The sequence below is a fragment of the Cyprinus carpio genome, chromosome A14 (genome assembly GCF_018340385.1).
Source record: "Cyprinus carpio isolate SPL01 chromosome A14, ASM1834038v1, whole genome shotgun sequence".
Classification (NCBI taxonomy): Eukaryota; Metazoa; Chordata; class Actinopteri; order Cypriniformes; family Cyprinidae; genus Cyprinus; species Cyprinus carpio.
Genome location: NC_056585.1, coordinates 24,963,186 through 25,081,719, shown reverse-complemented (window position 1 = coordinate 25,081,719; position 118,534 = coordinate 24,963,186). Strand labels below are relative to the sequence as shown.

Sequence of the window (118,534 nt, the reverse complement as noted above, 5' to 3'; positions counted from 1 at the left end):
GCCCCAAATTCAAGATGCCAACCATCTCTGGTCCAACGATTTCTATGCCAGATGTTGACTTCAACCTGAAAGGTCCAAAGATGAAAGGTGATGTTGACGTGTCCGTTCCTAAAGTGGAAGGAGATATCAAAGCACCAAAAGTTGAAATTGAAGGCCCAGACATTGAAGGACCCGAGGGTGGTTTTAAGATGCCAGAGTTCAAAATGCCATCATTCGGAATGAAGGGTCCAAAAGTGGAGGGTCCAGATGTTGATGTGAAAATCCCTAAAGCCGATATTGAAGTTAAGGGACCAAATGTGGACATCAAAGCTCCAGACTTTGATATTGAAGGACCTGAAGGAAAAATCAAGGGCCCCAAATTCAAGATGCCAACCATCTCTGGTCCAAAGATTTCTATGCCAGACGTTGACTTCAACCTGAAAGGTCCAAAGATGAAAGGTGACGTTGACGTGTCCGTTCCTAAAGTGGAAGGAGATATTAAAGTACCAAAAGTTGAAATTGAAGGCCCAGACATTGAAGGACCCGAGGGTGGTTTTAAGATGCCAAAGTTCAAAATGCCAACATTCGGAATGAAGGGTCCAAAAGTGGAGGGTCCAGATGTTGATGTGAAAATCCCTGAAGCCGATATTGAAGTTAAGGCACCAGATGTGGACATCAAAGTTCCAGACTTTGACATTGAAGGACCTGATGGAAAAATCAAAGGCCCCAAATTCAAGATGCCAACAATCTCTGGTCCAAAGATTTCTATGCCAGATGTTGACTTCAACCTGAAAGGTCCAAAGATGAAAGGTGATGTTGATGTGTCTGTTTCAAAAGTGGAAGGAAATATTAAAGCACCAGAAGTTGAAATTGAAGGCCCAGACATTCAAGGACCTGAGGGAAAAATCAAAGGCCCCAAATTCAAGATGCCAACAATCTCTGGTCCAAAGATTTCTATGCCAGATGTTGACTTCAACCTGAAAGGTCCAAAGATGAAAGGTGATGTTGACGTGTCCGTTCCTAAAGTGGAAGGAGATATCAAAGCACCAAAAGTTGAAATTGAAGGCCCAGACATTGAAGGACCCGAGGGTGGTTTTAAGATGCCAAAGTTCAAAATGCCATCATTCGGAATGAAGGGTCCAAAAGTAGAGGGTCCAGATGTTGATGTGAAAATCCCTAAAGCCGATATTGAAGTTAAGGCACCAAATGTGGACATCAAAGCTCCAGACTTTGATATTGAAGGACCTGAAGGAAAAATCAAGGGCCCCAAATTCAAGATGCCAACCATCTCTGGTCCAAAGATTTCTATGCCAGACGTTGACTTCAACCTGAAAGGTCCAAAGATGAAAGGTGACGTTGACGTGTCCGTTCCTAAAGTGGAAGGAGATATTAAAGTACCAAAAGTTGAAATTGAAGGCCCAGACATTGAAGGACCCGAGGGTGGTTTTAAGATGCCAAAGTTCAAAATGCCATCATTCGGAATGAAGGGTCCAAAAGTGGAGGGTCCAGATGTTGATGTGAAAATCCCTAAAGCCGATATTGAAGTTAAGGCACCAGATGTGGACATCAAAGCTCCAGACTTTGAAGTTGAAGGACCTGATGGAAAAATCAAGGGCCCCAAATTCAAGATGCCAACCATCTCTGGTCCAAAGATTTCTATGCCAGACGTTGACTTCAACCTGAAAGGTCCAAAGATGAAAGGTGACGTTGACGTGTCCGTTCCTAAAGTGGAAGGAGATATTAAAGTACCAAAAGTTGAAATTGAAGGCCCAGACATTGAAGGACCCGAGGGTGGTTTTAAGATGCCAAAGTTCAATATGCCATCATTCGGAATGAAGGGTCCAAAAGTGGAGGGTCCAGATGTTGATGTGAAAATCCCTAAAGCCGATATTGAAGTTAAGGCACCAGATGTGGACATCAAAGCTCCAGACTTTGAAGTTGAAGGACCTGATGGAAAAATCAAGGGCCCCAAATTCAAGATGCCAACAATCTCTGGTCCAAAGATTTCTATGCCAGACGTTGACTTCAACCTGAAAGGTCCAAAGATGAAAGGTGACGTTGATGTGTCCATTCCTAAAGTGGAAGGAAATATTAAAGCACCAGAAGTTGAAATTGAAGGCCCAGACATTCAAGGACCTGAGGGAAAAATCAAAGGCCCCAAATTCAAGATGCCAACAATCTCTGGTCCAACGATTTCTATGCCAGATGTTGACTTCAACCTGAAAGGTCCAAAGATGAAAGGTGATGTTGACGTTTCCGTTCCTAAAGTTGAAGGAGATATCAAAGCACCAAAAGTTGAAATTGAATGCCCAGACATTGAAGGACCCGAGGGTGGTTTTAAGATGCCAAAGTTCAAAATGCCAACATTCGGAATGAAGGGTCCAAAAGTGGAGGGTCCAGATGTTGATGTGAAAATCCCTAAAGCCGATATTGAAGTTAAGGCACCAGATGTGGACATCAAAGCTCCAGACTTTGACATTGAAGGACCTGAAGGAAAAATCAAGGGCCCCAAATTCAAGATGCCAACCATCTCTGGTCCAAAGATTTCTATGCCAGACGTTGACTTCAACCTAAAAGGTCCAAAGATGAAAGGTGATGTTGATGTGTCCGTTCCTAAAGTGGAAGGAAATATTAAAGCACCAAAAGTTGAAATTGAAGGCCCAGACATTGAAGGACCCGAGGGTGGTTTTAAGATGCCAACAATGAAAATGCCATCATTCGGACTGAAGGGTCCAAAAGTGCAGGGTCCAGATGTTGATGTGAAAATCCCTAAAGCCGATATTGAAGTTAAGGCACCAAATGTGGACATCAAAGCTCCAGAGTTTGACATTGAAGGACCTGAAGGAAAAATCAAGGGCCCCAAATTCAATATGCCATCAATCTCTGGTCCAAAGATTTCCATGCCAGACATTGATTTCAACCTTAAAGGTCCAAAATTGAAAGGTGATGTTGATGTGTCTGTTCCAAAAGTGGAAGGAAATATTAAAGCACCAGAAGTTGAAATTGAAGGCCTAGACATTCAAGGACCTGAGGGAAAAATCAAGGGTCCCAAATTCAAGATGCCATCAATCTCTGCTCCAAAGATTTCTATGCCAGATGTTGACTTGAACCTGAAAGGTCCAAAACTGAAAGGTGATGTTGATGTGTCCGTTCCGAAATTGGAAGGAGGAATTAAAGCCCCTGATGTGGATTTCAAGGGACCAGAACTTGACATAGAATTGCCTGAAGGAAAAATCAAGGGCCCAAAAGTCAAGATGCCATCAGTATCTGGTCTTGAAGGCCCTAATGTTGAGGTTCATTTTCCAGAAACAAATGTGAAAAAGCCAAAATTCAAAATGCCTAAGTTTGGATTTAAAGGGCCAAAGATTGAAGCACCTGATGTTGATGTCAAACTTCTGAAAGGATCTAAAGTGAAAGGTCAAGCAGATGTCAATTTGGAAGGTGATGTCTGTATGCCAAAAGTGGAAGTTGATTCTTCAAGTGTAGAAGTTAAAAGTCCAGAGGGAGGATTCAAGATGCCAAAATTTAAAATGCCAAAATTTGGTTTTAAATCACCCAAAGGAGAAATTGATGTCAGTGTACCTAGTGGTGATGTTGGTTTAAATTCACCTGATATTGACATCAAAACACCTGATCTTGATGTTGAAGGATCTGAGGGACAAATCCAGGGCACCAAATTCAAAATGCCTTCTATATCTGGTCCAAAGATTTCTATGCCAGACCTAGACTTCAACTTGAAAAGTCCAAAAGTCAAGGGTGATATTGATGTTTCTGGACCCAAGATTGCAGGTGACATAAAGGCTCCAAAGGTGGATATTGAATGTCCTGATGTTGATGTAGAGGGCCCAGAAGGTGGCTTCAAAATGCCTAAAATCAAAATGCCATCATTTGGACTCAGAGGTCCTAAAGTGGAGGGCCCTGATGTTGACATGAATCTCCCCAAAGCAAATGTTGACATTAAAGGACCTGAAATTGACATCAAAACTCCTGATCTTGACATTGAAGGACCTGAGGGAAAAATCAAAGGTCCCAAGTTCAAAATGCCTTCCATATCAGGTCCAAAGATCTCTATGCCAGATGTCAACTTAAAAGGCCCCAAAGTCAAGGGTGATATGGATGTCTCTGTACCACAAATTTCTGGGGACATAAAAGCCCCAAAAGTTGGCATTGAAGGTCCTGATGTTGATATAGAGGGCCCAGAAGGTGGCTTTAAAATGCCTAAAATCAAAATTCCATCATTTGGACTCAAAGGTCCTAAAGTGGAGGGCCCAGATATTGACATCAATCTCCCTAAAGCAGATGTTGACATTCAAAGACCTGAAATTGACATCAAAACTCCTGATCTAGACATTGAGGGCCCTGAGGGGAAAATCAAAGGTCCCAAGTTTAAAATTCCTTCCATATCGGGTCCAAAGATTTCTATGCCGGATGTCGACTTAAATCTTAAAAGCCCCGAAGTCAAGGGTGATATGGATGTTTCTGTACCAAAGATTTCAGGGGACATAAAAGCTCCAAAATTGGACATTGAAGGTCCTGATGTTGATTTAGAGGGCCCAGAAGGTGGTTTCAAGATGCCTAAAATCAAAATGCCATCATTTGGGCTCAAAGGTCCTAAAGTGGAGGGCCCAGATTTTGATATCAATCTTCCCAAAGCAGATGTTGACATTAAAGGACCTGAAATTGACGTTAAAGGTCCTGATCTTGACATTGAAGGACCTGAGGGAAAAATCAAAGGTCCCAAGTTCAAAATGCCTTCCATATCAGGTCCAAAGATCTCTATGCCAGATGTCAACCTAAAAGGCCCCAAAGTCAAGGGTGATATGGATGTTTCTGTACCAAAGATTTCAGGGGACCTAAAGGCACCAAAAGTGGACATTGAAGGTCCTGATTTTGATATAGAGGGCCCAGAAGGTGGTATCAAGATGCCTAAAATCAAAATGCCATCATTTGGGCTCAAAGGTCCTAAAGTGGAGAGCCCAGATGTTGATATCAATCTTCCCAAAGCAGATGTTGACATTAAAGGACCTGAAATTGACGTTAAAGGTCCTGATCTTGACATTGAGGGACCTGAGGGAAAAATCAAAGGTCCCAAGTTCAAAATGCCTTCTATATCAGGTCCAAAGATCTCTATGCCAGATGTCAACCTAAAAGGCCCCAAAGTCAAGGGTGATATGGATGTTTCTGTACCAAAGATTTCAGGGGACATAAAAGCTCCAAAATTGGACATTGAAGGTCCTGATGTTGATTTAGAGGGCCCAGAAGGTGGCTTCAAGATGCCTAAACTCAAAATGCCATCATTTGGGCTCAAAGGTCCTAAAGTGGAGGGCCCAGATGTTGACATCAGTCTTCCCAAAGCAGATGTCGAAATTAAAGCACCTGAAATTGACGTTAAAGCTCCTGATCTTGACATTGAGGGACCTGAGGGAAAAATCAAAGGTCCCAAGTTCAAAATGCCTTCCATATCAGGTCCAAAGATCTCAATGCCAGATGTCAACTTAAATCTTAAAGGCCCCAAAGTCAAGGGTGATATGGATGTTTCTGTACCCAAGATTTCAGGTGACATAAAAGCACCAAAAGTGGACATTGAAGGTCCTGATGTTGATATAGAGGGCCCAGAAGGTGGTATCAAGATGCCTAAAATCAAAACACCGTCATTTGGACTCAAAAGTCCTAAATTGGAGGGTCCAGATGTTAACATTAAAGGACATGAAATTGATGTTAAAACTCCTGTTCTTGACATTGAAGGGCCAGAGGGTGGTTTAAAACATGTTAAGCTCCCCAAATTCAGAGGTCCCAACTTTGAAATAAAGCCTTCGGAAGGCAATCTTTCAATGCCTGAAAAAGATATAGGGGCGAGTATGGATGTCAAAAGCCCTGCTGTCAACATCAGTGGACCAGATGCAAATATCAAGGTGCCAAAAATGAAAAAATCAAAATTTTCGCTTGGAGTTAAGAGCCCAAAATTGGATGCAGATATTCCTGATGCTGGTTGTAGTGTAGAAGGGCCTGATATGAACATAGATGTGAAAGGAAAGAAGGGTAAATTCAAACTGACTAAAGGGAAGGGGAAGTCTAAAACCTTTGAAGGTGATATCAAGTTGGAGACAAATGAACCTGACCTACAGATGAAGTCAACCAAAGTAAAGAAACCTCTTTTTGGAAAGTTTCATTTTCCTGATGTGGAATTTGACATCAAATCTCCAAAAGTTAAAGGTAGTTCATCTGCATCTGGAACTATAAAATCTAATGTTGATTTGCCTTCTGCAAGCCTTAAAACGGATATTCAGACACCAGATGCAAGTTTGGGTGGTCCCGATTTCAAAACAGGAGGGGGAAAAATCAAAATGCCAAAACTCGGCATCTCTGGCTCTGAGATAAAAACTCCTGAACTGGATGTTAGAGATGTAACATTAGATCTTCCGGAAAAGTCTTTTCATTCCCCAGATGTCAGTGTAGCAGGATCAGGCATTAATGGAAAAAGCAGGGCTAACATTGGCATAGAAGGAAAAATACAGGATGTTAAGTTGACAATGCCTACTGTAAATGTCCATGGTGGTGATTTAGATGCTGATTTAAATCTCAATGAACAAAAAGGAGTAAAAGGGAGCATTGAAATACCAGGCTTTAATGTAAGAGGACAAAAAGGAGAGACTGCAAGTGGGCTAGACATGAAGCCAGATGCATCATTATCTGGTGTGATGGAGTACCAAGATGTTAATGTAACCTTTCCTAAAATCAAAGTACCAAAATTTGGTGTTGCATTGCCTAAAGTAGGTGGAGGGGAGATGGGAGTTGATGTAGGTTCAGGTGAATTGGCTCCTGGTTCTAAAGTTAGTTCCCAAAGCCTGGAAATAGAGAACACTGATATGAAAAGCAGTGGTGGAAAAGTGAAAGTCAAAATGCCAAAATTATTTGCCAAATCTAAATCTAAAGGTGGTAGTGCAGCTGATCTTACTGTTGAGAGAGAAGAAATTGATGTTACCAGTAAAGGTGGTGCAAAGGTGTCTAAGGAGTTTAGCCTTAGTTCTGGGGAATTGACAAGTGGCAAGTTAGCAGTAGAGGGAAGTTCTGGGTTTAAAGTTACACCAAAGAGTAAATCTGCCTCCCTTGACCTCTTCAAAAAAACACAGCATCACTCAACCTCCATAAGTGATGAGGGAGGTTTAGCTTCCCCTGTTTTTGCTGAAGGCCATTTACAGGCAGAGGGTGGCAATGTTTCAGTTGATGTTGGAGAAAAGGTTAAAGGCAAAAAAGGAAAGTTGAAGTTTGCTACAGCAGGAGGTTTTAGCTCAAAAAGTAAAGGTTCATATGAAGTGACAGATGAAAGTGAGGTTAGAATTGAGGGTCCTGGTGGAGTCGCTCAGTCTTCAAAGAAGTCCAGAATGTCGTCATCATCTAGCAGTGATAGTGTTTCAAAAAGCAGTTTTCGGTTACCACGACTCGAAATAGCAGTTTCACCAAAGAAATAGTTTTCACGCTATTATCTATAAACAGTACATTAACATAGACACTTTTTTTTCAGTCTAGATGACTGTCTTTCATTTAAACAATAGTGCACTGCCATATTGTTTCTTCAATTCCCACATGTTTTTTTTACAGGCATTGATTGAGATATATATATATATGTGTGTTTATATCTAATTTTGTTATTTTATTTTATTTTAATCACAATTTAACTGTAAATAAGAGAAAACTGTTATATAATTTAATTTTTTTTTTTTTGTAGAAAGGAAATGCAAATCCAATCCAACAATGTGTGTAGTTAATATAAAAATCATTTGTCATCTGATAACTTGTTCTATTTTTGTACCTTTGCAAATTTTTGGAACTGTTCTTTCTAAAATTGTCAGGACATTTAAATGCAAGAGGAATGATTTTAGTTAGATATGAAAGGATTTTAAGACTTAATCTTCATGTACATAATTAGTGCTGTATCATATGTACTCATCACATATGAATAATTAATTTGAGCAGTGATAAACCAGATCTTATTAGTGAGCACAATGAAGTTTTAAGGGCTGTACAAACTGTAAATAAATTGATTCAAAACAAATACACGGGATAACTTAATTTTGTGTCCCAAATATTATGACAGTTCAGATATTATGGAATTTATTATTTGAGATTATAATCTTTTGAAGTATTTATATGCAAGGCTCTTTTTCAATTATTGCTTGAGTCTCTTTAAAATGAACACCAGGAAGCAGCTGGCAAAAGCTGACTTGCTTTGATTTTTAATGGTTTCTTAGGCATTTTTTCTTGGTTATATTTTCCACATTTCTTTACATCTGGTTGACTCTCTCTCTTCCTCTCACTAAGTGTATGAAATGCCGTGCTGTCATGTGGTGATATAACTACAGGAATGCTAATTCCAACGGTAAAACATTAATATTTTGAAAAGGCATAAAATGTGCATTGCCCTTGTAAATAATGGGACATTTAGGCTGCAAGTTTCTAACTTTTTTTTTTTTTTATCAGTTGCAAAAATTTTAATAAAGTGATCAAATATCAATACTTGTGTTGAATGTGACTCATTTGCATCATAGTGATAAAAATGTGCATGATTGCACAAATCCTCTGTATTGTAATGTAAAACCACACATAGAACAGATTTGTTGGAACATTAACATCACAGAACTCCTAAAAACAAGGTTGCATTTCTTCAACTGTGTTGAATCTGACCATTTTGCTTTTGGCTTTCTATGAATACTTTGATAGGAGCCAACACCAAGAAAACAGGAAATGGGCTGTCCTGTCCTGGTTCTTCAAACCAGTACTAAGGAAGGAAATGATCAGGAAATTCCTTTGAGGGAGGAAAGTGTGGTTTGCTTTGTATGCAAATATTCTTTAGCAGAACTAGGATGAGAAAACAGGTCATCCATTTTGTGGTTAGCTTGAAATCTATGACAAGCAACTTATAAGTTGAGAGGAGTACAGACAAGGACCCATATTTTTCATATTTCGTTTGAAAGGTAAGACATAAATGACTGTCTTTTACTATGCTACTGACTTTGCAAGGAATTGAGTGGATTAGGCTGAGTTTCTTTTGTCTTTGAACATGTTTGATTCTGAGACAATCTTATGCTGTTTTATACACATAAATTCCCAAATTTTTAGTGTACCGATTTTTTTATGATTCTTGGTCACTCCGGGTTTGTCAAATTTTAGGAGGGGCAATATCATAGAGAATTTATTAGAAGAAAGTTGGTTTCCAATTTGTATGCTTGGCATCACAGAATCTTTGCTCAGATATGCCTGTTTGTTAATCAAAGCCATGAAAAGAAAAACTACATGTAGTACGGTAGTAATTTATAAAAGTAGATAAATAAAATTGGGAGTAAATTTATTACTGGCTCTGCATTAAGAGCCAGTGGGTTTGGAGTGTTGTTCCTTCATCAATGCTCCTTCTTGCAGCTGGATATAGAATTATGATAATTTTTGATTGTGTGGTTTGCAGGTAGGAAGAATCTATCAGGTAGGACAGATGTTTGTGAATAATACAGTGCGCAGCAGTCTAGGCTGACATCTCTTGAATCAAAGAGACTTAAACAGATGGTGTCCTTGACTCCTACAGTAATAAGAGGCTAGATTATGCATTTATTTCAGCTCATACTAGTGTGTACTAGTTTTGCAGCAACCAAATTGTTCACCAATATACTGTATGTCTTATGCCTTGTTTTCCAAGGATGTATATATTTAATGTATGAACTTCGGATACTTGGGGCACTGTAAGGGCAGAGAGGACAGATATAAAGAATCTCATGTAATAGCAATGTATTGAAAGAAATTAAATGCACGTTACATACATAAAAAGTCTAATGCAATCTTTCTATAGCTGTGAAATGCTTTACATATAATGTATAAAATGTTGGGTGTACATTGCAACAATGCGTCTTAGCTTGGAAATCACCATGGTTTGCTCTCTATGCTGTCATATTTAGTACTGATTGTAATTCTTTGACAAATCTTTAAACTCTCAATGTTTAGTTATGGATATGTTAAGCTATATACACTGAAAAATTGTTGGAGCTTATATGAATACTGATAGTAAGTTTTCAGTAAAAAAAAAAAAAGAAAGTTACATTCAAGCCTGTATTTTGTCTAATCAGCCAAGATAACATTTATCTTGCATTCATCTTGCTAAAATTTAGAAACTGATTTCTATTATCTGCTGTAGTTCATGGCCATATTAAGGTAGAGCTGCCTTTTATGTAATTAACATAAACCAATATGTGATATTTCACTCAAACTTTTTCAAAAAACTTCAAATGGCTTCAGAAGGACATCATGGAATAATTGTACAGATTAACATTATTCACCCAGACTACCCGTCATTATAGTGTAGCTTCAAATGAGATTAGTTTGTGCATCCAAAGGAAAATCATTGATGCCCTCCACCTCCTACTGTTCACTGCTTACATAATGCATCAAGGCATAGAAATGTCTAAAATGTAGAATGCTGGTAATTAAACACAAAAGTGAGGTGAGAGAACAGCTGGATGTGTAAATTCAGAACCATTATACAAATAAATGCACATATATAATAACATACTAGATATTTTTCGAGTCTTGTGCACAGGTGAACTCATTCTTATTAATAATTCCTCAAAAAGTACAGGATAAAGGCAATTCACAATAATAAAATATTTTCAGAACAAATATTCTGAAACATTAATCAAGTACATTGTCTAAATTAAAAACAAAAATATGTTATAATAAAAGCCGATGTTGGGCAAAAAATGACATTTACTGCATTTAATGCTTTGATTATTTGCTGCATATCACCTTAAAACAAGACCTGGCTCTCTCTATTCCTTTTTTATGTTTTGATTTGCAAATTTGTCAGCAGATCAAAGCCCATCCAACACACTAAGGAATTAAGCAAAGGGAACTCCTCACCATAAAAGATATCATATAAATGATGATGGTATCCATATTTTTAGCATAACAATAGAACAGCCAACTGAAGGCACTGCACATGAATAAATCATTATCAGTATCGGCAGTATAAGACAAATCTTTGGATGCAAACAGACAATAAACAATACAACATACACTGCAGCACATCTAAATCTACCTTTTCTAACAGTCTATAGGATAAACACAACCTCTCAAATGTAGAAAATGAGTTAGTGTTATTACATCCCAGTATACAAACATCAACAAATATTAGTATTGTGCAAAATATTTGTTTTACCTTACATACATGTTCAAAACAGAAACCATTATTTGTCACCATCGACAAAATCAAGCAAAATAGCTTTTTTTCAAATAAAACTGTAATACACATTTCATACATTTTTCGAAAGTTGATGTATTCAAAGAACACTTTTGGGTAGGTAGGTTTCTTTATTTACAGCATTCTTACTGTGATTTTACAGAACAGTTTACATAGTCACATACTGTAGACATTTCCAGATGAAATACTAACTGGTGCTGCGGTGAAGAAGTCAAAACAGTGATACACTTTGGTGTTTATCTGTCACTACGGCTTGAGACAGACAAGGAGAGCATATTTTTTCTGCATGGTTTCCTTCGCTGAGAGGCTGAGACCATCTCCCTCGGGATCCCATCAGATGGGGGGACTGTGCGAGAAGACATGTCTATGTGCATGCGTGAAGAGCGAGAGAGAGCTAGAGCGAGGGAAAGAGCATGTGTGTGCACACAGAAAGGAAAGGGGCAGAGTGTGAGTGCGAGTGCAGATGATGCTGCTCGTGGAAGGAGATGGTGCAGGTTTTGGATTTCCTTCCTGTGCTACGAGATTTTCCCCACTAAGGTTTGACCTCTGCGTTCTGTCAGTTTGGCACCTCAGCCTTTTAGGTAAGAGCTGTTCGTTATTTGCTACTGGAATCAGAGCAGGTTGCTGTATGCGTTCCTAATTTTCTGTTGTGTGTGTGTGTGTGTCGTATGTGCAGAAAGACACAGAACGACAAAGGGAAGGGAGGAGGGTGGTACAGGCAGAGGATATCATGTGTGCACTATAACTAAGGACAAGGAGCAGGCAGAGTTGGTGAAGAGGGGTTTATTGGCCAGAACCGGCAACAAAGACAAAAGAGGTAAAGCCTCTGAAGCCTCGTTACTCCTCGGATTCCATGTGCCACTGGCATCTCACCGAGGGCGAATAGGATGTCTGTGTCTGGAAAAAAGGAGTTTGACGTGAAGCAGATCCTCAGGCTCCGCTGGCGCTGGTTCAGCCACAGCACTCAAACCTCAGCTGGGAATGGGGGCTACATCCAACAGGAAGGTTTCGACCACCGGGGAACACCAGTCCGGCTGAAGAGTCACTCCCGGGACAGAGGAGGACTCCGCAAGAACAACAGCCCCGTGCACAGCATTCTGGCACCTAACCCTGGACCCACGCCTGTTTATGTCAGGCCAGGTGATCAATCATGGCACCAGCAAAACATCATCCAGCACCTCCAAGCTAGCGAGGAGCAGCTTCCCAACAGCAACTCACCTTGCAGTGCCAGGAAAGAGGAGGCGAAGAGCAGCCATGAGGATGTGAAGAGCAATCCGGAGGATCCCTGTGAGGAGGAAGCCACAGACAGGTAAAAAAGCTCAGTGCAGAAATAGAACCGTGTAACCAGATGTGTGAAGAGGTGCCTGAAAGACTTGCAGACATGAAAGACTTGCAGTTTTTAGATGAATATCCCATTTTTGCCCTTCGTGCGGTAATGAAAACAGACAGTACTGTGCCGAGAGATGATGGGTGTTATTTTGGGACAGAGTGGATTTACGTTAAGCCCCAGGGAGCGTCAGGATTGAGTACAAGTACAGTATTTAACTGTCAATTTATTCTGGCTCATTACACCAGTGAAATTCGCGTTTAGAAATGGCAGTTTGTTTTATTTTCATTCGCTGTGTTGCCAGTACTCAGGGCCTCCGCTCACACGTTGGTTTGGTCTTCGGAGAATATAATTTTTCAGTCAACTCCACCATTGCAGCTGCCACCGCTGCTCACCTGGGAATAGTTCATTCACATGATATGCGGGTTGTAGAAGCACAGCTCTGAAATACTCACAGATAAATTATTAATCAAGCAGACATCTCACAAAACACAGAGGAAAACATAGAGGCGTCTGGATATAGCTGGCAGTATAACACATTCTGTAAGCCATGAGGTGGTTCGCTCTTCATTTTAGCAGCCTGCATTTTCATAACCTGAAGCCGGAATTTTTCATGGCATGTTAATGCATGCATCCTCTGACTTATAAATGCTACAAAGAGGATACCATTACACCAGAGACCATTGGCGCAAGGGCTATAAATTTGGGAAGGGCAACAGGATGAATTATCTTTAGTGTGGATGATATTTACACATCAGTGCAGTTTGAGAGAAAGAGAACATTTCATTTTCTTGCTCCGATCAATCGAAATTTATGAGATTATAAAGCCCTACTTCCACAGATGCTTTCAATTCACATCTTAAGTGCTGGATGTTTAGGAGAGAAAGATCTTGTTATTTTTTTTCCCCACTGAGTGGCTCTGTCTAGCATAATGTCAGCGTAAGGCAGGAAGTAAACATCTTCCAAGATAAGGAAGTGGCGAGACTGACCCACACTAAAAGATGATGTCATGAGAGATAAAAACAAAACCACACTTTTCTAAAAAAACAAAAAATAAATAAAATAAATAAAACCCTGCCTATTACGTTCTACAACTGATGAACAGTTTTGTCTTTAACGCTTACATATAAAGCCCTATATATAATCATATAAGACTATGCATGTTTGTGTTTAGACAGAATTTTTAGTGTATTTATTAACGTTTGATTAAGAATAATATATTTGTAGAGTGTGTCAAGTGATTCAAATATGTAATTAAATTAATTGTATGATATGCTGATAAATTAATCACATATATTTGTACTAGCTGAAAAAAAGCACCCTAATGGTAATTTAAATGCATTACATTATTGCTTTTCAATATGTTTTTATTATTGCATTGCATTTCCAATATTTTTATTTAACAATTCATGCATACACAGACTAACACTGTTATGTACCATTTCTTCCCCCTTCATTTGCAGTACACAATTTTTCTTTTTATATATATACATGTAAACATATCCTGCATGAACGTCTCTTTATTTATTCAGTCTTGCTTGTTCTGGTAAGGAGCATTGCCTATAGTCGCAGCTGGGGCTGGACTGACCGCAGACTAGCAAATAAATGCCTTGCGTGGGTCAGAGGGAATTAAATACATTACACTGTACTATATTAACATAGCCATTGAAGCTCTGCTACATCTCCTGCTATAGGCACATCTCTCATGGATATTTATGAGTCTATTAATATTTTAGTGCATGTGTGGCATTGCTTTTTAGCATTTTATCTTTTTAACAGTATGGTAATAGAATCAATTCAGGTCAAAGACAATAAATAGATCAGGGAAATCTGGCAACAATATTCCTTATAGAACCATCTTCATGTCAGTCTTATCTGCGTTGCTTATATTCGCAAGACATGAACTCTCAAGCATCCAGTTTTGACCCTTTAAAAGCTTATATTAATTACTCTGCTGGTCTGAAAGCTTTCTTAGTGTTAATAGCCTTGTTCACTGATTGATATGGTATTGTGAACTTAAGTACCATGACTTCATTCTTCATCTACAATGGAAAATTGCTATTTTCAGGCTGAAATGACATTAGCTAGAACATTAAAACAAATTGCAAATGTAATCTTATACACTAGAAAATCTTTTCTAACCACTGAAAATTAACTGCTGTATTTTTCATGAGTGTGTTGTGTTATGAATATTTAATCAGAGAATTAGATAGAAACAAAAGAGATTTGATCCCTCTCTCCCATCATGTGCTTTAAATTATCATACCTCAGAGCCTCTAGGTGTACAATGATACATCTGCTGTTACATTTGTTTGTTATTCTGTGTTTTTCTTCCACGTCCTTTTATCACTTTTCATTTAGTATGCGTAAATAAAGCATAAATTTGCCTTACAGACACAATGTAATGGAAATGAGGCCTTTAGACTAGGCATTTTGTTGTGCGTCTCTGTGTGTGAGTTAATAATGCGATCAGACCAAGTTCCTCAATGCACAGTTTTACCCAAAGGGCAAAAAATAACTATTCATTGGTTTATGCGTTTTATTGCCTTGTATGACATTCATCAGTAAAGGAAAGCTAACTGACGAGGAGGTGGTAATGCATTAGAGTGCAATTATAAAGCAGAAAAGCAAATATGTATATAAAATGAGCTGAATATAAATATTAGTACTCACTGCATTTTTTTGAAAATGCAGAATCAGAAGGCTTGTCCTCTGCACTTATGGGTGAACTATTTAGGACTTAACATATTCATCTATCAACACAATCATTCAAACACAAATTGTTATCATAGCATAACAATCCGGCTGGCATCATTTGCTGATCCCATTTCCCCCTCTGTTTCCTGTCCTCTCTACACCAGCATTGCTACTAAAAATGATGAAAAAGCTCTCAAAACACAATGCATTTCTTCAAATAAAGCACATTACTAGGAAAAGTGCCAAACATGCCATGTTTAATAGTGTCTGCTATATAACATGTAAGCTATATCTGATATAATACTTGTAGATTTCATTACCAGTGAAACGTCAAACAGGTGGAATGTCAAAATCTTGTGAGGCAGCCAAGTAATGAATAAAATATTTTAGGGAAGAAATTAATCTGGATTCAGCCTGGAAGCTATATCAGTATGGGAATTGATGAAAACTGCTGAATACTATGTTTAGAATGTTTCTGTTGATCTTCTGTAATATCGAGGCATCAGACCTGCTCAACATAAATAATTCAAAGAGATTGATGAAATATCCATCTTTTTTAAAGGTTATTTTTCAAACAGAAAGCCAGATGAAGAGGCATATAATATATGCTGAAATTACAGAGGTCATGGTGATTTTGTAATGATGAACTGACCCAGTAAGAGCATGTAGGTGGACGACGTGCTGATATAAGCAGAAATGTGTGAAATGTGTGAAAATAACATAGAGATACATGGAGATATTAAGAAATATTAAGAAAAACTCCAATCTTTTGCTCTAGTTCAACATGCACTCATACCAGTCCTAAATCTAACATGTAGAATCTCTAGTTGGGCTTTTAAACTGGGCCCATTTACTATAATAGACGCTCATCTCGAGTAAATTCATATTTCTGTGAAACGTCTGTTTCTGATTTTTTTCAAATGGCCGAGCAGAGAGAGAAATGTTTCGTGTCCTACATATCCCTGCGGGCGTAAAGTGCTTAGGGCCATGTTTGAGATCTGTGTTACCATTTCTTCTGACAATATGACTGCATGCTGGCTTGCAAAGGGTCATGGGGTGTTCAACTAAAACTACAAATGGATGTTATGCATAAATGTTGGAAGTATTTTGTATTTTAGATGATAAGATATATTTAAATACATTTAGATTACAGTTTTTAAACATTTGTTATTTTTTTTTTTTTTGGTTGTTAGGTTTTTTTTAATTAATTTTGGTTTAAGTTTTTTAAAATTTTTTTATTTTTTAATTATTTACTGTAGTAGAAGTCTTTCATAAAAATAATCACATGCAGTTCTGTATTTAGTTTTAATGTTGTAGTGCAGTTCTGTATTTAGTTCTGTATACCTGGATTACATTAAGATCTAAAAAGGTAAAATTACATTAAAATCTAAAAAGAAGTCTTTCATAAAAATAATCACATGCAGTTCTGTATTTATTTCTTTTGATGAAACGCTGTCTATAAGAGGAATTTTGGCCCTGACCCTTTAATAAGGAAACAGCAGAGACTTGAGTCAGCAGCCGTTACATTGAATAATATCTCAATTTCCTCTCAATTGCCTTGGAAAATAATGACACCATCTTGTCCTAGGATGAGTAGAGCTTCATTTCAAGGAGATATTTATAGTGACTTCATAAGGTCAAGAGACATTGTCCAGGCAGAGGAATGGAAATGTAGTGTTAGAGGGGAAAAATACGCAAGAGGCGAGTTCACTGTTGAATGTGTTGTGCATGAAATAATTGCACAGAAATGCTACTCAGTTTAAAGTATTAATATAGTTGAGGTTTAAAGATAAATAAATACTGAATGCCATTTCTTACAAACATTGTATTCAAACCGGCTTTTCAAAAGATTGCTTTACAGTCTTTATAAATCAAGATTTTGTTTTAAAGCTTGGTGCTTAGTGATTAATCAGTGAATTAAGTTTTTATGTGTTCAAAAGAAAGCATCACACAAAAGCCTTGGAAATATCTAAACTTCACAAGAGCTTTTATAAAAATTTTAATAAAGGGCAGCAGTTGAAAAAAAAAATAGGACATTGAGAAAATATCTTATTTTCAAAGGGTGCCAGCATGTTAACACAGCTAATGCATTAATCTGTGTATAGTTCAAGACGGCAACAGACTGTTATTCCAATTGGGCAGAAAGCTTAATAGCCTTTATAATTTGTTTTTATATCACATTAACATGAATAGCTAAACTAAACATCATCTGTTTTACAGTTCATCTATAGTGTTTAATGTCTGCACCATTATAATGCAAATACAGTACAATGTATTTGTGCATATTTTTGTACAGCATGCATTTAAAAAGTGACATTCACATCCTTATTTTTGCAGTAGAATACTGTTTGTCTTTCCAAATGCAGCTATTAGCATAATTATTGATAATTCGGGATTTGTTGTCATTTGAGATCAATACATTAAAGCCAGGCAATAAATTATCCTAACACTGCTGAGTGTTCCGCATTTAATCAAATTATAATTCAGCTTTTCAACATGTCTATTAGCCTCAGCATAATTGGTAGACGTTCATAATTTGCATCTGCTGAGAATATAATATTTTTAAAAATGCACACTTAGCAAACATCTGGCTTCATTTTTCTTACTGAATATGATGGGGGGAAACAGATTCATTTTACAACGCAACTGGTTCACGCATGGTGTATATTTTAACTACCCCATTTAAATTTACTTCTTGATGTCAAATCACTCTTAATGGCATGCGACTTTGCCGGGTGCTGAGTTGCAGCTTTTCCTTTAAGGTTAAGAATACAGCACTGTAGCATACTGGAATTTGGACAGTTTCTGCACAGTTTTTATAACCTTTGAGGCAAGCAGTATTTACCTTGCAGATGGTTAGCAATTGTGATGAGACACTGCACACTGAAGGGCAGCATAGTCTGAGGACAAAGAAAAAAAGTGCAATACTTATGATAATAAGAAGAGGTCTGACCTGGAGGTTCTGTAGCACTTTGAAAAAAAAAAAAAAATGCTTTCATCTTTGCACCTGTTCGGCTTCTGAAGGGCTTTGCATGGTTACATTTACGAATATCCTTCGTACCTTTATCTTTGTTCTGAAGTGAAGCTAAAATGGTCTTGCATGGTAGATAGAAAAGAGAAAAAACCCTGAAAGCAAAAAAATGACCAACATGTACTGTGTTTGTGTGAACAGGACCAGTTCCACAATGAGCAAAGTAAAATGTCTTTAATGCAATTCACCATGTTTTAACTACCACATGGAGAGGGTAATAACACTGAATATTAAGACATATTAATACACTAGGCAATTGTGCTTCCACTGTTTCCGCAAGAGGCATGTTTATATTCAGTACAATCTAATTAAAGGCTCTGAAGATGTATGACCTGTATTGCTGCTCATAATGTTTCTGTTGTTGTCTCATTAATAATGCATTCACAGAAGTTGTTTACAGAATGTGGATTATTAAAAGCCAATTTCAGGCAATTAACCTTTATCTTAAAATGCAATGCATCATCAGTTGACACTGTTTTGATACTGAATGGGTGTGGGAATATTAATGACTATTAAAGCTCAGTCTAAGAATCAACATGTTAAAAAAAAAAAACCCTGCTTTTGGCATTACCCACTTCTTTAAATGTATAAAGCCATAGTCTAAAGAAAATTCCAGTCAGTAAATCTATTGATACATCCTTGCTCACTTCAGCATACAGTACAGGCATTAACTTTGGGGAAGGAAGCAGCCACACCTTTGATCTATTCAGTCTGGGTTGAAAGAATGCTGACAGGACTAGACTATTTGACAAGTGAAATTCATAAACACTGTAGGTAGGCACACTGAGGCAATACGTTATTTAATTGCTAGCAGCAGCAGCAGGAATTTTATGTGTTCACAGTCACAAAGAGCTTAAACTGTTCAATAGGCCTAGACTACATGGCTCTTTTTGTTGAAAAGTTTTGGATGGCCAACAGCAACAAATGTGGATAAGGTCATTATAACAACAAAATTATAAGAAACCTATATACTCTGGCTGCAACCCTGTAATGTTTCTTTCAATGTTTTACATATAACTTAGGAAAGTAAGGGAAGCTGATCATTATAGCAAAATAAAGCCCATCAGGTATCACTTTCATGGAATTTATTTAGCAATAATGGCTGTCATGACTGTACATCATGCCAGATAGGCATTTCTATTTATTTCAATACATTTGATACATTTATCCTCACTGTATTGACCAGTGTGAAAGAACATTTCTTAGAATTAGGGGGTGTAAGGTACACAAAATGACGGTTTGTCACAGTTCTGTATGTTTTGGTACAGCAGAGTTCTATCTTTTTTATTAAAGTGTTTGCCACTGTCTTTAAATACAAAATCTGTCAATACTGCAACACTGCAGTTAATGTTGCTGTTGTTGTTAATGGGGGTAATATAAACTAACTTATATTTTACCTTTACTTTTATTGTGATTGTGTTTTACTGAGCCCCGTCTTTACGCGCATGCGCGTGCCGCTGCCGCACCTGCATCGAAGTTTGCGAAGTTAAAAAGAGATTCGCTGTCAGGATGAGCCATTATGCAAAATTTAAATGCTCGTGTCAATTCCAAACATTTACAGGTAAGTGTAAAAATAAGATGTAAACTGTGTGCTGAGGAAAATGCGTTTAACGCATTAAACAACAACAACAGGAGGGCCAGTCGCATATGATTTATGATTCAGTTTGAAGCACATCTCATGTTTAATTAAAGGCAGAGGTGTAAAATGCTTGAGTAATTTTACTTGATAACTGTACTTAAGTATTATTTTGGGGGATTTGTACTTTACTCAAGTACAATTTAAACTGACTACTTGTACTTTTACTTGATTACATTTCTGAAGAAAAAAATGTACTTTTTACTCCTTACAATTTTATTTCATCTTGAAAAGTACATTATATTTTTATTTTATCTTGTGCACATTAAATATGGTAAACAGAAGCTCAAACGTGTGTGCCTGACGTGAGAACTAATGATCATTGTTTTCATGCATTAAACACACACATTTCTACTTCAATTATGACTTTTTTATCAGGTAAATGTCTGGCTTCAAAAGTTCACCATCAAATATGAGGAAGCATATTGAGGTAGCAAAGTTGCGTTTCCCTCCCCCAAAAAGTTTATTCATTATTTGTTCTGTTTTGATAGAGCCATTAGCTATGTAATATATTAGCTGAATGCACAAAATTGAGTGCAAATAAAATCAGTGATTAGAATTTAAATACAATTAATATTTTTGTGGGAATTTTTTTATTAAATGTTACAAATCTCCAAAAAAGTGTTTAAATAAACATTATATGCTAACTTAATTATAATTCATGTTTAGTGATGTTCTTATCAGGTGGTAGATAAGTTGTATTTACAATATTTCATTATATGAATCATTAAGTAGGAATTAGGACTGTCAGTGAATATTTTTTTTAATCTTAATAATTACAGTACATGCTTTTCTCATTAATTAATCTAATTAGTCACAAATAATTATTTATCAATATTTGCTAAGAAAAAAACTCTAAATGCCCCAAATAAACATTTAAAAGATGAATTGTCCTTTAAGACAGTGATGTTGAATAGACAACACAAATAAAGTGGCCTTTAAAAACGTTAACGTTGTATGTTTTAATTCTATGATTCTCCTCATTAATTCAACAGATTCTTGTATTCTGTCTGGAATATATTTCTAGCCTCTCCATCACATCTTGCTCTTCAAAGGGATACTTCACCCAAAAATGAAAATTCTCTCACCATTTACTGAACCTCTGTCATCCCAGATGTTTATGACTTTCTTTCTTCACATGAACACAAGCAAGATTTTTAGTCCATATAATGCAAGGGGACAGGACCACTTCAGAAACCACACAAAGTGAACATGATGGTCAAGATTAAAATATTGGTATTTGTATTTTTCTTTATGTTTGGGTTTAATTTATCTTAAGAAGACAGTGATTCATTAACAGGGGTTGCATGTGTTACTGTCATATTCACTGTGTATAGTTTTTGAAGTGTCATTTTTGGATGTCCCATACACTTGCATTATATAAAGAGTAATGATTTTTTTTCTAAAACACTTAGTTTGTGTTCATCTGATAAATGAAAGTCATATAGGATGGCATGAGGGTCTAGTGATGTCCGGATCGGGAACGAATCTTTCTATTTAACCGGATCTTCTTAGTGAACTGGTCGAACCAGTCGAACCTAATCGTTGGAAACGGTTTGCATCTCCAGTACACACTAATCCACAAATAACTTAAGTTATCCGGTTTATTAACATGCCTTACACTCCCTCTGACACGAAATAAACCAATATCCTGAGTTATTCAGTTAATCCTAACAGTACATTGACTGAACTGCTAAAAGAGAACCGATGATGGGATGTGCATGAGCAGATCAGCTGGACTGAGTCTCGTGCTGCTGGCCTGGGAGATGGCATAGTATGTTAAGGGCCGTAACATTTCCGTCACATGCTTGAGGTATTCGGCCAATCACAAAGCACGGGATAGCTGGCCAATCAGAGCACACCTTGCTTTTCAGACCTATGAGCTTTGTAAAAAACGATGTGTTTCAGAAAGGCGGGGCATAGAGGAGAAACAATAATGTACATTATATGGAAAATAATGTGTTTTTTGAACCTTAAACTGCATAAACACATTGCATTACACCAAATACACAAAATAATGTTATTTTCAGCAGCATCATATGACCCCTTTAAGATAACGTGGATTGTGCACTGTTTCAGCAGCAGCTCGTTTTGTGTGCTCTATGTTCGCAATGCTGAAGTATATCTATAAACTGTATTTTCCTTCGTTTAAAATCAGAAATCAGTGAGAAATTCCTCAAGTGCAGTGGTTTAACTTGCTACACATGCTTGATGAACCGTAAAATACGTCTACCTTTAATTTTTTTAATTTTTACTTTTTTACTCATACTCAGTTTATTTAAGTCCATTTTGACAAATGACTCAAGGAACACTTTCTGAATGCTGATGGCTGGATATTTATCTCTCATACAGACATGCGCTTTGATTGCTGGAATTGAGCAACTGAGCAGAAAGAAAATAGTTCCTTCGGCACAAATCCTGGGGCTTACATGAATAAAGAGCCATCTTAAAAATGAGGTTGAGCCCCCACTGTAGTCAGTAGCCTACATCAGACTAAACGGACAGTGGGTGAAAATTCTGGAGGAAGGAAGCCCCAGTTAAGCTGTCTGGGCGATAAAGATGATTTCTACTCATGGTTTTGAGCGAGCACAGATAGCTGTAATCCTCTTTTAGAAGTGAGGTTCATTCATCTTCACTTAGTTTATTATTATAGAATTTTCTGTCAGACATGCAAGGCATATTATTAGGATTCTACATTTTACTATGAGCTGAAGAATTATAGATACGCCAGGTGCTTTAATAGATACACAAGACATTTAAGTTCAGAAAATAAACGGCCTTGCAAACATTGGCCTGGTATTTTAGTATGATCTTTGAGCATGCTACTTTGTCTCAGCATCTGGATGGTGCTGTTTATGGTTGTAGCATTTCAAATATTGACAATAATTAGATTAGACTCAATAGCAGATTTGTTTAAATTGACAATGAAAAAAAAAAAATCTTGTTCAGTGACATTTTGGAAAAAGGCAAGCAAAATTGACAAAAACCCTACAGACACATAGAACTGGATCAGTTATTCTGTTTTAAGCGGGAAAGCACTGTTGTGCAGTTTCAACATAATATGTGCACTTTGCATCACTGAATAACAAAGCATGCTTCAGAAATCGAGAAAGCGGCATTGACATGCTGTTCTATGAGGAATAAGACCCTGCCAAATAAAATCGCTTAGGGCTGCTTCAGTATGTTTGCAAGCTCACAGATATTTCTTGAAAGGTCAACCAAATACATGTGCAGAATGCATGTGAGCAATGATGCTGATACATATTTTATTATAATGTCCTTGAAAAATCCTTTATACCTGCTTTAGCAATTCCTATTCATATTTGATTGACAACTGCACCACTAAAATTTAGAAAACATGAATATAAATGTTTTTATGCTGTTTTTGTTGATTGTATTGATCAAAACACAACATGTACAGAGCTAGTGCACTTTATCAAATAGCATTTTTTCAATAAAAAAAATATTTGAAGCAGATGTACTGATAATGATAAGCATCTGTTTCAGAGAGAAAGGGAATGATGCATAAAGTCTGGTTAAGCACTTTGCGGTGCTCCACATATAACATGCTCTCTGTGTGTCAGGCTCTTGAAATAGCGTTTGAAGAGCCTGTTGGCAGGCTCTTGTCAAGAAACGCTCAGGTAACTGCAACAACTGCCCACTTGTTATTGATCTGTGAGAACAGATAACTGCTCAGATGCTGTACTGATATGGAGATATGATGGCTTATGTAATGCACCAGATAACACAACAAATAGATTTCTATAAAAGCCCTTTGAGTATGAAATATGTCTTACAGCAGTTTCAACTGTTTATTCTTCAAGCTGTTTATTCTTCCTGTTCATAGTGCATAACGATATGAAGATTTATTTAGCCAGAAGTAGTACTCAAACCTTTGTATTAACAACAAGAAATAAAAGAGATAAAATAAAATAGATAAACATATCAAAACAACTAATAATAGAACTTCATAAAATTATGAAAATTTACATTTGCAGCAATGTGATAAGATTAACACACATAGATATATGTAGGAAACCCGTGTTATGTATTATTCAGGGGTTACGAAAATGTGTTTTAGTTGCTTTACATCATGTTTGAGGTGCATTGTGGCTCATAAAGACCCTTTATATAAAAAGCCAATTTCACAGGCAAAAAGAAAACATTTTCAGTAAATTTACAACCTTTCAGAAAGTGTTACAGAAGCAATTTGGTTCTCTGATAGTGGTAGACATAAAAGTCCTCTCAGCATTCCTTTGAGCAAAAGTAATGCATCTAGGTTTTACAGCCCCTCTTATGTTGGCTTATTTCTTATTCAGTACACCCAGCTCTGTGCCAAAATGTAGTTATAATGTCAGTGAGATGAATTACCCATCTATTTAGCATAAAAAACAACCTTATAATGACCAGAAGGAGTCTGGGACTGGTAGCCATTGCTGTCCACACAATCGAAACATGGTTATTAATGTCTAAATGTCTTGCAGCTGCACATGTGTACCTTTTAATTCACAAAAACAAGTCGGCATAATGTAAAGAATGTAATGTAAATTTAATGTCATCTTCAACACTTGATTGTCTTGTGCATCATCAGTCACTGGATTTAAAACCTATAACCAAAGCACCACATAGAGGCAAAAATGAAATATTTAATCTGAATATTTGTAAATGTTTTTTTTTTTTTTTTTTCTTCAGTGGTGTGTTCAACCATTCACTTGGGCCATATGATGTGTCATTATCACAAAACAATAAAAGGGAAGCATGCAAACATACAAGATTTTAAAAGAATAGTTCACTCAAAAAAAGAACATTTACTGAAAATCTCCTCACCCCCAGGCCATCCAAAATGTAGATGAGTTTGTTTCTTCATCAGAACAGATTTGGAGTAATTTAGCATTACATCATTTGCTCAGCAATGGATGCTCTGCATTTAATGGGTGCCGTCAGAATGAGAGTCCAAACAGCTGATAAAAACATCACAATAATCCACAAGTAATCCACACCACTCCAGTCCATCAGTTAATGTGAAGTGAAAAGCTTGTAAGAAACAAATCTTTCATTAAAGCAACACTGTAAATTTTGGTGCTCTAGCGGTTAATAAACAGAACTGCATGCATCTCGCAGAAGAACATTCTAACCGGAGCTACTTCTCCAAGTTTATGTCTATGGCGATTCACACAGGTATGTGTTACTCCGCAGCGGTGACGACCCAAACAGGCTACAATAGTCCAAAAATAATCACTTATTATAAATGTACCATAGTGATTTGGGATAAGACAAAAGGGCGGTTTGGTAGATGAATTTATGATGTACTCGCTCATTATATACATTTAGCAAATTCTGAACACAGAAAAAGTTACAGTGTTGCTTTATGAGTCCTCTATCCATAATATGGCTTCCCCCATTGAAATAGTTGGCTTGTCTGATTAAGCAGAGAAATATGCACAGATTAAGCACTGTTTACAATTGAAAATGTTCCAAAACAGTTCTTAACAATTTGGTGGATTTTGATGTGAGAGGACAACAGGGGATGGACTTTTTCACTGGTGGAAGGGTTATTATGGTTTGGCTAGAAGTGATGATTTAAAGTTTAAAATGTGTTAACGATGGTTCTGTTTATGACAAACTTGCACCTTTTTGCTTCACAAGACATTAATTGATGGACTGGAGTGGTGTGGATTCCTTGTGGATTATTGTGATGTTTTTATCAGCTGTTTGGACTCTCATTCTGATGGCACCCATTTACTGCATTTAGCAAGTGATGTAATGCTACATTTCTCCAAATCTGTTTTGACAAAGAAACAAACTCCTACATCAAACTAAATATTGGATGCCCTGAGGGTGAATACATTTTCAGCAAATTGTCATTTTTGGGTGAACTATTCTTTAAGCAGACTGGATGCTCTATATGTAAAATAGCAGGCTATTTGATATGATCCGTCAGCCTAACCCGAGTTTGGCTTTGCATGTGGCATTAGATCAGAGCAACCCCAGGACAATTTTAAATGTTTAGAAGTTAACCCCCCTCCGCTTGTAAATATCAGTGCAATCACCAACTCCTGACAGCTGACCAGAGAGATAAAGATAATTTATTCCGTATGAGAGTCACCTTGCTCATCTAGCCAATTCACGTCAAGCCAGCTCCATCATATTAAATGCGCCAACTGACTACTTATCACATGTAGTCAGCTATAAAGAGAGAGTAGAAGTATGTACTTTGGAATTTATGTGATTTATATGGCAGTATGCTTAAAAAACTAGCTTGTGATATGATGTTCATAATGGAACATATTTGCCTTCAAAGTCCAGTACACAAGGGCAAAAGTCTGCTTTATGTATCCCTCTAAGGACAGAGTCACAGTTCACAAAACCATTGATCCAGTGAGTGCAGCTTTCAGTGGGATTTACTCTGTAATTAAAACTTTTACAAGATCATAACATTTGATCAAGTGCTAAATATTAATTCCCAACTTTATGGTTAAAAAGATGAAGTGGACAATAGGACATGCAGATATTTAAAATATCATAATGGTCATGCTTTGTTTTTGTTATGCAAATCTTTGTTGATGGCAGTTAATATGACCAGTCATTCAAAGCAACCCATAATTACTGAGTTTTTTCTAACACGCCCTTCTCTATGGCATATATTACAGGCAAGTAATCAAAATGCACAGCTCTACTGTAGGTCCCTGTGGCAGTTAGACTTTTTAAACAGTGTTGTGGACTGGTTAAATGTCAGCCATGGATTTGTTCCGTGAAGGACAGCAAAATAAAAGGTTTAGATTGTTTGCTGTGAGTCAGAGGGATTATTCAGATGTAGCACAATGGCTTTTAATCTACCGGTCCGCAGGGAGAGCAGCTCAAAATTTACATTATCAAGGCTCAATGAAGAGACCAGATTCCCACAAAGTCCCGTGCTTCCAAAAGAATAAATAAAAACAGCTAAGTTTGTGCAAATGGTAATCTGCCCTTTTGGAAAACTCTGGCTTTCAATCCACTTATTTACGGAGTTAAGTTCTAATGGTTTAAATTTTAGCTCTCACAAGTGTGAAGGAAGATACACAGAATGACTAATGCCCACTTGGGAGATAAAAAAATGTTTTATTACTTCTGCACAATATATAATTCATGCATACAGGAAAAATGCATCAATCAACATGGAGACCATCATTGGCAGAGCTTGTTTTTGTGGGTGCAAACTCCATAAATTGGATCAAGCCATCAAATAGTATAAAACTGTGAAAGTAATGGTGATAGAGCAGATTTTACTATACAATTTTGCATCACTATCATTGTTTAAAAAGGCTATAAATTTGTTATTTTCATTACGACACAAACAACATGCATGTTACTCATTCTATGGACCAAAGAAAGGAGTTCATACAGGTTTGGAAAGATATGAGAGAATTAAATAACGGAATTGATTTTTTAGGTGATCTATCTCTATTAGATTTAGAATAATATTCTATAAACACCACAGTTTAAAATGCACATGTCCATGACTCATGCTTTAGCTGCAACACAGACCTGTCACTTTGTGGAGCCTCAGAACTGATGGGTAAATTGAGGGGAAAATAAAAGATAAAGTCACAGGTGGACACAGCAGCTTGTGCAGGTGTTAGTTAAGCCCCCCCCACCCCCACCCCCCGTCACCTGCATAGATCAAATAGTCATATCAAACTGACAGAAGTGCACATTGCTCAGTCCCAGCTCAACTCCGGTCTTCCTCTTTCCCATAGGTTGGCTTTGAGCAGTTTCTCTAGGATGAGCTCCAACTGCTCTGATGAGTTTTTCCAGGCCACAAACCATGCGGAACAGACCTTTCGAAAGATGGAGACCTATCTTCAGCACAAGCAGCTGTGTGATGTACTTTTGATAGCTGGAGACCACAAGATCCCCGCACACAGGTGAGTCTCCACCGAATCAAGTCATCTTACTTTCAAATGTCCTACTTACACTGCAAAAACAGACAGATCAACAGGGCAAAAGTGAACGCTGCTTAAAATGCAGTCCAATACTTCTCCAAAAATCAATTGAAAAGAGACATTTATCATTCTTAGAAAAAAAATAAGAAGGTCAAGGCCAATTTATTGAAATTTTGTGAAAAATAGTGGTGATCACATTGTTCAAAAATCAAAAAAAGTCTTTGGGTTTGGAGCAACAAAAATAATAAAAGAATTTTCATTTTGTGTTTACTGTTCCTTAAAGGAAAGATATACAGATGGCAGATTTAAGAAGTGTCAAAACTGTGCTGCACGCCCCATTTCAAACTACGGAGCGAGTTGAACTTTCCTCAAGGACTCTAAAAGAGTGTTTATTTAAAGAAATCTCTCGGCCGCTGAGCGTTTTGATGCTATTCTGTTGAAAAATTCTCTGTAGCCAAATCTCTGCTGCGTGTCCCAGTTTGACACTGAGCTCAATCAACATCATCCCAGAGCTGCATGAAACAACCTGGTGAAAATAGCTGCGCTGAGATAAATCTTTTTGTAGGGAGGAATTTTCTACGAAGACGGCTCTCGAGAAGTTGTTTGAGTTGATTTTGAAGTATTCAGTCACATATATAAACAATTTTCACGATTATTTGCAGACTTGTCCTGAGCTCAGTTTCAGACTACTTTGCTGCCATGTTCACCAATGACGTGAGGGAGGCAAAACAAGAGGAAATTAAAATGGAGGGTGTTGATCCTGAGGCGTTGCGAGCACTGGTTCATTTTGCATATACTGGTGAGTATCTGCATTCCACTTGAGGACTATTTAAATGTGCTGTTCGCAGCAGAAGTGTCACATCCATAAATAAGTTTTTCGTCGATGCCAGTGGGCATAACATTAATTTACAAACCCCAAACATACCATTTAAACAAAATGGTTAAACATACAGTACTTTTTTGTTCCTGGAATAATTCTGAAAAGTTTCTTGCATATTTTGCTCTTTTCTCCAAATGTACAGGAGTCCTGGAGCTAAAAGAGGACACAATTGAAAGTCTGTTAGCTGCTGCTTGTCTCCTCCAGCTCTCACAAGTTATTCAGGTCTGCTGTAACTTTCTGATGAAACAACTGCACCCATCCAACTGCCTGGGGATCCGTTCGTTTGCTGATGCTCAGGGATGCATGGATCTTTTGAACGTTGCCCACAACTACACTGTGGTAGGACCTGGCATACAAAGTAGCTTATTATAAATTTACTAAACACAGTGTTAACATTTGTCCTGACTGCTAGTTGCTGACCTTTCACAGTAATTTGCACTGTAGTAGTTCTGGAATTACAATTAAAAGACGCCTGTATATTGCAATTTCACAGGAGTTGAATGACCCTACTGTAGCAGCTTGGTGTTGTAGAATCCTAATGAGAATCTGTGTCTGCATTACAGTAATCTCTTGTATATTTACAGATTAACTAGTGTAATGTCTACAGTACTATACTGGCGATGTTCCTAGCATGCAATCTGGCTTAAATAAATGGTGCTGTGGCATTGTTTTACTATTTGCTTTGTTTATATTGCTGTTGCTATTGTTGTTTTGGCTGTCTCTTTTGACTTATTTTGTAATGTTCAGAGGCATTTAAAATGATGCTTGTGTATTGTTGTTAGTATTATTGGGTTTTAGTATGTTGATATCTAATACTAAATGTTGACAACCAGATTGGGGATATTCATAGTATGAGATATCATCGCCTGGCATACAAAACCTAGTAATGCTGACAATAAACAAGCATCATTTTGACCAAAATTGTAAACATCCTCTTACCTTAATTGCATAAAGATATATTGTAATGAACTGTTTCATTTGTAATATATAATATTTCCACATACTGCATTGGGAGATATAGATAATATATTGTAGATGGCAATTATTATTTACCTAGCTTATTCATTTCATGTAACACAGTGTTCTGTACCACTATTACAATTGGCTGGAAGAACATTTAATTAAATAAAATTAAATGTAATTAAAAATGACAAAGGTCAAAATACCCAACCAAAACTAATCACCATACTGTTGACTTACAAATTAATATATATATATATATATATATTCATTGATAGACATCAGTGTAAAAAGTCTTCATAACATATTTTGTGTTCTACCAACTATACTAAATTCATAAGGGTTTTAAACAATATCAGATTAGTAAAGAATGACAGAACTCTCATTTTGTAGTGAACTATCATTAAAACTAACACCATCAACTTTTTTCCCATGCATATTATTAAAGCAGGAGATACCACAAGTTTTAAAGCCTAGTCTGACATAAAGAATTCCAAGCATAAAATTACTTGATGTGACATTTTGTATCTCAGCATGCGGTCAGTTTAAAGGGTTGCGCAGAGCTCTTTGATGTGTGAGAAATATAGCAAGAGTAGCATTGGTTAAATAATGGCAATACATTAAGTATTCTCAGGAGCCCAAGGATCCACAGAACACATTTGCTTGATGGGCATTTCTCTGCCCAAGTGCGGAAACAACTTAGGAAGATAGCCGTTATCTCCTGAAGGACATCTGCACAGGCTGTTTACAAAGGGCTTTCCAGAGCAGAGAGGTTAATCTAATCAGAGGACACAAGCAGGAAAATTTCCTGTTCAGTTGCTTCGGTAATGAACACAACGTTAACAGAGCTTCCTGGTTCACTCACCGTGGTGTTCCGATTAAAAACTTCTATTTTGATAAGCTAGCTTTTCCTACATTCTGTCTCATCCTGACGTTAGTTTTTCTTCTTTTGTGAGAAGCTGCAGACTTGGATGAGTTTATGTCTTAGTTCAAGATATCTATGGCCTGTAGCTTGCTAGACGTCTAGGTATTTTCTTTTGAAATTAAAAATCAGATGAGGCAATGCTTAGATAAATGACTGACAACACAAACACTGCTCTAGGTCATATTTCCCCTCATGAATACATTAGGTTTGGCACACAACCCATTCAATTCTAACATCCTCCCTTACAATCTAATCCATTCAGATCTTACGGAGCAGTGTGCATCTCACACTAATATTGCTGCAGGACCTTTTACTTGCTGTTCGGTTTAATGCCATCCCCTAAAATATATGCCCACAAAAGGCTTCTAAATGAATGTTTGCAGTGAAACAGAATTAATGTATTCAATTAATTGCCAGGGTGCTTGTGATGGTAATTGCGAATAATGAATCTATATCAATGTCACCAGAAGAAGTGGAGTTTAATTCTATATTGAGGAGGGGCTGAAAATCAATGCATGGTACTCATTTAATTATGTGTGTCTGAGCTAAGCTCCGAGAGCCCATGCAGGGCTTTAGCAGAGACACTGCTGTTTAGATCTGATTGATGATCAATAGGATGTTTACTGCCCTTATTTGAAGCAGAATCAATGGAGATTACTTCTGATGCACAAAGGAAACTCTAGAAGTGCCATAAGTAATGAACAAGCTTGTTAGAGAGATTTTGGGCATGCGCTTCACATGCTACAAGTTGAACCTTGCAAAACGCTTTTATCAGAGAGCAATCTCCGATGTCCTTGTGGATGCATTGGAGCAGATCATTATATTGTGCTGAGATGAATGAAGAGCAAGACCTATGTGAAAAGCTGATTTTTTTTTTATTTATGTAAAAAAACTTATTAGATTCTCCATAATGGGCAATTCAATACATGATGTTATATTCTGTGTCAGTGCCATGTGCTTGTTATATGGTGTTGTTTCGAATATTGTTTCAGGTTGTTTCAAGTGAAAATGCTAACTCAACAGCCATTATTGAGCAATATTCATTTATAGCACACCTTTAAGCTAAGCTTTGGTGTGCACTACAGTCTTTAGGGACACAGCTCGCCAATATTTTAACAATTTAGAAAAGATGGAGCACTGTTTGGCCAACTAAAATTTTGGTATGGAGATAAAGGTTATATACGGGGACAATGTGTCCTCTTTTTCGATTGTGTACAATACCTGCACGCTATTGGTCAAAATAATAATCAGTCACTACCTTCAGGTATGAAAACAATAGGAAAACAATGCCAAAACTCAGATAATTTAGAAATCGTGACCAGGACATGTCTGGGAAAAAGAGTATGTTTTGTCACTTTAGGTTAGGTTCATGATTTTTTTGGTAGTGCTACAGCATACTGTGAGTGTCTATTAGCACCATTTGTTGTTTCTGACTTGCAACAACTGAATTGCTTCATTGGACACAGCAAGAAAACATTTATACATTTACAATAATAAAATATAACGTATTTATATAAATATAAAAATAATTTGGCTTTTTACATTAATTTTAGGACTTACTGTTAAAGGGTTACTCCACCCCAAAATGAAAATCTTGTCATTAATCACTTACCCCCATGTCGTTACAAACCCGTAAAAGCTTTGTTCATCTTCGGAACACAATTTAAGATATTTTGGATGAAAACCGGGAGGCTTAGACTGTCCCATTGACTGCCAAGTAAAATACACTGTCAAGGTCCAGAAAAGTATGAAAGACATCGTCAGAATAGTCCATCTGCTATCAATGGTTTAACCGTAACGTTACAAAGCAACGAGAATACATTTTGTACGCGAAGAAAAGTCCATCAGCCAAGTATGCTATCAATGGTTTAAACCGAAGTGCACACAACGCAGTACACAACTGCGCACCCGGAGCAGTGGGCAGCCATTTTATGCTGCGGCGCCCGGGGAGCATTTTCAAGGGCACCTAGTCGTGGATTGAAGGTGGAACACACTCCCCCCAAATCACAAGTTGATCTAATGACAAAAGTTGATTTCATTTTAGGCCATCTGCTATCAATGGTTTGTCTGTTTAGTTTGAAAGAAACGTTTATAATTTTTGTAAACAAAATTGCTTAATATTTCAGGAACACTTTCTAGAGGTCATTCAGAATCAGGAGTTCCTCTTGCTGCCCACAACAGAAATTGTCAAGCTTTTGGCCAGCGATGACATCAACGTTCCAGATGAAGAAACGATTTTCCAAGCCCTGATGATGTGGGTTCGCTATGATGTGCAGCACCGACAACAGGATCTGGGAGTGTTGCTGGCATATATTCGACTTCCCCTTTTACCACCACAGGTTTGCCAATAGCATTCATATGAGACTCTTGGTCATTTTATTACAATTTCATGTAATCACTAAAAAAACTTCCTGCTGACCTCATATTTAAATCCTTCTTCTGTTGATGTTTATGCACAATTTTTTTTATTTAGCTACTTGCTGATCTGGAAAACAATAAGATGTTTTCAGAAGACCTGGAATGCCAGAAGCTCCTGATGGAAGCCATGAAATACCATCTTTTGCCAGAACGCCGTCCGATGCTACAGAGCCCAAGAACCAAACCACGCAAATCCACTGTTGGATCGCTCTATGCTGTTGGAGGCATGGACGCCTCTAAAGGTGGACCATTATTTAGTTTTTTTCTAATAGCAGTACTTCTTACTGTCATAAAAATAATATTTTGTACAGTAATATAGCTATTAGCATAGCAGCATTCAACTCTTTAACTAACAATAAACTCTAGAGTCTCTGTCTACTCTTAGGGTCTACAACGATAGAGAAATACGACCTTCGCACAAACAGATGGATCCAAGTTGGTATCATGAATGGGCGAAGACTTCAGTTCGGGGTTTCAGTGATTGATAACAAACTCTACGTGGTTGGAGGAAGGGATGGACTCAAGACCTCTAACATGGTGGAGTGCTACAACCCAATCACTAAAGTGTGGTCCACCATGCCACCAATGTCAACCCACAGACACGGATTAGGTGTGTTTTATGAATGCTTCAGATGTTCGTGTAATCTTATTACACAACATATGTGAATAATTGTTATGCTGTAATGTTTAGTAATTAAATTAGCTTCTTTCTGTCACAGCATAAATGTGACAAACACTGATCTACAGCATTAAACAACACCAGCCCTCAATGTACAGTATGAACATGTTCAAAATCTTACAAGTTAAATTACATAGATTAATAGATCAGTAATTTATAAACATTCAAATATGAATACGTTCAAAATGATCTTGATCAAACATTCATGATGTCTACATTTAATATATTTTGAATGTGTTTTAACTAATTTGTTAAGCATTAGGTTTGTTAATGTTATTAAAGATATTACGAAGAAGTCAAACACATTACTTTTCTAAAAAAGTACTACCTCATATTTTTATTAGCAGTGTGTATGCTGTAATTTATAAGGATTTGCTCATTAATATTAATGAAGCCATGTTCACCTAGAAGACCTAACTTATTAGCTGAAAGGAATACGTTGCTAATCAGCTGGTGAAGATGTAAAAAAAAACTACTATTATGAGGGCATAATTCATAATTGAATATTTGTGAATTTATTTGTCTAATTGGCTTTACTTTCTAGGTTACCAAGCCATGTCTGCATGACTCAATTAATATCCACTCACCATACAATATCAGTTTCATTGATATTCACACAATGTGTTTTGGTTCAACAATAGCTAGACGGAGCAGAATGGAACAGATCACAGACGTCTCTGCAGGGGTTTTGAAATATTTCGACTCTTGACACTCTTAGAAACGGTTCATGGTGCAAGACGCTAAAAAGCAGCTGAATAGAAAAGACACCCCTGCGGATTACAGCCCGAGGAAATTTAAGAATGCGTCATGTCAACTGTCTCAGTTTATCAAAAGCAGTCAATCACAGTGTGAAACTTAATTTGTGTGTAAAGTTTGGTGTATTAGGGAGATTATATGTTATTTTGTGCCTTACTTAAAAACTGATAATGTTGATGCTAGTACATTTTTTTTTTCATTCTGGTCCAGTTTTCGAAGACAAGACTTGCACAAGGAAGTGATTCATAAAGGAAGGAGACGAATAAATAAAACGTGATAGTGATGTTACGTTTCACAGCAAAGCTCCAAAGCTTGTGTCAAAAACACATTTTAAATGAAGTCACTGTATTTTAGCTTGAGTAGTTTTTACCAAAAGCATGTGATCTATGAGATCCAAAGCTTTGTTTGCCAGAGAATCATGCGACTACTTCAGTATATGGTTCAAAGAAGCGAGTCCCAGTGTGGTTTTGCTTACTCTAAAACATTCAAAAGTTTTTTTTTTTTTTCTCTCTCCAATATCATAATTTTTATACAAAGCCCAAATACCTATAATATAATTATAATTTAGTCAAAAACACCACCACACAAAGTCTGGTTTAGTGACTGGATGCTTTTATTAAATCTGGGCTGCACAGAAAAATGTGTGTAAAAAAAATATGGCAGGTAATTTAAACTCAGAGGAGAAAATGCACTGTACAATAATCCCATAAAACTGACACTCAAAGGTTTCTCATTGAGGCCTATAAAGTGCGCTGCAATATCATAACCAAAATGTCGGTTAAGAGACGATTTATATGTCACGACCCCAAAAGCGACAGCTAGAGATTTATAACAGAAACACGAGAGACCTTTGCTGTAAAGGGAGCAGCGAGATGCACCATGAATACTTAATGCTTACCATAGCGTCTAAGGGCTCTTGTCCTTAGGGTCGCACCAGAAGAATGTCTTTAGCTACTGATATCTGCTTAAAAAGGAAAAGCGCTTGATGTTCATTGAAATTATCTCCATGGGATTACCATCTTAAATTTTGACATTGGCCAGTTTCACTACATCACAAAGACAAAGACAGACACTTGCTAGTGAATTGTGTGCTTGTCTGATGTATGGCATGCACCACCAACGGCTGAGCCCAGTCTTACTTTTTGTTCTATTTATTTATTTGTTTCGAAGGAATTGCTGTGCTAGAGGGGCCCATGTATGCAGTGGGAGGCCATGACGGATGGAGCTACTTGAACACAGTAGAAAGGTGGGACCCCCAGGCGAGGCAGTGGAATTATGTGGCTAGTATGTCCACACCACGCAGCACAGTCGGGGTCACTGCTCTCAATGGAAAGTAAGGAATTCATTTTGTCTTATTTTCTTTTGTAGCATTGTTGAGTTACGATACAATTTTAAAACATTTATATTTATGTATTTAGCTGTTATCCGAAGCAATGTACAAAAATGGGCACTAAGCAATTTGACAGAGTTTATTGCGGAAAAATCACTCCACACCCTTGCCTCATTTAGTATGCGCAGAGCTATGAATATGCAAATTAGTCTTTGCCTCTACCCAATCCTACCAGAAAAAAATTACATAGAAAACTGCTGTTCTTTACAAAATAACTGAAGAATCTAGAATTAAATACCTCCTATTGTAAAAATCAAGTTTTCAAAGTTGTTTACATGTCACCACTGCTGAGCATTTTCTCCTTAAAACTAAAGTTCACCAAAGACAGTCTAAAAAATGCTGTTTGAAACAGCTGGTTTCCTACCGTCACAAACATGTACTGTGCCCAATCCTGTCAACCTGCGGGATGGAGCTTTTCATATCACTAGCATGACACATTTGTGCAATATTAGCAACAAATTATTAGCAGTTTGATAACATAGTCAAGCCAGAGGCTAATGATATCAATTACAGTGATGCATCCAAAGTTTTAGAGAGCGATGTATAAAATGCATTACCATGATACATCAACTTGTACAGTAGGTGACCCCACATAATTTGCTCTTCCTGTTCTTCTTTGTAATCAGTTTCTGGTTCAAACATATATGTGACCCTGGACCACAAAACCAGTCTTAAGTCGCGGGGGTATATTTGTAGCAATAGCCAAAAATACATTGTATGGGTTAAAATGATTGATTTTTCTTTTATGACAAAAATCATTAGGATATTAAATGAAAGTAAATCTCACTCTGATTGGACAATACGTTGGTGTAAAGAAAGCTGGACATGCCCAAGGAAATAAAGGTAGTTAATTGAGAAACTAGGGTAGAAATGAGCATAATAAAATACTGTTTGTCAATGGAAGAAATTTTACAGTGTTACTAAGAATTTTTAGGTCCTCAGATTTTGCTGAGAGTCTTGGCGGGGGGTCTCTGGGTCAGAAGAGGCTGACAACCCCTCTCCTACAGAAATTCAAAAAGATACCTAAGATATGTCCTGTTGAAAAGACTGATCAATTAATCACATTGAGAAGTAGGACACTGGACTCTAGAGGTAGCTTGAAGGGTTTGTTTTTGACCTGGATACAGAAATGCCCCATGAGTCATCAGTCAATGTTCGGCTAGATTCAAAACCAGCCTCCGTTTTCTTGGACAGAGCTAACAGCAGCTCGCCTGCCATTCAAGTGATTTAATGTAAAAGACACCAGAGAGTCTTTGGTCTCAGAGCCTATTAACTCCCATCTGGCCGTACAGGGTTACGCTGTATATTGGATCCAGTACCTAATTCAGACCTCATCATGAGGAGAATCCATGGAGGAAAGTGAATCAGCCACAGCGCACTGCACATGCTGCTGTTGATAGAAAAGTCTTCTTAATTAAATTCTTAAAACTGCATAGAGATTTAAGATCTTTACATATTGCAATAAAACAGATGTAATATAGTGCAGTATCCCTTTAACAAACCTGAAGTCCCACTGCAGTCATTAATTTTGGGATTTTTAATAATGATACGTATTTAAATGATTTTTCCTGTGGAAAAAAAAAATCTTCATGGCTTAAAATTGCTTTAATTTAACTTTACACCCTTACCTCATTTAGTATACACAACCATGAATATGCAAATGAATACCCACCTCCACTTATTCACACCAGACCTACTCAACTATCACTCAGTAAACTGAATTAGTAAACGCTACACAACAGGCATGTGTGTGTATTAAAACAGGCAGGGGAATGATGTGAGATCCACCAATCAGAGTGTTTCCCAAATCTCAAATTTTTAAATGGTTAAAGTTAATGGAGAGCAACTCGTGTTCTGAGTCCTCAGTGTCTTTGAATTCAGCCATATATGTGACCCTGGACCACAAAACCAGTCATACGGGTACATTTTTTGAAATTGAGATTGATACATCACCTGAAAGCTAAATAAATAAGCTTTCCATTGATGTACGGTTGTTAGGATAGGACAATATTTAGCCGAGATACAACTTTTTGAAAATCTAGAATCTGAGGGTGCAAAAAAATCTAAATATTGTGAAACTCGCCTTTAACATTGACCAAATGAAGTTCTTAGCAATGTAAATTACTAATCAAAAATTAAGTTTGAAAATATTTACGGTTCATGGAACATGACCTTTGCACTAAGAGGAATAATACCTGTACATAATTCACCTCAAGAAGACGTGCTGAGAGTAATAAGATTTGGATTACCTCAGAAAAAAGAATGAAGCAGCTTAAACCAGCAGTATTTACGGTTCATAGTCGTTTTTTTATTAATCCAATTAGTTTTCATATACATTAACCATATAACATATAACTATAAAATATAATGCCTTACTAAATGTATAATCAAGTGAAACATTATGAAGTATCATTTACATCACCTCAATGTTTCACGATGCCAGGATGTTTTTTTTTTTTTTATGTTCTAATGTATCACTTAGACAGCAATACGATATAAAAGTAATATGAGGTATGTGCTAGGTATGTGATGTTCATTTATATATTTCAACATGACACAATACCAGTCAAAACTTTAGAACAATAAGATTTTTAATGTTTGTGTAAAGAATTCTCTTCTGCTGACCAAGCCTGTATTTATTTGATCCAAAATACAGAAAGTTTTATTTGCTAAACCAGTAATATTGTGAAATATTTTTACTATTTTAAATAACTGCTTTCAATTTGAATATATTTTAAAATTTAATTTATTCCTGTGATCAAAGCTAAATTTTAAGCATCATTACTCAAGTCTTACTCCAAGTGTAACAAAATACACTATACCATTTAAAAGCTGGGAGTCAGTATATATAGAAATTAAAACTTTTATTTAGCACACAAGTGATGATAAATACAATAATCATGTTACAAACGATGCTGTTCTTTCAATTAATAAAAAAAGTATAATAATAATAATAACAAATGTTTTTTTTAGTAAAAAATCTGATTATTAGAATGATTTCTGAAGGATCGTGTGACTGGAGTAATGATGCTAAAAATTCAGCTTTGAAAGTCAGTTTTGATTGTTCATAATAAACTGTTTAACTGCACTCGCAAGTGAATCTCAAGTTATTTTGTGGAATAATTAAATATATTCTAAATAAAATACAAACCTAAAAATATATACATTTATTTTGTCCTCACATTCTTTATTGTAACTCTTCTCTCACAGTCACACACCTGGCTGAAAGGATCATTATGCAGCTCATTATGTGGGGCTTTCTCAGTTGTGAATCACACTAATATTTATGGTCAGTCAAGCAAAAATTCTAGGCTACAAGGTCCATGTTTGACAGTCTTTTGAACAAATGTTCTGTATGTGTTTTATGACCTTATTTCAGTGACTTCAAAATTGTAGTTTTTCACTAACCACACATAAACATTGTTTTCTCAAAAACACAATCATGTACATACATGCTATTTACATATTATTGTAGCCCAGTTTGTACTGAATACAGTGTTATTAGACTTTAGCCATGTATATGTTTATAAGCAACTGAAAAAAGCACAAAAGTCAGGGGATGTCAAAACTTCTCAAGGCCCCCAAAACCCCTTAGACCCCAGAGGGTTAATTATGTTTTCATGCCCTATAAAACCAATCAGATAATAGAAGTTATTTCTTTTGTTTGTAATCTTTAGAAACACATTTTGAATATTTTAGACACATTTTATGTATTTGCAATACTTCTTGGACCTCCAGGAGTCTGCAAACCCACTGTTAAAATAGACAGCATTTCACAAATAATAAATTTTAGCAGTATATTTCTCTTTTCAGGATGGAAAGTGAGTAGTTTAAATGCAACATAAATAATACAAAAATAATCAATTAAAAAAAAAAGTTGAATGAAATTTGTTAAATGCATGTCACTGGTCTTATTGTGAGTGTTTAAATGGTTTTATATATTTTTATAAACACAAGTTGTTATTGACTTTACTACTGTATTGTGACATATTTGAGTGAGTCTTTTATTTATAAATTGTTGACTGGTTGAAATGTGAGTGGTGCTTACAGGATCTCAGTGCACTTTGCTTAACTGCAGCATGGCCTTGCATATGTCATAGACATCAAGTAAGCATATCACAGCAGCACATCATAACACACTGCTTAAAGATCCCAAAGTCAATAAATAAATAAGTAAAATGAACTGATATATTGTTCACAATAAGATCAGTAATACACATTAAGATTTCATGCCGCTTTATCAATTTCAATTTCAGGGGGCAAATAATGCATCTTAAATAAAAAAGTTCATTTGTGATGCGAGTGCTTGTGGTGATGCAGGAGGAGATTAATGCTCTATAATTGAATGTAAACTCATTCAGGGCTGGCCAAAGATAGTTCTCTCAGCAGCCATCCTGGCAATTGTCTTTGGCAGCTTTTTTTTTTTTTTTGTCTAAATAATGGGTATACAAGTACAGGTCCAATGTATTTTAATGGGAAAACAGTTTCTTTGTTTATCTCCAAAAAACTATTGTTTTAATAAAATATTTCAAATTTATTTCAAATTACCAATAAAATTTGCAGAAATGGTATTATAAACTTTTGCTACTTTAGCTAAATTAAGGCTTAAAACAAACAGTACACACACAATATTTTAGAGTCAGTCCAGTGAAGGCACATGCCCACTTTCATGATCAAAATTACCCCGTTGTACACAGACAAGTCTTCAAATATCCCATTTTATTCTGAAATATTAAAACGTATAATATTAAAGTAAAACTTTTATGTATTTACAGGTTGTTTGCTGTTGGCGGTCGTGATGGAAGCTCCTGCCTGCGATCGATGGAATGTTTTGATCCCCACACCAATAAGTGGAGTATGTGTGCACCCATGTCAAAGAGGAGGGGAGGAGTGGGCGTGGCCACATATAACAGTTTTTTGTATGCAGTCGGAGGACATGATGCACCAGCTTCAAGCCATTGTTCACGTCTCTCTGATTTTGTGGAGAGGTAAGCTGCCATAGCACAGCATCTGGGAAGAAAAATCCAAAACCTAATGATAACAACAACAACACACAACAGAAAGCAGGCTGCGGGTCTTGGGACATAGTTATGGGTGCCAAGTACTACAATTTGCAAGTTTAATTGCAAATTTGGACACACCTTACTCCAAGTGTGAAATCACTGTTACCTTGTCATTGAGGAATGTTGTAGGAAGCAACAGTAATTCCATAAAGTGGTGATAGACGCCCCCTGCTGGTGATGATCTGAAACACACCCTAAAGTTTGTAATTAAAAATTTTTAACTCACCAAGGCTGCATTTAAAGGCACAATATGTACGATTTTTTTTTTATTAAAATATGCAAAAAACACTAGAACAGTGTTATATATTTTGCTGACTTGTGTACTTACATTATCCCAAATGTTTAAATCCAGAGAAATAAGCCATTTTAACTAGTGACACGGACCATGTCCGTAGTGTCATTGTGTTGCCTGCTAGTGATGTCATAAACCCTCAATTTCCAGTTTGGTTTTGTAGAAAACATATGGAAACACCAAAGACAATATGTTGTGCGTTTTGATAGACCGGTGACGACCGCACAGAGTAGCATTATAACTGAACTTTGAAACGTATCTAGTATGATAAAACAGCCCTGCTTTTTTTTCCCCCACATACGCACAACCTTAAGGAGCGGAAGCTCTAAAACTCCCATGATTCCACACTTAGTCGCGGCGTCATCAAACTATGCTACCTGGTCTTTGTTTATTTTGAATACGCGCCCTCTAGTGCGAAAAATAACATATTGTGCCTTTAATTGATCAATATTACAGTAATATTGTGAATTATTAAAATTTAAAATGACTTCTGTGTGTTAAAATGTAATTTATTCCTATGATGGCAAAGCTGAATTTTCAGCATCATTACTCCAGTCTTCGCCGGTGTCACTTGATCTTCAGAAATCATTCTAATATGCTGATTTGCTGCTCAAGAAACATTTAAATGTGGAGTAAACTATGAGTATCAAGAATTAACCTTGCAAAATTTAAATTACTGTATATTACTGTATTTTCATTTCTATCAAAAAATTCTCTCAGTAAAAGGTTACCAACTAGCTGTAAGTACTTGGGGAGAAAAGGCTAAATGAATAATAACTGAAATAAGTATCTACAGAACAAAAAGACATCCTAATTAATGAACAATAGCCGTCAGAAAATTCAACTCATTACTCTGTTATTACTCTGCATGCTGAAAGCACAATAGATTTCATTGTTAGGGATGTTAATCATAGTCCTTGTGCTTTCAAAGGCTTCCATCATCTAGATTACAGACTGGCTGCTGTTTAACCTCTCTATGCAATTATCTCTCATTTTATTCAGTGGCTTGTATTGAAAGTGCTAGCACACTGTGTCTCATACGTTCTGTACTGCATTTACAGGTATGACCCCAAAACAGACACATGGACTACAGTGTCCTCTCTGAGTGTCCCCCGGGATGCAGTGGGGGTGTGTCTGCTGGGAGACAGGTTATATGCGGTCGGAGGATATGACGGTCAGACCTACTTAAACAGTGTCGAGTCCTATGATGCACAGAACAATGAATGGACTGAGGTTAGAAAAATTCATGGAGTTTTGATTAATTTTAGTGCTGTTAATCAATATAAAAATTTTACTAACTAATCACGCATTTTTCTGAAATTAGTTGCGATTAATCGCACCTAACATGAAAGTTTTTAAATATACTTTAATATTGCAATAATTTCACATTCAGTCTTCAAATTAATAGAGACAACAAAGACAGTACATTTTTAATATTTATTTAATGGCATCTTTTTATGACTGAAGGCAAGTATCACTGATAATGATGTCTTTAGGATTTTTTTTTTCTCCTAATATTTAACTTTTGACCATAGCCATTCAACATTACAGTATAATTATGTTCTATACGTTCTATAATCAAACGTTGTTACTGTACAAAGCACAGTAAGCTATTTCTATAAAAATATTATTGCACTACGTTACTTCGTTTCTAGAAATCACACAATTAAAAATTGGCTTTCTCATATATACACATTTTTTAAGACATTGGGAACTAATAAAGTATAAATTAAATAAAAACAGCTGTTGAGGGGGTGAGTTCAAATAAGAAATTGGGTCTAGTCTTATTTTTTTTTTTAAATTAAGCATTAAAGGGATAGTTCACCCAAAAATGAAAATTTGATGTTTATCTGCTTACCCCCAGGGCATCCAAGATGTAGGTGACTATGTTTCTTCAGTAGAACACAAACGAAGATTTTTAACTCAAACCGTTGCAGTCTGTCAGTCTTATAATGTAAGTGAATGGGAATCACGGCTAGAATAACACACTAAAACTAAAAAAAAACAAACATACACAAACAAACCCAAATTAAACCCTGCGGCTCATGATGATACATTGATGGGTAAAGACACAAAACGATCGGTCTGTGCAAGAAACTGAACCGTATTTAAATTGTTTTTTACCTCTGATTCACGCAATGTCCGAACTGAACTGTTAGAACGCTCCTGAGCGCGTCCTCCTATACGTGTTCTCAGCAGCAGGCGCATGAGGCTTCTTCTTCTTCTTGTGTCTTTGCACATCAATGTATCGTCACGAGCTGCAGAGTTTGATTTGGTTTTGTTTGTGTATGTTTTAAGTTTTATTGTATGTTTTAGCTGTGATTCCCATCCACTTACATTATAAGACTGATAGACTGCAATGGTTTGAGTTAAAAAATCTTGGTTTGTATTCTACTGAAGAAACAAAGTCACCTACAATAGCTAAAATAGCATAAATTAAATTATGAGATTAATGTTTTAAAAGAATAAATAAGGACTTTTCAAACTCTGCTGCTCTGTGTTTCACGTTACATCTGCCGGGCTTCCAGCTGTTTAAAGCAGATCGCAACGCAGAATCAACAGGTAAATCGTGTGGCACTGGGGCGTGCTTTTACGTCAACGAATGGTGGTGTACAGATGTAAAAGTGTTGAAGAACATATGCTGTCCTGATCTAGAAAGCGCTTTTCATCAATTTAAGTAAACACACTGACAAAGGAGATCAGAGTGGCTAAGAGGAGCTTCTCTAAAAAACTGGAAAACCAGTTTTCAGCAAACAACCCTGCTTTAGTGTGGAAAGACCTGAAAAGACATCACAAAGCACAAGATGCCATCCCCCAGCACTGAGGAGAATCAAAAACTTGCTGAAGACCTGAATGAGTTTACTGCAGATTTGAATCTCCCGGTCTCACACCCCACACTTGCTCTTACCATCTCTCTACACAACCTTTAACACCTCCAGCAACCCCCCTCTCCCCCTCCTGCACTTCAGATCAGTGAAGATGATGCGTGTCAGGTCTTCACGAAACAGAAGAGAAGGAAAGCACCAGGCCCAGACGGTGTGATGACCTGCTGGCCTCCATCTTTTCACGGGTCTTTTCACAGATCTTCAACAGATCACTGGAGCAGTGTGAAGTCCCTGCCTGCTTCAAATGCTCCACCATCATCTCCTGCCCAAAGAAACCCAAAATCACAGGACTTAATGACTACAGACCTGTTGCCCTGACATTTGTGTTCATGAAGTCATATGATAAGACTGCTGTTGGCCTATCTGAAGGACATTACTGGACCCTTGCTGGACCCCCTGCAGTTTGCTAATCGAGCAAACAGGTCTGTGGATGATGCAGTCAATATGGGACTGCATTATGTCTTACAACATTTAGACAAACCAGGCACTTATATGAGGATCCTGTTTGTGGACTTCAGTTCAGTTTTCAGTTCAGTCATCCCAGCACTCCTCCAGACCAAACTAACCCAGCACTCTGTTCCTAGCTCAATCTGTCAATGGATCGACAGCTTTCTGACAGATAAGCAACAGCTAGTGAGACTGGGGAAATTCATGTGAAACAGCCGCACCATCAGCATTGGCGCCCCCCAGGGATGTGTTCTCTCCCCACTGCTCTTCTCACTTTATACCAAATGACTACACCTCTACTGACCCCTCTGTCAAGTTGCTGAAGTTTGCAGATGACACTACAGTCATCGGCCTCATCCAGGCCTGTGATGAGTCTGCATATAGAAGCAAGGTTGAGCAGCTGACGTGACGTCGAGGTTTGAGTATTCGGCCTCATCCAGGCCTGTGATGAGTCTGCATATAGAAGCAAGGTTGATGGTCCCCATTATAGTATTACTATAGTTTTTTTTTAAAAATGTAGTGATTGACATTTTCCCACTGTTTCTCATCCTTTGATTCAAACAGTCTGTTTTGGGTTGTTTCCCCTTTAAGAGTGCAGTGTTAACGCCCACTGTTATGACTGGCTAACGACAATCAATTATTAACACCCCCAGCCAGCGATTGAGCGTAACTGTTTAGATGATGCATTCGAAGCATGGCTCTTGCAATGCTTATATGTTTGAGATCTGCGTGGCATTGTAATTTTCCTGTACACAGACCCACTCGCTGTCCGTGACTGAACACTTGTGAGGCGCGCGGCGCGACAACGATACGAACATGAGCTAGTTTTCATTTAAGGGCGGTTGTGGTGCTGGAAAATATAATTCACTTAACGTCAACGTGACGTCACTTCTTACCATGGATCCAGAACGAGCTGTATTTTTCCAAAATGGCTGGTTTATAATGGGGAGGAAAATAAGCTATTGAAACTTGCAGGATGTGTAGTATTATATTCTAAAAGATCAAGGCAAATTTGGTTTCTTTTCTACCCCTGACGTGACGTCGAGAGTGACCGACTGAAAGGGAATTGAATCACTTGCTCAACCTATTTGTTCAAAATGCAAATTCATTCTGGAACCAAACACCACTGCGTGTTGTTCTGAGATGTACAGCACTGCTGTGGATTTGTTTGAAACTATTTTCATTAATATTGTGTCTAAAATATAATTCACTTAATAACTACTTTTATTGAATTTTACCAAATCCATATATTTTTCCAATCTTGCTGGTATATCAGATAAAATCTCTTGCTTGTGTAGTATTACTTAAACATATAGCTACATTTACTATATTCTACAACTACAAATAACTATATTATGTCAACACTTTAAAAATATATATAAAAAACTAATTTTATTATTATTTATACATTTAGTTTATTTTACTATTTTAAATAACTATATTTTGTCAACACTTTTGCAAATTGGTGGGGCCAGTTTTTTGTAAGATTTAAAAGTGTGAGACTTATAATTTTATAAACACTTACAATACAGCTGAAATAATACAGAAGTGTTAACAGAATAATTAAAGTTGCTATTTAAAGTTGCATTTTTATAGTCAATTTAGGGTTTTAGATGTTATAATGTCATGGCAACAAAACTTAATTACATATAACCACCCAGAAATGTTCTAGAACATTAAATATGTCAAAACAGTCGACTTTATGAATGTTCCTTGAATGCTTTGATGATGTACGTCTGTGAACAGGAAGTGCAAGCATTTCCTGCCATTCATCTGTTTTCCACTGTGTCACAATAGCTTTGAACAGCATGAGGTTAACCACTCTTTCCTTGGCCAGCCTGAGTTACAAATGCTCTATTCAAGTCTAGTTTGCCTCCTGTCTTCACTTCCCATGGCTCTCTCTTGCTCTCTCTTTCATAAGATTACCTGCAGTGGGCTGTTAGTAGACCAAATGTGACAGAGAGCACTGCGGAGGAGGGAATTTGCTGCGGTAGGACACTGGTCATTAACCTCTGTCTCTTGTTATTCTAGGAGGTCCCTCTAAACATCGGGAGGGCGGGGGCATGTGTGGTGGTCGTGAAACTCCCTTGAAGGCTCAGAGTCTGAGCTGTGACCTCAAGAGGAGGCCTGCGATATCAACACTTGGAATGCTCTTTTCACGTAGTACACAACATTCATCAAAGCTATCGTCAACACTGGATTCACCTCTACAGATTTAGACAGCCGTGTGCCGTTCAGTCTGTTTTTGCTCAGATATTTCAGCACTATTTCAGACTGGATTTAAAGGGGGGAAAAATAATTATTATAAGATTTTACTTAATTACATGAGACATTTTATATTAAAAGAATACTTTTGAAAATGCATCCAGACAGAATTTGAGTTACAATTTTTCATTTTAATATTTACGTCTTGTTAACCTCATCACATTTTTGACATTATATCTTTTAACTATATGAAAATCAGATGTAATTTTAAAGATAGCAGCATAATTGTTTACTTGTGCAATTTTGTGAAAAATGTATTTTAATCTTAGATAAATGATTTTAAAAGACCACTGTGAATACTTCCAGCTGTATGCTTGCAACAAACAAATTTTGGTATACCCAAAATGTTTGTGGACACGCACTCATGCAGTTCTCATCTAAATACATTTTTTTTGGTCTGAGACTTGGGTCAGCACGAAATTACATTAAGAAGCTGTCTCTGAAGTAGAAAAAAGCAAAATAAATAAAAAAAACACCAAAGTAATTAGCATGTATTAGTAAGTCATTATTAAAATGGTAATAAGGTTTACAGTAAAAGAAATATATATATATATATATATTATTTTTTATTTTTTATTTTTATTTTTTATGTAAGGGTTTTGTAATTTGTATTGTGTATAGTAGCTGGTGGTGTTTTGTTTTTTATCTTATTGTAATGGAATGGTATTTTAATTTGTTTTGTTTGAATGCCATTATTAAATATTTTAAAGACCCTGTGAAATCACCTGACGAATACAGTTTTTGTTGCCACATTATATGAATCAAAAGTTGGTGTAGGATACATCTAAGGGCTCATCCCTTTTTCATATCAACATATCAGCTTTAGTTTTGTCACAGCTATGAAAATTGAAAATGTGTATAATAGAGCTGCACGATTCTGGGTAAAATGGGAATCACAATTTTTTTGTTTAAAAACAGAGATCAAGATTCTCCTGTGATTCTGAATACACAACTAGAACAAAATAACAAATTACTAGTAGTGTCGACAAAATGTTGATTGCTGCAGTTTATTAAAATATATATATTTTGAACATTTATATTATTTTTTGAAATAAGGATACTGTCTGGTTGAAAAGACTTTGTGAAGCTGTTTCATACCTATACATGACAACTGCTCTCTCTGAGTTTTTGAATGAGGGTTGCAGTATTTTAATGATTAATCGTGCAGCTCTAGTGTATATTAGGTCATATATGTTGTCTATGTTTACGGGTACACTAGCATATAGATGACTCTTGATCTCACAGGGACTTTTAACCATGATGTCAAAATCAGTCATTAAAGCTGTTATCTAAATTCTTGCTTTGCGACGTACTGACATTCATTTGTTTTGTTTTTTGATTGCCATAACAAACATGTTTTATTGAAGAGCCTCAATAAAATGAAGAGTACCTGTTTGACTTAACTGGAATGTAACATGCTCATCAAGAATAAGGTTACTAGTGATACATTTGTAATACAGAAATGCTTTCATTGAATTTTTCATTGTTTTATATGGCATGCTGAAGAAACTTACAAATAAAAAGTTATTCTCTTTTCTCAGTATTTCTGTGGTGTATGTATACCGTCTGAATAGGCACTGCGTGTCCTGCCTATGCTGTTTCAAGTCCTTTATTTAATTCTTTTAATACTCCAGTGGCCTCCAGTGGTTGTCTCTTGTACAGCATTGGATGTGTATTGCCACAGCCGTAGATGTCTTGCAACCTCTGTGAAACTAATAACTAATTCCATTTGAAAATAAATCAAGTCACTTACTATTCACTAGTCATCAGCAATATAATCAACGTGGCTAATTGGTTTATGCTAAACATTATGGATTAGAAGTCAAAATCTAACAATAACAGCAAGATTACTACAACAGTCAATAAATCCAGTACATGGGGAGAATCATTATTCTACATGAAGGACATAACTGAATCAATATGAAATGAAAAGAGGCAATAACACTTCAATCAAACAGACCCAGAGACCTAGGAGGTTCAAGTATAGGAAAAAAGACCCTGAATTGTTGCAGTGTAACCTTTAAAAAATTAATACGTGTTATTTGTTGACAGTCTGAAATGTCACAAGTTGAAAGCGATGCGAAAGGACAGAGCGATGTCCAAAGCCAGATTGTATCTGATAAAATGGATAGATTGCAATTACAGTCTTTGTTCTACAACAGAGCAAGAGCAAAACAAAGACTGAACATTTCAAAGGGAAAAAAATTGATTATTAATGCAACGCAATTGCCGCAGCACATCAGAAGACGGGTGGAGAGGGAGTGCAAAAGGGCAAAAAGACTGCAGGTGTTGCTTCAGTCCCACCAGATGTTGGAAATGGCAATATCTGAAAAGCCTTCTGAAATGACCTGACCTCCAGTTCATGGCCTCATGGAAAGCTGTGTCTGCTTCATCCAAGCTGGAACTGAGAAATCAATATCAAGACCTCTGAATGAAGGTAAGAAAGTACAGAAATAAATAAATCAATCAACTTGCAGCATTTTGTGTTCCATCTGTTTTACTAGCACTGGATAATTTATAATTAGAATATTTACATTGCTTTCTGAAATTTAAAAAATTTACAATGATCTGTCTCAGCACACATTCATGTGATTTTGTTGGACATTACATAAAAGTAATCTACGGTCCTATCGATATCACCCGGACCATCAAATACCTTGCATACTGATTGCAGAGCTCAAATAAGAATTCAATATAAAAACGACAGCCTGGACTCCATCCAGTAAAAGTTGCAAAAGACCTTGCAATGACTTACAGTGAGAAAGACTGAACCTGGCTCTGAAGAACATGGCTTTACATTTTGATGTGTATGCATAATTTGTGTGTTTACAGCAGATGGTGCTGTTGCACTTCTAGTCCCAGTACTTTAAGTAAAAAATATATATAATTTACACACACACACACACACACACACACACACACACACACACACACACACACACACACACACACACACACATATATATATATATATATATATTATCAGAAGCCCAGTTCTCTATCTCTGTTGTGAACAATAAATGTCAACCTGCATCAACTAGGTCAAGGCAGGTAATTGAGATGATAATGCTGCATAATTATTAGGCCAGGCTGATGAAATATTAAGAAATTATACATATGTATAAAAAAAAAAAAGAAAAAAAAAAAAAAAAAAAAAGAAAAAAAAAAAAAAACTTCCCTGCTACTCACTATGAAAAATCATGCCAAGTCTTAAGAGTTACTTTTAAGGCAATCATAATCCAAAAAAAAAAAAACACTAGACACTCACCCAAAAAGGAAAACTGTCATCATTTACTCACCATCATGTCGTACAAAACCTGTCTGCTGCTGTTTTTTATTAAGGAACACAAAAATGTTGTAATAATTATCATTATGCAGCTTTTGATATACAAGGACAGTTTAGTATGTAGTTTAGTCAAACTCCAGAACTGATGACAAAAAAAATGAATGAATATATAAAATAATAATAATAATAATAGCCTACATAAATAAATAAATAAAATAGCACACTTTTTTTCTTTCTTTTAGTGACTGGTATGGAACTTGAAGGAAACACTGATACTGGCTAATAGTTCTGCCGAGGAGATGAAAATGTCAAAAGACATTTTTTTTCTACATTTGAATATTACATTTTGTCCCTACAACAAATAATACAACTCTTCGACAACAAAATTAATTTGGGGGTTATTTATACGCTGGAAGCTCAAGGCAAACAGAAAAAAAAAAAAACGGTTCGTAATTGCTGTCAAAAATGTCAGAAGTGTTATGGCAAGAGAGGCAGAGAAAGAACTGCTGTGCCAAAGTCTCCTCATTTGAAAATGTCTTAATTGCTATTCATACGTTCTCAAAGGAATTTTCTGCGGTGCCAGAAAATGACACGCAGCACGCAGAACAACATGATGTTCGTCAGACGTTTCAAGCTTGAAATGGGAGGTAGAGACTTTGTCTCAGAGGCTGAAATGATGCACTGAATGTCATTCATTTTAACAAGATGTGACAGGGAGGAATGTGCAGATCAACAAGCTTTAGAGAAGAAGAAATGAACCCATCCATCGCTTGCTTGTACCGGCTTTGTGCCATCTTTGAAATTATGCATGGTAGGCCTGTCCGCTGACTTCAGATGATATAAACCCTGTCTTTTCATTGTCAGAATTTACATTTTCGTTCTTCTCCCTTAAAGGCGTTCTCCTGATGTCAGGTACACTGCTGCCAACTCGCCCGAGAGCCCAGATTCAACGTTTGTGGATTTTTCATGGAATGAATGCAATTAGACTGCTTTGTGGGTGTAAACTGTCCCTAAGCATAAACTACGACACAGTGCAATCTATCATTTTAATGGGCTTCAACTTCCAAAGGAGACATTCTGTAATTCAGTGACTACATACACTGAGTCACTATTACAAACACAAGAGGGCTGAACCTCCAAATATGAATGCTAATTTCCCAGACAAGCTCGTAAGTAAACTTTTAACAGAAGTGTGAATGACAAGCATATCAAAATTACCTGCAGGAAACCTTGTGTATAAATTACAGTGGACTTTGTTTTTCAAAGCATTTCTAATCATCTGCAACATCAGAACCAGGGAAGAACGAAAACACAGATCTAAACACACTTTAGCGAGGAGTGCAAAAAGAAAAAGAAATACATCAACCTTGTCTTGACAAAATCTCTCTTCATCCGAACTGAAATACTGATCATCTTTTAATATCCTCTCAGCAGGTAAAGTGAAGAGAAAAATCTGAGGAGTGAAGATGTGAAACACATAAGACAAAGGTCTATCAAACATAAGGCCAAGTTTAACACCATAAACACTTCTAACAACTTTAGGAACGTTAGTAAATAATAGGCTGCAGTTACATCAGAAATGCTCCCCAGGCTGTCATGATTATTAATTAAATGCCCTTCTAAATTCATCTGCTTTCTGATTCCAGTTTTAGCAACAGTGACAGGCTAAGTGCAAATACAGTATGTTTCACATTTTCAGAGCAAACAAAATATAAATAGTTTGAAAAAGTGTTTTACAATAATTTACTCTTAAAGGAACAGTTTATCCAAAAAAATGAAAATTCTGTCATCATTTACTTCCTTCATGTCACTCCAAACTTGTATGCTGTTCTTTCTTCTGTGCAACATAAAAGAGAAATTTTGAAGAATGCACTAGTCATTTTTCTTCATGCTATTGAAATGAATAGGGACTGGAGATTCGGGTTTCAAAAAGGATGCAAAATCACCATGAAAGTATTAAAAACCATTTTAAAAGTGGTCCATACAACATGGGCTATATTGCAGAAGTCATATATGAAATTATATATAATATATTAAAACATAAATAATATTGTAATATATAATAATTTTATTCTAAAATATACAATATTATAACATATACAGGTACATCTCAATAAATTAGAATACCGTGGAAAAGTTCATTTATTTCAGTAATTCAACTCAAAATGTGAAACTCGTGTATTAAATAAATTCAATGCACAAAGACTGATGAAGTTTAAGACTTTGGTTTTAATAATTGTGATGATTTTGGTTCACAATTACAAAAACCCATCAATTCACATCTCAACAAATTAGAATATGGTGACATGCCAATCAGCTTATCAACTCAAAACACCTGCATAGGTTTCCTGAGCCTTCAAAATGGTCTCTCAGTTTGGTTCACTAGGCTACACAATCATGGGGAAGACTGCTGATCTGACAGTTGTCCAGAAGACAATCATTGACACCCTTCACAAGGAGTAAGCCACAAACATTCATTGCCAAAGAAGCTGGCTGTTCACAGAGTGCTGTATCCAAGCATGTTAACAGAAAGTTGAGTGGAAGGAAAAAGTGTGGAAGAAAAAGATGCACAACCAACCGAGAGAACCGCAGCCTTATGAGGATTGTCAAGCAAAATCGATTCAAGAATTTGAGTGAACTTCACAAGGAATGGACTGATGCTGGGGTCAAGGCATCAAGAGCCACCACACACAGGCGTGCAAGGAATTTGGCTACAGTTGTCGTATTCCTCTTGTTAAGCCACTTCTGAACCACAGACAACGTCAGAGGCGTCTTACCTGGACTAAGGAGAAGAAGAACTGGACTGTTGCCCAGTGGTCTGAAGTCCTCTTTTCAGATGAGCAAGTTTTGTATTTCATTTGGAAACCAAGGTCCTAGAGTCTGGAGGAAGGGTGGAGAAGCTCATAGCCAAAGTTGCTTGAAGTCCAGTGTTTACACAGTCTGTGATGATTTGGGGTGCAATGTCATCTGCTGGTGTTGGTCCATTGTGTTTTTTAAAAACCAAAGTCACTGCACCCGTTTACCAAGAAATTTTGGAGCACTTTATGCTTCCTTCTTCTGACCAGCTTTTTGAAGATGCTGATATCATTTTCCAGCAGGATTTGGCACCTGCCCACACTGCCAAAAGCACCAAAAGTTGGTTCAATGACCATGGTGTTGGTGTGCTTGACTGGCCAGCAAACTCACCAGACCTGAACCCCAGAGAATCTATGGGGTATTGTCAAGAGGAAAATGAGAAACAAGAGACCAAAAACTGCAGATGAGCTGAAGGCCACTGTCAAAGAAACCTGGGCTTCCACACCACCTCAGCAGTGCCACAAACTGATCACCTCCATGCCACACCGAGCTGAGGCAGTAATTAAAGCGAAAAGAGCCCCTAAGTATTGAGTACATGTACAGTAAATGAACATACTTTCCAGAAGGCCAACAATTCACTAAAAATGTTTTTTATTATTATTATTTTTTTATTGGTCTTGTGAAGTAATCTAATTTATTGTGAATTGGTAGGTTTTTGTTAAATGTGAGCCAAAATCATCACAATTAAAAGAGCCAAAGACTTAAATTACTTCAGTCTGTGTGCATTGAATTTATTTAATAAACGAGTTTCACAATTTGAGTTGAATTACTCTGAAATAACTGAACTTTTCCACAACATTCTAATTTATTGAGATGCACCTGTATAAATTATATATAATATAATGTATATAATCACTGATAATTTTCCCCACCAGTGATTTTAAACTGAGAATAATTTAGATCATGAATTTAGGTCATGGACATTACTATCCATGAGTTATTGCATGGCTTTAGAAGGCTTTAAATATAGTCTATGAATCATATGTATTACTACGTTCTATGATGATTTTTACAGTGCCTTTGCATCCTTTTTAAAGCTCAAAATTCTCCATATTAAGTGCATGACAAATATAACAATAAAGTACATTCTTTGAGTGGTTCTTTTGCTCTGCGCAGCTGCAAAAAGTAGAGAGAGAGAGAGCTTAATCACCACCAGTTTAGGCGAAAAGTAGGCATTCTAGTGAGACTTCATTGTTAGCTGCTTTTGTTGGTGAAGATGAACTACCCATGACAATTAAAGTTCCAGGCCATTACTTTGCTGAATAAACGGTTACCCGCAATGCTTGACTGTTCTAAAAAGACCTCAGGCTGGGTTAGTCTAGTTCCTTTTCAATTCCCAGAGATATTTCGTTATTCTGGAGTTATTTTCCATTAAGTGTGGAAATGCCTCAATAACAGGCCACTGTGTTAAACAAGGCACCAAAACAGCTCAGCAAACAGAAAGATCATTATCACTCTTATCTATCATAATTTAATCATAAATCATATCAAGCCACAGGAACACACCGCTTTATAGTCCCACTGGCATTTTGGTGCAGTCTGCTCCGGTAGAATCGCACCCAACCTCATGAGCACAGAACACCTGCATATTCAGATGCAAAGCAGGTCACTTACAGTTATTCACATTAGCCAATGGCCCAAAGTTTTCAGAGGATAATCACAGAAAGCAGGGCAGAGGTGGCAGTGCTTAACCTATGGGTCATAGTCTATAGCTGCCAGCCAAGGGACATAAGTACTGCAGCTCACCGAGTTAATTTAATCACTTTTGGATCGTTTTGTAGCTGGGTTATCACTGTGGGAAACTGCAGCACATACTGCACCTGAGTCTGGATTTGTGCCTATCGCTGTTAACAACTTCAAAAGATTAATTTGATCTTACTGTGCATTTCACAGGAGCACTATGGTGCTTTGCATAAGTTGACATACTGTAGTATAGCCTACAGCTTGAAAATCCGAGAAGGCAGATTCCCTTTAAATTCAGCCTTGGAGCGCCTTTCCCAACCCGCCTTTTTCAATGTGTTTAACAAGCTTTACATCATTTGGAGAACTAAGTCAATTGTAAAGTTCAGAGACTTTTGTTGAGGAAGTCCATGCATCCCATTATCCACTATTTAAAGGTTCTTCACAATTTAAGAAGTTAATTTTATGTCTTTATGAACTGACTATTAAAAATAATTGCTAAAATGCATTATTTGACAAATACTCCTGTGTGATATATTTAATAAGTCAATCAATCAAAAATCCACTTGCTGAAATTGATTAGTACAGTCTCTGTAGTAAGTAGTACAATTCTGCTAATGGTCTGTTTAGATTTGTCCCCAAAACAGAAGCAATGTAACTAGTACATTTAAAAAGAACGTGCCCACTTTGTGAAACAAAAGAGAGTTAAAGCTTCTATGAATATATCTACTTAAGAAGAATATATTACAAGAATCTGATGGGACAATTAGAGGTAAGTTTTAAAATTACTTTATTATTACTGCATTATAATGACCTGTTTTCCAGTTCAAACATCTAAACATTCCTAAATCAAGATACAAATACTTGAGGAGCAAAAAAAAAAAAAGATACTAAAAAAAAAAAAGATACTGAAAAAATTGACATTGAAAAAAAAAGAAGAAAAAATAGAATTGAATACAATACTGAATATTATACAGATTTAAATTAAATAGTATAACAGCATTTTAAAGATAGAAATGACCCCACAGACATTTTCAAAAACACAACATTGAAAATTCAGGTTGATATTTCCTGGCTTTTACTAATTTTATGTGAACTGACTATAAACCAAACTTGCTAAAATGTTTAAAACTTACTTGACAAATTCTTCTGTGTGATATGAATAAATAAAAAATAGGGGAGTAAAATAAACTTAACTGAACCCCACTGACAGACTGTTTTTTCCCCGTTATAAGCATTTTTTTTAAGCTATTCACCTTCTCAAGTAAATGTATCTTGATTTGAGAATTTTGAAATATTTATAATAGAAAACAAAATACTAAGAAAATCATCTTTTGTGGGGTTTCAAGGATCTCTAACGTAAACACAGTAGTCAGTTAAGAGTCCATATAGAAAAAGGACTGAAAGTGTGTGGAACATACAGCAAGTCTTTTATTTTGTATGTCCTGGCTCTGTATTCAGAAAGCAGACTGTTTTCTTGACTGAATGTTTTAACAGCACACATGCACGCCCTTGAAAGTAAACTCTCCAGTGTGGTTCACACACAACCTTCATACAACTTCTCACTGCTTGAGTCTCCGTCGACCTTAACCCATTCATCGCCCTTGGCGAAACACAAACATGTACACACATTAATCTTTTGCTCCACACAAAACAATTTTGAAGAATTTTCTTGCAGCCCTTTGACTTAGACTGATACAAACTCTTTGAATGCACAGAAAGTCTACAGAATTTTCAAGGGCAACAAATCACTCCAAGATTATATTCAGTAAGGCTCCTGAAAAAAAGGTGAATGTAGACAGTGTGAAAGAGTTCTGGTGTAAAAAGCTTGATGAAAGAATGATTATTACAGACTCAATGACACTTGCCTCTGACCTTCTTTGTTATTATAGTCCTGAGGCTTGGCTTCAGAGAGCCCCACACGGCAGTTCATGTCTAGACAATCAATCATGGATCTTTTAATGAAATTAGCCAGTTTTCTTTTATCACTTTATCACAATTATGTGGACATAGGGGTGAATTCGAAATAATTTCTGTAATTTGGTTTGAGTGGATGGAACAATCCTTGTCCCCGGGTGCTTCACTAACCTCTAACATGAAAAACAGAAAATTAATTAAGAAATATTACAAATGTTACAATATTTTCTCTTTTCTTTAAAGCAAATATTAAAAATTTGCTTATTCCCATATTGTCATTCTTTTGTAAAATCCCTTGAACAAAAGTCAGGGTTCGGCTGCAACAAACACTTTATAATTATAACTTTGATTATAAGTGTTTGCTTAGCTTAAGGAATTTGTTGCAACCAGACAAAGATCCTTAATGATACCACCAAGCATTAATCAGCAAATACAGTACTAACATTGGACTTGTGGTTTTAGTTGGTTTGTCTCATTCTAAAACATCCAGTCCTGTTTGATAACTTGGGAACACTTTACGATAAGGCTTTATTAGTTAACATTAGATAAGTACATTTGATAACTTGGACTACCAATGAAAAATACTTCAAAAGCATTTATTAATCTTAGTTAATATTAATTTAATATGAATAATTTAATATTATCATTTATCCAATTATTATTTAATTGGACCTGAACTAACAGTACACAATTGTGTTTTTATTAACTGACATCAACAAAAAAATTCAGCTCTTTATTTCCAACCTCTTATTTTTCCTGCCAATGCATCAATGTTGCATGATATTGGAAAAAAATGACATTGTTATATTTTGTATTTCTAATATATATTTTGTGATAAGAAAAAAAAATGTGATTGCATGATAAATTAATCATTCTAGAGGTAGTGGGGTGATTTTGCATAGAACATATTAAATCACTTTTGCAAAAGTTATTTTTTTATGTTTTTTTTTTTTTTTTTTTTTTTTTTTACTTTCACTAGCCCTGCTACAATAAGCAAACAAATAAAATAAAATGCAAATAGTTATTGTTTTCATTGTTTTGACCCATTTCATTACCACAGCAAAAACTACTATCTTAAATAACAAAGTTGAGACATTACTGATGACAAGTGAACAGTAAAAAAGTAAGAACAAACAAACTAATTACAAGCAATAGCACAAATAAAAACAATACAGCAAAGATACTAATGAAATAAACAGTGCCTTAAGTTTTTCAGGTCGGTCCAACAATAGCTCTCAGGTAATCAAATGTAAAATAACTCTGCATTGTCTTCATAAATTGCTACTATCACTTTTTTAGATCAAATGCACAGATCCAATGTATTATTGACATGCATCCAATTTCTTTCTCAACTGTTTATGTTGACTTAAAATATAACCGAGTGTTCTCAGATGCTGAAACACCAATTCATTCATGAACTGCACGTGTAAATGCCGTGCTTCACTCTGAAATGGTAAAGCATATATTTATTGAATTAAATCTGCATGATGTGACAATCGCATTAAGTCACATCCGACATCGATTTTATTTCAATATATCGTGCAGCCCTACAATGTATTAGCAATCAAGTTATAGCTTCTGAGCTTGACCAGAGCATATTTCTGAAAGTCCGCTAGATTCTTTATATCCTACAACAGCGGCATGTTCATTGTCGTAAAGTTACAGCGCTCTAAATGTACTGCATAACAGTAATGGCCCTTAAGTTGTTCTGAAGTCCATTTAATTTAGGGGAAATTAAAGAGATTTGCACTTATCAGTATAATAGGAAAGTTGTACTCAAGGGCCCCTATATCTTGCTGGACTGCATGGTATATAATGGACTGAAAAACTATGCTCAGAATAAAAGAGAAAGCATTAGAAGATGCAATTAAATTCAGCGAGAGTTAATAGGTATGATGCCGTGAAGAGGGATAAATTGAAAGGCACGCTATGTCTGCCAGTGAGGGTTTTCTTGCCAATGCCTTTGAGCTTTTCAGTCACAGTCCCGTCACAGGGAGTTGAGCAAGAGCAACCAGCCTTTGTGTCAGAAAAGCCACTTTCATTGTGTTTCAAGCTCTAACAGTCTCCCAAAACATGCCCTTCACAGTGTTTTCAGGGAAAAAAAGCACCTGGATGATGCATTGCTGCTTGGAGGATGGGCTACATAAAAGCTAACTCTCCAGTGTGGCATGTTAAGCTCTGATAATCGCACACAACACCACCGCATAATCAGACATCACCGTGACACGACACCTAGTCAGAATTTCAGATGACTATGTTCTAGTAGGTGCAAAGCAGGAATCCACCGACAGGCCAATGTCGTTCTTCCCTTCCGGTTAAAAATCATCCCTGTTGACACAGCTAACTCATGTCATTAATATCATATTCAAAGGCATCACAGCAATGTGAGTCATGTCAATGCCAAGAATGTCCTCCAGAAACGTGCATAAATTACTTTCAATGACTTGCACTGGGTTGGTCGGCAAGCGATCCATCTGCGCTCGTAACAGCTGAGGCTCACTGGAACAACAAATCGGAGGGCAAGGCTTTCTTCCAGCATGCTCCAATAAGCTTAATAATGTGCCATGTGGAGAATGATGTAACATAACGACACTGCAAGATGTGCTGCGGCTCAGAAGGATGGACTCAAAGGAGCTGATTACTGTGGATCATCTTGAATCCAACAAGCACCCAAATCTCCAGCGAGACTCTAAATAGTGTTTGACGATGGTCACAGACACAAGAGAGGGTTTAAAAACACTCCAAACTGCACTGAGTGTGATCATTACAGCACCTCCATAAGGCAAACCAATGGCAATGAAAGTATTCGTTGTTGTTGTTATTGTTTTAACTTGAGTTGTCAAAGCTGTCATGCCTTACAAGTACTTTTTAACTCTGTGCACTGTTTAATTTGAAATATAAGCCTCTTTAAATCACATATTTTTAAGTAATGCATGTTTATATCCATATAAATAGCTGTATTACTTGGTGTGTTAATTGGGAGCAGGCTGTCATCTTAATTCACATCGTTAAATCACATATCAAGATATATATATATGTACTCTAACGAGAGCCGTTCTTTGCGTGATTGGATATTTGCCTTCCACAAGATGGCAACATTGACTCATCTTGCTGCTTTTTATAGTGCACTAGTCTCTCAGGCAGCTGGAGCCTGAAGAAAACCGTGTTTTTATGTTGCTGTTCCACCTGCTGCGAGAGCAGGAAGAAAAAGCATTTGGTTGTTCTTTTCCATGTGTCCTTTTCACTTCAGGCTGCCAATATTTGCTAAGTTATTCCGATTCCATTAGAGAAACAAAACACCGCTTTAGTTGGCTGTTGGCAGACACAAGTTTATCACAGAATGTGACCACTTGAATCTCCAGAGTATCTAGATAACTAAATTGCCAGGCTTAAAGATCTAAAATGAAATCAGTTGTAAATTCCTTCCCTGCATTCTTCTCAAATCAATATTGAGGCAAGAATAAAATTTGCTTTGAAAAAGTGAAGGACAGAATTAAACATGAATATTGCATGCTTGAACTATGCAGGCTTCCCATAAATCATAAAACAGTTCTTTTTCCAGCACATGTAGTTTCAGATCAAAATCACCTCATAGGATTAAAAAGCTGCTGGTAAGGATCAAATCTGGCTAAAGTTAATATTTATTAATTTCACAATTTGCTTTTAATTCTTTTTTCAGTAGTTCTCAAAAGTGCCAAGTTAATAATTAATAAAAATTGAGCTCGTACCTCTGCTTAAAAAATATTGATCAACGAAAACTCCTTGAAGTCGGCCTGAGGCGAACTTTAACAGCATCTGGATCTACCAGTGGTAGGGACATTTAACATAGATGAACGTCTAAATTATTTAAACAAAAATGAATTAAAGTAATACATTTATACAATCCTTGAAGCTATGAAAGATCTGAAGACTTTAATAGAGAGCGCTGCAATCTGCCACGAAACTTTGCACATTTACAGAGCGCAATTAATGTTTAAAATGTCAGGCTCCTCCCACACAATCTGTTAAATACAGTTAAATATACAACTCCTCCCACATATCTTCTTGTGTATGTCAGACTAATCTAAAATTTTAGAGCATTTCTTCTTTGACAAGTGAATCAAATCATACACAGAGCTCATATTATCGAGCTTAAAGGTTATTGGGGGGTACTATTCCCTCTGTGTCATAAAAGATGTGCTACCATATACCATGGACACTGCAGAGGAGGTCTTTAGATAAAAAAGCTTTTACGTGAATAGAGAGAGACTAGAGCTCTAGAGAGCTTTGAGGAAAGATGCTGTACTATCACGGCATTAAAATGTTAAGACTTTATATAGCTGCATCTACACACGTTGTGAGTAAACAGAAACAGAGAGCTTCTGAAAAAGAAAGTATGATATGAGCAAGGTGGGGTCTTACACTACTTTTCCCTTTCAACATGCAGCATATAAGGCTAAATAATTAACATTATCTGTAAACGTCTACTGCTTTATCAAACGAGGATGATTTGTGCATCGCGTCGCAGAAAATGCTGCCAAGATCCTTATCATGTGGCGTTACATTTCATTATCTTTGGCCTCTCCAGACAAAAGGCAAAGAGAGGACGGTGAGGCATTGCATTTTATACTCGATCTCGTAACCTCCAGATGTTCACCTCTAAAACATTTCCACAGATACAGGTAGAGCTTAATGACCCGAAAATCAGCTGGAGATCAAGTAATGAAGAGCAAACCCTGTTCGCTTTTAATTGGCACTATGAATTGAGATTGCTAGGTAATGTGCTTCATGCATCACGAGTTTAAAGAAGAAAAATCTGCCTACAGATATTTTGTTTGTATGAAGCGCAGACCTTCGTGAACCGTACTTCATATAATTGTGAAGGGAGACAAACTGTGTCTAAGAGGTGAGTTAGCCGAGACCACACATCAGCTGAAAAATGTCAACCAGACTCTGTAATTATTTGGGGCTCTAAAATTAGACATCAAGATTCTCGTGACAAAGATGGAGCGGTAAGGGGCCATTGGGCGAGAGTATGAAACACAGTGCCCTTTGAATCAAGCTTATTATTCCTTTGACTATTGACTGCTTTTTGGAAAACGCAGTCAGCAGGAGATAAACCTTTTGATTAGATGTCTTTTGAACCTTTTTCTTATACAGATTATCAGTATGCTTCCACATAGTCCATTTCTTATTTTTCAAAATAGTACAAAATCACTCTAGTCTAGGGTAAATTAGTATTTTAATTACAAAGAAACTGGAATGCCATTTTTCAAAAGAAGAATTTCACCCCAGCATCCAATGACCATGGAGGTCATCAATCCGCTTCTCGGTCCTCCAAAGACATAACGATTGGTCCCCTTCAGCATACGTGCATAATGCTGGATAGAGTGGGTTTGGCTTGCTAGTTAAGGGAGTTTGCATGACAGGCAGCTGGTGACAACCTCAAGCCCAGATGCTGCTGCCCCACCTCTGCTCAGCTGTCCACAGTGGAGCCGGCTTTGAACAGCCTATTTCCTCCACAAAGCACCAGGGAAAGCAGTCAGCACCACTGGAGCACTTCTCTTGGACCAGATGGTGAGAAAGATGAATTGCACCATTATATTAGAGCCCACTAATTCTTCTGATGAAACTAATTAAGCTGGTTCTCTTACCTCCCTTCAATCACCAAACATGTCTGATGGCAAGGCCACTCCCTCAAGTTACTGTATGAAATTCTAACACTCTTATCTGATAAAGCTTTTGACCTTAGCTCCTTGCAACGTTTGATTGCTAATGAAAATGCAGCTTTAGAGTTTCATCCATGTATTCATAGAACACATCTAACTGGCTTTACAGTAGTTTCTGAACGGAAATATTCATCTCAGTCAGAATCTTTAAAACTGACCTTCAAATTGAATCAACTGAATTTTTCTAAAGGAAAGGTTGAATCAGTTTTCTCAAGTGTCTCAAGTATTTCTTAAAGGGATAGTCTAAAATTAAAATTCTATTATGTACTCAACCTCATGTCACTGGAAAAACGGAGTAGCCCCTCAATGCAGAACACAAGATCCAGTAGACGTGGTTGGATCCCCATCTAAGGGGTGGAGATGGGTAGGTTTAGGGGTGGAGATGGGTAGGTTTAGGGGTGGCGGTGGGTGGGTTTAGGGATCAGGGGGTGGAGACGGGTAGGTTTAGGTATATGTTAGGTGGGAGGAGTTGGATCTGGATTCAACCATGCCCCCTGGATCTTGTGTTCTGCAGAGAGGACCATCTTGATAAACGTGCCTGTGGTGACATTTCTGCAAAATTATATTACACCGTTTTTTTTTGTTTGTTTGGTTTTTTTTACACATTTCGAGACACCTTCAAAGAGAAATGTCCAGTAAGTGATGCTTAAAGTGCATACAGTTTTATCCAAAACTAATGGGAGCAGGCTGTCATCTTAATTCACATCGGATGTGAATTTATGTTTTATAAAACTGTTTGTATGTATCGCAGCATGAAATGTCCAGGGAGTGGTGCTAAAAGTTTAATGCTCTATTGTGATTGAAAATAATGTAAGTAAAGTAATGCGCATGAGCATTTTAGCTTGCTTCTTTGAGCACTTTTATTGTGACTTGGGTTTTACAGGGTGCTCAACATTGTAAGTGCAGTATACTAGGTGAGCTACCGAGCAGGTTTATTATTGTACATCAAAAAAGCTATACATAAGGAGCTGGTTACGTATTACAATTACGCTCTATAGCAAAAGCATTTTGAGGTCATAACAGTTTTTCACAAGGAATTGCATGAAAATATATAGGCGTATTTATTAATCAATATCCTTCCCCTTTGAAATTTTAATTTCAAACCACCTACAATAGTGACTCGGGTCAAGCTTGAGAAAATCAGTTTTCGTGTTTTTTTTTTCTCCATGTCCAGTTCAGATTATGATTTGTTCCTTGACAGACATATTTGGCTTAACAGATTCAGTGTGAAAGCTGATATCAAATCAATCAAAATTTGATCAAAAAAACTTCAAAGCCAATGGCAACCACATAAAACCCCCAACATAACAGAGACTCTCATAAGCCATCAACATATCTGATCATTTAACAAGAGCAAGTGTTCCCCTTTACTGAAAAACACATAAAATAACACTTATTTTTAACATTGACTCTCCCAATGCGGTCCCATAAATTTAAGTCGAATGCATGTAAAGAAATGAAGTTGTGACACAACGTTGATTTGGCTCATTTTAACTCAGATCAAGTAATCAGATCAAGATTATTGTGCTTTTTGTCATTTCTGGAGCTTAACTGCCTCTGGTCACCGTTTACTTTAATTGTATGAAAAAGACCAATGTGAATGCTCTGAAAACATCTCATTTGTTCTATTGGAGATAAAAAAATAAATAAATAAAAAAGTTGGAACTACATGAGGGTGAGTAAACGATGAGAATATTTACTTCTGGGTGAACTATCCCTTTAATAACAACAACACTTAAAATATATTAAAAACAAAAAAATGTTGAACCTGGACTGCATTACAAGCTGTCATATCCTAATTAGAGCCAAGAGAAAATGGCTTCTTCACACTCTCAGTTAGGTAGTAGCTGTTCTCGAAGCACCCACGCTTGTAACATTCACAGCTATTGCCAACATAGGACCGGGTAAAGATAAAGACTGCTCAGTTAATTGAATCCAACACAGAACTGTAGGCAGTTTCCAAAGTACTAAACATGATGATATTTGTTTATGCAAGCACACAGTGAAGTAACAAAAAGTTCATCCCACAATCCTCAGCACTGAAACATGCATACGACAAGACGAAGGTGGTGGCTTGCTTTCCAGAAACAAATATCAAGATGTTAGTATCAATATGTTAGTCTTAAGGTTATCTATAAGGCAGTGTGCTCCAAAACAGTGACAAAATTTGCATTTAGAAGATCTAAGCATTCGATGCTTACAGTTCGTCACTTCTGCCAAAACGGCTCAACGATTATTTTGACGCCATATAGTACTTCATCTTCTCAACGAATCTTCTAAACCAATCAAATGCACTCTAGAATCCGAAGCGCCCGTCCCCTGCACTATAAAAAGATGCTGAAGCGCCGGCTGAGATCGGTCACTTGTTCACAGTGTAGTATTTCCTGTACAGTGAGTGTCCCCTAATGCACAATGTAGGCAATAGGGTATGATTCAGACAGTGTAAATAAGCTTTCGATTGGTGCAAATGAGGTCTGGTTTCACGTTGTTTCACGCGAACCGCGGCAGCGCACACAGTCTGATCCGGACTTTGGCTCTGGTCCAGAGACGCGACTGCATGGAGCGGATCATATGCGCAAGTCAGCAAATATTTAAAAACTTTTACAACTATACAACCTCAGTATGTTTATGATCACTATTTTGTTTCTACTAAGAGTTTCATATTGAATCTAGGGGGTAATCTATTAGACTGTGGCTGTCAAATGCGGCTTCACCGAGCTCAACGGCTTCGACCCGAGCAGATATAAACAAAACGCTATTGGTTATTTTAAAAAGGGGGCAGGGCTGCTCGATATGGCCTGCCCTCTCTTCCTGTTTCAGTTGAAATTACGTCACCACATAGAATAATGTTGCGTGTTTCAAGGCACTTCAGAGGACCTTTAAGGCCTTCTTTAATATGTCACAATAAAATGTCACATGTTCTGTGGTGTGTGAAGTACATGACCACAGAGCAGTGACGCACATCTTCAGCTGGATGTCAGACACATGGCTTGACCTTTCTCCAGCAAGGATGTTATAACGGGCAGCAAACAAAGGATGGCCAAGCATTCCTGAGACATTTCCAACTTTGCTTTGTTCTCCTGCCATAAAATTCCCTAGCAAAGCACTGCAATGAGATGACACTTTCATAAGTGATGTTTTCACACCCTCAAAAACGGTTGCAAATATAGCCACAAGCACTAATAATAGAACAATCGCTCTTAACCAGTAAGGGGGAAAATACATTTGCATGGCACTGTGAGTGAAATATCCATTTTCTTTCTATTTTGACCACAATTCTGATAAAACTTCTTTATTTTAAGTCCTAATCATCAATTCCACCTTTGTAATCTTCCCTGGTATAAAGAGAGGTAAAACACATGCTGATGGTTTGACTGTACTGCCGCTGGGTATAAATCAACACTGGCAAAAGGACAACAGTAATCACATTCACCTAATCTCCCATGACAGATTCAGGACATGCTTTTCATTATAGCAAACGTGGATAACTGAGCAATAAGCACTGTTTCAAAGTTTACTCAAATCCTGCTCAGACTAACAAAGAGATTCTTGTTCCTGAGTGGTTGGCACACTGGATGACGCACTGGATTTGCTCAGGGTTAAGGCAGGACAAGGTGATGAATTTTTTACTACATTCTGATACACGTTTCTTTTCTATTTTAGATGTATTATCTCTGCAGCTATACTGTTGGTTAAAATATTGAGTTTTATATTTTATAGACAGTTTTTATATGTTATAACTATTCCCTTGTGTGGTTTACTAATCTACAGTTGTTGAAAATAGTCACAAAACTGTAGAGGAACTCAGGAACATATTTAAAATGATTTTTTTTAAAGTACAAACTTTGGCAACAATCATTAAAGGAATAGTCAACCCAAAAGTAAAAATTTACTGAAAATCTACCAGGGTTTCCGAAAAATCCAGTAAAGTTTCCCAAATTCCTCACATTTTCCTCCTCTTTGCAACCTTAAAATGTACTCCCCCTCAGGCCATCCAAAATGAAGATGAGTTTGGTGTAAACATGATTCTGTTTCTTTATTTGAGAAATGTATCATTACATCACTTGCTGCAGTGAATAGGTGCCATCAGAATGAGAGTCCAAACAGCTGATAAAAACATCACAACAATTCACAGTCCACACCACTCCAGTCCATCAGTTAATGTGTAATGGAGAGAAAAGCTGAGTGTTTGTAAGAAACAAATCCATCATCAAAGTGTTTTAACTTTAAAATGTTGATTTTACTAAAATAAATCCATAGTTTATCATAACGCTTCCTGCAGTAAAAGTGTTTTAATTTTATGTTGTTTTCATTTTTGTAAAATAAATCCATATTTTTAAAAACTGTTTTGAACTGTTTTTGCATTTAAATGGTGCTTGATCTGTGCATATTTCTCTCTTGATTCATATAAGACTACTTTTTTTTCACTGGAGAAAGAAATAACATAGAGGACTATTTTAGCCAGAAGAAACAAACATTTTAATAATGGATTTGTTTCCTACAAACATTATGCTTTTCACTTAAAAAGATGATAAATGATGGATCTCTCTAGTGGATTATTGTGATGTTTTTATCAGCTGTTTGGACTCTCATTCTGATGGCACCCATTCACTGCAGAGGATCCACTGGTGAGCAAGTGATGTAATGCTAAATTTCTCCAAACCAGTTCTGATATAGAAACAAACTCATCTACACCTTGGATGGCCTTTTCAGCCAATTTTCATCTTTAGGTGAACTATTCCTTTAAAATGAATTTAAAAGTGAATAAATATAATGTAAACAAATGTCATTAATATTTGGAATAAAAAAGCTGATTTATGTAAAAAGACCACTGGTTTAAATAAATCTGAGAATATCAATATTTAGGATATGGTCACAATGGCACTACAGAACTTTTGCATTCTCTCCTTTTGTAACAGACACAGCTCAGTGCATGCTTTACTAATCTGAAATAAACCTAAAAAATTTTAATCTTTCATTTCTTAAGACATCAATGTAATATGGCATTTTGAATAATGCTTCTTTAATTTTCTGAATAAATCTAAAAGATTTATACATTTTTGCCATATTTTCATTCAGCACGATAAACATGTAAAATTCATAATCACACACCCTACATCTTTTATGACAGGCACTGCCTTGTAAAGTTATGTTTATGGTCAGTATAACTTATTACAATCATCCTTCAGTAGTGTGCAGCATAGCCATATTTGAAAATCATACTGGTGTTGAATAGATTTACAATAAATACTGTATGTCACAAGCAGCAAGGAGAGTGTGGGAATGATTCATATAAATTGTGGCAAGTGGTGACACAGCTGAAGAACTGGCACCAACATAGAGTAATGTCTGAAGGCATATTTTACAGTGGCCTGTCATTCCCTTGTAGCCTTTAAAACAAGTCAAATCCATGTTTGTGACAGCTAGACCCTGCTGGCCGAGGAAAAATTTTGCCCATCCACACAATGCAGTCACAATAATCTGAGGAGAAAACAGTTAAAGTGATAAGGCAATGCTAATAAAATGCATTTTCAGGACCGTTAAAAAATCAATTGCCACAATTTACAAATAATCGCCCTTAAATGCTTTAACAGCATAACTTATCTTGCACTGCTGTCATCCTTGCTCAGTTCAAGGTCTATTGTATAACCAAAGTTTCATCACAAAAACAATACAATGTAAGTGTTATCTATTATTTATATCAGTGATTGGATTGTGCAGTATAATACTAGTTGATTCTGTAGAATTAAGACCATCAGTTCTAATGACTTCCTCTAAAAATGCTAGATGAAGATAAGGATGTTTCCATTTTTGAAAGCAGGGATTGCTAATTAACTGATGCTATAATCTCATTTGGAAATGACAGCTAGTTCGACATTAATGTGCATGACTTAAAAAAGTGAATTCTTGCCTATGGCTGATTTACAATTTGAAATACACAGTGTCAAGAAGTCCAATTTACCCTCGTGTTTATAGCCTCTCTAATGTTTTTATTTTTTTGTATTATGGCAGTGTGATTATAACAACAGCATACTAAACAAGCATATTAAAACTGAAGTATGTGAAGTATTAACCATGTGAGCATCCTTTGCTGCATGCTCAAGACAGGAACACTACTGAATATAATCACATGGCTGCAACTAATAATTACAGAAGCCACACTGTATCTAATCTATAAATTCTATAACAGCCTTAAGAAAAGAAAATTAAACCCGTGTCTTGGAATGTGGTTCTGATTAGGTCAGGGAATTAATTTCAGTCGCACACAGTGCCACACACTCTAACCTCTGGGGAAAGGAGTGCTAATGACACTAGCTGATGTGATTATTTTTCTTGCAGCAGAGTGTACCTCTAATCATTAAGCTCACTATAAACCATCTCAAATTAATCTTTTGGACAGGTGGCTAAACTTATGATCGGGTCCGGTTGCAGTCCCATAAGGGTATTTCCTGTAACAAAAGTACTTTCCACAAACATACAAAAGTTTCATCCGTGATATATTATACATTTTGCAAGAATATGTAACTCTATGCTTGATAATTAGCCAATGTCATATGGCATCAGCGGTATTACCAAAGCCTTGTGCCGAATCACAGCTGTTCTCAACTGCAAATATTACCAAAGCCTTGTGCCGAATCACAGCTGTTCTCAACTGCAAATCGGGAGTACGTTAAGCATTTAGACAACAATAAAACACAAATAGCGTTGCTGCTAATCAGAACTAATTGGTTTTGAAGCAGGTTGTTATTTTAGACACAATATTCCCTGCACAAGAATCAGTATTTCACGAACTGTTTATGGCGCTGCTCATTTGAGTTGTTTTGTTTTGTTCCCAAACTAATTGGTTTGTTGAATAAATGATTCAACGACCAGTTTTTACTCCTTGCTGAATGAATCATATATTTGCTAAAACGACATTATTTTGTGAATTAATGAGTTCAATGTATGTATTTATTAATTGATGTGTTGATTTGTTTTTTTAGTTTGTGTATTTTGAGTTTTTTATTTGATATTTGCCCCGCCTTTCTGAAACGCATCGATTTTTACAAAGCTCATCGTTCTGAAAAAGCAAGGTGTGCTCTGATTGGCCAGCTATCCAGTGCATTGTGATTGGTCGAATGCCTCAAGCGTGTGACAGAAATGTTACGCCCCTTAACATACTATGCCGTCTCCCAGGCCAGCAGCACGAGACTCAGTCCAGCTGATCTGCTCATGCACATCCCATCATCGGTTCTCTTTTAGCAGTTCAGTCAATGTACTGTTAGGATTAACTGAATAACTCGGGATATTGTTTTATTTCGCGAGGGAGAGTAAGGAACATTTATAAACCGAATAATTTAAGTAATTTGTGGATTAGTGCGTACTGGAGATCCAAACCCAGATTTCAAACTATTCAGTTCGATTTTGTGGATTGGCTCGACCGGTTCACTAAGAAGATCCGGTTAAATAGAAAGATTCGTTCGCGATCCGGACATCACTAAATGAGACAAAAACAATAAAACCTATTACAAACGAGGCATTGCATCCAGTGGGGACATAATTACTGATTATAATGATTTATACTGTCTTTTTACACGTTGCATTGCGTATTGTGCTGCGTAAACATAAAACCATGTCTGCATTTGTGATCTGAGAAATAACAAGAAACAAGCCTACTCTACTGCTCAAAACTAGCATTTGAATCATCATTGGCAAATTATTTAAATATAAAAAACGTACTTACAGGCTATGAGTCAGAAGTGCCAGACTGTCCTAGCAAAGTTTGAACTGCCCAACTTTATAGAAACAGCCGTTGTGCCACAGACGCATTGCAGGCTACTGGTTCAGGAAACAGTCCTCATCTCCATAAAATGTGCAGCACACATCTGAATATTTGGGTTGGACTGTTCTGGAACAGTGTTTAAATACAACCACTGATTTCTAGTCGTGTCCTCTTTTGGAAGACCAAACAAAGTAGTTTCGCTTTCACACGTAGAGATGTGGGGGCGTGTTAGAATGAGACGTTTTAGGGGGGTGTGGTAGACTCTTAAAGCGATAGTTCACCCAAAAATTACAATTTGATGTTTATCTGCTTACCCCCAGGGCATCCAAGATGTAGGTGACTTTGTGTTCAGTAGAACACAAATTATGATTTTTAGCTTCAGGCATTGCAGTCTCTTAGCTGTACAATGCTTGGCAGTGTCACAGAATCTATAAGAGAGAAAAAAAAAAACATGAACAGAAAAATCCAAATTAAACCCTGCGGCTCGTGACAATACGTTGATGTGTAAAGACACAAAACGATCTGTCTGTGCAAGAAACTGAACAGTATTTATATAATTTTTTTTTTACCTCTGATTCACGCATTGTGCGAACTGTTAGAACTCGTGAACGCACTTCACAGCAGCCTGCATCATCTTCTTCTTCTCCACCTAGCTCTCAAATGGACCATTTACACTCTATCTACAATCTCAATCAGGAGTGTCAATAGTCCACTTGAGAAATAGGTGGCAGTAATGCACTTATAAGTCTGCAATCTGCCATAAAGCAACGAGAAGAAGATGATGCAGGCTGCTGTGAAACACGTTCACAAGAGTTCTAACAGTTCTGAAATTGGGTGAATCAGAGGTAACCCCCCCCCCCATATAAATGCTGTTAAAATAAAATAAATACTGTTTATAAAAAGTTTTATAAAGAATACCTCTTTGGATTTGAGACTTTAGTCTTTGCAACTTTACAGATCTTCTTTATGCACCAAGAGCTTGTAACACTCCAAAGAAAAAGGAAAAATCGAAATCGCATCATATGACCCCTTTAATATTTTGAACGAATCGGTTAAATTAATGACTCAGTGACTCACTCATAAAGACCTACTGGCAGAATGATATAACTTGCAGAATTTTGTTGTTATTTGGCCATTATCAGTTTGAATGGTAGTTTTGTAAGGCCAATTTATCAAGAATACATTATGATTGAGTTTAGATTCAACCCTGATTAAACACACCGGATCCAACTTAACAAGTCCTTCAAGCTTATTTGTAAACTATGTGATATGTGCGTTGGAGCAGGGTTGGAACAAAACTCTGCAGGGCTCCAGCCCTCCAGGAATTGAGTTTGACACCCCTGGTATAAGGCATATAATCAAATGGGAATTTTCAGAAAAAAGTAATAAATGTACTTTTAAAATCTGAAGTAAAAAAAAAGGCACAATATTCTATATTTTTTCCACATTTCAGAAAAAAAAGAAAAACTTTTTTTTTGTTTATGTAAATTGTACCACATTTTCAGATCAAATAAGATAAAAAAATATTTATTATTTATTATTAATTATTATAATAATAATAATAATAATAATAATAGTAATAATAATAATAATCTCAAGTGTGTCTATTCTGTACAAGATTTATGTGCAGCATATTCAGACATTTATTTCAGTTTATTAATCACATACAGTTGAATGGCCTTCACCAGATGTATGTCTATGACTGGGAAGTCTCAAACTGAAAATGAGCTTTCCTGGATAAGACCTGCTTCTACGTGCAATCCTTTCAACAATTTCTGTTATAATGTATACACCTTTGTGTTGCTGCCACCATTAGTCTAGCTAAAGTACTGTTATATCACAAATTACAAAGCAGGGATGATGAGAGTTTACTCACCTTCATATTTCTTCAAAACATCTTTGTAAACTGCTGAAGTCATCTCCTACTCTGAAGTGTCTAATGATATCTTGGCAGAAAGCACAGTATGAGGGTCTTACAATTCCAGTTTTGCTAAATGAAATGACGGCAGGAGACAGTGAAAGCCTGCAGTATTATGGTCATTTGATCAAAAGGAATAGAGGATGTATCTGCTGAACAGCATGCAACAAGTAAGATTCTGCAAACTCTTTTTTCCTTACAAACAACTGCTTCGTTATGGAGTGTGAAAATCAACATGACGGCTATGTACAATCAATCGAGATATTTTTATGTATACAATACACTGTGTTTTAAAGCACAGCAGAAACAGAACTTTTTATACTGTGAAATGTCCAATTTATTTATTTATTTAGTCCCAGTAATGCGCCAACATGTTTGGCTGCTCTCTCCCCAAGACTAAATGAGCTTCAAAAATTCATAGAATATTGATCAGCTGGCAAAGTCAAACACGATATCTAAGATCACAAAGACTTGGGGCGAGATGCACTATCAGCTAGAAATAGTTGTGTCACACAGAGTACATAAGAGAGCTTCAAATGAGACACGGATGAGGCCAAGTCAACGGTATCCGCTATCAGGCCTGATTCGGAAGGTCATCTCTACGTTGATTAAATGATGGAAAAAACAACTCCCTGGATGACCTGTGTCAGGATGTCGACTTTTCTGACGTGCATTTAAAATCATTAATTTTACTAGTTAAAAGAGAGACAATCAGGCTAATTTTGCACACTGTTGGGATGTTTAGTGTTGCTTCTGTAAATAGGAATTTTCACTTTAATCATTTGCTTGGTTTTGCAACTCTGTTAGGTGAATTGTTTATTTTTGGCATGTCTTGACACATTTGCTACTTTCTCCAAGCTGAGGGACTCGCAATCTGCTTGATTCGTTCCTTAACATCATGCTCTGTCTTGAATGGTGGCACTATAATTTTGTACAGATTTCTGCAGTAAAAAATGGATGCATTATTTCACAGTGGCGAAATAAAAAATAAATCTTGCAGAATGGATAAAAAAATCTGTCACTTTCAAGCAGTGAAAATACACCACTGGCTGTAGATTACAGCATTCCATACGTTATCAGCAACTGCACAAAATGCAAGTTGTTGGATGCATGCAAAACACAAAATCAATGCAAAAGTAATTCATGAATCAGGCACTTCCAAGAGGGTGTAATTTACATTTTAATATGTGATTGCAAAGGCTGTTGAGTGAATTGGATGGTTATTTTGTCTGTTCCATATTATAGTTGACTTTCGTCTCTAGAACAATTGTTAGGAAATAAAGATCCTAGACTTGAGCCAAAAATGACGCAGTGGAAGTAGTTTAGTGTTGCCATAATAAAGAACGGCCCAATAATACATCAACTAATCAGATACAGCAGATGTGTTGAAGATGGTGGATTTTGTCTGTGAACTACAGATCTAAGCTGTTTGACACATCTTTATGTAACTATGGTAAACATTGTGTTATTTTATAGTTTCATACTGTATGTATTATTTTTGTTTTATTTTATTGCAAATAATTTTTATTTAAGTTCAAATCAAATGCTAATTTTTAACTGCATTTTGCCTTCAACAAAAATATTTATTGTTACACATTCATTCATTCATTCATTCATTCATTCATTCATTCAAATGAACAACAGAAAAACCGTATTGATGTTTTTGTAAATTGTACCACACTTTCATAACTGAGATCAAAAACTATAAAATAAAAACAATAAGCTTGTCTATTCTGCACACACTTTATGTGCAATGCATTAAAAAATAGCTCACCCTAAAATTAAAATGTGCTTAAAATTGAATTACCCTCAAGCCAAACAAGATACATAAATAGTTGTGTCACTTAGAGTACATAAGAGAGCTTTAAATGATATGCCTGTCTTCATCAGAACAGATTTGGAGAAAGGTAGCATTACATCACTTGCTCACGAATGGATCCTCTGCAGTCAATGGGTGCCATCAGAATGAGAGTCCAAACAGCTGATAAAACATCAGTAATTCACAACTGCACTCCAGTCCATTAGTTAACCTCTTGTGAAGTGAAAAGCTGTATGTTTGTAACAAACAAATCCATCAAGCTGTTTTTAACTTCAAACCATTGCTTTCTGATAAAATATGTGTCCTCCATCCTTAATATTGCTTCCTTCAGCAATAAAATAAATACAAATAAAATAAAAATCTAATCTGAATCAGGAGAGAAATATGCATACAAGCAAAATCAGTCCAAAACAGTTTCAAACCAAATATGTGGATTTTGATGTTAGAGGACAACAGGAGATGGACTTTTTCACCAGAGGAAAAAAAAATAAATGAATGAAAAGGCACATTTGATTTTTTTTATACATTTTTAAAATATCATACAATGCATTAAGCTAGTATGCAAAAGACGGGCAAAACTGTGCTCTCAAACCACCATTCTCTTGGGAATGTGAGCCTTCTGCCTTTCAAGCCACACATGCACAGAGGCAAAGAGAATATTTGCATGCATAGAACAACTCAGGACTCTTGAAATGTTTAAAACTTCCCTTGATCTGCACGATACAACTATTGTCCCATTGGAAAGAACCAAAGGTGTACCTTTGTCACACTGCTGTCAGAGCACAATGAAGGAAAGGACTGTTTGATTTGGCTGTAGTGCTTATGCAAAGGAACAGGTTTCTCTGAAGAGGCTTTTATCTGATTCCCTAAAGCAGACGGAGATGAGAGACTCGGCTCATTTGATGACTGCTTCCGAAGCATAAGAAAGCAAAGAGGAGGGGCAGTTGACATGGCCATGCCAGCCCAATTAAATATTACTCATAAGATATTCACCATGAGTTGAGAAACTGTCACTGCTACACAAAAAGAAAGCCTGCAGACAAACTTTCCACTGATGCTCGGTCATACTCAGAAACTCTAGGTTACCCTTGGCAGAAAGTGTTAGGCAGAATGTTAAAATTGTCCCTATTTTAATTAATAGACCCCAATATGTATTAAAATGGAAACGCTTCCTCGATTTTTGTATTTTTTTTCCCATTCCAGTTCTCATACCGGTTGAGCTATTTGCAAAATTAGAGTCTATAATTAATTTATTTATATGGAATTATAAAGCCTTCCATAGTCTTTCCTCCTTCAGATGTTACTACTGGGCGGTTAATTCTTTTTATTTATTATATTATTTAAAAGCCCTTGCTACGTATACTGTGTTTAGGCTAACTGAGACTTGTTATAGCACTTATATATCATTGCTCTTTTGTTGTTTTTGATTGCTTCCATTGTCCTCATTTGTAAGTCGCTTTGGATAAAAGCGTCTGCTAAATGACTAAATGTAAATGTAAATGTAATGTTAATCTACAGTTCCTTTCGTGGTAGAAATACCAGAGATACCAGAATGAGTTTGGTTAGAAAGAATTTAATGTAGGAAGACATCTTTAGAAGCTTTGTTGAATAGTCCAATAAAAATTTATTCAAGGTTTTATAATGAATATATGGTAACAAATAACTCTCTTAAGATATGGAAGCAGATTCAATCATTTTTGGATCTTCCACATATATATTTGGACAGCCCGATTTGTAAAAACCATGCCTTTACCCCTGGCTTACAAGACAATGTTTTCTCCCAATGGAAGCAAAAGTGTTTAATTTCCATAAAAGATTAAATATATTGATAATAAATTTGGCTCATTAAGTCAAGATTAAAATATGATCTTTTATTTACAGATTTTTTTCCCCTGGAATTTACAAATTAGGGATTTTACTAGGAAACATTTTGAAAATTAGAATGGGGAAAGGAACTTGGAATAGAATTTCCCGGTGTCATGGGAAGGTTGTTTTAATGAAATTCATGAATGCTCTATTAATGCAAGGCATACTGTGATCCAATTCAAAGTTATTCACATATTTCATTATTCGAGGACCAAACTACATAAGATTTTCCCAAATGTATCCTCTATATGTAACAAATGTAACACCTCAGAAGGTACGCTGTCTCATGCATTCTGATCATGTCATAAAATTAGACCATTCTGGAGAAGTATATTCAGATTTATCTCAGAAGCATATAAAATTGATTTGCCACCTGTGCCAAAATTGGTCAGTTTTGGAGATACCTCAGATATAAGAACTAAATATGTATCACAAGCTTTCTTTATGCATGATCTTAGCAAAGAAGGCAATTTTACAGGAATGGAAGTCTGAGACTGTACCAGTATTTGAAATTTGTCTTAGAGAAGTTATATGTTACTCCTAGAAGCGCTAAGATATAAGATATTAGATAAAATCCTTAATTAACAATCTTGACTTAGAACTTCTTATATTAACAATCTTGACTTAGAACTTCTTATTGGCTTAATGGTCAAGCTTAGCATATGTATGATGATCCGACACATGATATTAAAGAGCCGTTTTAATTATTAAAAATAAAAAAGGAAACTCTAGGTTATTCCTCACACCGTGACGAGGCCCTGGCGACAAATCTTCAAATTAAGGGAGGCGAGTGAACTCGAGCCAATCCATTTACTTCGAGCAATTATTTTCATGTGTTTTCGGATATGCTTAGGCATTCAAAGACAGCCAATGATGTGATATTAAAGAGCATGTAATTTAGCAGCTGGGGTGATTTTGAGTGTGGACAATACCATGGCAAAGGCTGTGCTGTCTCTTCCATTTAATTTTCCAATCCACTTCCTCCACGTAGTTAGGAGAAGTGAGTTTTGTTCTGGTTTGATACACCGTCTAATGAGAGGTACTAAGAGCTTGTTGAAATTGTTCTTTGGTAATGCATTCTGAAGTCTCCGGATGATGAATATTTCTGCTATCTTCTCACACTGTGTTTAATATATTCCAGAGCTCCTGACTTCTGCTCTCTTTCAACTTTTTAAATCACTGCAGTCTAACTAGTATGAGAGATTTTACCATAAAATCCTTTTGAAGGCACGGGTGTGGGATGTGAATGTCTTGAGCTACAGATTTGAGCCTTGCATTGGTCTGTTATTTGGGAGTAATAAGTTGCCACTGTATTGCAAGCAGAAAACACATTTCTGGGATGTAAAATATTATGAACGTGACATACTGATGTGGATGGAATAATATGATAATTTCAAGTATTCCATGCACAATATGAACATGTTTTAGTTTAACCTTGCAGGTTTTTATGTATAAAGTATTTTTCATAGTACTGAATGATTTACTGCAATCCATGTCCATTACAATTATAAAAGAATAAACTTAACTTCACACCAGTAGAATAAGTAAGAAATTCAGAAAAATAAACTGCTATTCAAATAAAGCTTTAAAGCACCTGTCAACATGAAGTGGTGGCAATAGTTATGAATTTGTATTTGATGAAAAGACATCGAAAAAAATAGTTTATAAAATTCTGGTGGCTTAATGTTTCGGAGGATGATTTTAATTAAATTAGATTTCAGCTGTTATTTTGTGTTGCAAGAAGGTCACATTAAAACACTTCATTATGAAAAGTTCTGTGTGAAAAACATTCATTGTTGCTACTTTTCAAAAGTGTTTGACCAATTTTTCATAAAATGACTGAATGCTCCTGTGATGCGTGTATGTCCACTCACTGAATGAACTAGTGAGAATTAATTTATTTTCTAAAAGTCTATGGGGCAAACGTGATGTTGAAAAAACACCTACATGTATGTATGTGGTAATGTTCACTCAGTCCTATCAGCTTGATACAGTTAGCTGCTTTATCTGCTTCCCCAGCACTGTAGGCTATGTGCATTTGTTTAAATGAGCCCTGTCCAAGGTTTGAATTCTGGAATTGTGTTTGCACCTTGATGTCTGATTGGATCTTTACAAATACATGTATATGCAAATGCAGCAATATCAGTTTTTGCTCCAGGTGAAATAAATAGACAGTGGCTGCATCCTAAGAAACACAGTGCCAGCTATGTTCTGGCTGTGTGAGCGGCGCTTGCTGAAAGTTAAATCTCTTTACTTCTCCAGCTGACATGTTAGACTGTACATTGTGTATTTTCTCGGAAGGGAAAATCGATAATGTGTATCAATTTCATCAAACATATCCACAAGAGCCTTATTCACTGTGCTTCAGTGAGTGCAAGGTTGAGGAGAGCAAGACATATTTGCTAAACAGCATCTTGAAAATGGTTCCATGTATCACGCAGTGGCTCTAAACTAATCTAGTTTAGAAGCATGTGTGATGTTAAACGTAATCCGAAAATGAAAACAAGGGTTAAGATGAACAGAATGTTCGATAAGAATGTTACTTGTTTTGTGAATATTTCTGTTTCTGCATTGTTTGGAAAAGTAAAAACAAACTGTGTTAAGCGCATCTACACTTTTAAGAGCCCTTATGAGAAATTCTTGTTAACTGAAGTCTTGTTGACATGAAATTTTACTGACGACAAGCAGAACTCCTCTGAAGCAGTACGCTGAGTGATCAAAGCTGTGCAGCTGAAGAATTTCATTTTATTGCAGAAAAAAAGTCACAATACAATTCGCCACATTACAGTTAAGACACACAGTCAAGCCACAACATTCTGTGATCTTGGTACAAATGCAAATACATATAATGAGACTGATTACTGAAACTTTCAGTTGCAGACTATTCACTAAGAATGAAATAGGACCACTGATAGCAATGTTTATTTGCACACTATCTGCATTCTTTTAACCCAATTCACTAAAATAATTATGCAAATCATGTAACTCCATAAACAATGCCCAAAAATTTGTGCCTGCAATCATGCATTTTTCACAAGTACGGCTTATGAAATAATTAGAATTAGAACATTGTCGCAACAGTGTGTGAATGAAAATGCAATATTTATTAAACATAACAAAAATTATGGTGCTGGTGGTGCACTTAGACACTTCCCTACTGTGTATAGAGTAGGCGAAAAGCAATAGAATATATGTGACATGAGCAGTATGTCTAAATGTTTAGCATTCATAAAAGAGCAGGCGAAAAGTACCAGATGGATTATTTATTATTTTTAGTTTTTTTTTTGAGTTTGTTTTTGATAGATTTTTTTTCATGTGGTGTTTTTTGTATGTGAGCAAAGCGACTTACAATTTAGAGGCTGCATCCTTTGAAGAATGTGGAACCGAGGTCGAACAGAGAATTGTTAAACGCTGAAATCAAAATGCGTACGCTGTTCTTTTAATTCAGCTATGAGGCTGCGCCAGTCTATTGGTTGCACATCTTCCAACTTTGGAATGCTGAGAGATTCACATGAGCTTGCGTTTCTGGTCTCCAGCATTCACATGCATATAAATCAACGTCAATGGAATGAAAAATGTAGTGTGACTGGCCCTTAAGGCAGTAACATTTTGCCCTAAAATATGGCATGCAAAAATGGTGCAACTTTTTGGTGAATTCGCCCCTCAAATCGGCACATCCAAGAAACAGAGCAGCATGATTTGCAGTCTGAGTTGCCCTTTACATCAGAGCTTTTTCAGTGAATACATGGAAGGCTGATCTGTAAGATCTTCAAGAATTTGTCACAGACTTCTCTTGCGTTCAAAGCAGCAATGATTATTCCGTAGCACGTGCTATTTAATCTACCTTGATGTGATCATTTGTTTCCGCTCTGTTTGTGAACTTTGCCTCCGCAGGGTGGCTGAGCAGCTCATGACAACCAGACGAACAAGAGGCAGCTGCTTTCCATTCACTCTTTGTCAAAACAATAGCGCTGTTAACAAAGCAGAGGGGGCTTCATGCCTAGTGCGACAACATTGCTTTTGACAAGTTGAGGAAAATTATTTGATTGATGAACAAAGTCATTTCCCACTTGTAATTAATACTAGTACGTGTGAAGTCCTTTTGAGAGCAGCCGGCGATATTGTATTAATTCAGGGTTTCAGAAGAGGATGGGAATCCCACCAGACAGAAGGGGCAGGATCTCATTTATCAAAGCACACTCTAAATATCCATGACATTATTAATGGATTCTTTGTTAAAATGAGGCAAAATGATTAAAGAGGTAGAGGGGGAATTAAATCTGTTTGTACTTTCCACTCATGTCTGGAGTCATGCTCAACACATCTTCATGCCCCTTGCTTTCTACATCATTTTCTAACCATTATAGAGCTATTTTACCCTCCTGTCCAATGGCAAAGAATAGAGATATAATGGCCCAAATTGTATTTGTGATGATACAGTTGACCTGATTCAATTTACGTGACTAAATCTGACTCTGTTTTTTTTTTTTCTCTCTCTCTCTCTTTTTTTTTTTTCTTTCTCTCTCTCTCTCTCTCATACATGCAGTATGTGTTGCAAACTAGTTCAACAACTTAACTTTTTAAATTATGGCTCTCCTACACAAGTTGCTGAAATTATATGAACTGACTTTTCATCCTCAAGGACACTTCTATTTTCGATACAGAAGTTTGTAGCTCTGCCGTGTGTCCGAACTCACAATAAAGCCATTTTATCTGTATATAAGGCACTCATCATCAGAGAATTTGACTTCAGATTGGAAACCTTGAAAACAGAAGTGTCTGTAAGAATATTAGATGATAGATAGATAGATAGATTAAATTAATTAGCTGCATCCAAACAGTACACATACACCCCATTTTGTATGTCTTTTTGTTCTTGTTAAACCATACCTTAGCATTGACTAAGAATTGCATTTTATACACCATTTGTCAATGGTTCCAGGTCTTTTCAACATGAAGTCAGCACCTATGGTACTGTATAATTTTGATGGCTTTGCAAAAACCAGGTTGGTGCTATGAATCATTGATTATACATCATTTTATTATGCTGCACTGCATACGCCACATTGGGTTCAAATGGAGTAAAGGCAACCTGAAGTCCCTGATCAATATGAGCAAACCTGGGAGAAAGCTGTCAGGTGGAGGCAAAGGACTCTCTTCTGCTCCTCTGAGCTAAGGAGTAACCTTTTCAAAAGCAAGGTGATGAAGAAGCTCATCATTTTTAATGAGGAATTAGCGATCCATCGGACAAAAAAAGACTATCAAAGCAGCAGCAAGGAGATGGAACGACTGTCTGACTGATGCTTGCAACTCATAATTTAAGTTAAAACATACATTCCAGTTGGAGAAGTGACAAAATGTCAACTGATGTATTAAAAGATTATGTTAATTAGCGGGATATCGGTTTTATTTCAATGTAACACAGTTGGTTTCGCATTTTGAACAAGATTGGAAGGAAAAGGCAATTTAGTCTTGACGTAATCAAATTGCCACCTACTATGAAACCTCAGAAGCTGGTGCATCTAAAACAGATGAGGAGCTATTAAATGTTTCACTGTCATGTTTAAAAGAAAATCTAAACCGAGACGAGGAAATAGATATGTTATTTAATTGGTCTGAATGCATCCCGTCTCATATCTTACTTTATATTTCATAATTGCTGCAACTGACAGAAACAGATTCATGGTTAATTAAAAATATAATTACATGCACTTAAGCCATTTAGAGTAAGATGAATGTGACATCATTAGGCACACTTTGAAAACCAGATGTTCACAGTACAATAGAATGAGAAATCTGTGCAAAGGTGCAGCCAACTTCACCCCCCAAAAAAATGGCCAGTTTCTGCTTTGGAAATACATAATTTGATGTGTCACTTCATATCTGCCTTGCTCACTTGCACTACTCTATTGCTAATACAAAAGTAGACAGCAAATTATCTTATTTGAGGAAAAGTGATCAAGAAAATGCTATGCTTTTCAAATTCAACCTATATTTGCTGACATACATGGCAGCAGTTACTTTCGACTTGCTCTTATTTGTCAAGGCAGCAGAGCGTCCGATGCCTGTCCTCCGACATGTGTCTCTGCTGGATGCTAATAATTATGGGTGCGTTTTTCCCTTCTTCAATTAGCACCTGCTGTTTAATTTATAAGGATGATTTAACAACTGCACAAAAATATGAGTTCGGCCATAAAATGAACTGCTTACCATGGAGAAAAACAAGGACACGCAGTTGTTGTTGTTGTTGGAGACAAACAACAACTTCCCCTCTTGCTGTAGGCGGTGTGGCCAAGTTCAAAATGTAGAGGTCATTTATCTTCAACCATTAGGTTAGTGTTTAAACGCCAAGCCTAAGTTCCTCAGTGCTGGAATTCCAGCAGGAAAAGTGAGCTGCAATTTATGCAAATACCCCACTGAGATTAATAAAAATATGATTATCTTTCTGTTTTCTTAAAAGATAATACAGCTAGTGTGCTACTAAAGATCCATTATCAATTAATTTGCATGCTGTGGTAGTCTTGCTAGTGTTCTGTAGTTTACCTTTCTCAACACTTTAGCTGCTGCCTCTAAGCTCACTGACACCTCTGTCAAACACACTGGGCGTCTGACTCACACTGCTTTATTTCCTTCATAAAAGTGAAACAGAATTATTTCAGTTTCGCTACTTTTATGTTAAGCCCTAATGACAGGCCCCCGTTTCCCCTCTTTCACTTTTACTGGCTGCCACATCAATAGAGCAGATCTGTGTTCTGGTATTGATGTAGCCTGTGCACCTTCTACACACAGACGGAGGACTGCGTTATCGAAGAGGACGTGCTTATTAGCACAACTTTTCATGGACATATTCAAGAAATATTCTACAAGAATATTCTGTTCGGTACAAGTCAAACCCAGTTGACAGCATTTGTGGCATAATGTTGATTATCACAAAAATCAATTTCCACATGTCACTCCTTTTCCTTAAAAAGAAAAGCAAACATCTGGGTTACAGCAAGGCACATACAATGAGATTGAATGGAGAGAATCTGAAAATTTACTATTTAAAACTGTATGCACACTAAAAAAAAAAAAAAACACTGGATTTGGATTTCCTTATAAACAATTTTCACATTGACTTATATTGTATTTTCTGAAATTGTATTTTCTTGTAGGCAAGGCAAGTTTATTTATATACAGTAGCACCTTTCATACACAATGGTAATTCAAAGTGCTTTACATAAAAAAAATTTTTTTATTTATTGTTGTAAAAATATCCAAAAAATGACCTACACGCATCAAAAGAATGAGAAGAAATAAGGGCTATGATGTCATTAAAAAATGTCAAGTTATAGTGCTGCAGAGATATCAACCTTAATTAGCATTAGCATTACTAGCCACAGCCCGACAGGTGTTATAATACCAGTTTCAGCCATGGGAGGCGGTATGCGGGCAACATAACCACCAGCCAACCTGCAATACACGAATAACTCGCACGGCTTGTGGGCGTACTTGAACCTGATGTCAAGCAACCGCGCTCGGAATCACAAATCAAATCCGATAAGAAAAGGAGCCGAAACAGAGTAAACATCGGCACTGCTTTCCATCGCTGGAGACAACTGATGGACTTAAAAGAAATGAGCTTCGACTCCGAACTTGCAACATTTCTTTTGGATTGGTAAGTAAGATGCTGTTAGTATTTCGCTAGAAGTTTTGTTTTATATGTTTGCGTATTTTTTTCGGGAAGTTATAACATAGAAATGTATCGAAGGCTGTTCAATAAACGTGCTAATGTTAGCGATGGCTAACCGTAGCTGCGTTTGATAGTAAGCTAGCTATAACTTACCCACAAATCCGATCCGGTTTTCACCTGTTATCTACCAAAGCCCGTCTCTACCAAGCTGATGCTGAAATGTAACATTACCTAAGAAGTTTGAAATGTCTTTGATCATAATGAACCTGAGAGAGAGAGAGCGCCCCGGCCGCGCGCGCACTCACTCACTATATTCAGAGCGGTCAAGTTTTTGAAAGCGTGTGAAATTGCGTGTGTCTCACGGTGAATGCTTGAGAGTTGGCAGCTCTGGTTACGTTGGTTGGCGCTAGCTTGGTCAACATCAGCTGTCTGATGTTGACCAATGATGTTGACAGAATGCTGTCTGTCAAATTAATTTAATTCAAATAATGTGTGTATATACAATTCAAAATGTAATATGAACAAAACGAATATGAACATATTCACGGGTAAAGGGTGAAGGGGAAGTAGCTTGAAGATGTCATGTTTCAAAATCACTTGACATCACCCAACGTTCCTCTGGAGGCAAAACGTCCTCTTAGGCTTCGGCTATGGCTCTAGGGTTGTTATTGTGAAGGTAGGGGCGGAGCATAGAGACTATGCCTTTTCTCGTTTGTTACTCTAGAGTAGACCAATTCACTTTATTGAGGCATACTGCCCCCATCTGGTATGGAATGTGGAGTATGACTTGATTTTTTGCCAGACATTACACATGGCTCCTATAAAAGAAAGTAAAATAATCATGAAAAGATAATCACAAAAATAAAACAAAGTATTCAAAAACTTTGAAAAGTGTTTTTAAAACTGATTTAAAATGAATTTAAGACAGTTAAAAATAGAAAATACAGTGCAATCAGTTCGGACATAGCACTGTGCTCATTCATTAAATGCCAAACGGATGAGTTTTGAGTCTAGATTTAAAAGTGGCTAATGTTTTAGCACATCTAATCTCTTCTGGAAGCTGATTACAACTATTATGCGGGCGGCATAATAACTAAAAGCAGATTCCCCTTGTTTAGTGTGAACCCTTGGTATTTCTAACTGACTCGATCCTACTGATCTGAGTGGTCTGTTAGATTTATATTCAGTGAGCATATCTGCAATGTATTTCAGGTCATTGATTTATAAATGAATAAAAGTATTTTAAAATGAATCCTAAATGTAACTGGAAGCCAGTGTAAGCACCTGAGGACTGGTGTGATATGCTCAGATTTTCTGGTTCTGGTCAGAATTCTGGCAGCAGCGTTCTGGATGAGCTGCAGCTGTCTAATGGTCTTCTTGTGAAGGCCGGTGGGGAGACCATTACAATAGTCCACCCTGCTGGTGATAAAGGCATGAACAGGTTTCTCCAAGTCTTGACTGGAAACAAAACATCTAATTCTTGCAATGTTTTTGAGATGATAGAGTGCTGATTTAGTTACTGCTTTGACATGACTACTGAAACTAAAGTTCTGTCTCCAGAATCACACCAAGATTCCTGACTTGATTTTTAGTTGTTAGATCCCTAGAGTCAAGGTATGCATTCACCTTGAGAACTTCATCTTTATTTCCAAATGCAATGACTTCAGTTTTTTTCTTGTTTAACTGAAGAAAGTTCTGGCACATCCAACTGTTAATTCCATCAATGCATTGGCAGAGGGAGTCAATGGGGCTGTAGTCATTTGGCGATAAGGCTAGGTAAATCTGGTTATCATCAGCATAGCTGTGATAGGCAATTTGGTTCTTTCTCATTATTTGATGTAGTGGGAGCATATACAGGCTGAACAAGAGCGGTGCAAGAATTGAGCCTTGTGGGACTCCGTATGTCATGGACGTCCACTTAGACTTATGCTCTCCTATACTCACATAATAACCTCTCCCTTCTAAGAATGACCTGAACCATTTGAGTACCATCCCAGAAAAACCAGACCCGGTTTTACAGTCTCTGTAGAAGTATGTTATGTTTGACAGTGTCAAATGCAGCACTGAGATCTAGTAATACCAGCACTGATATTTTGCCAGAATCAGAATTTAAGCAAACATTTAAGACACATTTATTATCTTAATGAGCGCTGTCTCTGTGCTGTGATGTGGGCGGAAACCAGATTGAAAATTGTCCAGGTATCCATTTGAGATTAAAAACTACCTTTTCTATAATTTTACCTATAAAAGGAAGATTTGACATTGGTCTATAATTGCTCAAAATGGTGTTATCAAGATCGCTCTTTTTCAGTAGGGGCTTAACAGCTGCAGTTTATAGGGAGTTTGGAAAAGTCCCAGAAAGAAGTGAGGCTGTCTTTATAGATGCTATAGTAAATTTCAAGTTTTGTCTTCTGCCACATCCACCCAGCTTTTCTGCATTGTCTTTTCATACTCTGTACTGCTGTTTATTTTCTCCAAGCTGATTTCTGTCTGCCAGACTTCTTACTGACTATTACAGGAGCAATATCATCAATAACATTCTTAATTGTTGAGTTAAAGGAATCAAGGAGAAGATCAACAGAGTCTATAGAAATGCTTGGTGTTCGAGATATAGCCTCCATAAACCGCACACTAGTGTTCTCGTTAATGCATCTCTTTCTGACAGAGATAGATCTAGATACAGGAGTGATCAATGTATCAAAGAAAATACAGAAGTAATCAGATAGCGCTATGTCGTTAATAACAAAGGATGAAATGTACGCCAATAATTTTTTATTTTCAAATAAAGAAATTTTTTGTGTTGAAATTTATAGGTACAATTTTAATTTGTTAGCACGACAATGCAAAACAATAAGCCCCAAATCTATCAAAATGCTGAATTAAAGAGTTTCACAGCTCAAATAATACAGAAGCATTCATATAATCACTTTTGTGCACTTCACATTTCTGGTTTTAAATGGACTTTGATCGTAAGAGCCTGTATGCTTTTATTTATTTATCTTTTTTTTTTTTTTTTTTTTTGGTTGGTTGGATGGAAAAATATTTATTCCTTTAAACCTTTTTTACAGACAAACATTATGATGCTTTTTGTTTAATCAACTTAAATGTGTTTGTGAATAATTATTTTGTTTAATCAACTTAAATGTGTTTGTGAATAATTAACCAATGGCAGTAACAAATTCCTAATGCCTTTTAAAGCATGTGTCTTTTCTCATCTCATCTGTAGCCAAATGTGCAAGAACATTTGTCGCAGCACTGTTACACTTCTTACATTTCCAGTTGAACTTCAGCTTATAAAGTTGTCCAATTAGGTTGCTTAGTCTGTGCAACGAGCTGCAGCCTGCAAAGGAAGAAAATAATAAAGAAAAATGTTTTCTTGGACTTTAAAGTATGGATTGTCATGGCAATGTTCACATGAAATGCTCACAAACACAAAAATTACGAATTATCAGGTGCAATCATGTGCCTTATTTTTTTTATTTTTATTTTTTTTTTGAGTGGATGTTTAATCAACTTAAATGTGTTTGTGAATAATTAACCAATGTGAGTCCTAGCTAAATTGTGATAATGACAACAGGTTTATTGCATGGATAGCAGTTTGAGTGAGTGGTCAACAGAGCAATGCTGAGATAGTTCAGTGAATAACAGTCGTATCTTTGTAGTACTAGTGTATTAGTTCTCTAATTAAACACATAAGATATGTTAGTCTAGTGGCACAGTGTTTGATTAGCAATAAGGTGACCTGGGTTCAAATTCTAATATATTGGTCTAATATAGAATTATTATTATTATTATTACTATTATTATTATTGTTTTTTTATAGAGTATAACCTATATAATAATAAAATACTATAATGAAATATATTAATAAAATGTTATATAAAAAAAAAATAATAATAATAATAAAAAACTGTAACTCCCATGATAGGCAGTGATCACTGTGCATTATAATATAGAAGCGAACAGCTTTAGCATTTTGATAATAACTCCTTTTTTATTCTGTGTCGAGTATCAAGTAAAATGAGCTAGGGTACATGATGGCAAAATTGTATGTTTTTTGAAAGCAATGATCTGTAGAAAATGAGACTTGATTGAGCTGACCTAATTTAGACATGTGAATGGTTGATTTCTGACACAGTGTTCTAGACAAACAAGCATTTAAAATCCATTTGGATAAAAATTCTTAGGGTGCACATGCTCCTTTAGTTTCAATGGAGATGATGCAGCTTCTACAATATAGGTTATAAGCATTAGATTGCATCTAACTGTGCATAATCATAATTTGCAGTAACAATGCATGATATTATCAGACTTTTTATTTTGTCTTACATTTGACATTGTAATGACACCATACATTGTGACATTGTGATGATTATTATTATTCAGAGAGCTGTGTCTTCCAGAAAGCAAGATCCACCATTTTTTTTTTTTTTTGGTGTTGTGACTAACTTGGTCTTGTGCATATTAACTTGTGTCTTGCAACCATAGCAACATCTAATTGCTTGATCTGATTCCTTACCTAAGATTTCTAGCTACTGTGGCATTACAATTAAAATCATATGAAGAGACTGCAAATGAGTCAATAAAAGAAGAAAACTCACAAAACCAGCTAAGTATGACACTTAACTCTATTTTATTGTAACTTCAGATCAAAACATCCTGTTATTTTCTTCTGAGACAGGTTCGGAAATGAATATGTCTTAATGCTGCTATGCTGATTTCTGTCAGAATAATTAGAGTTCATGATACTTTGTTGCAGCTAGTGCATCCTAGGTCAGGGCCTGCATCGGGGGATGGATGGGGAAATATTGTTCGGGGTCCAGTGACAAGAGGAGCCCACTAAGGACTGGACTATTTTTTCCCTACTTTTCACTGTACCGGGAGTGGAATTTAAACAAAGGCCTTGTCCCTTGTGAATGTAAACCGTTGATCAAGCACAGTTCCCATTGATGACTAGCCTATTGATTGGACACGAAAAATCCCTAAGGTTGTTTCTTAAGTTAAGCTAGGCAAGTCTTACAAATACATCCACAACTCTGAAGATATTAAAAGAGACTCTCGTACACTAGGGGCCTTTTGGTATTCACATTAGACCTTTAAACCTTGTTTTCGGTATTTAAATGGCCAAAAAACATATAGGAAATCTAACTTCAAGAAAATCTCATTACATTTCTCTCATTCAACTTTGCATCAGACATTCAAATAAGTTTCATGTGGTACTAGCTGACAAATTAATTTCTCATACAGAGCGTCATTTATAATATATTACTATGTCGACACTGCATTATTGTTACATCGATAATCACTTTTTAAGATTAATGCAGTTTGTCAAGTACCTACTGTGTCAAGTAATACACTTCGCAGATTAAAGATTTATTACAATCCAAGTTACTGTGTAACTTCGGCAAAGAATACAAGTTTATTTGTGCTGTTTATTACATTGAGCATAATGCAAAATTCAACAGGGTGCATTTCTGAGTAGTTTCAATCACTGCAGGTGATGCTTTCCACAATAGCCCACCTTCCTATTTGAATTATATTGATAAAAAGTCTCCACTATACCACTTTTAAATGCACTGCATCATATGCTGAGTAGCAACTTTCAAAGGGAATGTTTTTACAGCAAAATTGTCTCAATCTCAGATCACTTCTGATCTTTCCAGACAAAATGTAAGAGAGTGACCATCACTAGGTGGCAATGTAGTGACACAGGAAAAATGAAAAGTGTGCCTCCTGCAGTCCCGTATGCATGTCTAGAGAGCAGCATTTTTTTTTTTTTTTTGAGAGCAGCAACTCACCATACCGTCTTCAGCATCTGCACTAATTTTCTTAATTTAATCTGAGGCATTTCAAAATCGTTTGTTAGACCACTTGACAGGTTCCTCAAAATGATGAAAGATGCATTCATACGCATATATAAATAACATGCATAACTTACATACTGTAAATGGTTATGCAATGTGTATTTTTTTTTCCATTTAACTGTTATGTCTTTAATATATCTTTCAGATTGATGTGCTGAATCTCTAACTCTTTAATAACTACAGGCGAGAAAAAAAAAAAAAAAACCTCGCAAAGAAAATATATAAATTGCTCATTCCTGCCAGTATTTTTAAGATTTCGCCATGGACAGCTGGTCTAGGACATGCATGACGTTCTCACACACCAAGCTTTTCCAATGTCTCACAAAGATCTTCTGCTGTCTACATTATCGGAAACAGTGACAGGTCCCGGTAAGAGAGCTGAACTGGCAAGGCATGTCAGACCTGGCAGTGATTTCTCTGAGAGCTATTTCACATTAGCATTAAAGTGGTACTTAACAAAAAGGAACAAACAGTCTGAAAAACAGCTACTTGAAAAATGCATTAGTTGCTGTAAAATCTAGTCCTTTGACTTAGTGGATGGAAAATAAAGAAGGTAAATGGGATGAATTTGATTTAACAGTTGAAGTTGTAAGTTCTGGTTATAAAAAAAAAAAAAGCAGCAGAAAATCAGTTGGGAGTCTGACATTTGAGATTCCAAAGGGAACGGAGACAAGGGTTTCTTGCTACTTGAAAAAAAAAAAATGCATACACAGCAATGTCACTGTGCCACACAGACTTGCGGCATTAGAACTAAAGCTCCTTTGTGATCTGTGTATGGATGTCAATGTTGACAAGTGCCACAGACAGAAAATCCTTTCCCCAGGGTAAATGCAAGCTAGGCACTATCATAAGTGATCTGGCATAAAGCAAAATAAAGGGGTTGAGGAGGTTATCTGGAATACTTCCTCAGCCGCTCATATTGTCTTATGCACTGTTTCACAGATGGCACCTCTGTGATGTATGAAGAGTAAAGCGTCCTCTCCCTATGCTTTGGTTGGAGGCTGGCGGTGCCTTTTAACATATCTTTGCTACTTTACCACTTCGCACACCACAGGATAAAACATCATCCAGAATGAAAACAAGTAAATCACATCAAAGTGCTTTAATAATGCAAATCCCATGGGACACTTGGTCCTATACAAAAAGAGCTCGTAAAATATGAGGTTGCAGTAGAAGTTACTTCACATACAGTATCAGTAAACAATGAGGCTGGTAGAGCTAAAAAACTTCAGGTTCCTTCCATGAAAGGTTTACAACAAGCTTTAATCAAAATACTGTTATTTAAAGCACACATCATATACATTATACACCCACATGCATACATATACATAAACATTAATTTTCAAATTAATAAGCAAACATTAGCTCACAAGACAATGCAATTATAGAAAGCAAACATAAGTTCCCAACACAACAGAAATGTTCCAGACTATTAGGGGGCAGTAAGAGCAGAGCTAAACTGTCCAAATCTAAAATAATATTGATTAATTCTCTGCTCGATTCATGAATCGGGATCAACAGGAAATCAAAATATTCAGTAAAAACAAGTTGTTCATTTAAAAATCAATTACACAGATTAAGATCAATCACTTACATTGAGAATTTCTTGTGGCATCTCGAGGAACTATTGGTGTTTAACTGTCAACACTGCCCCTAATCCACTTCGTCATGCCTAGAGCTGATCTGTGCTGGTCGCTGAGGAAACTACATCAACATCGTGCTGTGGATCGCCGGATCAGCTTTCACTGTGGACGAAGCGGAGTCCAGTATGGGTCTTCACATGTGGTTGCCACAAGCTCCTTCGTCGAATCCATTGGCCGCACTGTTCTCAAGCTGGCCTCCGCTCACTCGAGCCCGCCGTGTGTGATGCTGTGTTTCGTTGCGAAAGCAAAACTACTTTGTTTGGTCTTCCAAAAGAGGACACAACTAGAAATCAGTGGTTAAGTTGTATTTACAACACTGTTCCAGAACAGTTCAACCCAAATATTCAGATGTGTGCAACGCATATTACGGAGGACTGTTTCCTGATCTGCTGGCTGTTCTGACTCACAGACTGTAAGTACGTTTTTTATGTTTAAAGAATTTGCCACTAATGATTCAAACACGAGTTCTGAGCAATATAGAGTAATGCTTGTTGTTTGTCATTTCTCTGATCACAAATGCAGACATGGTTTTATGTTTAAGCAGCGCAATACGCAACGCAATGAATAATAAGACAGTACTAGTCATTATAATCAGTAATTATGTCTCCACTGGATGCAACTAATGCTTCATTTGTAATGGGTTTATTGTTTTTGTCTTGTCTTGCTGGTGTTCTGACTGGGACACTCATCACAGTATGGTGAGGGGCGTAACATTTCCGTCACACGCTTGAGGTATTCGGCCAATCACAACGCACTGGATAGCTGGCCAATCAGAGCATACCTCGCTTTTCAGAATGATGAGCTTTGTAAAAAAAGATGCGTTTAAGAAAAGCGGGGAATAGAGGAGAAACAATAATGTACATTATGTGGAAAATAATGTGTTTTTTTAACCTTAAAACGCATAAACACATTGCATTTCACCAAATACACAAAATAATGTTATTTTTAGCAACATCATATGACCCCTTTAATTGCGTTGTGTTGTGCACTACTGGGCCACCCTGAAATTCATATATTAAACTTAAATTTTAAATAATTTTATTCAGCATAGATGCATTACATTGCTCAAAACTGACATTAAAGACATTTATAATGATACAAAAGCGATTTCCACAAAAAAATATTAAGCAGCACAATTGTTTTCAACACTGATAATAAATAAATGTTTCTTGAGCACCAAATCAGCATATCACACTGTAAAAAAATATTAGAGTAGCTATGTAAAAAAATAATAATAAAAAAAATAAAATAAATAAATAATACTATTTCAGTCTTTTTACTTCAAAATTCAACATTTAATTCAATAGTTACTTACAGATTCTTTGTGAAATTTCTTTTTTTTCTTTTAAATAATATGTGTGTTAAAAATAGTGTTTTAGTCTAATAAATGCAGCCCTAGTGTGTGTATATATATACACTTTCTTTGCAGAATATATATATATATATATACACTGTATATATATCCTTCTGAAAAAATTATTACTTTAAATGCTGCATTAATGTATATGATAAACTCTCATTTCCATTTAAACAACATTTTTTTAACTTTGAAATAATGAATCATTTAAGGATGGAAGCTAGCAAATCCATTAACTTTAAATCAAATCAACTAAATAAATGACAAGCCGCTAAATCTGTTCAATACTCCAACATCACTGGTTTAATACATATGCAGTTGAAGTCAGGAACTTATGGTAACAAATCTAAACAAATAGAATAAAGAGAAAGAGAGTTTAGAATAAAGAGAAAAGGGGAAATGAAGTCAGCAGGGCATCAGTGGCACAAGCCTTTCCTTAAAAACTGGAATGAGAGAGCTACTGATGCAAAGACAGAGCTTGTACTTGAATGATTGAGGTTATGCAGGTGACCTCATAAACTAAAATCCATGGCAGCGTCCCAAGGTGAACGCTGAATTATGCTGTCATTAAAGGACAGGCCCTGGCAGCCAAGGTTAGTATGTAAAACATAATCATCTTCTTCCCTCTGCGAGTCTGTCATTAGTTGTTCTTATCAAGCAGAATTTATCACACCTTCAAGTAGCTCTGCTATCACAAAGTGAGATGCCGCTGGAAATTGGATTCCAGCAAAGCCATCGAAATTGGATCCGCACATACCAGCAATATTAGGCCCAGTCATGTTAGGTTAAAAAATGATGTCTGACGTGAGAATTATTCTGTCTTGGAGAATCAACAACTCAAAACATGATTTCTGATCAACTCCTGACACTTAGCTATATCAGTGGGGGACCCTCCCATCAAATCATGAACATTTGGACACCCGACGCTCCTCACCCAATGAATTACACAGCTGGAGTGAATACGACCCTTCTGTGTCATATATGGAAAAATGTCAGGAGCTTACAGAGTTGATTTCATGTTACAAGCAATGCAACAGGGAATGTGGCTCTCGGTCCCAGCCACTAAACTCACATGTCCTTCATTGATCTTCCCTGCTGACTGCACTGGCGGCACACTGCTGCTTTTCTCTGTTCCAAAGGCTTGCAAATGTGCTAATGGGATTGCGAACCCTAAATCTGCAGTGACTGGGAATATGCCATCATGTTAAGCAATAATTCTTGCTGAGGCTTTTGAGAGGTCACACAGTATGTGAGAAAATTACACATAAGACTTCTGCAACACTCTTTATATCATACACCAATTAGGATGCATACAAGACTTAAGTAAATACGCTATATATGCTTAAAATAAAAAAATAAAAAGTTTTCGCCTGTAGATAATGAGCTATGGAATACAGTGGTTTATTTTTGCAAAAGCCAAAATTTGGCGATAGAAATAAGATTTGCAAATCGTTGTTTTGTGTAACATTGCCATGTAAAAAAGTAAAGGGTCAAGGCAGCTTTGTCTTTTAACAAATTCTTTGCTTACAACCGCTGTTTGCACTATGTGGGCATGTGAATATAATACAACCTGGCAGTTTCAGCATTGCCCTTTGAAGACAAATTTGGCCTAACAATAAGTTTGATTGGATGAAGCATTCTTTAAGCATTGTTATTTGGATAAACTTGATGAAAGAGCCAGGAGGACCAAGAGGCCGACAGCAACTCTAAGGCAGTTGCAGGAACTCATGACAAACAGTGGTCATTGTGTGCATGTGACAAAAATATCACAAATTCTCCACAAATGTGGCTTGTATGGGAGGGTTGCAAGAATAAAGCCACTCCTCAAGAAAGGCCACATGCAGTCATGACTGAGCTTTGCTAAAATGCACCTTGAAGATTGTGAGGCAGATGAGAGTAAAATTTTATTATGAAAGTCGTGACATTTGTCAAGTATGGTAACCCATACTCGAAATTGGTGCTCTGCATTTAACCCATCCAAGTGCACACACACAGCAGTGAGAAGTGAACACACCATGAACACACACCCGGAGCAGTGGGCAGCTATATACCCAGCGCCCGGGGAGCAACTGGGTGTTCAGTGCCTTGCTCAAGGGCACTTCAGCCATGGGTATTGAGGGTGGAAGAGAGCGCTGTTCATTCACTCCCTCCCACCTACAACTCCTGCCAGCACCGAGACTCGAACCTGCGACCTTCGGGTTACAAGTCCAAGTCTCTAACCATTAGGCCACAGCTGCCCCGTTATTTGGCCTCAAAATAAAACACACCAAACAGTATGTCTGGAGGAAATCCAGTGCAGATCACCATCCAAATAACACCATTCCTCAAGTAAAGCATGGAGGTGGTGATATCCTGTTATGGGGTGTTTCTCTGCAACAGGGACTGGAGCACTTGTCTGGATAGAAGTAAATATGGACGAGGCAATACACCCTTAAATTCTTGAGGAAAATCTGCTGCCCTGTGCTAGAAATTTGTCAATGGGAAGAAGGTTTACCTTCCAACATGACAATGACACAAAGCACACAGCAAAACTGAGCACACAGTGGTTGAAGGAGAAAAAGCTGAATGTCCTTATATGGCCCAGTCAGAGTCCAAACCCCACTGAAAATCTGTGGAATGACTGGACAACTGCAGTCCACAAATGCTCACCATCAGTTTGATCTGGACTTGAGCAATTCTGCAAAGAAGAGTGGGCAAATATTGTAAATATTGCAAAGCAACAAAATGTGATTATTTTAAAGGGGGGCGATTCTTTTCTATACACACAGTAGTTCCTAAAAGAATTGTTTCTGTGAATGATTCAGTGACTCACTCATTGTTCCTAAATGTATCATTGTGAGTGAATGAAAGGGTTATATAAATAATTAAAATAACTCACTTGTAAAGACTCACTTGTCACCACCTATTGGCATAACAATGTAAACAGCAAAGATTTACTGAAAATTCCCCACCACTAATACACAGTCTCACTGAAGTAAACAGCACAGTGAAACAAAATCCCAGTGCTGTTGGACTGTTCTTTTCCGAACTCCTGAAACGCAGCTTGAAGAATCAGATCAAAGGACTGGAACTAACTGTTGTACAACAGTGAATATCCAGTGTATACAGTACATACACAGATACATACATATACTCTGCAGGGAATAACTCATGAAATTATTTTATTAATGAATTAGTGCTGTACTTTGCATTGTGCTGACACCTGGGATGTCATGGCTAAGCTGTGAATTAAGTCCCAAATCCCTTTGATTCCTCAAAGCTGCCTGCACATCACCATAACTGATTTTTGCAGGGAGAGCCACCGCTCAAGCCGCACTTTGTGAGAGTCCGGCAACTTGTTATAATCCTGTATATAATGGAAAGTGGAATGTCACCTTGTCTTGAAGGTACCAGATAACTTCCTGTAAAAATGTCATTTAGCTCAAGTGCAGATCACATTTAATTAGAAGAGGGGATTTAAATTGCCATGCATCAAACACTGTGGATGACCGAATGGGAGGAAAAATAGGCTTTGGGCCAGACTCCATGAGCTTCTCACAACCCATCAAAATCCCCTGTGCCATGGAGGTCAATAAGCCAACACAGAGCCATCTTAATTAATGATGACCAAACTTTACATGAGAGCAGAATGGTAACGTTCAGTCTGAAGAACCTGATGAAAAGCCATTCAATAAGGAAATAAAGAAGCATGTATATTATGAAAACGTCAGATGTGTGAAAACAGCACATGATAATTGAACTCAAATACACCACACCCTCTATTTATCTCATAAAGTCACGCTGAAGCTCTGCAGGTTCCCATGTCAATACATTCTTCACACCCTTCACTGCCTTACTCGAAATGCTTCTGCTTATCAATTCAGAGTTCAAGAGGGGTGGAGGTGTTTTCAAAGCATCTGTCAAGAAGTGGCAGCTAATTTCTTGATGCTTGTTAACCTGTCAGAAACGGTGCATATTTTTAATCACTTTAATACCGCCTTTTGTTGTAAAGTAATTTGGCTTTCATTAAGTTCTATGGTACAATCAGTAACAGCTACACGGGTGTCAAAGTCAATTAGCACACATCTACTTACTGTATGATGGAACAAAAACATTCACAGAAGTATCTGGACTAGATGGTTGAAACTAAAGAAAATGTTTCAATATTGGATCCTTATACACTGGTGAAAGATTTATCTAATTATGCAAATACAAAAACACAATGATACCAAAGAAATAATGGCAGTCATTTAAAAACAAAAACCCTTAAATCAAGAGCTGGATTTAAAAAGGGCATCGGAATATTCTGCTGGGACTGGCAGTCCAAGATGCACTTTACACTCAGTGCACGCTGAAGGACATTTCAAACGTATAATAACATTGACTCACTGACAAACATCTCAAACTTGCAAAAAATTTAAATGGATGAAAAATATAACATACATTATCAGAAGTACTGATTTATCTCATCTCAACAACTTCAAGAGAGTTTTACAAAATATTCAAGCATCTCCTCGCCATATATTTTCAACAAGATAAAACATAATTAAATAAGGTCATCTTCAAAACTCTTACTAAGCGCCATCTATTCGCTTTGATGCAAGGGGGGTTTACTCACAAACCACACAGCTTTTTCCATTAGCTTTATTTGTCAATGCTGTGTCAATTATTACAGCTCTCTCCTGCAGGTCTACGTTGGTGGCTGGAGTCTTGCCAGTTTAACCACATTGATTTTCAGCACGGATTTTAACGGGGGAACAAATACGGAGTATAATAAATAGCATCTTTGCAGGTTAGTGACAAGCTGAATGGATGTTTTTGGTCCTGAAAAAACAGCATGGTGTTGCTTTTGTTAACAGAAAGTTGTTGTTCTGATAGAGAAAAGATGCAATATATGCGTCATCTAATCATAAACCTAAACTTTCTTCATTCATCATGCTTATTGCATTATTCTAAAATACTTATTTCTGCTTTAAAATCTTGATAAGGTGTGTTTGAAGAAAGTAAAACAGCAGACATACGCACATGCACATTAGTTGACTTCTATAATGCATCAAGTTGCTTGGCAACTAGTCTTAGCCTCAGACGTCACACCCACGAACCGTTGGCTGAACGTCTGATGCATACAGCACACAAAAGTGGAAACACTCCAGGAGTTTCAAAGTCGTCATCGGATTGGTTTAATTATACAGGATTTCTGGGAAACGTGTGTGTCACGTTCTTTAACGTTCCACCTGAAAACAAAGATACCGTGCCGCCAAACCCCCTCACAAAAGAAGAAAGTCGTCGTGTTTACAACTGTGATGACAAGCGCTGATCAGGATCAACTAAACAATGGATTCTCAAAAGCATGTAAAATATTTAAAGTTCACGGCACAGTATACGTCTGTGAGTTTTACACACCAGTCTGTTATTGTGGCTACATTTCCACGCTCCAAACGTGCAGCAGAACAAAATGAACTGTGATCGGTTGTTTGACATGTCGGTCAAACGGCCTCATGGGCAGGCCTTGGCCAAAGAAAGCTGCCATGGATTCCAGACCTTCAGCCGTCAGTCTGAAGGTCTGGCTACACGAGACTACTTGGCTAGTAACTACCGGACGGTTAAGTTAATGAAGTATCTTACTTAAGGAAAGAATGTGTAATTGTGATTATTATAGTTAATTTTTTTTTTTTTTTTTTTTTACTTTGGTTTGGAACACCTGAGACCCCATTGATATTTATTGTATGTCCAAAACATCTTTTTAATAACAACACAAAGTAATATTTTTCCCCAAAATGAAAATTCTGTCATCACTTTAAAAAAGTTATTTCAGTGTCATCATGCCATTACAAATATAACTTTGTAGTTTAAAAGATTTCAAAGAAAAACAAGAATCATTAAATTTGTCCATACAACTTACATTTTATGGATTTTATCTATTTTATCTACATTATAAATTGTTCAATTTTTCATTATTACATTGTTCACTGATTTAATGCAACTGACTGCACCATGTTATATACAAATATGAATGTACATAAATGTGAATTTGAGAGCTGTGTCAGAGGGAAAAATTATCTGGAATAGGTTTAGAAAGAAATTAGGTAAACAGTGGCAGAATTTTAATTTTTGGCTGAAATCATCCTATAGTATAATGCTTTTGCCATGTGTAGACTTCTTCTCTGAGGGCCTTATATTGATCCGAGTATAATCATTCTGGAACATTCAAAGATGTTACTAGAGAACTAGAGTAAAAAAACACACTGACTTTAAAAAGCAATCTGTGCCAGAACACTCGTTTATAAAGCATGTAAGACATGATAAGGTTCATATGAAATACTTTTTTATTATGTTTTAAAGTTTCTTGTCCCTCTGTGTAAATGGAGGTAACATTGTTCCTTAGAAATAAAAATTGCTCAAGCAGCCAATTTCCTTCAAAATGATGAGTCACTCAGCAATCAGTGAAGAGCTCCAACAAATGAGTACAAGTAATACTGTTAGTGACTGCGAGTTCTGTCACCTCACTCACTCAGTGGCCTCAAGGCAAGAAAGAGCAAGGACACTGACTTATTTTTCTATACATTTACATTTAGTCATTTTGCAGACGCTTTTATCCAAAGCGACTTACAATTGGGGAATAAATAAAGCGATTCTTCTTAAAGAGGCAAACAGATACAGGAAGTGCTAGGTATAGTTCAAATAAGTACAAGCCAGAAAGAGAAGGAATAAATAAGAGAAAGACAGTTTTTTAGGATGAAGTCAAGTAGCGTTGAAAGAGATGAGTTTTCAGCTATTGAAAATTGTCAGGGATTCAGTATTCCGGATAGGGATGGGAAGATCAATCCAACAGCCAGGAATGGTGAACACAAATGTTCTGGAAAGTGATTTTGAACCTCTCTGTGAAGATACCATGAGGCGTCGCTCACTAGCGGATCTCAGACTTCTGGAGGCAATGTAGGTTTGTAGTAGTGAGTGGAAACAGGCGGGTGCTGAGTCTGTGGTTGTTCTATATGCAAGCATCAATGTCTTGAACTTGATGCGTGCCGCAACCGGTAGCTAGTGCAAGGAGATAAAGAGAGGTGTAACATGGGTTCTTTTGGGCTCATTGAAGACCAGTCGTGCCGCTGCATTCTGAATCATTTGTAGAGGTTTGATTGTGCTTAATGAAAGTCCAGCCAGAAGAGCACTGCAGTAGTCTGCCTAGAAATGACAAGGGCCTGGACAAGAAGTTGTGCAGCATGCTCCATCAGAAAGGGCCTGATCTTTCTGATGTTGTGCAATGCAAACCTGCAAGATCAAGCAGTCTTTGCAATGTGGTCTTTGAAGGTCAGCTGGACATCAAAGATTACACCAAGATTTCTGACCGAAGTTGATGGGGTAATTGTAGAAGAACCAAGCTGGATGGTGAAATCATGCTGTAGAGTTGTAGTGGCAGGGAAGACAAGAAGCACAGTCTTTGCCAGGTTGAGCTGTAGGCGATGTTCTTTCATCCATGCCGAGATGTCCACCAGGCAGCCTGAGATCCGTGCAGCTACCGTTGGATCATCTGGTTGAAATGAGAGATAAAGCTGTGTGTCATCAGCATAGCAATGGTAGGAGAAGCCATGTGCCTGTATGATGGGACAAAGGGATGAAGTGTATATGGAGAAGAGGAGGAGTCAAAGAATTGATCCCTGAGGAACCCCAGTGACCAGTTGATGTGCTTTGGATATCTCCCCTCCCCAGGCCACCCTGAATAGCTATACTAGCTATACATAGTTGAATTGATAAGGCATTACAGTAGTTTGCTGTGTTCATATCAATCATTTATAAGCATCAGGAAATTGCATACCCATTTGACATATATGGAATACCTCTTTCTTAATGTTGTCATAAATTAGATTGATTTATTTCATTCAGGCTTCTAAATTAAAACTCAGATCAGATCATAAAGGTTATTCCTTTATTCTGCAGTTTTCAATGCTGTAATCTAGATAGATCAGAATCGATCAAAATATGTTTCTATTCAACTACGCTGTGTGCTAAAGGAATAGTTCACCCACAAATAAAAACGTAGAATAGTTTGTTTCTTGGAACAGATTTGGAGAAATGTACTGTAGCATTACATCACTTGCTCACCAATGGATCCTCTGCAGTGAATGGGTGCCATCAGAATGAGAGTCCAAACAGCTAGTAAAAACATTACAGTAATACACAAGTAATCCACACCAATCCAGTCCATCAAATAATTTAACAAATTTTAATTTCTGGGTAAACTCATTTAACCAGCTAAGACTTAAAGTAATAAGAAAAAAGATTCTTTTAAAATTGTTAAATATACCAGTGATTTTTTTTATTTTTTTTATTTTGTCCTTAAGGTGTTTTAAAATGACCTTGTACCATGCAGTATTCAGTAATGAACAGATTAAGCTTGCTCTTGAAGACTTGGAAAAGCACAAATAAGTTACAGCACTGCACATATTGTATGTTTCTCCTATCTGACAAGTTCATTCGAGTTTACAGAGCTCTCTCCTAATGAGCTGATCATCTGAATCAGGTGTGTTGAATAAGACAGACATACAAAATGTGAAGTGCTGTGGGTCCACATGCAGGGCCAGGATTTAAAACCACTGCAATAGGGTATGGTCAGGGTAAATGTGACCATGGTAACTAACAACTCAAGATACCTTTCAGAACAGGAAGACAGGGCCAGGAACATGTCTGGTTTTGAAAATGGATTGCCATGCTTGAATAATCTTACAGCCTTGCAACGAATGTTCAAGACTAAATTGACTTTCTTTCTAATGTTCTGAGGCCTTGGCTTCTTTAAGAAATTACCTGTTTTTCAATAGATGAATACATACAGCAATGTGAGGTTTAATTGCTTGAAAGGTCAGTCTGGTGTAAATGTAACGTCAATATGTCTAATAATTTGTGCATCAATTCCAATGGATTGTATGCCATTGTAGGCTGCAGTATTTGTTCATGTAGCCATTCAGAAAAAGAGAAAAGAAGCACAGGCAATGTCTCTTGAACTTGACCTGTTCATTGGACCAATTCTGAATGCCACTTCATATTTGCCCACATTTTGCCTTAAGGAATAAGGAGTGTGGCGATTTTCTGCTATGAATATAAGAATCCACCACTGCTGAACGATGCAATGAAGTTTTACAGGGTTGAACTGAACGTCTCATAATATCTACATTTAATTCCATAGGATCAAGATTTTCCACATTCTAAAAACAAAAAGTGTAATAATTTAACTGTGAAAAGGGTTATTTCAAGTCCATTAGATATGCAAGTTTTCAAAGCGCAAGCATCTTAACAAGGACAGTTTTTTTTTTTATATCACACCAGTCAGTCTGCACCTCAGCTAGAAAAAAAATGTATGTGTATCTGTATGTGCAATTGCATGACTCTAGTAACTTACCCAAAGGGGTTCATACACACACCCACACACACAAGGTCTTCATTTTCTATTTGTTTGTTCTTGCACATTCATTACTTGTTCAATTTTTAGAACAATAAGTGTGGCTTTTGTGAAAATGATGTAGAAACAGCACTTTTTTTCATGTTCAGATCTTGTAGGATTTCGATAGGAAAACAAAAATAGTGATATTATAAACTGCATAGCCATCCATCTATAAACTGCATAACCACCTATTTAGATTTATTAAATTATTTTTAAAAATCTAAATTTATGAAGACCCAACCTGTTTTCAATATTTTCTTTAATTATTTATTTTTTAATGCCTTTAAACTACTGAAATTATTAGAACGCATGGAATGACCTAATTTTGGTTTATGAAAAATGTTTGTTTATTTATTTATTTTCTCCCTTTTGTTGTTATTTGCACATCTTATCAGCCTTGGTGAAAATGTTTTTCTTAATGCCTTAATGTCTCATTTGTTGTCTGAAAGTTGTGGAATAATAATAAAAAAGGTTTATCACCTTGAAATGAATATTAACACGTTGCCATTATTATATGACAGACTATAGCTTTAAAGCCTTATTGGTTGCCTGATTTTCATTTAATCTACTACAGTGATGCTTCGTTGCATACCCTTTATGATCTCATTTTGTTTTATAGTACATTAATTGTTCCTTTCTGGTGATAGTTTCATTTCTTGTGACTATCAAGAAATAAAATGACCAAGGTTTAATGCACAACCCTGTGCTACATTTTTACACATTGCAACATAGATTAGGCATGCCAGGAGTCTTTCAAACTATTAAAGCTGAACTAAATAGCTAGATTTCAGTTGTCCTTATGTGAATCCAAAGACTTTTACCCATAGTCAGAACCATACAAAATGCAGGCTAAAACAAGACTGTGTCTCACAAACAAAAAGCTATTGTGATGCTCAGCAGAGTCCTGTTACACACTGACTGAGGAGTATAATCTAAGTGCAGACCTGAGAAAAGAAAAATTGATCACTCTTTTGTGTCTCTGCTACACTTTCTTCCTAAACCGAGTACTACACTTTTCTCCTAAATTTATCTGTCACCTCCTCAAGTGCACCTAAAATAACTATCCAGCATATTCTTAACCATGGGCGCATGAAGGACAGAAAGTGCATAATCCTGTCTGCCGTGGACAACAAAGAAAAGCAATAAAGCTTTAATGTTAATGTTTTCTGCTTCTTCTGTGTTTTATATCAGGAAAGAAGAATCACAGAAAAGAAATCACAAAGCAGATTCAGACTTTTATCTCAACTCTGTTATGTAAAACATAACCAAAATGATATATATGAATACTGATTTGTGTACTACTATTCTTATATCTTTTCTAGGGGTGTTATGAAAAGGTGTTATGTGTTCACTCTAAAAAATGTTGGGTTAAATACAACCCACTGCTGGGTAAAATATGGACCAAACCAGCGATTGGATTGTTTCCAACCAACAGTTGACAACAACCCAACCTTCTGGGTAGTAACCCAAATGCTGGGTCAAAACAACCCAATCGCTGGGTTTGACCATATTTTACCCAGTGCTGGGTTGTATTTAACCCAGCATTTTTTAGGGCCTACTGCTTATTTTTTGGCCCATGTTGTTTGATTACACTTCTGTTGATGCTAGCTTATTGCTGCTAGCATGGTAATGCTAACATTACTGCAGCAAAACAGACTACTGTTAAAGCTTAAATGTTAAAATTAATGCATTATTTTTAATGCATGTTGGCGCTAATACTGTGATGTTGACCTGTTGATGCTAACACGCTAATGTTAGGTTTATACTCAAGCCTTCTCCAGTCCATTCAAATCCCGTCTTGCAGAACAGAGAATGGATCGAGTTTTTAGGTTAAACAAAATTAGGACTATGTTGCATTAAACGTTGCACTTTGCAAACCAGATGCAAAGCCTGTCTGGGCCACCCACTCAGAAGAATTCATGTCATGAGTTTGTAAGCAGGAAAATTTGAATGCTTATACATGTATTTAAGGAATTTAAATAAATAAATAAATCAAATGCATTTACAAGTGGAGAGTCTTACAGTTTTAGGTCGAAGCAAGTCTTGCAATACACGTGGATTAGGCTGATATTTGGTAATGTAGCACTCTAGACCAGTCTTGAGACAATTATTTTGGTCTTGTCCGCATTTGTACTTGGTCTTGTCTTGGTCTCAGACTAAGACGATTATTAAATTAATTAAATTTTTACATAATTTTAAACACAAGTTTTTACTATTTGGCAACAAAAATAGTTCAAATAAATCCGTAGCAGAACTGTTGTGTGCTCCGAGCAACACACAGCTGTGTTTAATTACTGAATGAATCAGCTGCTTTGAATGAATCAGTTGAATAAAAGATTCCATGATTCACTCATGTAGTGATTTGCCTCCACCTAGCCTACTGGCGGTTTTAGTTTTATATTTAAAAATATCATTTTATTTTTCCTTCATAATTCTATATTCATAATTTTATTTTTAAGACATTAATCTCAACAATATTTATGAAGTTGTGATTGTACCAATTCAGATGCAACCTTTGAAGTGCAAAGATGAATTTTGTTGTTAGTCATTTCATTCAACTGGTAACAGCTCTATAGTGTCTTATTATTCTAATGGTATTTATTGATTAAATAGAAGACATTTCTCAGACAGTAAATGTGGATCTTTCAGATGAATTGGAGAAGTGCTGGACTGGTCTTGACTCTGTTTCGCCCTGCCTTGCCCTTGGCCTTGTCTTGGTCTCAACCTCTAAAAATCTTGGTCTTCAGCACACTCTGGTCTTGGTTGTGACTTGGTTTTAGTTTAGGTGGTCTTGACTACAACGCTACTGATATAGGCCAACATTCCTAAACCATACAGTACTATGAAACTGCTGAAACAAAGTTAAAAATTAGACCATAACTTAAGATAAAACTTTATTGCTAACTTTTTTGTATGCTTCTGTTAAAGTGCATTAAAAGCAGCTCTCGGCTGGCCTAATGATCCCCCGATGGAGTAATTGACCCTCTGATGCTTTACTTTGAAACTTTCATCCTTGGCATTTTTCCCTGATAGAGTTTCCACTTTTGAAATATCATGCTAGCTGTAGCAGACACCAAATTACTATATAGCCTATCATTCTTGTTGCTGACTAGCTCAGAATTCAATTTCATTGTCTAATTGTAAGCATGCTGGCAAATTATAGACTGTTTATAGAAATACACAACTAAGGTCTGTCTGATAGATCTGTCTGTCTGACAGTCATTGTCGACCTCTTAGGGTTTCTTGATTTATTGTAAATGATGACAAATAATGATTAGATACTGGCTGGCTTCACAGCCTCAGACAATGCAGTTATTTATATGAAATACAAATCTAGAGCTTATTTAATGCAATAGAAAATGTTGACAAAGTGTTTTTGCCATGGACCATGTTTCTGTCTTCCACTTACAAACAGATTCTGTAATGTGAAATTTGTGAACAAACAGCTAAAAACTTTGAAAAACTAGCCTTTGCAATAATGGTGTGACTGTTTTCCCCATTTAAATGACCACAACTGGTTATTTAGTATCAGCCGTAGCACATGTAAATAGTGAACATTCTTTGTATGGTCTCTCTAATCAATCAAATAAATTGGGTGATTTTCAACCTGTTAATACATCGTTCAAGGCAAACTCTTTTTTAATACACATTTTATAGCCTTGGGCAAAACTCAGTTACTTTGATCCCCAGCAAGCCTTTGCATAAAGGATCATAAGGAATTGTGCCATTAGGGTGATGGGAACTGCTGCTTTTATCGAATACATCAAAGTTCTGTTGGTGCTTATTAAATATACATATTTGTTTCTCTGGACACATAAAACAGGGGTATATCTGAAAGGACAGTTTTCTTATAATTATTTGATCATGCACATGGATGTATATCTGAATGTCAGTTACTTTTTATGGAAAGTAATGCATTACGTTACTTTTGTACTACTTGTCACCTGGGCTGGGCTTGCTTATCTGTTTTTTAATAACAAAAACAACCCAAAAGTTAAATTTTTGCCAAATGAAGGAAGTGCTCTAAATGAGTAAAATGTAAAACAATTGTGTTACTTTACAGTTCATTTACTATAGTAAAAAGTAGCCTGATTACGTAACTTGCATTACTTGTAGTACGTTATCCCAAAACTGGTTTGGGGTTAAACTCCTTTCACTCTACAGTTATGGTTTATTTATTTTTCACTTTATGCCATAATCAGCATCAAAGGCTATAAAACTAATATATATATATATATTATTATATTAGGTTTTCAGAACAACAACAAAAGCTGTTAAAAGCTTATACCTTTTGAAATTAGCATGAACTGTATATAAAATAATAATAATTACAAATAAAAATAGATAAATAAATAAAATAACTTTATACAATCTTTCAATTTGATATGGGATTAAAATATTTTTCCAGTAGATTTTTTTTTTAACTCCATTAATGTGAAAACTGTTTCCATCATTTAATCTAAGACACTCAAGAAAATATGTTTTACATTCAAGGTAGACTTACTCAAATAACTTAAAGGCAATTCTTCTCCTTTCAATACATATACATGGGTAAGTCTTTTGTGACTAATTCAGCACCCTTATATTCCCTTACAATATCCTTACAGTCTGGATATTTCTATTATCAAAATAAAATCAATGATTAGATCTTTCATTTATAACTGAATACCCCTCATGTAATCTGTTATTTAAAGGTTATGGTATTTCAAGAGACTATTGATAAATGAATGCAAGTTTCAAAATTAAAGGCCATTTTATTTAATATAAATGCATACACTTGAAGGCTGTTGCATGAAACTATGTTCTTTAGTGCTTAAAACCTGGAACTGCCTATTCTGAGTAATTGTCACTAATGTACAGTACTTTTATAAACTTCTATATATGACCTTACTTGTATAAGTAAGGTCACAAGCAATCGGTTTTCCAGCACAGAAACCATTTGTGTTGATGGTTTTTGATATTCACAGCTCTCAAAAAACCCTAGAACTGTTGACCCAACAACAACAGAGATGCCCTATGGAACGACACATGGCCCCAGCAGGTCTTTAGGAGAGCCACCGCTGGAGTTTGTGTGTCTGCGCTCTAATTATCTTGACAGCTGTGCACAAAAAAGATCCCCACGAATTAATCCTTTATCACCTGGACTGCCTATATTCCCCTCATATGTGATATCACTTAAGGGCCTTTGATGAGCCACACATTTCTCTGTGTACACTGCAGATCCAAACTAGAGACCCCCCCCCCCCAGATGAAATGCTGCTTTGTGTTTATTTTTGCCTGGTCCTGGAGGATCACATTGCTTCTGAAGACTCTGTCGCTCTCGGCAACAACATCTGCCTTGTGAGTGTGGGGCATGTCCCTTCAGAGCAGAAATACCATTTAACAAGACGCGAGGGATTTGACTCAATGAGTGCTCAATGTGGTGAACTTCATCACAGCAATGAATCTCTCCAAAGAGCTTATAGTGTTGGCCTTTTTCTCAGCTTGCTGGCGGACTCTCCTAATAGAGGGGTGGCTAACAGCACTGTGCTTTTGATTCTGCTTTTATGTCAGACCGCTGGTCTGGCTGTTTTAGCTCAAACTACATTACATACGCACACACACACAAAAAGTGAAAAACTCACTTGGTTATTAGTTTTTGTTTGTTCTAACAACTTTCTGTAACACAAGCGGCAGCTCATCTATTACTATATTCTTCATGTTAGAATAAGTTTATTCCACTTAAAATAAAATAGTTGATGTTTTTTTTTTTAACAAAGTGTTGATGTTTGTAGGATTGCTTTTATTTCATGAATATTCAACAAGTAATTAGTTCTCTATTATATGTACATTTCTATAGAAAACATTACATAATAATAATAATACATTATTAATTATTCATTAAATTATTACATTACCAAATAATAATAGCACATGCTCTGTAAAAAAAAAAAACAATAATAATAATAATAATAATAAAAAATCTACCTATTTCAACTCAACAAAAATTTTAAGTCAAGTGACTGCCTTAATGAACTTAAATTTCACATTTTCAAATAATTTAGATTTAAATTACATTAAAATTACTTAAAAATCAAGTTGAATTTCACATAACTTAAAAAAAAAATTGCTCAACGTATTTTAAGTTAATGTAAAAACATATTCTTCTCATTTGTTGTACAGTTCAAAAGTTGTGGGTCAGCAAGATATTTTTCTTTTTTTAAGAAATTAAAACATTCAGCAAAACATTAAAACAATCAGAAATTACAGTAAAGATATTTATAATATAACAAAATATTTCGATTTCAAATAAATGCTCTTCTAAACGTTCTGTTCTTCAAAGAATTCTAAAAACGAAAATATTAAGCACCGCGTCTGTTTGCATCATTGGTAATAAATTACCAGCGAAAGCAGGCCTTAGAATCAGTCTAGCTGTCTTCTGTCCAGTGCCCAGGAGAGCCGGGGATGAAGTGTATACTAGCATGTGTAATTACAAGCTCTGCAAACCATGTGAGTACACTACTAAACACGACTCATGAAAGCCTGTCCTCCTGCATGACATCACAACCATACACATGTCACAAGAGGGACTTTGAGACCTTCCTCATCTTAATGAGCCCCCTGACAGTCCTAACCTCATTTTTGTTAAATTGGCTAATTAAAAAGACATTTACGACACAAATAAAACCAGTGTGCATTAAACGAATACTGCTTCAGTGGATATACCTTTTTTAAACAGAATAAATCCACTCTTTTAGACTTCATTTCACAATAAATAGCAACCAGAGAGGACATTAACCATTATAGTGGTATAACACAGAAAACACACAATAAAAGACAATAAAGGATTACACAGAATGAATTTAAATGAGTCTTTAAAAAAATGTGTTCAGGTTGATCTGTGGTGTGCTTCTGTAGTGTGTTAGTTCATTATTTATTTTATTTTACCTTTATTTAACTGTTCAAGTATAATATAATAGTCTGGCAAATGTAATATGACTTTTAAAGCTTGGCTTTGTAAATCTTGTTCCAGCATTTAGGGACTTGTTTTGTTACTGTTTAAATCAACGTGTGTAGTCTTGATCACGTTAATTAAACTAGAAATGGCAGGAATACTGTGAACTTTTTTTTTCACTCCTCTTCTCTATTGTATGATCTGTTAGCAAGAGACAATTTGCATTATGTGGCATTAGTGAAGGGATTAGGGAACATGATTTATGCCGGCAAGACATTCTTCATTTTCGCAAATGAGTTTCCATTCCCAGTTGAACAATGGAGCACTGTCTGACCCTCCCTTAATCTCAGTGAACAAAAAGGGCTGGCTAAACCATAACTTTGGGACCTTGTTATTCAGACCGTGATTAAACCAGTGCTCCTAAATTAACATTAGGTTGGATCTCTATTAATTCTCTGTATTATCAGCGTTAATCACAAATTAGCAGCCAATCAACAAGCAATGACTGAAAAAAAAGACTGCAGACTTTCTGCAGCATACTGTCGGTATCTGCTGTTTCAAATGGATATGCCTGATTGCTAATTTACTCAAAATAAATAAATGAATGAATGAATGAATGAATGAATGAATGAATAAATAAATAAAATAAAGTGGTAAATTACTGCAGGTACCTAGGCAAGTATCCTCAATCAATTAAGAATTACTTAGGCCTTGCCATCTATCCCTTATTTGCATAAAGTAAAAATATATAAAAGGTAATTCATGCAATTTTTTTGACCTTCTTACCTTTTCTATGTAGATTGTGAATAAATAATCTCATGCAGTTAGACATTTGACTAAACCACAAAAGAAAGGTATATGGTGCACATTGCAGCTGATTATGGACATAATGATTATGGCTGTTTCCTTTTAGGTAGCTTTATCTAAAATAGATTGTACTGTACAACAATAATTGACTGGCATTAATAATAACAATAATAAGATGTAAGTAATGGTACAGCAGTTTTAGCAAATGGTTGAAGAGAAAATATAGGAAAAACAGCAAAATGCAAATGTGTATTAGACTCCATGATCAAATGTTCTGCCCATTAAAAAGGAATACGTACAGACTATTTCATTTACATCTTGTCTATGAATATCCTATAAACTAGAGACCAGGTGCCACAGACTAAATTCTGAATATTTTATATCAGCATTTATTCCATTAACAAATCCATTGATTATTTCATCCTCAAAAATAAAAATCGTGTGCACTCTTATACTTTTAAGTGCACCTGGGAAACTTGGAAATCGGGCTTTTTTACATCGGGTTATTTACAGCATATCATGCATTCAAGTCAGAAACATAACATGGATGTAGTATAAACAAAATAAATATATTGTGTATATACTGTATAATCTTAATGATGAAACATATTAATTTCTATCACTTATGTGTACATGGAATCTCAATTAACGTGAAGCAGATTGTGATCATCTATATTATTTAAAAATCAAATCAGCACACTCCCAACTCAGCAACTCGTATGTTATCTAAATTTCTGAGTGTCATATTTGTACATATGATTTGGTCATTCACTCGCTCTGAACTCTTAATTACGATATTTCTGACTCCACTTCAATGGGACGAGTCCCAAAGGCTACATAAAGTCAGCCGATCAGATTAGAACTAGTCATATTGCTAAATATTGTAAGGGACATGAACAGGAAATTTTACCAGCCAGAATCAAACCCATGTTTCCCACATCAGCACCAGGACTCAATGTCTCAATGCGACAAACACCAACCTCCAGGCCACAGCTCTGACAATACCTGCTGACTTAAAAATGTTAATATCTTTTGGTAAGTAAATTGCCTCGAGCTGAAAGCAAATGAAGATGTGTGAAGATGTTCCCGTGTTGTTACAGCCGGTTTGTTAGGTGTAATCAATGAGAGAGGATAGGCGTGAGGAGAAGGCAGAATGACTGGCAAGGCCCTGACTGCACTGGCCAGGTACAGAGTGAGTAGGGACCTCCCTGTTAACACATGGCACAACACTCAGCCAGGGAGATTAATGGGTCTGACTGCATGGCAGCAGAGCGGCCAGGGATCAGGGAGTGTAATTGTGCTGGGGCAAATATGGACATGGACAGCTGCGCATAGCAGGAGCCAATCACACCTCGTCATCCCTGCCATACTTCCAGTTGTTCACCCTTGGTAAGACTATCCCAGTCCGAGCCGTGATAGGATACCAAGATGAGGATTCTAGATGAGCGAAAAGGTGTTTTAACTTCTATCACAAAAGCAATTCCTTGTAATAAAAGTTCTGTTTTGGTTAAATAATCGCAGAAGCACTTTTGAGGGTGCAGGTCATGTGTTCTGCCAGGGATCAGAAACTTCAGCAAAAGTTATGTTTTTATATTAGACCATTGCACGTCAATGTACAGTAAGGGGGAAACACTGTATTGAAAATATTTATGTGGATCCCATGCGCAATAAATTTTTTTTTGTACATAAAAATCTCATTATAGACATGAGAGACATTCACAATAAATATCGAATATCTATAATGATGAAATTGCATTTCCCAAGCAAATTTAACACCCTGCTCGTAACAATCTGCCTCTTGCTCTGGATGAACTGTTTTGACACCCACATGCTCGTATAATTTCACTGAAGTCCTTGTTCCAGCGACAGATGTTTAAGACAATGTAAATTCATTGGTGACATTGAGATGGTACTTTGCTATTCAAATGAGCTCTGTCTCCTTCAGCGCTAAACGGCTCCTGTATTGGTTGGAAATATCAGTGTCTCTATAAACAGCTGTGACCCCACGCAGGAAGTCAGGCATCTCACTTCCTGTGGCAAGCTGTGCCGCTGGCTCTCCTGGCCAGAGATGGCTTTCTAATTGGTGTCCTCTCACCTCTTTATACTGAGATGCTCCTGTTTGACAGTTCTTGGCAGCAGGATGAATGTCCTTGAAGAACAAAAAAGTCAAATCCCAAACCTGTAAAAGTAAAGCAATTTACCTTCAAGGTTTTTCAAAAGAGAAAAGGGAAAAGAAACAATACCTGGTGCGTTCTTTAAAGAGGCGAAAGTTTGCTACGAAATCCCAAAAGTGTAAGGAAAGTTAAAGATGTTGTACTGTCCCATGTCAATCTAGAACTCAGTCTGTGCTTAAATATTTACTGCTAAACGGTCTTACACTAAATTCAGCTCTTTCTGATAACTTTTAAGTAAGGGAAATACAGGTACTCTGCTACTAAGCTGTGTAAAACTGTATATTCTGTATATTTTACTAAAATAATGTTCATCAATAATGCATGCTTCACCAATTTTTAGTCAATGTAAATTAATATTTTCACTTAATGTGTACATAGTTTCTAACAAACAAATAATTTTTTACACTGACAACCAATAATATTGTACTGTATGTATACATTTACATTCTATTTATTATAGATAACACATTATATATTTTGATAAATTATTCTATATAAATATATATAAAAAAGATTTTAAATGTAAGTAATTTTATATTAACTTTATATTATTATATATTAAATTATATGAGCTGTAAGAATGCGCATTAGAACCGAGCTGCAAACATTACGACTTCTCTTCTTCTTTTTTGGATATTAGTCTGATCGGTAAACACTGCAGGTGTCGTGAAGTCTCAGGCACGGTGATGTGCATTTAGTTTCACTAAAAACCAACTCACCCACAGTCAGAGATCATTATTTCTTTTGAGTCGTGAATTATTTACTCCCATCCGTAATTTAAGCATAAAGCTCGCGAACTTGAGAGGCGGCATTTGTTTCTATCACGTGACCATAAAAATAGGCCAATCACAGCGCGATGGGGGCGTTGTTTTGTTGGCAGACGATTGTGATTTAGTTGACCAATGAAATCGACGTTGGGGCGGGGCTTGTGCTTAAAGATCACATCGACTCAAAAAGAGAGATAGGTTACTGTTCGATACTGTACGCTGCTTCCCAATAAAACTTGTCTCCGATTGTTTATATTAATATTTTTATTGTAAATTACCAAAGCAGTTTTGCCTGGTCTAAGAGTTTTTTTTTTTTTTTTTTTTTTTGGAAAGTACCTACAGTATAAGACAAAATGTAACTAAACTGCATACATATGGGATGGTGGGTAAAAATGGAAATAAGAAGATTTTTGTACAGACAACTGAACTTTTTGGCCGTTGTCATGGGCAGAGAAATGCTCCAAGGTACTGAAGTTGAGAGGAGGCTCTTGGGTATGAAGCATTTACATGTCACAGACATGCAAAAGCCTAGATAAATAATTCATTTGACCCAGGCAAAGGCTATTTTAAGAGGTCATCATATAGCTTCATAAGCAATTAGAGATCTAACAGCAAGTAGGTCAAGTGTTGTCCTCAAAACCTTTTTTTTTTTTTTTTTTTTTTTTTTTTTTTAAAGGGTTAGCTTGGCAGCAGCTGTTCAAGCAAGCAGGGAAGTGATTTTCTCAGTAAACCATAAATAAGTCAGAAAAAAAAAATGCAATGACTTTGTCGAAACGGGTGTTGTTTACAACGGCTGTTGTTCACCTTGATTTGTGATGCTTCAGATATCACAATTTGACTGTGTACCACATAATTACTAATAACCTGAATCCATCGAAGCCCATTTCTGCCCCGTAAGAAAAACAATAATGCGTTAGTAAATCATCATTATGATGTAAAAATGTTATTAGTCAAATTAATTGTATGTACCAATGACTTGTTCTTAAAATTACTTAAGTAATTGAGCTAATATTAAGCTATTTGCAGTATTGCAATGTTCAGTCATTACAATAACACAACTTAGAGAAATATATGAATATAATATTTAAATGTTCTATAAAATATTGTATTGCATTGTTTGTATTATAATGAGTAAATTGTTTAGATTATTTCTAAAAATATGGCTCAAAGGGCAATGTCCAGATTGTGGATGCCTTCAAGATGCAGTTGAAAATCTGAGCTCCAGTGTATTTTTTTCTTTATTATTTCTTTCATCATCTTTAATTTTTTTTTTTTCAGTATTCTGAGGTGTAAACCATCTGTTTGTCTGAATCACCAGATTTCCCTCTGAGAAAGTCCACCTGCAGTACATTGTCTCACCTGTTTGACACTATCTCATGGTGGGCGCTGGCATCCGTTGATTGCTTCAGCCTTGGTTTTAGCAGGAGTCTCTTTGGGAATGAAGCAATCTGTCCATTCTCAGTAGAGCACTTTTTTAATGAAAAGCATAGCAGTGCTGCATAAGGTGTTTGGCAAAGCCTCATTGTGCGGGTGCCAGAAGTTGCATTATGCTCAATTTTATACTTAAACAGTATTTTCTTGGCAGTGACTTGGCTGACAGCATTGAGTCAAATATACACTCACATCAAATATGTCAAATTCATAAAAAAAGCTTATGATTTTTATACTAATAGATCACTTATCGTGTGCTTGCCAATAATTTCAAAGCCAAATTTCAGAAAAAACAGGTGATATAAAGATAAAAATCACTTTTATGATAAGCTGGTCTGTACAATCGATTAAAAATATAATCTAATTAATTACAAATATGTGCTGATTAATAAATCACAAATAATCACATACCTGTTTTATATATAGTCATTTATCTAATCACATACCTTTAACGTATATATATATGGTTTTAGTTTTAGTTTTATTTATCTATGACCCTTTATTAATTATAAATCCTTCTTGACATGTGACATCATTTGCCAATGAGGCCTCTTCAGACATTCACCAGGACGGTACGCATTCAGGAATACAGAAAAAATTGACAGTTTTATTATTCTTGACAGGCACACAAATTACTTTTAATAAAGCTGAATTCTCAGCCAGTCTGACGTATTGTTAACTACCCCCGCAGAGGAGAGGGTAAGAGAATATCACTACGTGGAAACTGCCTGGAATTTTTAGTCAGAGAATGCTTAAACCAAGATAATTCATTTTGTTGTGAGCCAGGCTGACTGTCAGGAAGCAGACTTTGACAAGGAAACCGACTCTGACCTTCAATTAGACTCCTGAATGATAATGCTGTGGGGAGAAAGTGGAAAGTAGAAAAAAGCGTTAGTGTAAAAATCAATAGCTCATTTTCTCCTTTTTTTTTTTTATATAGGGATTTTGATGTTTGCTGAGATAAAGGCTGCAAGATTTAGGAATGGAGTGTCAAATGAACTTGAAAAGCAGAGAAATTGTCACTGTCGTGTGGAACTCAATACGTTTTGTCCACGATTTGTAATTATGTGCAGCATTTTGCAAATGTTTTACAGGGGTCTGTCGGTGAGGAAAAATATTATCATATAATATTGAATCATGTTCCTGAATTTACAGTGTGACTGAATTAAAACAGCTACAAACACACGCACACACTTAAGGTTTTTTTTTTTTGTTTTTGTTTTTTTTGTAAAAAATAACTCTCTAAGGTCTAATTTTTGCCATCTGGATCAGCTGTGTGTCAGTGTTATAATAGGATCGCTGAGATAATATTATAGTTTTTATCAGTATTCTGAAATATTTATTTGTATGTTTTCCCTTTTCATTTTAATTTTAGTTAAAGTTTTAGTAGTTATGATATGTGGTTTTGTCATTTTTTTATTATTATTATTATTATTATTTTTATATGTCTATATACATTTATAAAATCTTATTTAAGTTTTGTTTCAGTTATTTTAGTATTTCAAGTTAAACTAAATGATAAACAGATATGTTGTCAACTAGTTGAAATAAAATAAGTTAGTTTATTTTTTTATTAGTAACTTTTTTATGGTTTTAGTTTTAGTTAACTATAATAACCCTGCTGTGTGTGAGTGTTAGAAGAGACTGGGGCAAGTTGTCAGATATACAATAAGGTTTAGAGTCATAAAACCATTTACATAAATATATGATTTCTCAAGCATTGCTTTTGAATATTGGCCTCAGACAACTAGTTCAAAACCCCTCTTAAATATTAGAACTAAAATTTAATAAAAAAAAAAAAAAAAAAAAAAATTATATCTTTGAATGCCACACTTACATTTTTAAATTAATTATTTGTACCATAATTGTTTTACTGTTTAAGTTTTGCTGAAAAGCTGTTTGGTGGCAGCTTATATCTATCTTTTTTTATTTTCTAAATTTCTTGCATTCGAGACTTCAAGATCTGTGTCTATATAAAAATGGAGTAAAAGTCTGTCAAGTAGCCCCGGACTCCTCTACACATTTTCTTGGTAGCTCATGCAGACCTTGGAAAATCTGTAGAACTTCTGTAGAATATTTTTGTTGTGTATTTCATTTTCGTAATATCTATCAGAAATGCATCTTAGTGCTGTGCAATGGCAAAAACTACCAGCACAGATCTTAAAAGTCAGGAGTCCATATTGTGTGTTTATGTAAAGAGATGGAGTCTCTCAAGCATGTCTTCCCCATCTCCCTCATGTGTCTGTGTCTCTTATGCTCTTCCGACAGTCCTGTTGCCTGCTATACGAATCTCCCCAAGAGAGCCAGTGAAGAACGTTGTGTGTGTGTGTGTGTCTGTGTGTGCGTGTTTATGAAAGAAAGAAAAAATCATCACCAGCACTCGGCACGTACAATTGCAGGACATATAAACACATAAATCGTGCTGCAATCACAGCTCACTTTGCCCATGGCAATCAATTTCTCTTTATCTCCATACAACCCAGTTATATATTTATTTTCTCTTTAGGTGTATAAGCTCACCGTCTAAAAAGAGAAAAAATTGCAGAAGAAACAGGGAGGGGTTAAGATACACTTTAATCAAACTCTCCTTCTTTCCTAATGTTAAAGTAGAGCAAACACTTGCAGCGTTTGATCTGAGACATTGATGACATAAAGATTAGACAACGCTACAGATGCCACAATCCCTAAGCAGGCTGCCTGGTCTCTAATGAGTCCTGAACCGTGCGAATGTTAAGTGGCATGTGTAAGGTCCCAGGGTACAGTTGTTTACAGTCAAAGGAATAGAGCTGAACTCCCTAAACACCTGCTCCATGACAGTTCTGCACCTCCCATCCAACTGGAGGAAGCTGTCTTGTGTGTTGCCAGATCTGCAACGAACAGGTTGCACTGCATCTTAAAATAAAGCAACAACATGAAGCACCACAACAACATGGAAAATTAATCAGCAGCTACAAGGCTGTGAATTTCATTGAAAAGCTTGGAAAGAGTTTCCTGCCGCTGCAAATGAAGAAGACGGTGGAGGAACGGCTCACTGTACAACAACGGTCCGTTCCTGTGGGGTCTGAAAAACTATAAAGATGTTTTTGATGGTCAGGAGTTGATTGGGGGGAAACTTTTGAGAAGCGGTATGAACGTAGGATGAATTTGGGACGTATTTTACACTTGTGACTTATATAACTTACAATCATGTCACAACAATTCAGTCCAACAAATGAGATGCTATACTATTAAAACGCTATACTATTTTGCTAAATACCTCATAAATGTAATACTGAAAACTAAAGTCTGATATTTCAATTGTTATGTTTTAAAATGTATTATGGCATCACATGACATTTCTAAAGACCGCATTTAACTGTGTTATTAAATTATTAGTGTTTTTAACTTTAAGTGAGTGTCAGATCATGTCAAAGGTTATGTTAATGGGATAGTTCATCCAAAAAGAAAATCATCTGTTCATTGTTCCTGTGTTTCTTTATTCCATGGAATACAAAAGAAGATATTTGAAAGTATATTGGTTGCTGGTTCTATATTTTGGTGAGGAACTGTCGAATGATGGCAGAAGATTGTGATTTTTGGGTGAACTATCCATATTAAATAAAATTGGAAATTACGCAGGAGCAGGCATGCTGATGTAGAACCCAGATGTGCTGCGCCTTGCACACACATGTGCTGTGATACACTCAACGCCAATGTACATTGACTGACATGGAAGAGAAGACATTTTTGAATAAAGGTGTTATTTATTTTCTTTCCACACAAAAAAATACAGAACAACTAATGTTACATGGACTGTTTCCTTACTTCCTTTCTGGGACTGTTGATGGTAGTTCCCTTGCTGTCTATGCAGGGCCAGAAAGCTCTCGGATTTCATCAAAAATATCTTAATTTGTGTTCCGAAGATGAACGAAGGTCTTACGGGTTTGGAACGACATTGGAATGATGGTGAGTAATTGATGACAGAATTTTCATTTTTAGGTGTACTATCCCTTTAACATCACTGAATCAGCCTAAAAACATTAATACATACTAAAAAAAAAAAGAAGAAAAAAAAAGGTTTAGAAACAATTTTCATTCAGAAATTGGTAGTAAATTTCACAGTGATTACAGTGAAATGTCAGGTAAAAATATGATCAGACCTATCAATCTAAAACATTGATAAAACTATGTGTGCAAAAAAAGAATATTCCTAGATTTGTTGAAACACTTTTCACTGCATGATCACATCACGAACATCAAATAAAAGTTTGAAATGTTGTTTTCTTTCAGGCAGATTTTTGTTCTAAACAATAACTTTGTGAAAATCTCATGTCAGCAACCTTTGGGATATTTTTTGTCTTTGACAACTGTCCCCACTCTAGTTTGACATCCAGCCCATGAAATCCCAGCTGGAATATAGTTGTGATAAAGCAAACAATGCAGACATCAGAGCTTAGGTGCCTCAATCACCCTAATTCACCTTCCATAAAATCTTCTGTTCATTGGTGTTTTTTGGTAAGTTTTAATACTTTTAATATTTTTTTCTTTTTTTTATTTATTTTTATTGATTTTTTTGTACTGTGATCAATAGTCTTTGACAGATCTGTCTGGCATCTGAGAAAAATGCATTTACTGTGGCTCTCATGAGGGAAATCTCTGTCAGCAGATATATCTTTGAATTTGTGCATCACAGCTGTGACACATGCCAAAACAGTAACAGAAATGTGACTATGGCATGGAAGGATGGTGTCAGTTATTGAATGACCTCTTATATATTGGTGGAAAGGAATGAGGTGTCACAGCAAGCATTGGTAATAGACTGGAATACATTAAATAATGGGGGGGGGGGGGGTCCATTGAGCTGGAACCAATCTGCGCTTTCTTGAAGGTT

General features: G+C 36.4%; 1 protein-coding gene and 1 long non-coding RNA gene across 4 annotated transcripts; one reads left to right on the top strand and one right to left on the bottom strand.

Moving 5' to 3' along the window:
• The first annotated feature begins 8,520 nt into the window (after nt 1-8,520).
• Nucleotides 8,521-47,328, top strand: klhl4 (kelch-like family member 4). Of its 3 annotated transcripts, XM_042770336.1 has the most exons (13): nt 8,984-11,799; nt 11,895-12,527; nt 27,646-27,813; nt 28,494-28,630; nt 28,854-29,050; nt 32,723-32,935; nt 33,070-33,256; nt 33,400-33,624; nt 35,620-35,782; nt 40,615-40,694; nt 40,767-40,827; nt 42,256-42,427; nt 46,558-47,328. In XM_042770336.1, the coding sequence occupies exons 2-13, from the start codon at nt 12,106-12,108 to the stop codon at nt 46,615-46,617; spliced, it is 2,085 nt and encodes a 694-aa protein (XP_042626270.1). In that variant the 5' UTR covers nt 8,984-11,799; nt 11,895-12,105; the 3' UTR covers nt 46,618-47,328. The 3 variants fall into 3 exon arrangements, with proteins under 3 accessions (XP_018933136.1, XP_042626270.1, XP_042626269.1); XM_042770335.1 differs by having other exon boundaries at nt 8,986-11,799; nt 40,615-40,827; XM_019077591.2 differs by lacking the exons at nt 8,984-11,799; nt 11,895-12,527 and adding an exon at nt 8,521-8,951 and having other exon boundaries at nt 40,615-40,827.
• On the bottom strand, nt 40,713-112,873 carry LOC122147478. The gene is made up of 4 exons (XR_006161653.1): nt 112,186-112,873; nt 111,388-111,471; nt 41,009-41,096; nt 40,713-40,849 (listed from the first exon to the last, which is right to left on the bottom strand). It is a non-coding gene; the product is annotated as an uncharacterized LOC122147478 (long non-coding RNA).
• Nucleotides 112,874-118,534: the final 5,661 nt, after the last annotated feature.

What these genes read in the sequence shown, in the direction of transcription:
- klhl4 (XM_042770335.1), top strand. Translation starts at nt 12,106, where the DNA reads ATGTCTGTGTCTGGAAAAAAGGAGTTTGACGTGAAGCAGATCCTCAGG. An exon ending in GTCACTGCTCTCAATGGAAA is followed by an intron (nt 35,783 to 40,614) that starts GTAAGGAATTCA and finishes ATGTATTTACAG; the next exon opens with GTTGTTTGCTGTTGGCGGTC. An exon ending in AGAACAATGAATGGACTGAG is followed by an intron (nt 42,428 to 46,557) that starts GTTAGAAAAATT and finishes TTGTTATTCTAG; the next exon opens with GAGGTCCCTCTAAACATCGG.